At 40.4% G+C, this 144179-nt stretch overlaps 3 protein-coding genes and 1 long non-coding RNA gene across 4 annotated transcripts in view; 1 reads left to right on the forward strand and 3 right to left on the reverse strand.

The window, feature by feature from the left end:
- LOC311289717 (tripartite motif-containing protein 16-like) overlaps positions 1–4474 on the forward strand; it is a 19595-nt gene extending 15121 nt beyond the window's left edge. Inside the window, exons 4-6 of the mRNA XM_084407948.1 lie at positions 1615–1774; positions 1928–1975; positions 2216–4474. Coding sequence (XP_084264074.1) covers positions 1615–1774; positions 1928–1975; positions 2216–2733 — 726 coding nt within the window. The 3' untranslated portion in view covers positions 2734–4474. The remainder of the gene's footprint in view (positions 1–1614; positions 1775–1927; positions 1976–2215) is intronic.
- A 31404-nt stretch (positions 4475–35878) lies between these two features.
- Positions 35879–40146, reverse strand: LOC311289751. The gene is made up of 3 exons (XR_014627219.1): positions 37037–40146; positions 36786–36952; positions 35879–36610 (listed from the first exon to the last, which is right to left on the reverse strand). It is a non-coding gene; the product is annotated as an uncharacterized lncRNA (long non-coding RNA).
- A 6684-nt stretch (positions 40147–46830) lies between these two features.
- Positions 46831–62953, reverse strand: LOC311289712 (tripartite motif-containing protein 16-like). The gene is made up of 6 exons (XM_084407942.1): positions 62307–62953; positions 54819–54914; positions 54499–54732; positions 53988–54147; positions 47771–47818; positions 46831–47530 (listed from the first exon to the last, which is right to left on the reverse strand). Exons 1-6 carry the CDS (start codon positions 62877–62879, stop codon positions 47007–47009), a joined length of 1635 nt encoding a protein of 544 aa, XP_084264068.1. The 5' UTR covers positions 62880–62953; the 3' UTR covers positions 46831–47006.
- Positions 62954–83244: 20291 nt separating this feature from the next.
- Positions 83245–102159, reverse strand: LOC311289719 (tripartite motif-containing protein 16-like). The gene is made up of 6 exons (XM_084407950.1): positions 101515–102159; positions 98589–98684; positions 96739–96972; positions 84810–84963; positions 84612–84659; positions 83245–84371 (listed from the first exon to the last, which is right to left on the reverse strand). The coding sequence occupies exons 1-6, from the start codon at positions 102085–102087 to the stop codon at positions 83854–83856; spliced, it is 1623 nt and encodes a 540-aa protein (XP_084264076.1). The 5' UTR covers positions 102088–102159; the 3' UTR covers positions 83245–83853.
- Positions 102160–144179: the final 42020 nt, after the last annotated feature.

A 144179-nucleotide genomic window follows, 5' to 3' on the forward strand; every position in this document is an offset into this window, starting at 1 on the left:
CCATCAAGAAGCGGCGTGAGCCATCCTGATCGGGCATTTCTAAATCTTGCTGCTCCTCATTCGACAGCCAGTAGGGCCCTAACGCTGTGAGCTGTTCTGATATTTCTTCAAAAGCAGATTGTGGATTCATTTTAATTGTCCACGATCAAAAATCGTGATAAAGCACACCCCTAAACCAAAGTGCATCCACACATCGGCTCTGCAAGCTGGAGGCGCTCATTTTTTCCGGCATTCTCCCTCCCACTTACTTCTGAGACATTGGCCATATGAATGTATATATAAACTTATGATATGACTGAGTCAGCGATGTACAGGAACTGAGAAGGTCGTTTGACACACAGAGGGATTTGATGAAATGTTAACGTCATTTTAAATCTGTTTAAAACATGATTTTAAAAAAAGTATTGATACTAGAGGTTGGAATATCGATACACTACTGTGAAAAAAAATATTGCGATAGTTAGCTGTATTTGATATTTTTGCATATATTCAGACCTAGTTTTTATCGCATTGACTGTGCGGACAGCTTCATCCATCACTTGTTTCATATCCGGTGGCATTTTCTAGGCCACAACAGAACACAAAATCCTCCTTAATTTGTCCTTCATTTACAAATCTAACGTAAACTAATAATTGTGCTTCTTCGGCAATATTATCTTCTCTTTCACATCTGTTGCCATCCGCCCAATATGATTATAGTTACTGTATCATTTAAGACCGATATTAATGGTAATTGATCAGCAGCGCTTCGTCCACACATAACAGAAACAGTCTCTTTAGCACAGGGTAGGAAAAAAGCCTTGGCTAAATTGTGTGGCTTTCCAGTTACGGCAATCCAATGAGAGAATGAACGAAGCGTGAAGAGCCTCTCATTCACTGTAGCAGTTTTCTGTAGCTCTGATGTTTGACCACGCAGCTCCTGTAGTTTACCCTGGAAAAACTCAAGTGGCTGCAGTGATTTGTGTTTAGATGTCAAGTGTCTTAGCATTTTGGAAGGTTTAAGACTCTTTTGCTAACACCTTGCTGATCACACACTGTGGTCAGGATGTAGACAAACCCAGCATGATTGATCATTTTGAGATCCTAAGGATATCCCGAATACAGACACTAGATGGAGCCGCAAGCTCATGCAGAGCCATCGGAAGCAAGCCATGCATTAAATAAATGTATTAGAAAATGCAGCATTTGCCATTTATTTAGTAATTGCTTCCAGCTATTTTGGTGTCCATACAGTTGGATTAATGCAGTTCTCATGGGTCCAAGATCGAAAAATACAGAAAAATAGCAATGCTTCTACCTGACCTGATCACTAACTGCTCAATAATTATCTACTCGTAGCCTTTGAACTGCTTTTCCTGAGCAAATCTACTCAACCCTCAAACTACTCAACATTTATGTTCTTAGCAAATGTTTTATCATCCAAAACATTATATAATTTGTTGCTCTAATGTCATATAATGAATATGAAGAAAAATGTATCTGATGCTGTGAAAGAGCTTGATTTAGTTCAGTTACTAAAGATGTCAAGATCAACAAGAGCCGCTGAAATCTGACAGTAGTGCAGGTTATTGATGAAGTGTGGAGGTGATGAGCTTTGATTTCTGTTTTCTGTAGAGTTTCCAGTCTCTCTCAGCTCCTCCTGAATCTACAGACGTAAATTACAATCCCTTCATTTCTCTCTCCTCTTTTGATGTTGTGAGAGAATCTGTCCTTCAGCTGAGAGACAAACTGGAGGATTTCTGCCAAGAGGAGCTGAAGAAGATCTCTGACAGAGGTAAAGTCCTGGAGATTCATCAGCTCTCAGAAATGATCGTCCATCATCTCATATCATGTAGAAGATCATATTAGAAATGTCTTAGGAACGGATGCAGGGATCATTTTCTCTTGACATAATAATCACACTCTTCATGTCTGTTGATTTCCACAGTCACTTTCACCAACATTGTTCCCAGAACCAGGAACGACTTCCTAAAATGTAAGTCACTAAGAAAACCAGCAGAAAAACTCACTGAGTGTCTTCATGTTCTTCCTGTAGAAGGTGAAAGAAAACATGACAGAAGAGTTTTAGAGTTGATCATGTAAATGATGATTTGCACAGGATATCTGGTAAACTGTACTGAGACACTGCTGATATATTGAACATGAAGAGTTCAGCTATAATAAAAGATCAGACAGATTCATAATTCCTGATTCTGATGTGTTTTCTCTCCATCAGATTCCCATCAGCTCACTCTGGATCTGAACACAGTGAATAAACGCCTCCGTCTTTCTGAGAGGAACAGAGTGATTACTAACACTTACACAGATCAGTCGTATCCTGATCATCCAGACAGATTTGATAGTTATCGTCAGGTGTTGTGTAGAGAGAGTGTGTGTGGATGCTGTTACTGGGAGATTGAGTGGAGTGGTAGTGTGGAAATATCAGTGTCATATAAGAGCATCAGCAGGAAGGGACGGAGTAATGAGAGTGTTTTTGGATCTAATGATCAGTCCTGGAGTTTGTTCTGCTCTTCCTCCAGATACTCATTCAGACACAGTCGCATCCAGACTGAACTCCCTGTAAAGTCCATCAACAGTAGAATAGGAGTGTGTGTGGATTACAGTGCAGGAACTCTGTCCTTCTACAGCGTCTCTGACACAATGAGCCTCATCCACACAGTCCAGACCACATTCACTCAACCGCTCTATTCTGGGTTTGGGGTTTATACTAGATCATCAGTGAAACTGTGTTGATGAATCAGAACAGACTGTAGAGAGATTCTACCCATAATGCTTTGAGCTGCATGATAAATCAGTAACAGTGAGATGTTAGTCTCTTTATTTTCTCTTCATTACATTAATTCTACAGCTGAACTTCTGTCAGTGAAATAACATGTCAGAATAAATGTGTGTAATGAATCCTCATATAGACAGTAAGATCAGTGTGTGTTTGTGAGTCATGATGAGTGACGGTGTGTATCTGTGCTTTTCTCAAACTCTATTTGTGTTGATAAATCAGTCATTCGATTCTTATTGTAGTGTCACAAATCATTTTATATTACTATCATTACTATGGGGGGGGTCTGAAGTTTAACCCTCTGGGGTCTGAGGTGTTTTTGGGGTCCTTGAGATGTTCTGACATGCCCTGACATTTGTGCTTTTTTCAGTTGCTTATAAACATAGTAATGGCAAAAAAAAAATTACACACTATTTAGCACAAACAGGGCTACCATAATATGTGAGCAACAAGAATGTACATGTCTGCATTTTTGAGAGAATAATGTTTATGCGTGGTTATTGAAAAAACTAAAAACTAAAGTTTCTGAAATAAGACCACAAAACACACACTAAATATGTGCCAATAAGACTTTTGTCTAATGGATGTCATCGCCTAGTGTTTTTTCTTCAAAATTATGTGAAAATCACCCTGCCTAATCCTTCACATAACACAATACATTGATTTGAATTTTGCAAAGCACTTTCTGTTTGGAAAGGCAATATTCGAGTGGGCGTCGACGTCGATCATGCATATGTAGTGGTTCACACCTGAGGACCGCATACTTAATGAGCCATTCATTCAGGTGAGTCACTGAGCCACAAGAATGCAAGAGCAACAGTTGGAAGCATCTCAATTCTTTTTTTATTTTTCCACATATTGTGCTTGCAATTTGGCCTATAATAGCCAAGGAAAACATGTAATTGTGCAGTTAATTCTCATACTGTATTTTCAGTTTTGGAATATTTATCCTCTCCCCAAATTTGTCACTAATAAAACACAATAAAAATTATTTAAAGAAAAGGCTTATATTTACCTTTTAATAGTTTGTTTACATCTACCTTGTAAATATTTAAATAAACAACAATTCAAGTGTAATCTTTCTTTGTACAAACTAAAGTATACATTTTATCATACATATTTCAAAGTTAAGGATTTGATTGATTATTTGATTATTTTTGACAAAAAAATTGGCAAATAAAAGCTTATTTGAGGTGGCAGATATTTTACAGTAAAAATGTATAATCTATCCAAAACTAATCAACGAAATGTTGTCTTTCATATGTCTGTAACATAGGTCTTTCATTTTTATTATAAGGAATATAAATTCAGACGCGAGTCAGATGCGGATACTGTGTTTGTTTTAGGCTCGCGCAGTCTTCACTCGGACGCGCGCTTCAATCCGTTGTGGAGACTCTCTTTTCGTTCCAGTGAAATTACAAAACAAAATACACACAAACATGTGTGGTTGTATATCAGGCAGAGGCCTGATATACAACCACTGATAAACATAATCTGATTTGACAAAAAAAAAAAAAAACTACATGAGTGCGGATTCGAACTCAGAACCTCTGACACGCTAGGCAAATGTTCTACCACTAGACCACTTGAGTTCACGTATTTGCTCACGTGAAAACTCGGTGTTTACTCGGCGTGATCAATTCGCTCTTGAACATGCTGCCGTTCGTCTGAGTTACAATCTTCCTCTGAGGAAAAGCCAAGGTGAGTTATTCCTCGCTGTCCAGAATCATCTGAAGAGCGTTCTTTACCGGAGAAACGCGCCATCCTCTCAACGCGATGAACTATCAGTGAATCTGATCTGATGAAACTTCGTGTTTTCAAGGCATTGATCGGGGGGGCGGGTGCGAAGCATAGATTACCTAAACTATTTACCATGTCAATAGCGCCGGGGGCGGGGCGGCCTCAGTTCATTATAGAGATAATTAGGCAGAAGGAAAAAACGGTACCTCTCCTTGCTTTCAAACGGATTACATGAGTTGAAAACATTTGTTTTTTTTATTAATTACTTCATTTAAAAGAAGAGATTTCAAGCTTCATAAAGACATATATCACGTGCCTGTGTGAGAAGTATTCGCTGAGTTATGATTCATTTTCGGACGCGTTTCAGAATGGACTACACGGACAGAGAGAAGGCAGAACTCGCTCCGTGATTATTTTTCTTAATTTGGCGAAAAGCACAACACTTTGTTTTTATTGTGAGTATACAGAAAAATAATACACATTTAACAGAATCGATTGATGTATGAAACTCCTATGGAAAATCAAAGTCAACAGAGTATTTATGAGTTTCTTTTACACTGATAAAAAAAAAAGCGAGCTGGTATCGCCGGCGATACCGCCGACCTCAGGGGGTTAAAATCATTGGTTACCCATAAGCCAATCACATAACGTTTGGTTATGGCATGTGTTATGCGCATGCTCAGCCGCATCTAATTTCCACTGTAAACACATGTATGATGCAAAAACTAAACCATCGAGCGAAATACCGGAGTGAACATGGCTGTGAACGACTTTTGCAGATTATGTGAAGTAAATCTACGCATCCACCATGGTACAATCAGCGTCTACGTCACGGCTCTCAGCCCGCCCTCTGTTCGTTGATTGGCCGGCCGTCTGAAGGCCGGTGGAAAACTGAAAGATAGGCTGCTATCTCAGACTGACTACAGGAGCGAAATGAAATTAGCGGAAGTAAGAAGTCTGACGTAGTCAGGCTAAAAGAAACCTTCTGCACCCGAAAAACAGGGTATGATACCTGTGTGAAGTTTGCCCCCCACCCAACGCAAAACGTCGTCAAAATATGCTCAATTGTTTGTGCTCCGTTTGTGGTGTAAACATTTTGTTTGTGCTGCTTTGGTTTTTTTATATTAAAAGAATATTTTTAGATCTTTCTGAGGTCACTCAGCCCCCCAACATGATTTAAATTCACCCAAAATAGTCTTCGTTTGTGCTGCGTCGGGATTTAAAATATCAGACATTGAATTATAGACAATGACGTCACCAGCCCCCCACCTGCTCCAAATTCACCCCAAACAGGCTCAATCGTCTTCGTGTGTGCTGCAAAAAAGTTTTTTTAACAGTAGCTACAGTTGAAGTAACAAGGTAAGACCGAAACGGCAAACCAAATCACAATATTCACTTAACTGTAACTAGGGATGCTCCGATCAGCATTTTTGGGGCCGATCACTGATTACCAATCACCAAAATCATGATCTGCCGATTGCCGATCACTGCCGATCACAGAATGGCAGGGGAATGGGAATCTTTTATCTATAATCTAGCAAAATTTACATCATTTGTAGAAATTAAACTAACTATGAATTAACTGTTTTGGGGAAAAAAGATAACTTTTTTAGAAAATGAGATAACTTAAGGCAGGGTTCACCAATCTCGGTCCTGGAGGGCCGCTGTCCCTGCAGTGTTTAGCTCCAACCAGCTCCAACACACCTGTTTGAAAGTTTCTAGTATGCCTAGTGAGACCTTGATTAGCTGGTTCAGGTGTGTTTAATTGGGGTTGGAGCTAAACTCTGCAGGACAGCGGCCCTCCAGGACCGAGATTGGTGAACCCTGACTTAAGGCCATCTTTCCCAAATAAGGCAGAGCAACTAAATTATTCCAAACAAAGAGGGGTCAGGCAGACCAACACACATTAGATCAGCTTAATGGGATGGGATCAAGTTACACTTAGGCATACTTGGAAATTGTAGCCTCTTAATACACTGACTACATTTAATGATTGGCAGCAAAATGTAAAACTTGTTACACCAAAACTGGCTACTGCCACAAAGGACAAAAGGACAAAACTATGGCAAGTTTTTTTCTGTTATTATTATGAATGTCTGATGTAGTTGAGGAACCAACTACATCAGATCCAAAAAATTAAATAATGTAAGCTACTGTAAGCCAATGCCATCCTTCATAAATAACAAGGCAGAGAAACTTAAGGAGGCCAAGCAGATAGTTACCAACCCACATTAGATGAACTTGGGATGGGATGAGGTCACATTTAGGCCCAGGCTACTTGTAAAATGTAGCCTTTTTTAATATATTAAAATTAAACAATTGGCCGCAAAATGTTTCAAACCAAAACTTGCTAGGCCTTGCAGAGGATAAAATTCTTCAGGTCTCAATCATAAAAGGCAAGTTTCTCTTGATGACTATGAGCATCTCCGCATTTTTTTATGTCAGCCGGTTTCTTTTGTCATCAATAACGTTTGCAGCCGTGCTAAATAGTCGCTCACTATCCACACTTGTACACGGTGAACAAAGATATACTCTTGTTGCCTGTGCAAGTGCGGCGAAGCGGCCTTTATTCGCCGTCCAATAAGCAAGTGGCTGTCCACTGCTAGATATTGGTTGATCTGCGAGACGATCGTGATTACCTCATCAGTTTGTCCTGTATCCTCCTCCACCAGTTCAGCAAACATTGTCTGTAAAGAGCAAGCTGGTGGGCTTTTGTCTGTTGACCTGCTGGAACCGGGGTACCTCCACGTTGCTTGTACTTGGCAGTTCAGTGCGGCAATGGGCTGTAACGACGTCCCGAAACAGATCATGCACAGTTGGTTTGAGTCGAATGGAAAGTATCTGTCTTTGTATCTGAAATAGATGTAGCCTAAAAATGAAAAACTATGTGAAATCAATTATAGTGACATGCCATGCAGGACACACACATCCATTTGTGTCAGGTTACATAGTCTAAAAAAATTAAATACTCCCAGAGTATTTCCAACCATGACAAAAATATAAAATATTTTAGATTACTATAAGCTGTCCTTCAAATAAGGCATAAGAAAAGCATTATAACCTATTTAAAACAAAGAGGTAGTTGGTCTAAGACTGAAAGACAAGGGAAGACTAATGATAAGTGATAGTAAGTTTCTCTTACCTTGGATCTAGCATCGTCGCAAATGCATATAGCTTCTGTGTATTAATGTCAGTGTGGCAAGACTCGAGTGGAGGGCAAAGTGATTCACTATTAAATTAACCCGACTACGCCACCCTGGTGGAGAGTCAGGGAAATAACTCCCGATAAGGACACACAGGTAAGTTTTACCATTTGAAGACAGAGGAACAATACAAAAATACACTTTATTATAAAATCAACAGAGTCAATAAAATTCTCGCTCTCAGGAATTTCCCAACATGACAAAAATAAGTCTCCAGAGCCAGGCGTAGTGGGAACAAGGCAGGCCGGCTGCAACTCAGGAGGTCGTCCAAACCCACCTCAAATCACAACAGATCAAACCACGCGCCCACACCATAAGGAAGTTTCGTCAGCACACACAGCACACGGTGAAGCACACTACCGAATGAAGCAGCTAGCCTCCCTTGCTCCACACCTAGTCCTCACTGGCTCCTGGAAAAAGAGGGAAGAAAAACAACCAAAACAAAGAAAATATTGCCACAAATAAAACAAAGACAATGTTGCCAAAAGCAAATCAAACAAAAAGACAATGTTGCCAAAAGCAAAACAAACAAGACTAATACAATATTGGCGAGAAGCAAAACAAACAACAAAGTTGCCAGGAAGCAAAACAAACAACAAAAAAAAGATATTGCCAAAAGCAAAACAAACAAAACTAATACAAGCAAAGTATTGAAGCAAAACAGCAGCGGCGTCACATATAGCGGTGTCACATGTAGCATCTTCAGTTAGGGCTTAGAAATAATGATGTTCCATTCCCCATTTACCTTCAACAAAAAGGCACAAGTCAACTAAATGCACCAAACCCCAAATGTAAACGATGGAGAGACGTACTAACGATTTAGGTAGAACAACCAAACGCAAAGCTGTATGGTTACTCTTTGTCTACCGGCCAGCGTTCACACACCTGTAGCGTGTTGTTACTGCTGAACATGACATCATAAATACCTCAAACGCAAGCAATCAAAATTTAGTGCAAATACCAACATACCTGAGAGTGAACTCCGCCACAAACTTGCCATAATGCCAGCACCGCCAGACCTGCTCTAACTAAACCATAAATGGAGCATATTACTAAAGCAATCCACGTCATTACACCGCCAGAGAGAGAGAGTCAACATACCTTAAAGGAACCGAAACAAAAAATGCCAGGAAGTGGAAGAACCCAGACTTACGAGGACTCATACACCCGTCAAAATAAGGGTCCTTAAATATTACGGCCGCTTCCACCTCATTGGTGTGTCAAAGCCCCACTTAACCAGAGCCAATAGGAGGTCAACATCACTTATCCTGCCACATCAGCAAATCGTCTTCTGACGGCTTCCACTAGTACTGTTTTTGATGTTTTCACGCCATGGTCAGACTCCACCGTCTTCTCCAAGAGTCGGGTGAGAGCTCTTATACACAGAATCACATCCACAGCGGACGCAGTTGATGAGCTGATCTGTTGTGTGAGCTCTTCAAACGGGGCGAGGATGGAGATCATATTTTCGATTAATTTCCACTGGTGAATTGTGAAAGTGCATGGCAATTCGTGTTCTGCAGCATAGGCTGCAAGCACCAATTTCTGTTCTAATAGACCCTGGAGCATGTACAATGTACTGTTCCATCGAGTGGACACATCCTGGCCGAGTTGCTTTTGAACATTTTCCAGCTGGGTGTATACCAATGGAGAATGTTTAAAGTGCCCAACAATGCGTCTCCCTGAGGCTGTGATATCCAGAATACTTCGCTGGGACAATACCCCCTCATGCACAGCAAGCTGGAGAGTGTGTGCCATACACAGCAGGCCAGGGAAATCTGCGTCTCTCATTGCTTTCTGCATGTTTTTGGCGTTGTCTGTCAAAATTGCGTGGATTTTCTCTTTTTGGATCCCCCATGACTGAAACATGCCGTTAAATGCGTTCACCAAAGCCTCCGCAGAATGTGACCCCGTGAAATCCTGACAGTGTAGCACAATGTTGTGTCTTTCTAAGTTTGAGTCAATAAAATGAGCTGTTAACCCTCTGGGGTCTGAGCTGTTTTCTGGCCCTGGAGGTGTTCTGACATGCTCTGGCATTTGTGCTTATTTCTGTTACTTGTGACATTTTCATGGCTAAAGTCTGATTACACTGTATTCAGCACAAACTCTGCTACAATAATATATCAGCAGCATGTATGTAAAAGTTTGTAGTTTTGAGATAATGACATTTATGCATGGTTTGTGAAAATACAAAAAAAATTGTCACTGAAATAAGGTCATGAAACCCATACTGATCATTTCTTCACAAGACTTTTGAAAATTGTATCACGTTGCCTAGAATATTTGCTCCAAAACTATGTGAAAATCACCCTGACTGCTCATTCAGATAAGACAATATATTGATTTAAAATTTGTACGACGTGTTTTGTGTGCTTTATGCGGGAGGTGTGATCACCTCATTAATATGTAAGCTTTCCACACCTGAGAAAGACAAAGACACTCCCCTAACGGCCCTATTAGGAGCTATCAGGCCCTGTCATTCTGACCAACCTTGCACAAAGAATGAGGAGATTTAAAAAAGAATGGCTGTTTGATGTTTGAATTTATGTACAACACAACATAATCCAAAGATACACAACAAATGACAAAAGAGCACATTGAAAACAATGATCCAAAGACAGAGACCTTTGTGCCATTCCTAAAAACATTGTACAAACCTTTCATTTCCAAGGTGTTTGATTTTCACTTTACCATGTTCATATACAGAGACTCATGTGAAGGTTGAAGTACTGGTATCAAGAGAAACTATAGGCCACGATTTTGGGAATACATTTTAGATTTTTCTGGTCACAGAATACACACACACACACACAAATGTTTCCAACAATATATAATATAATGAACACCAGGTTTGTTGTGCCTTGTAGGCATAGGATATGCACAGTGCTGCATAAAATAATAATAACAATAACCTATAGTAGCCTTATAAATCTTCCAACAGATTTCAGTAACAACTACGCTAGAGAAAAATATATTGATTATCATATGTTACTTGAAATGTTTCCATTCGTTATGATGATATGAAATGAGATAATAGTAAAACCATAAAGCATAATGTTTGGTGCGTTTTGCTTTTCAAACGCGATCGCGCTCCAAAATATGATACATTCAAACGCACAGCGCTCTCCAAAATATGAAACATTATGGTTACCATATTATACATATCTACGTTTGAGCAGATATCCACAAACACAGTATTTAACAGTAAACACGGGTCTAAATATTATAATATTCACCATATAACTAGCAACAGTTCAACTGCAATGTGAAGTTTATGCAACAATAACAAACTAATAATTAAGAATTTCTTACCTTACATCTTTCTTGTCTTCAAATCGCGTTCTTCTTCTTCTGAGGTAAATCCAATGTAAGCTCACGGCGCGTCTTCCAAACTCGACGAAAAGCAGAGACTTGTGAAATTTTTTGGTGTTTTGTTTTTGAGGTAATGAGCGCGTTCGCGTTCCATGTGGAGATTTGCATGTGAATCTCTTTTGCGCGTGTGGGCGTGGTCAAATTAAATATAATGAGCAAGCATTTGAGATACTGGACATCTTGTTGGTTTTATACAAATTACTTAAACAGAGACTATTTGTTTTCAGTTTGAATCCGATCATTTAAAAGTACACACTTAAATGTTTATAAAGGTATATGGCTCATAAATGTGTGAATAGTATTCGCTGAGTTTTGTTTCAGTTTATAGACGTGCTCAAGAAAAAAAAGTTCACCGCGACGGAGAGGCAGAACGCACACCCTGTTTATTTTCTTTATTTTACAAAAGCACTGTTAATGAAAAATTCATTGTTCTTGTGTCCATTCATTTAAACTTGTTGATTTCAATTGAGTGTGTGTAAAAGCATCTGACCATATATATTTCTGTGAGGGTTTTCTAACAGCTGAAGAAGGGACAGGAAGACAGGGTGATAAAAACTTACACCTGAGCACAAGAAAGGATCCAGCCAGGAGAATACAGGGGTCGTTTAACAATAAACAAGGGGTCCCATGCCATCCCCTTAGGGGATAAAGAACAGCAGGAGGTCATCTAGATTGTAAATGAAGGCCTTTTGGCTTCTCAGGGATAAAGATTGTAAATAAAGGCCTTTTGGCTTCTCAGGGACAAAGAACAGCATAACCTGCCCAGGGGGGGGGGGGGGGGGTAGAACCAGTCCATACTAGATGTCTTTAAGGAAATTTACAGAGACTAGGGAAAGGAGGAGTCAAGAATGTCAGAAACCTGTATAAAATGTCTCAGTTTTATTATGTCAGTAGGCTTTCTGTTTCACATCTGGGTGGCTGCGGTTGCGAAAAGATTCCTCAAAAGAATAAAGCCTTTTCTTCTTTATTACAATTTTGCCTTTTGAGTGTTCCTTAACCCTGTGATGCTGTTTTTCCCAGTGAGATAAAAAATTGCTATTACAGCTGGTGTCAAGAAGAGGGATCCTGTGCGGACGCTTCTTCTCCTGGTCCTGAGAACGGATTTGACGGGAAAGTGCACAACCTCGGCAGCACTAGGCAGCCGTCTTATACCTCGACGGTTTGAGATAGAAACTCAACAGATTACGAGAGAGAGAGGCAAATACCCCACACTCAGGACCAGTGAAAGAAAAACTCCCACCAGGATTAAAAAAAATCCGCGACGATTGCGGGAAAAACAGAAAAGCATCTCTGGGTAAGAAACGGCAAAATTGTTTTATTGAAGTTGAGTGTAATTTGATAATTGTGAGTGAACGTGAACCATGTTGGCTGAGTTTTGCTTTTTGGTACGAGACGAGAGGTGAGTCAGTTAATCACAAATTTTATGGGGAGAAATTGATCTGACAGAGCAGACCAGTTTCTGCCTCACTTAGCTCGTTAGTGGACAGGGGATCCACTGGTGATTCAGAGAAATCACAGCTGCTGAGATGATTACGTTCTACTCGAAATTTATGTAAACCTTAGAGAAAGTTTAAAACAGGATTAAGAAGTTTCTGGGTGATTGTGCTCTACTCGAAGTTTTACCACATTGAATTGAGTCAAGCGAATAAGCGCACGTGGGGGAACTTTGAGTGGAGCGTAATTACAAGACCAGGTTGAATTAATCAAGTAAAAAAGAAGTTTCTGGGTGATTGTGCTCTACTCGAAGTTTTACCACATTGAATTGAGTCAAGCGAATAAGCGCACGTGGGGGAACTTTGAGTGGAACGTAATTACAAGACCAGGTTGAATTAATCAAGTAAAAAGAATTGAGCGAGCGAATAAGCGCACGTGAGAAAACTTTGAGTGGAACGTAAACAAGCAGAGGTCCGTCCGATCTCGGAGTAAAAGATCGGGTCTGTCGAAGACGTTTGACAGATTCTGTAAGACACGTGTCGAATTGTGAAATCCAGAAAAGAGGAACTCAGCCAAAATGGGGTCATCTAACAGTAAAGTAGATCATTTTTATACACCAATTTTCTGTTAAAAGAGAAATAATGATGGTGGTAAATGTAAATGTATTTCCCCGAGGCGGGAACCTTGAGTAAGATAAGACTCAATGTTGTAAAAGAATCAATAGAAAAGAACGAGGGAAAACAGAATGGTTGTTGTGTGTGTGTTAAACGTGTGTAAAGGATCTTTATGTGTGGCTGATGAAACTTTGAGCAAAGCTATGACTGATGATTTGAGCAGTGTTGTGAATGATGAGCATATGAGATTGTACAAAGGTAGCCTACAGGGTTTTCTGAAATGCTAACTTATCCGTTACTAGTCAGAAAGGGTTGTTGAAGTTTGTTCATGAGTGTAAACCTGTGAACGGACAGTGAATTGTTGGATGGGAAAGAAGCAGATAAAAGATAAAAGAGCAGATGCAGAAGGAACTGACATGTAGGGAACGATAGAGTTCATGGAACTATTTATGAACGCCTGATTAAGTCAAATTAAGTTGAAATGGTACGAAAGGTGAGTTTTAGATGGAAATGGGGCGTTGAGTATGATTAACAGGGATTGGCATGATATAAGGATAAGGAATGTTTCATTAAGTAAAACGATTGTCTTTTGAACCTAAAGGGTCCAGCTATGCTGGGAGTACAGCAACAGCGCTTGCTTGTTCAAACCAGCTTCTGAATGTTAAATGTATACTTGTTTTGTATGTGTTGTTGATGATAATATCAAATTAGAAAATGTCCAGAGATTGGATATTTTGTTGATATTAAGCCATTTAAGGAAATATATTGTTTTATAAAGGAAATTATGGGTTGGAGATAATTTCCCCAGAAACGTGTGACTAAAGTTAATCAGAAACTTTGTGAAACCCGTTTAGAATATTTAGATTTTCCATGTCGCTTATGAAAATTAATGCTCTGCCAATAATAATGATGTGAATGTGCTTTATTGTATTAATGTTATGAAAACAAGGGTATTTAAGAATAGATTGCCATATTTTTGTAACAAGAGTTGAAGGTGCAAGCATCTAGGATAGCTGTGTGTAATTTAGAGACCGAGAACAAGATTTAGGGAATCTTGTGGTTTCTGTGGAACAGTAGAGATAAGTGGGACTGAATAATGATAATATTAAGTTGAATCTGCATACTAATCATTTGAATAAGCTATCAAACCAGTGTTAATGAAATTAATGACATGCTAAATTTCTTTATACTGTATGAAGAGTAACTGAATAGTCCTGATACAAAAGAGAGCAAATGCTATAAGCAGTTCTGCTCATGCTCTGAAGAGATTTGCAGATGATGTTTTGTAAAAGTTTGATTGTGATTGGAAAGATAAACAATAACTTAATTGGCTCCAAACAAAGAAAGTGCCAAAATAACACAAATTTAAAGAAAAGTCTGTGTTAATATGAGTTAGAAAGTAGATCAGTGTTAATATGATGAAGATTGTGATTCGGCTGTTGTAATTGAATTTGCAGCTGGGACAGTGGGGGAAAATGCAGAGAACTTATCAGTGGCTCTGTTTGCATTTCCTGAATAGGAACGCTCTGCTTCAGGGGCGTAAAGTAGGGTGGAGATGTTAGAAAGATAAAAGGCAGAATAACAGAGAGTGTTTTATTGCAGTCAGCTGGGTCATTCAGTGACTGTAAATGCCCACTGTATGACTGTAAAAGTAAATGAAGGAGAAAAGAAAGTTGATAGATGGAACTTTTGAAAGTTGTTAAGAAAGATATTAAGTGTAAGGAATTCCTTTTGAAAGGAAAAGAACTATAAAAAGTACCGGTTGACGTAAAATTACAGATGAGCTAAATGAGTTGCAAAATATTTTAAAAGTACCGATCACTAAAAGGATGATTGTGTTTTGAATGAAACGCTTTGATAAGGTTTTAGATGATATAGAGAGACAAATCTAACGAATGATTTATAGTGATAATCATAAAATGTATGACAAGCAGAGAGCGCAGCCTCAAAAGTTAGTATGAACCATAGAAGCAGATTGATAAACTCCTAGAGAAAACATTGAAGTCGGGTATTAAATTATGGTAATTGAAAATAAAATTGAAATGAAATTTGAAACGTTATTAAGAACTAGAATAATTATTATTTCTTTAAGATAAAATAAACAGAAGCAGTGTTACAGGATTAACAGTTGCTAAATGTAAAATGTGTAAAAGGCATTTGATTAAACAAAGGCTTGTTAATGTTGATTTTAAAAGATAAGAATGTGATTTGGCCAAAACAGGTTTGCTTATCTAAATCTGGCATGTGCTGTAACTGAAACTGCCACAGTTTCAGTGCAACAGAGACTCATTCGGAGTGGATATTTGTAATGTCTAAATTACAATACATGTAATTTATGGAAAAGATGCCTTAAGATGGGCTACAGTTAAAGAAAAGATGGCAGATAAAGTCTGAAGTTAAAGGTTTATGAGAATGCAGTGTACCAGTCCTGATGCCTCAAGAGTCTCTCTCTCATTCAATGTCAGCTGAAAACTGTTGTCTGAGGCTGTGTAAAGCACAGTGTTTCAGTTGAACAGATTCATAGATGCGGAAGAGCTAAAACAAATCATGCTACAGGCAGTTCAGATTTGACAAATTTAGAGGACAATTTGTAAATGTTTTAAAAGTAAAACTGAATGATTTTAAAGAAGTCTTTAAAATAATAATGCAGACCTTAAATGATAGAAGTGACATTTTTGACTAGTTTATTTTAGGACCGCTTCTTTGTCTGATTTTAGCCTCCACCATAAAACAGGGCTGATGGCTCCGGCTACAGAAGTAACAGTACACTGAATGTACGATTGTGATCTAAATTCACTGACCATAATCTAAGCAGGTTGCTACCTTTAAGATGATTAATGAATTTAAGTGATTAAATACTGTTGTTATTAACCTGTCTCCCTGTGAACACTATTAGGTCAGAATGGCTCTGATGACTCTTGAATGCGCCTTTTCCTAAGCTCCAGAAAACAACAGATTATGTTGAAGAAAACGGTCACAGATTCTGTGATGGGAAAAAGCGGTTACCAGTGTGTACGAGTGATTACTTCAACGACGGGTACGATCTTTTAGGCCAAAAGGACAACCTAAGACAGAAGGGTCACGCAAAAACACTGGGCATTTCCTGATGGAGGTGTTTTTTTTTTATGTGAGAAAGGTATTAGAGTTGAGCGGTGACTGTGAGGCCAGCAGCATCAGCAAACCATTGAGAGGCGAGATGAGCTGTAAGAAGTTACGGCCGTCTGACCCAGAAAATGTGAGTTCCTCTATATACCACTCACCAGAAACCGCGTTGATTGAATGGCTTGTTTTTCTGACAAGTGTCTGCAACTATGCCAGGGGACAACACCCTGAAGAAAAGACAATTATAGGTTAAGAGCTGATCTGAATGGGCATTCAGGAGCCAGCAGAGACCATTGAACTAATGGTTATCTGTTGTGGAGACAATTTAAAAAAAAAAAAGTTGTAATGTTAGTTGCCTGATGAGCAAGGAAAACACAGAGATTTGTGTCGATGCTGAACTAATGTGTCAGTTCTGACTCCTGTAGATCATTTAGACATGACAAAGAACCACTATAAGACATGGTGGTGGCTAAAGATGACTCAAGAGAATTTTCTGGAAAACAAAGGTTAGGTAAATTGAGTATTTAAACTAAAGATAACCTTAGAAAAGATCATAGAACGATTGAATATGACTATGATTATTTTAGTTACAGTCCTAGGAGGCTGTTGAAAAGATTATTTGCTTATAGTGAGAGAGAAAGAGACTGCTTGGGATGGTACTCTGTCTTTTCTTCTGTTATCAGTCAGCCAAAGAAAGCTGAAGCAAAGTAATAATTATGCACCAAAACAATCCAGCTGACTTTTCTAAAATCAAATGAATAATGAACAGACATGCTTTGAAACTGGTTAAGAGGCCATAAAAACATTAGATAAAAGATACAGGAAAATGTAAGGTTAAAATGTCATTTAAAATTTAAATCTTTTTAGAGAAAAGATATGAATAAGAAATATGAGCAGTTCATAGTCAGGGATGAGTGTGAGTGTTAATTCATGTTTGTACAGTATGTGTTAGTTTAGGACAACTATTCTGTCTGAATAGTGTGTATAAATTTGTCATTAACCTCTGGAAAGAGTGTTTTAGCATTATAGATGGGTTAAGGCGAATGACAAATTTGAAAAGTAAGCTGAGGATTGTGAGTCAATCTGATGAGAAGGCAACACAGAACAGGATGAGCTTTAAGTTGATTGATCATCGAGCTCTGTCTGTTAATTATTATTTTGGTCATTCATGATGTGCAGTAGATTTGAATTACTTTCTGGACAGGTTTAAGTATTAATAAATTAGAATTGTGAAGTCGTAGATAGCCGTCAGTCATGTGTTGAGAAAAAGTTATAAATTTGACAGCAACAAACACGTACAGTAGGCTAAGTAAATATCAGATTATCCAGAGAGCCCTTAACAGTTATGTTTTGTAAAAAGGGGAAGATTGTTATTCGACTGACGTTGACGAAGTGTAGTGACGTTGACAAAGTGTACACGACCTGACCTGACCAATTGATGACCTGGAGAATGTTCGTAGATGACAGCTGATTAAGAGACCAAACAATAGGGTTTAGGGGCCATTGCCTTAAAACAATTTGATAAGAAGATGAAATTGTGGTTTTAAGTAATATTTTTATTTCAGAGGCAGAGAAAGATGTCTAAAAGAAATTTGGCTTAAGGACAACGTTTGGGTTAGCAAACTTTATCCAAACAAATGTCACCAAATAAATATTAACAAATATTGCAGTTTTCTATAGCTCAAACAGTAGAGCGTTAGCGCTTGTAACGCCAAAGTCATGGGTTCAATTTCCGAGGGAAAGCAAGAATTGATAAGAATGTAAATGTGTACCTTGAAATGTAAGTCGCTTTGGATAAAAGCGTCTGATAAAAGTAAGAGAATTTTATTATGTTAGATTTATGCACGAGATGGGTGTTGGGCATCAAGAGGAGGATGAATATGCTCATGGCGGGAACAAGAGAACGCACAGTAAAACAAGTGGTCAGATGAGTCTTTGAACTTTTTAGTATGGATAATTTGTATTCAGGCCACAAACAAAGACATTTCGGCCTCACAGGTGGGAAAAACAGTAAATCCAGGGGGGAAGGGCTAAACCCATTGTCTTCACAGCAGGCTGAGAGGTTATCTAGCTTTGACCTCATCGGTATATGAGGACAGTAAAAGTCCAGGAGGGGTTTATTTGAAGAACTTTATTTGTATTAACCAGCTAGATCTGGTTTACTAAGGGGTTCACATTTGCTGAAAGCCATCGCACAGGTGGGAAGATAAATGTTGGGAGGACATTGGGTTTAATTGTGTGTATTGTTTGTATTTTAAGTGTGCTAATAACAAGAATTGTTTTGACAGGAAACGCCGGAGCAGATGTGGCAGCACAGCAGACAAAAGAAAACTATGTGACAATAACCTCAACATTTGTTTTTCTTTACAGAAGATGCAGACTTTTGCGCATGGCATGAGCAAAGTGAAGAAACAGTGCCTAACCCTGTGTAATGCCTAACTTAAAATTTTCATTTTGCAGGATGTCAGGATGGATTGAACCAAACAGAACTGATTCTGTATTGTTTTGTTAACATGAACAACATGGGTTGAATGTTTTTCAGGGGAACAAGGACCCTGAGTGCTATTCAATGAGCAAGAAATTATCCGGTGATATGTTTCAGGTTGAAAATTTCACAGGTCACACCAAAGAGACGACAAGACACGCGGTCACTAACAAAATCACTTAAGGCCTCCATTCGCAGGTGACAGTAGACAGTAAATGACTCAAGGATATGCGCTAGAACATACCTCTCCTGCCAACGTTGGAAAAAGACCATTTCAACAGCACACAAAGTGTCATATTGGTGAAGATGGAACGTCCATGAGGCAACGAGATGATCAACATATCTGGAGAAAATGTTGACCAATTAATGGTTGAAGAAAAGTTTTGCGATTTTATTTGATTGAATCAAATTAGGGCTTAGTATTGATATACATGAAGGGTATAACTGTTCTTGAATTAAGACTTGAATTAATTCTATTCTTAAGGATTCAATAGTAAAATGGGTTTGATTGATTTTAGAAAATAGAAATGAATTTTTATTATTTTATTGGTTATCAGAGAATGATAAACAGGGGGGAGATGTTAATGAAAAATTCATTGTTCTTGTGTCCATTCATTTAAACTTGTTGATTTCAATTGAGTGTGTGTAAAAGCATCTGACCATATATATTTCTGTGAGGGTTTTCTAACAGCTGAAGAAGGGACAGGAAGACAGGGTGATAAAAACGTACACCTGAGCACAAGAAAGGATCCAGCCAGGAGAATACAGGGGTCGTTTAACAATAAACAAGGGGTCCCATGCCATCCCCTTAGGGGATAAAGAACAGCAGGAGGTCATCTAGATTGTAAATGAAGGCCTTTTGGCTTCTCAGGGACAAAGAACAGCATAACCTGCCCAGGGGGGGGGGGGGGGGGGGTAGAACCAGTCCATACTAGATGTCTTTAAGGAAATTTACAGAGACTAGGGAAAGGAGGAGTCAAGAATGTCAGAAACCTGTATAAAATGTCTCAGTTTTATTATGTCAGTAGGCTTTCTGTTTCACATCTGGGTGGCTGCGGTTGCGAAAAGATTCCTCAAAAGAATAAAGCCTTTTCTTCTTTATTACAATTTTGCCTTTTGAGTGTTCCTTAACCCTGTGATGCTGTTTTTCCCAGTGAGATAAAAAATTGCTATTACAGCACAATGTTTTGATTTGATTGTAAATGGACACATACAAAAGTAGAAATATCACAGATTCTTTTTTTATATTTCTTCTTTCTGTATGACCATAAATGATGGAGTAATTTAAAGGGTTAGTTCACCCAAAAACGAAAATTCTGTCAGTAATTACTCACCCTCATGTTGTTCCAACCCCGTAAGACTTTCGTTCATCTTCGGAACACAAATTAAGATATTTTTGATGAAATCTGAGAGCTGGATCACTCCTCCTGCAGGCTTATGGACACCTTAACTTGCTGGCCCAGAAAATGTATTAAAGACATTGTTAATATAGTCCAAGTGACTCCAGTGGCTCAATCTTAAGTTTATAAAGCGACGAGAATACTTTTTGTGCGCACAAACAAACAAAAATAACGACTTTATTCCACTTTTTATTTCCTTCTCTCTGGACCTCGAGTTTTTTTTACGTAGTGTAATAGCGTAGCGCGTCTGTGTTGCACGTCACCACGTATCACACATGACCAGAGTCGCCCAATAGTGAGCCTACGTGGTGACGTGCAACACAGACGCGCTACGCTTAAACACTACGTAAAAAAAATCCGCATCTCCATAAAGCTTGTCTGCTGAAGGAAGCATGAAGTGCTCTGAAAATGTCCTGGTAGACGGCTGCGTTGAGTGGACAGCACAGTGGACCAACACCAGCCGATGACATGGCTCCCCAAACCAACACAGACTGTGGAAACTTCACACTGGACTTCAAGCATCTTGGATTGTGTGCCTCTCCATTCTTCCTCCAGACTCTGGGACCTTGGTTTCCAAATGAGATGCAAAATTTGCTCTCATCAGAAAAGAGGACTTTGGTCCACTGTGCTTTATTAAATCCAGAGTCAACGCAGCCGTCTACCAGGACATTTTCAGAGCACTTCATGCTTCCTTCATTTTCCAGCAGGATTTGCACCTGCCCACACTGCCAAAAGAACCAAAACCTGGTTCAATGACCATGGTATCACTGTGTAATTACTGTGTGATTTCATGTAATATTCTAATTTTTTGAAATCCTGTTTTCGTGGGTTTTATGAGCTGGAAGCCCAAATTATGTACAAATAACCAACTAAATACTTGAAATCGTTTAAGTTGTGGGCCCTGAATCTATAATCTATGGAAGTTTAATGTTTTGAATGGAATTATGGAAATAAATAAACTTTTCCATGATATTCACATTTTTTGGAAAGGGTCTGTATATTTCTCCATGGCCTCCCTTTCCGGAACAGAAAGTGAGTAAAGCTTGCCCTTAGGCGGAGACTTACCTGGGAGTAAATCTATAGCACAGTCATAGGGACAATGCGGAGGTAGAGAAGCAGCACGGGACTTACTGAACACTTCCTCCAGGTCAAGGTACTCAAGCGGGCACGTTTGATAAATTCACTGCCTCCTTCTGAAAAACAGAACTAGACACAGATGAACAGGGCACATAAGACAAGACGCATAACATTGAGTGCTCCAAGACGAAACAGAATTGTGTCCCCAGTCAACCCTCGGACTGTGTTGTACTAGCCAGGGGACGATGGGAGCCAGGGGTGAGTCCCGAAGGAAAAATGTTATTTGTTCCGTGTGATTGCCGGATGTGATGAGTGTCAGAGGGTGAGTGGTGAGTGTAATGTCAGGGAGTACTTGTCCGTTGAGTGCGCTGACTGAAATATGATCCTTGAGAGAAGTGATAGGTATCCTGAGTCTTTGAGCTAGTGTATAATACATAAAATTACCTTTCGCTCCCGAGTCCAGAAGAGCTTGACAGTGGTAGGACCGGGTTGTCCAAAGCAGTCTTACCAGAAGGAGAGTAGAGGATGAGGTCTTGCCCATGGAGATCCCGCCCAACAGTAGCCTCCTGTTTACTTCCGAGCTCTTTCTTTTACTGGGCAGGTGTTCAAGATGTGTTTAAGAGGTGTTCAAGAGGTGTCCCGCTCCGCCGCAGTAAAGGCAAAGACCTCTTGTTCTTCGACGCTCTCTCTCCTCCCGGGAAAGCCGAGCTCTACCCACCTGCATGGGCTCGTGTTCAAAGATGGGGCTGACCGCATCACAGCCACTGGCCTGAGGGCTCTCGACGCTACCAGGAAGCAGAGTCATTCTGGTCCGCTGTTCCAATCGATGTAAGCGAGCATCCACTCTCAGCGCCAAATCAATGAGTCCGTCGAGCCGTTTAGGTAGGTCCAGGGTGAAGATCTCTTTCTGGATGCGATCAGCCAACCCATGCAGGAACATGTCCCACTGCGCTTCCTCGTTCCAGTGGCACTCGGCAGCCGGGGTACGGAAATCAATCGAGTAAACCGATACTGATCGATTACCTTGACGAAGGTCAGCGAGTTGACGTGCTGCTTCCCGTCCTGCAACTGCTCGTTCGAATACCCGTTTCATTCTGTGAAAATGTTATAGATTCCATTACATAAATCTCATTCACTATGTTTATCCACTCAGACATTGCGGGGGGCTCAGGAAGGAGCCAGCATCTTGTAATTGCCTTTTTGGCTGCTACTGTCAAAATAGTATACAGGTATTTATCTTCATGTCTATGCATATTGTCAAAATTTCCCCCAAAAATTGTAGAAAACTGTAATGGTATGTTGTTAACCTTAAATATACTAATTAAAGCTTTTTGAAATTCAAGCCAAAGGAGTTTAATCTTTGGACATTCCCAAAATATATGCCAATGCCCTGCATCCCGAGCCCCACACACCCTCCAACAGCAGGCTGTGCCTGTGCCAAAGTGTACCTTTTGCCTTGGTGTTAGGAAAAAGCGCACTAAACATTTCCAGTTAAACTCTCGCCATTTATGGGAATTTTGAAAAACTTGCCAATAGCACCTTTAACTATAGTGTTTTTAAAAGCCTTCAGAAAAATTGTCAAAATTGGGTCATCTAACTCAGTTTTGGAGATAATGTTCTGCTGGAAATAGTTCCGCAATTGGAACTATTAGAGGTGCTGTCGGTAGAGGTGCGTTGCCTTGGATTAATCTTCATCGTGTTTTCCTAGATTGTGCTGAAAACAAAGTTCCTGTACTTACCAAAGGCCCAAAACGAAGACCAGCAGCATCGGGTACAGACTTGACGCACCCACAGTACATGCACAAGCCCACAACACACACACACAATTAATCGAACTTTTTCCTGGACTGTCGGAGAGTATAAAAAGAGGGTGAATCGAAACTAAGTTGTGAATTCATCAGTTGATGGGTTACTTGGACATAGACTTTCCTTTACCTCTTATATTGTGACTGTCTGAGAAAGTTCATAAAATGTGCCAGTGTTAACATCATTGCTCTTTCCGTGCAAATCATGTGTTTTCCAAAATGTGCAAAAATGTATATTTCTTTATAGTTTATACTGATCGTTTTTTTTTTTTTTTTTTTTTTTTCTTGTTTTCCATGGAAGTGTGTTACTGTCACAACAGTGATGTTGGAATGTTTTTTGCTTTGTGTGGAATTTAATTGGGGCTGAATTCCTAAAATAAATGGTTAAACGAATCTGTTGGTTTCTACAAGTTTGATTTGAGTTTCCCTTTTTCAATGTCTTCATATGTAGCTGGTGGGTTGTGAGAATTTATTTATTGCCAGGATTACATGCCTGGCTGGCGCCCGAACAAACCAAATAAAATATAAAAGTAAACATAAATGTTTATTAATGGGCCACCATCGCTACAATATCTAAAAAAATCTAAATTGTTGAGCTTAAAATCACTCTTAAGACTGTCAAAATCTTTCATATTCCCATTATGAGTGAGTGAATAAAAAGTCGTCACACCCTTTGAAATCCATGCTGTCTATCTGGTTGGGGCTGAACCCAGGGTCAAATGCACACCACTGCAATATCTGTATTTTGTCATCCAAATTATATTCTCCTTTGACTTTACGCCATATTTTCAATTGTGTATTGATCCAAGGGTTTTGAATCATTTTGATATGTTTATCCAAATTTTTATAAGCTAGGACAGCATAGATTGGCGGATCCTTCATTATTGAGAGTTCAATGTCTTTCCATCTAGCATGGAATTTTGATGAGCACATATAAATAAGTGGCTTGATCTGAGCTGCATAAAAATATCCTTTGAAATACGGTAAGGCGATGCCTCCCATTTCTTTTGAAAGCTGTAATGTTTTATATGTGATCCTGGGTCTTTTACCCTGCCAAATAAATCTAGAGATTATTTTATCAATTTCTGAGAATTCTTTCTGGGAAATTTCCACTGGAAGAGCCTGAAACAAAAATAGATACCGTGGAAGCACATTCATTTTGACACTATCGATTCTTTGGCTCAAAGTAAGAAATGAGATTATGTTCCATCTTGTAATATCCGCCTTAATTTTAGTTAATAAGGGGCCATAATTATTTTCTCCCAATAAAGAAATGTCCTTTGGTAAAGAAATACCCAAGTACTTCAGTGATTGTTGGTCCCATTTAAGAGGAAAAGTTTCACAAAGCTGTGTAGGAGGGGAGTAATTAAATGTTAAAAGTTGGGTCTTTTGTATGTTTAATTTATAGCCCGAGTATCGACCAAATTTCTGCATAATATTCATCAACTCAGGAAACGAGACAGTAGGCTCCGAAATATATACCAAGACATCGTCTGCGTACAAAGCAACTTTATGGGCCTTTAATACTGTAAGTTTGTCTCAACCATTGTGCAAGTGGTTCTATAAAGCGAAAAGGAGCGGTGAAATAGGACAGCCCTGCCTAGAACCACGCTGTAGTATAATAGATTCTGACAGGTGTCCATTAATTTTTATTCTTGCAGATGGCTTACTATATGGTGTACGAATAACCTGAACAAAATTGGTATGTACCCCTAGTCTTCCCAGTACTTTGTAAAGAAAAGCCCAGCTGACTGAGTCAAAGGCCTTTTCAGCATCAAGGCTCACCAAAAGAGCCTCCAGTTTGTTTTGTTGAATATGATGTAGGATATGTAAAGAGCGTCTAATGTTATCATGAGTTTGTCTCTGCAGAACGAAACCAGTTTGGTCTGTGTGTACAATATGCGGAAGTATCTTCTCTAATCTTTTAGCAAGTATAGCCGTGAACAGTTTATAATCAACATTCAACACTGAAATTGGCCTGTAAGAACCACATTCTGATTTATCTTTTCCCTCCTTAGGGATAACTGAGATAACTGCTTCACTCCATGAAGGTGGCATTTTTGATTTTTTTATAACTGTATTAGAAGCCCTTAGAAGTCTTGGAAATAACTCATTACTAAATGTTTTGTACCAATCTGAGGGACAGCCGTCTGGGCCTGGTGTCTTATTAGCTTTCAGTCTAGAGATGGCAGCATTTATTTCCTTCTCTGATATTTCAGCTGTCAATATGTTATTGTGTTCTTCTGATAGAGTAGGCAAGTTAGATGAGTTGAGAAAATCCTCCATTTGGGATTCACTCTCTAAAAATGGTTGAGTATATAGACTTTTATAATACTTCTCAAATGCTTCTTGTAATTCTTCTTGTTTATACAGTATAATTCCAGAATCAGGATGTTTAATTTTGTAAATTGTGCTATCTGCTCTTTCTTTTTGTAGTCTTCTAGCGAGAATTTTTGAAGCTTTAGGGCCGGCTTCATAATATTTTTGTTTTACAAAGACAAATTTCTTTTCAATTTCCTGTGTACTCATCAAATTTATTTCATTTCGTGGTTTCTTAATCTCATTGAGTAAATTAGGGCATTGCTTCTTCTTATGTTGCATTTCTAAATTCTGCAATTTTTTATTAAGGTCTAACCATCTTAATTGTTTTTCTTTCTTATTATATGCACACCATGATATATTTTTCCCCCGAATTATAGCTTTTAGAGTGTCCAATGTAATTGATGAATCGGCCTCACCAGTATCAGTATCCAGAAATTGTTTGATCTCCTTTCTCATCAAAGCCACAAACTGGGGGTTGTTTAGAGCACTTGTGTTGAGTCTCCAAAGTGTGTTTCGTGGAAAACCCTCTATTTGTATTGTACAATAGATAGGGGCATGGTCAGATAAATCAATAGAACCAATATCACAACTGGGTAAATCTGTAGCGGTCTCTCGAAAACACAAAAAAATTATCTATTCGAGAGTATGTATTATGTGGGTGAGAATAAAACGTATAGTCGCGACCTGAAGGGTAAAAATCTCTCCACAAATCCAATAATCCCAGTTCGATCATCAGGCTATTCACTTTTTTATGTATTGCAGTCATAGGTACATTTTTCGATGCTTCGAGGTTAGGGTTAAGACGAAGGTTTAAGTCACCTCCTCAAATTACAATTCCTGTTGCGCCAATCATCAAGTCAAAGACCTTTTTATAGAAGACAAAATTACTTCCAGGTGGAACGTACACATTACAAATGGTTATTATTACATTGTTGATCTTCCCTGAAACTACTATATACCTCCCTTCTTTATCAGACTCCTCTGAAATATACTCAAATGGTACTTTTTGTGATTTTAATGTTGTAACTCCCCTCCTTCGTCCATTTTTATAAGATGAAAAATATGCCCTTGTATAACCCATTCTTCTCAGCTTTTCATGTTCTGTTACTGAGAAATGTGTCTCCTGTAATAATACAATTTGCGCTCCTGCCCGTTTTACTTTTGATAGTATTTTACTTCTTTTTACTGGTTTTGAAATCCCCTTCACATTAAATGAAACTATCTTAATGTCCTGGGCCGGGTTTCCCGATAACGATGTATCTTAGCTCATAAGAGCGCTTTCTATGTGCAAGGTTACGAACGCTCGCAGCAATTCCACGAGCGTTTCCTAAAAATTAACTTAACATGAGAACGCGCTCTACGAGCTACTTAAGAGTCGCTGTCCATTCGCGAAGTGCTGAAATATAATCTTATATGGAATCGTATTCTGAACGTTTAACCTAATAATTGTCATATGTTGTGGATTAGCAATCAAGACAAGTCTATATAAAGCACCTACAGGCGGAGGCACTGACAAAATGGCAAAAAAAAAAAAAAAACCAAGAAAAGATACCTTTTAAAAAGATGAAATTAATGTCCTTTTAGAGGAGATAGAGCGAAACAAAGATGTAATTTTTAACAGATTTAAAGGATTTTTTTATTTTTGTTTTGTTTTCTGACCTTTTTAATTATTTAATTTATACATTAATTTAACCAACAACAAAAAAAGAGTAATGAAGTGTACAATAAAGTACAATCAAAACCTTATATTATAATCACATTGCATTTGAATAAAGTTAAAGGTGTAATCTGCAAGTTGTCCTGCAGGTGACCTCATAAATCTGTCTTCTTACGATGCACTTGGGGACGTACGATTACTCCAGAGCACTCGTAGTTCTACGAAGATTTTCAAATGCTACTTAAGCTACGATGCTTTTGGGAAACAGACCATAATATTAAGATCAGTCGTACGATCGTTTTTACGATCAACTTAGGCTTACGATGCTTTTGGGAAACGCAGCCCTGCATGATCATAATATCCTAAATAATGTAATGTAAGAATAGAACCAAAATAAAATAAAAACACACACCTTTTCCCCCCTTCTGACTTGTGCACAATTAGATTCTCTCCCAAAGAACAAATAAAGAACTCGAACAGTGAACAAAAACAAAAAATAAAAAGTGAAACAAAAAAAGGTCCTTCCAAGGTAGAGGCTCGTAACAAAAGAGCCCTGCATGGCCTTATGTTGGTTAGGCCCCAATAGGGAGACGTCTCACCTCGTTGCTGAGGGAGGGCCCTAATAAATGTCCACACACTAGCAAAATTCAGTCTGAATGAGATCACAACCCAGTCCCGACTTCTTAAATGAAAACTTATTATTAAAGAAAAATAAATGTATTTTACAAAACAGTGTCTCCATAGCCAGGAAAAATAGTCAGTCTTACCCCAAATAGAGCAAAAAGAGATCCTCAGACATCGATGTCTCTCCTAAATACCTGAAGCTTCTCCCTGAAGCGAGAGCGATGGCTATCTTGCATGGAATCATTCGTCATACCGGAGTGATGGACTCCTCTCTCGGAGTGATGTCCGCGAGCTGTACGCCAGGCAGACAACAACTGTAGCTCCTCTTGATCCGGGTCGGCTGCAGGTTTCACCACGGTGACGGGTAGCCCTCGTGCTGCCATATCTCTTGTTGCCTTGGCGGCATCCTTGTATAGACGAGTGCCATTGTCGTAAAAGACCCGCATTTTATACGGGTACGGGGTTTGAAACTTGATGCGTTTCTCTCGAAGTATCTTCTTGGCCTCTCTGTATTCATTGCGTTTTTTGAGCACTTCAATAGGGTAGTCATGATCCACAAAGAAGCGCACACCTTCACAAAAAACCTCTTTCTTTTGCCACGCTCTCCGAAGAACCTCCTCTTTCATACGATAGCTCCCAAACTTCACCACGATGGATCTGGGCTTAGCCTGGGCATCTGGTTTTGCAGTCAGAGTGCGATGTGCTCTTTCAATCCCAAGTGACAAGTCGTTGGAAAAGCCAAGCGCGATTTTCAACATGTTATCCAGAAATTTCACCATATCAGTTCCCTCTTTATCTTCCGCTATTCCATATATCCGAAGATTGTCCCTGCGCGCTCGGCCTTCCTGCTCGACCAGCCTCGCCTCTAGGCCAACTTGGCGTTCTGTTAACCTCGTGATTAGCCCCGATACTGCTTGTAGTACCGTTTCGGACTCCTCAATCCGACATTCTGCCTCTTCCACTCGATCGTTTACCCTCTTTAGCTTGCGCTTAATGTCTGAGTATTGATCATTGTTATCTTTTCTGAAATCTCGGAGCTCTTTTAAAATATTTAGCAGCGTGGGCTCAGGTGTTTCCACGCCATTCGCGGCTTAAGTTAGCACAGATGCGTGGCCTCGGTCCTTCTGACTGTCCTCCATGTCATCTTCTGTCAAAATTGTCGATTTCATACTTCTTGTGATGACCCCCTTCTCCATCTCCACAAACAAACTTCAATATTGGCAAAAAGAGTACCATTGGGGGTTATTTTAGAAGAAATTAAAAAAAAAAATTCGGGAGCTCGCACCTCAGGCTCTCATTCTCTCGCTAGCGGAACCGGAAAAACCAGAATATACCTTTCTAATAAATAAAAATACAAAACGAAATAAATCAGAATCAAGTCACAAGATGAGCAAATGTGTGCAAAATGCCTAAAGTGCAGGGGAACATATATTCAAAACACAAGCCACAAATAGTTAGATTAGATAACCCTGACAGATCAATAAATAAAATAAAAATAAAGAAATTATTAAAATAACGATAGTAGCCAGAATTTTCAACTTTGTCTTTTTAACTGCAGAAACAACAATAAATGCTAAACTGGAGTGGCAGTCTCTGTTTAAACCGGCTGAAAAGTTTTGAAATCACTTGTACCCTACCTGATCGAGAGAACAAATCCAGTCTTTCACTCTGTCTGTGTCCGTTGGAGTCTTTTGTGCGCGCGGATAAAATACATTCTAAAACACTTAACGTGAAAAACGTTTAAAGGGAAAAAATTGAAAATTTTGTTCACCTCAAATGAACAAAATTTGAAATCAAAATTTGATTTCAAATCTCAAGGTTTCGATTCGGTTTCTAATTCAATGTTGACTCATTTGGAGATAGATAGATATATATCAGGTCTAATATGTAGCAACAATACAGGGAGTCAATTGAAGGTGGAAATTTTATATTAACTTAAATTACACTCAAGGAAGTTTTTACAATGCTAAAGTTATAACAGTAACTCTACAATTACATAATTATGGTTCTACTCTAATTCCTTTCTTGAAATATAAACAATGAAGTGGTGGCTGTGATAAAATTAATGAATGTATTAAAATATACATTAAATAAAAGTAGAAAATAAGTAACACTTTATTTTAAGGTGTCATCATAGTTACATGCTACTACATGTACTAGTATAGTATAGTAATAACACCAGACTAACCCACTGAATGGCTTTTCAGAGGTAAATGTAATGCTATGTGACATTGTTTACAAGATGTTTTATTGAATAAATGAATGAGGAATTTATAGACCTGTTTCTAAACACTGATGAGCGATTACATGAGACAGGTTACATATTTCGGGTAGGTTGTGCTGCATCAAGCCGGAAAAATTATATACTTGGCGGGGAAGCGCTTTCCCAGAAATTACGAGATTGCTGAAATTTAAGTAGCTTAATATACCTTAGAGAAAAACATTACTGATGTGCATCTTGAGACAACACAATGGCACTGACATATTTTAACAGGACAAGATATAAATATCAATATCGCGCCAAATATAACGGCAAGTTTTTAACCTTTTAATATCCTCGCCACCGACCAGTGGACCTTTTTATAAGAAAAAAAAAAACTGTTTACCTTCCGCACCACCTTTCTGGATAGCTATCAGGTAGCTTTCGAGTCTAGCGGTGGCCTACCTGTTGCCGCTAGCAAAACACCTGCTCGGAGACTCCCTGGAATTGGTCATCGCTGCTGCTACCGCAGTCGGAAAAGTCTCCTCCTGGACAACCTGGACTCAGCTTGTCCACGCCATCATGAAGTGCACCTGGGAAGCCTGAAACCACCCATCGGCGCTGCCGCAGAGTTGATAGTCCTTGTAGCTAGCATTCTGGCTACGCGGCTAAAAACAACCTGCACCTCTTCCACGCTGCCGCCGGCACCTCCACTATGTTGAGTTACTCCGTTAACCAGCTGATGAATCTCAACAGTTTCCTCACTCCACCGTGCACTGCAGTGCTTAAACAACTAGGACTTCTCCGCCGTCGGCGCTATATCCATAGAAGTTCCCGCAGAAAGTTTGTCTGCTCACAGACAAGTCTTACCATCCCGGCTCTCTGGTCAGCAACGCGAACTGTCGCTCCACGCACACGTCATCAGAGTGCTGTCTCCTATCGGATAAGTAGTTTGCACGTCTCCATGGCAACACCTCTGAGTGAGCTGAATGGAAAACGTGGAGTGGACTCCCGTCTGCTATGACCAGTGCAAAGATTTGTTGCATCATTAAGTAGCAAAATCAAACTCTTAAATGCACAGTCTATTACAAACAAATCCTGCCTCATTCATGACCATATCCTGGATAAATCTCTGGATTATATGTGCATTACAGACACCTGGCACCAACCAAATACCTTTTCTTCTTTAAATGAGAGCTGTCCCCAAAGATATAGCTACCTCCAGAAAGCTCGCAGCACAGGGCGTGGTGGCGGCCTGTCAGTCATCCATCGCAGCGATCTGGAGCTATCTCTGCAACCATTACCTGAACTATCTTCATTTGAATGCCTTGCATTTAAATGTAAGTCCCCTTCCCCTGTGCTGTTCCTCCTCATCTACTGACCACCAAAATCAAACCCATCATTTATCACTGAGATGTCAAGTCTCCTCACAACTTTCTACACATCCTCCACCGATGTTATAATTTTAGGTGATATGAACATCCATGTTGACACCCCCTCCTGCCGTTTTGCAGCTGAATTTCTTCAACTACTGGACTGCTTTAACTTAAAACAACTTGTTGGTGTCCCCACACACACCAGGGGGCATACCTTGGACCTGGTCATTACAAACTCTGCCCCTCTCACCAACCTGCAGGTGTATGACCTAGGTGTGTCTGATCACAAGGTCATTTCTATGGATTTGCCATCCCCATTCAGCCTCTCCAAGCCTAAAAGGAATATCTGTTTCAGAAACCTAAAAAACATAAACCCAGAACTCTTGGCAGCAGACTTTCAGCATCTTTCTACACACTTTTCATCAGCCGACGAAGCAGTGGACTACTACAACAGCCATCTGAGCAGCCTCCTGGACCTCCATGCCCCTGTTAAAACAAGAACAGTCACCTTCACCCGCTCAGCACCCTCGTTCACAGATGGGCTTCGTAAGATGAAGGCAGCAGGGCGGGTCCTTGAGCGCCGTTTCGGAGCCTCTGGCCTCACTGTCCACAAACAAATTTACCGGGAGCAACAACAAAAAATATGCACAGTCCCTCAAAGAGGCAAGGTCACAGTTTTACTCCGATGCCATCAGAAGCAGCCCAGGAAATTCCAAGCAGCTTTTTTCCACTATAAACCACCTTCTCAAACCACAATCTCCCCCACTTACTGCCACTACAGAAGAGCAGTGCAATAAATTCATGGATTTCTTCACGTCAAAAATTGCACATATTCGCTCTGCCCTTTCTGGTCCTCCCACCCAAAATGTTCCCCCAACATATACCGTCTCCCAACCCCTAAACTGCTTTCCTGAGGTTTCATCAGAAGAGGTGCAAAACATCATCAGGAAGATGAAATCCTCCACCTGTCCCCTGGACCCTCTCCCAACCTCCCTGGGAAAAACTCATATCACTGTCTTAAGTCCCTTGATCACCGCTGTTATAAATCATTCCCTCAAAACTGGTCACATTCCAACTGTCTTAAAAAAATGCCATTATCACACCACTGCTCAAAAAACCCACTCTTGATCCGGAAGTCCTATCCAACTATAGGCCCATCTCCAATCTCTCCTTCATATCAAAAGTACTTGAGAAAGCAGTTGTCACCCACCTTCAGGACCACCTCATATATAATAACCTCTTTGAAAAATTCCAGTCAGGTTTCCGCTCTGCCCACAGCACAGAGACTGCCCTCGTTAGAGTCACAAACGACCTCCTCAAATCATCTGATGCTGGCTCTCCCTCCCTCCTCATCCTCCTGGACCTTTCTGCTGCATTTGATACTGTTGACCATGGCATTCTTTTAAACCGGCTCCACCTCACTACTGGACTAAATGACACTGCCCTCAGTTGGTTCAGATCATACCTCACAAACCGGACAGAATACATCTCCCTGGGCCACTCCAAATCAAATCCACACACAGTTACTTGCGGTGTCCCCCAGGGGTCAGTCCTTGGCCCCATCCACTTCATTCTCTACCTCACCAACGTTGGCCACGTCATCCCCATCAAAACTCAGCACCTGTCTGGAGGAGATAAAGGTATGGATGGAACACAACTTCCTTCAACTCAATAGCTACAAAACCAAAGCCACCCTGGTTGGCACTCCTCACCAGATCAAATCATCATCCATAACCAGCATCACCTTTTCTGGCACCAACATTCCCCTCTCATCAACAGTCACTAATCTTGTTGTAAAAATGGACTCCCAACTCACTTTTGAAGCTCATATAAATCACCTATGCAAGACCTCTTTCTACCACCTCCGCCCCATTCTCACCCTCTCAGATGCCGAAAAGCTGGTTCATGCCTTTGTCTCCTCCAGACTGGATTACTGCAACGCACTTCTCATTGGGATTCCTAGAAAGAGTCTGCAGAGGCTTCAATACATCCATAACTCTGCAGCTAGGATCCTGATGAGAGTGCGGAAACATGAGCACATTACCCCCATTCTTTTTGTTATCAAATTTTTATTGTTTAACATCGTTTAAACATGACATATCGAAGACAAACAATCAGCAATTACCCCAGTATGAAAAATAAATAAATAAATTAATAATAATAACAACAATCATAAATAAAAATGAATAAATCAATAAGATAAAAATAAATAAATAAATACATAAATAAATAAATAATAATAATAATAATAATTTTTTAAAAAAAATTAGAATATATATAGGGCACTATATCAGTGGGATAACAAAGCTACAGAAAAATTATATATAATGAATAAATAAACAAACATACAGAATATACTTCAAAATATACACAAATAATTGCTACAGATTATTAGAAAATATCCATAAAAAACAAAAAACAAACAAAAAAAAAACAACACAGTAGAATAGAGCTGAAAGAAATCTACGACAATTGGAATATATGATTAATAATAAAGAAAAAATAAATTAACCACATGAACAAGAACAATAAAAATAAAATAAAATGACCATGAAACCAGAGAGAGAGAGGGGGGGGGGGGGGGGGGGGGGGGGTATTAATTCAACTCAGTAAACCCTTGAGTTTTTCCAATGTTTGGGCCCAGAGTCTAATGGTGTCCTCTCTTGCGCCATGAATGCGTGCAGTGGACAATTCGAGATACACCACATCAATAAATGCGAGAACCCAATACTGCTTATTAAGAGAATGTGGAGGTTTCCATCTCGTTGCTACTATTTTCTTAGCGGCTGTCAAACCAGCTAAGAACACTCGTTTCTGAGTTTTGTTCAATTGGATATCAGAAAGCTCAACTAAAATAAAAACAGAAGGGGACAAAGGGACCGAAACGTTCAATAAAGTGGACAAACCTTCTTTAACCATATTCCAAAAGTAAGCAACCCCAGGGCATTCCCAAATCATGTGAAAAAAAGTACCAATTTCCACATTACCCCCATTCTTCACTCACTCCACTGGCTTCCCATCTCCACCAGGATTGAGTACAAGGTTTCCCTCCTCACACATCAATGCATCCATGGACATGCTCCCCCCTACCTCAAAGAGCTTGTCAACCCACAAAACACAACCCATTTCCTCCGTTCCACTCACTCAAACCACCCTCCACATACCCAGAACCAGACTCAGGACAATAGGAGATAGGGCCTTTTGTACTGCTGCCCCACATCTGTGGAATGCCCTCCCTGACTCCTTGAGGGCACCTCAATCCACTGACTGTTTTAAAAAAGGCCTTAAGACATTCTTTTTAGCAAAGCTTTTGGTCCCCTTTAGATGTTTTTTTTAAAGAACTGCTTATCTTTTTTGTTTTTAACCTGTAGCACTTTGAGATCTCTGATGAAAAGTGCGTTATAAATAAAATGCATTATTATTATTATAGAATAATTTCTCCATAGGCTAGACCGAGCGCTTCAGATGCGCCCTTTCATATGGGATGCAGCTGTAGTTTTTCCCCAATGCGGTATTAGTAGTTATTAATCCTCTGGGGTCGACAAACGCGCCCGCGCATTTTGCTGGATTTTCTTCACATTGTAGCACAATAAACTTAAATTACTCCATATTTATGGTCATACAGAAAAAAGAAATATGAAAAAATAATCTGTGATATTTCTACTTTTGTATGTGTCCACTTACAATCAAATCAAAACATTGTGCTTTTGTAAAATAAAGAAAATAAACAGGGTGTGCGTTCTGCCTCTCCGCCTCGCTGAACTTTTTTTTCTTGAGCTCGTCTATAAACTGAAACAAAACTCAGCGAATACTTGTCACACATTTATGAGCCATATATCTTTATAATCATTTAAGTGTGTACTTTTAAATGATCGGATTCAAACTGAAAACAAATATTCTCTGCTTAAGTAATTTGTATAAAACCAACAAGATGTCCAGCTTCTCAAATGCTTACTCATTATTTTTAATTTGACCACGCCCACACGCGCAAAAAGAGATTGACATGCAAATCGTCCACGCCTCACACGAACGCGCTCGTTACCTCAAAAACAAAGCACCAAACTTCACCAAAGTCTCTGCTTTTCGTCGAGTTCGGAAGACACGCCTTGAGCTTACATTGGATTTTCCTCAGAAGAAGAAGAACGCGATTTGAAGACAAGAAAGATGTAAGGTAAGAAATTCTTAATTATTAGTTTATGTTATTGTTGCATAAACTTCACATTGCAGTTGAACCGTTACTGTGTTTGTGGATATCTGCTCAAACGTAGATATGTATAATATGGTAACCATAATGTATCATATTTTGGAGCGAGCTCTGCTTTTGAATGTATCATATTTTGGAGCGCGGTCTGCGTTTGAATGTTTCATATTTTGGAGCGCACCATGTGTTTGAAAAGCAAAACGCACCAAACAATAGGCTACATGTTTTAATATTGTAATCAATATATTTTTCTCTAGCGTAGTTGTTACTGAAATCTTTTGGAAGACTTCATTTATTGTTATTATTATTTTATGCAGCACTGCACGTAGCCTATGCCTACAAGGCACAACAAACCTGGTGCTCATTATTGTTGGAAACATTTGTGTGTGTGTGTGTATTCTGTGAATTTTAAAAATACATTTTAACCAGAAAAATCTCAAATCTATTCCCAAAATTGTGCAGTTTCTCTTGATATTAGTATGTTCACAGGTTTTTTTTTTTTTTTTTTTTTTTTTTTTACTGGGCCCAGATGCAACTGAGCCCTGCTGACTTCAACATTCACACCAGTCTCTGTACATGAACATGGTAAAGTGAAAATCAAACACCTTGGAAATGAAAGGTATGTACAATGTTTTTAGGAATGGCACAAAGGTCTCTGTCTTTGGATCATTGTTTTCAATAGTGTGCTTTTTGTCATTTGTATCTTTGGATTATGTTGTGTTGTAAATAAATCCAAACAATCAAAAAGCCATTCTTTTTTTAATCTTCTCATTCTTTGTGCAAGGTTGCTCAGAATGACAGGGCCTGATAGCTCCTAATAGGGCCATTAGGGGAGTGTCTTTGTCTTTCTCAGGTGTGAATGCCATGCATATTAATGATGTGATCACGCCCCCCCCCACATAAAGCTTTCTTACACAAAACACGTCTTACAGTTTTTAAATCAATATATTGTCTTATCTGAATGAGCAGTCAGGGTGATTTTCAGATAGTTTTGGAGCAAATATTCTAGGCTACGTGATACAATATAAAATACAAAATATCAGTGAGATGGCAGCCGTCGACTGAGTCAGCGTCGCAAACCTGTTGGTAGACAACATAGTGGATAGTGGAAATATGCACTCAAACACTCTGGAGACCATCCCAGATGATGTCCCACCAGCAGAGAGGCTTTACCAGGGTCTCTGTTGTGGAGTCCATCCCGGTCCAGCAGCACCACCAGGGTCTGTTCAGTTCAATAAAAGTCTACATAATTTTTTCTGTATATTGTATCTGAATTTTTCTACATATGTACTGTAAATTTAAATGTTTACGTTGATTTTGATATGTTTAACGTATTGTTGTAAATAGTTGGAAAAAGTACTTTTACATAGCCTATAGAACAAATGATTTTCATTTACCAGTTTTATTTCTGTCTCGCCGCTGCTGCTGCTGGTGGTGGTGCTGGTGGTGCGGGTGGTGTGGGATGCCTCTGTCCCAACACCTCATCCATGAGGACAAACCAGGACCAAGTTTCAGCAGTGGGTTTCCCACTCACACATTTACCTGTCCCAGGACACTTGCAATCCTAAGGCAGAGCAAATGAACCATGGCTTGTTAACAACAACAGTACAATAAATCTCAGCAAAGATTTGTGTATTAACTTTCTTACTTTGTATTTTTGTTTTAAAGTTGTCCCATTTTTTTTTTTGCCTGTAAGGGAGTTACCCTCCCCAGCAGATCCATTTTCTCCAGAATTGCTCTAAAAAAGCAGAAAAGGGTACTTATGAAAAATATTAACACAGGGGTGCAATCTTAACATTAGTGCATTGTTAACACTGCAAAATATAACACATCAGGACATGCATACAAAATACTTCAGAAATCATATTTCTGGATACTCATAAGTGGTTAAAACCTTTGTAGACATAGCTTGTGTAGCTGGTGTGAATTATTCGTTGAAATGTTTTTGTTACATATTGTATTTTCTTTAATTTACTGTTTATACTAAGTTTTTCTACTTTTGTATTTAGAATGGATTAATGAACCTCACAAATTTTGTTCATATTATTGTTCATGAGTAAGAGAATATAACGTTAAAGTAGAGGAACTTTTCTTCGGGGGTTTGACTTCTCGTGTGGGAGGAAAGCCTGTTTCTCTGCAGAAGTCGGTGTTTGGATTTACGCAACTGGGTAGTGCTCCGAGACATTACTGGATCGGTTGACGGTGAATGGTTAAAACGTTTAAACAAAATCTGACAGATGATTCTGGGACAAAGGAACATTTGGCAGTTGGAGGTCGAAAAAGAGGAGAACTAAAAAGAATGGAGAAGCTGAAGAAAACAGCGGGTAGGCACAACTATGTTGAGAATGGGCCAGAATGGGGAGATCCTGATATAGTTGATAGTGATGGAAGCATGGAGATAAGTCAAGATGGTGGAAGAATGAGGGACAAAAGAGGAAATACTTTTGCTGAGACTAGTACAAAGAGGATCAGGAGTAATGAAGATTATGGGAAAGGAATAAAGCATAAAGGTCAGGAAGGGCTAGAGTTTAAAATCATATTGAGATTTGGTGAGGAGAAGGGAATTTCGTCAGTGAGTCCGGTAAAATTGACAACTGTCTTGAGAAACCAGATCTGGGATATTATAGTGGCCAAGGTGTTGAGAGATGGTAATCTAATGATCAAATGTAAAAACGAAGAACAGAGAGAGAGGGCTGGAAGGATTAAAGAAATTGGGAGGTTCAAAGTAATAAGCACAAGTCAAATAGAAAGAGGAAGTAAGTGGAGTAAGGGAGTGATTTGGGGGATGCCAATCGGAGTTACAATGAAGGAAATCAAATCAAATCTAAAAGGAGGAAATATAAAAGGCGCTCGAAGGATGCAGGTAACTCGGGAAGGAGTGAGGAAGGACACTGAGCATGTGGTTCTGGAGTTTGAGGAGGAAATGCTCCCAAAGAACTTAACACTAGGTTTCTTGAGTTATAGCGTAAGAGAGTATGTACCAAAGCCAATGAGGTGTTACAACTGTCAAAGGTTTGGACATACAGCAATTACATGTAAGGGTGGAAGAAGGTGTGCAAGATGTGGAGAAGATCATGAGTATGGTCAATGTAAACATGAGCAACCAAAATGTTGTAACTGTGGGGGAAGTCATAGTGTGGCTTATGGGGGATGTGAGGTGATGAGAAGGGAAATGGAAGTACAGCGAGTAAAAATTCAGAATAAGGTCACATATGCAGAGGCTGTGAAAATGGCTAGTAAGAGGGAGGGGAGTAATGAAAGAAACAGAGTTGAAAGACAACCCACAAAAGAACCAGACCAGGCAAAGGAGGGGATATTAATGGTTGATTTAAAGAAGATAGTCACTTTCATAGCAGGGGTGATAAATGCTACAATGGAGGTTAAATCCAAAACAGAGAGAATACAAATAATCGTAAAGGTAGCAGCTCATCACCTAGATTTTAGTGGGTTGACATGGGAGGAGGTGAAGAAATGAGCTTAGCAGTCAAGCAAGCCAGGAGCAAGCGTGGGTTGGATAATATTAATAATGGTTCTCTTGCTACAATGGAATGCTAGAAGTTTGTTGGCTAATGGACAGGAATTTAAAAAGTACATTGATGATCTTCCAAATAAACCAGATATCATTTGTGTACAGGAAACATGGTTGAGAACAAATTTAGATTTCAGGTTAGTCGGATATGCCTCTGTTAGGTGTGATGGGGGGATGGAGTAGGGGGAGGATGTGCTACATTTATTGGGAATGATATTTCATTCAGAGAAATGAGTGTAGGGGGGAAAGAGCAAGAATATGTTATTGTAGAGATATGGACAAATGAGGGAGAGTTTGTAATTATAAACTATTATAATCCTTGTAGGAAGTCAGAGTTGGGGCAGCTAACACAAATGGCAGGGATGGATGGTAGTAGGGTGGTGGTGTGTGGGGATTTGAATGCACATAGCACGTTATGGGGAGGAGTAAGAACAGATGCAAATGGTGAAGTAATAGAAGAATTGCTAGAAGAGAGGAACATGGTCTGCTTAAATGATGGAAGAGAGACTAGAATAGATGTGCATACAGGGAACACGTCGGTATTAGATTTAACTTTAGTTTCTAGGAATTTAGCAGGAATACTGTATGTGAGTGGGATCGATCAGAAGAAACATCGGTAGGTAGTGATCATTTTCCAGTATGGTGTAGTGTTTTATTGAGGAAAAATAAGAAGCAAGGGGAATTAGTGGGGAAGTGGGTATTTAGTAGTGCAAAATGGGAGAGATTTAAATATATATGTGAGATAGAAATGGATAAAATAGATCTAAATGAGGAAATAGAGGAGATTGATAAAAAGTTTAATACAACAATACTACAAGTTGCCAAAGAAACAATTTCTAAAAGTAAAGGGAAAATGAAGAGAAAGGCAGTTCCTTGGTGGTCAGATGAGTGTGGGAAAGTAGTGAAAGAAAGGAATAAAGCACTCAGAGTATTAAGAAGAACCCATAATTTTCATAATTTAATTAAATATAAAGAAACACAAGCAAAGGTTAGGAAAATTATACGAAAAGCTAAAAAGCAAAGCTGGCAGGCTTTTTGTGATAAAATTGGTAGAGCAACACCTGTCGGAGACGTGTGGAACATGATTAAGAATATGCGAGGAATAAGAAGGGAATGGCAGTATCCAGTATTGAAGATGGGGGAGGAAGCAGCAGTGTCTGATCAAGAGAAGGCAGAGATGATAGCGAAGGCACTTACTCTTATCCATAGTTCTGATAACTTAACGGAGGAGGGCAAGAGAGGAAGGGCAAAGACAAGATCAGCGCATGGTGACTTACTTGAAAGAAGGGTTGATACTAACAGTACAATGGATGCTCCAATTACTATGGAAGAAATGAGGAGGGCAATAGCAAGAGCTGGATTAACATCTCCAGGGAAGGATGATATTTGCTATGTAATGATAGAACATTTAGGTGTTTTAGCATCTTATAAGTTGCTAGGTTTTTATAATAAAATATGGGAATTAGGGAAATTGCCAGCTGGGTGGAAAGAAGCAGTAATTATTCCTATCAGGAAACCAGGGAAAGATTCGTCAAGTCCAATGAACTATAGGCCAATAGCACTTACGTCACATGTAGCAAAGATAATGGAAAGGATCATTACAGAAAGACTATCTTTTTATATGGAAAGCAGAGGAATTTTATCATCTCATCAGAGTGGATTTAGGAGGGGTAGAGGAACTATGGATCCTGTTATGTGTTTAGAAACAGAGATAAGGAAAGCACAAGTTAACCCCTTCCCCTTCACCCCCAATTTTGGCAAGTGCTGCATACATGAAATGCCCAAAATAAAAAGGTTACTGCTCATAAGTAATTCTGAATAGAAACATAACACACATACATTTAGAAAGCCAACACTTGAGAGTTTATAGTTCAAGACTCAAAATTAACCAGACTGTTATTAATATTGAGATATATAAGCTCAAACATATTTTGAACTAAAATAATCTGGGATCACCAGTGATCCCTGACTGGTAAGGGGTAAAGCATCTGTAATGACAGTGTTCTTTGATGTAGAAAAGGCATATGATATGGTTTGGAAGGAGGGATTAATGATAAAATTAAAAATGATCGGAATAGCAGGTAGGACATATAATTGGATTAAGGAATTTTTGTTTGAGAGAAGTATACAAGTCAGAATTGGGACAGCTGTATCAGGAAGATATATGGTAGAAAATGGTACTCTGCAGGGCAGTGTCATTAGCCCTATACTCTTTTCCATAATGATTAATGATGTTTTTTCTCAAGTTTAGGGGGATACCGGACAGTCATTGTTTGCTGATGATGGAGCCTTATGGAAAAGGGGAAGGAACATCAATCATATTAAGGGTAAAATACAAGAGGCAATTAATGTGGTGGAAAGATGGTCATTTGCATGGGGATTCAAGTTTGCAATTGAAAAAAACTAAGACAGTAGTCTTCACTAAAAAGAGAGGGGTCGATGTTCAGGTAAAGATGTATGGGCAAAAGATAGATTAAAGCTGCATTCAGTAACTTCGGGATTTCTTAGCTGTATTCTCGCTTTTTGCTCGCAGGTTTCTCTCTAGAGCTCCCCCCACAGCTTCGGAATAGATATTTGACAACACTGTTGTAAAAACTCGTTGGCGATTCTCAGACACCAGAGGCTAGTAGATCAACGACATCAAAGCAGATGGGACATTCTTTAAAACGTCTTCTTCATTCGGGTTCGAACAGCGTGAGGGAGCGCAATAATGACGGCATTTTAGCAGATTTCTTTTGGCCGTAAAGCAATTGTTTACATCGCGAGACCTGATATCACGCGAGACTTCCTGATGCGGCGGCCGGCGGCCCGCCGCCCCAAAGTTGCAAGTGCGTATTTTCCGCTCACGGGCACCAGGGGGGTGCGAAACGACCACCATTCAACCCGAAATAAGTAATATAACCATTCCAGTGACTCCGAAGCTGTTCAGTTAAGGTAAAAAAGTTACTTAGTTCACCTTTAAGTAAAAGTATTTAGGTTTTTGGGTATGTGGTTTGATGAAAAGTTGACATGGAATGAACATATCAGTAAGATAAATACTAAGTGTAAAAAGATACTGAATGTGATGAGATGCTTAACAGGGTCAGAATGGGGGGCAAGTAGGGTTGCTAGTAAAAATTTGTATACAGCACTGATTAGTATTAGATATGGGTGTATTGCTTATGGATCGGCAGCAAAAACTTGAGACTCTGCTGTGGGGCTGTAAAAACAACTCCTGTGGCTGCTCTTCAGGTTGAGGTTGCTCTGCATTAATGTCACTGCAGTCATTTACATCTCACAGTAGGCAAGATATAGTAAATGAGATTTATGAAACGTTGTACAGAATTAAAAATATGACCATGTTGATAGCATTTATGTGGACCCCAGCTCACAGAGGGATTAAGGGAAATGAGGCTGTGGATGCATTAGCAAAACAGGCTCTGAAGCATGAGGAGATCTTGTGCGTACCACTCAGTAAATCTGAAGCCAAAGGAATAATCAAAAGAAACATCATTAAGGAGTGGCAGAATAGTTGGGATACAGGAAATACAGGGCGACATCTCTATATACTACAGAAGGTTGTGGGCACGGGAAGGACAGCTAGAAGAAACAATGAAGAGGAGAACATCTTGACAAGGCTGAGGGTAGGGCATCCTAGACTTAATAAAACATTGCACTTAATAAATAAGCACCCTTCAGGATTATGTGAACACTGTCAAATAGAGGAATCAGTAGAACATGTAATTCTTCACTGTCAAAAATGGAGGGAAAGCAGAAAGCTTGGACAGGAAGAATTAAGTCTAAAAAATGTATTTGATATTGAGGTAGGGAAACTATTCCATTATTTGAAAGAAACTGGATTGATCAATAGAGTTTAGGGAGCAGGGAATATATATATCATTTTTATTTTATTTTTTATCAAGGGTAGGAAACTCTGGCCCACACTCCAACATAGTAGGTGGCGGTAATGCACCATAATGCTGGTGCCACCCGCCATAAAACGTAACAAAAAAAAGACTTTTCTTCGGGTCTTTGTTTGGGGTGGGAGCGTCATCGGTGGAACATCTCCGGGGTTTCCCCTTGGACATGCAATATGCAATTGCATCAGTCTATTTGCGCGAGGCTGATGAGCGCATGCACTTCGCTTCTCTCGTGAACATTCTTCTGGTATGCTGATGTTTATCGTCGGATGTAGGACGTTTCCTGTCAGATGTCAAATAGACATTTAGAAGATGTCTTTAAGATGTAATGATTTAGAATGTATGTTAAACTGACATCTTAAAGATTTCTATCAGATGTTAGTAAACAGCAGATGCTTTCCAGATGAAGTGATCTTTAACAGACATCTTGCAGACGTACGTGTGCTATGTTTTAAGGGGTAAGAATCCATTTTGATGATTCGCGACGCACGTGGTGAGGCCTGCACATGGTATGGTGCTAAATGTCTATTGAATGTTTCATTTGGATGTTACTAATGGTGTAATAATTGTTTATTTTTTTTCATTATAATGTGTTATGTCATATGAATATTTGAATTAATGCATGTTTGAATGTAATCTAGTATATAAAATATTGTAATATATTACTTGTATTATACACTATTCGAGTGCATTGATAAGAATGTTAATGTGATGTATCATAAGGAAGACAAGAAATTTATATACTGTCATCAGTTTTTTTATTTACCTGTATTTTTTTGTTTTTTATTGTACGATTGTTCACTTCGCTTCTCTCGTGAACATTCTTCTGTGTCTACACGAGAGAGTGAGAGAGAAGCCATTGCCCCGGTGCCATCATCCACTGATGATATTTGTCTGTTTACAGATTAAAAGATACTGGATCTCATCATTGAGTGGTCGTTTGGTCCTTGTGAGTGAGGGTGTCCAGAGCCCAGACATGTTACACTTGCATGACAGCACTACAAAAACACATAAAAGTGAAACCCCATTGCCTTATCTACTGCTTTTCTTATTGTTGTGGGCTTTATAGTGATATTTCTTATAATACACAAGTCAAGTGAGACAGACAAGTGCAAATATTACAAATAGGTTGTTGTCTTACCTCCAAGCCACACTGGCGGAGTTTTTCACCCCGGTAAATAAATGGTAATTTTCAGACCGCAATTTAATAAATCGAGCTGTCTGCTCCTTGCTCCATGAAACAATTATTAAACTAATATTGGCACAAGTTTTGCCTCAAACCACCTGACAAATGAAGCCACGCAATGGTGACGAAGGAGTTAAGATGAAGTTTATAAGAAAGAAAAACTCTGGTTTCGCATTGCTTTTGAATCAGGGTAGCCTTCGTCGCACCGCGATGACGCAACCGGCCTTCGAATACGGCCTTCGAAGGATACAGAATTGAATTGGGATATCCTTCGTCATCCTGGGGTGACGCAATCTGCCTTCAAATACGGCCTTCGGAGGATTTAGCCTTCGCATTGGGACACAGCTTATATGATTAGTTCATCTAGTCTTTTGGGTCTGAGTCCTTCGTTCTTTTGTCTCGTGACCGCTGGTATCTCGCTACAAATACTACAATAGATTCTTATTATTGACTGTGTACTTTTTTAGAATTAGGAATTAACATACAAATTTGTGTTTTTATTAATATATATATACAGTGAGGAGAACAAGTATTTGATACACTGGAGATTTTGCAGGTTTTCCTACTTACAAAGCATGTAGAGTTTGTAATTTTTCTTCAACTGTGAGAGACGGAATCTAAACAAAAATCCAGAAAATCACATTGTATGATCTTTTAATAATTAATTTGCATTTGCAAATTTGCAAAAACCTGCAAAATCGGCAGTGTATCAAATACTTGTTCTCCCCACTGTATATATATAAAATAACTACAATTATATATATATATATAATCTAATAACAACAACAACAATAATAATATAATATAAAAATATAATAATAATAATAATAAAAACACACCACAGATGCACAATAAATATTTAACAATAAAAAAGAGAAGGACAGGGACAATAACAAGATGGAACTTTTTCATTTTTCAGATAATGTTTTTATTGCACATATATTTTATAATTGTATGTTAATTCCTAAATATAAAACATATACATTCAGACACAGTCAATAATAAAATCTATACCAGCGGTCACATGACAAAAGAACGACCCGAAAGACTAGACTAGATGAACTAATCATTTTCTCTTTCCGGTATTGACAGCATAGTCTCTATTGGGACTGACAGGAAGAACGAAAGACTTGACCCAGCCGAGCCGAACCCGAATTCCCGAAGACTCGAACTAATCATTTCTGTTTCCTGTTTGAACCAGAAGACACGAGGTGGGGAACAGACGTGATCAATGTGAAGTTGCAAAAGAAAGAACGTCTCGGATCAGGAGGTGAAGTGAACTAACAAACTGCAATAGCCTGAACTTAAGACCCAACTAATCAATTAATTAAACATTTTGGTTTCTTATCATTTGGATTTGGCTAGTTTAGTTTATAGTTTATTTTTATTTTTTCAAATGTAATCAACATTTTCGTAAGGACTAGATGTGCTGGTGTAACAGGTACAGAAAGTGTACTGTTAAATGTATGTATAGTTTATTAGAATTCTCACAAAATTGTTCATTTACATGCACCTGATATGACTGCCTAAGTGAAATGAGTACCTTTCCCTTTAATTGATGTGATGTCATGAGTCAATATCATTTCCTGTTCTATCCCCTCCTCTTTCTCTTTGCATTGGTGACGCACTGAGAGGTGAGGTTATTTTGGGCTCCTGATCATTTTTTTTTATCCTAATTTTAATTGTTGCTTTTATGTCTTTATTTTCACTCTAATTTATGTATATAATATTATTTTACCTATCTCTGTGGTTATTTTTGTCATTTCATCCCGTTTAAGTTATATTTTTGCATCTGGGCCTAAATGTGAAATGAGAGCACATGTGACAAGTGTACATCACATTTGTTTTATAGAGTTAACGAGGACGAATCTCACTAAGAGGCTGATTACATTTGGTTGTATATCAGGTATGTTTTCTGTTATATGCATTTTATTGTTCTATATGATTTATTTCTCTTTGCATTGGTGACGCACTGAGAGAGTTAACGAGGCTGAATCTCACTAAGAAGGCTGATTACATTTGTTTGTATATCAGGGATTAAAGATCAGTGAAACTGCCGAATGCTGTCCTGTTCTTCTCATACGCAACCAAAAACACAACGCAGACAACGGACCAGTTACATTGGGCTATTTAACATTACATTTTAATTATATTCTGCTGAAATGAACGAAATGACAAACACTTTTGCTGAACGAGATTCAAAGATCCGAGTCAGTAAAATGATCCGAACTTCCCACTACTAGTAAGAAACACTGGCTGAGGTCATAATCCAGTGGGATTGGCTCATCTTTCAGGAAGGTCAAAGGTCATCGTATAGATCACATGGGTCAGGTTACAGTTTTCCTTCTTTCAAACTTCATATATTTCTGAGTTATCTAGATTTAACTGATGATGATTCGACTCAATCCTTGTTGTTGTTTTTATCTCATCTCAGTTTTGTCAGAGACTCAGGTCTGTAAATTCAGTTCTGTTCAGGAGGTTTATTTAATGTAAACTGGATTAGAATAATTATGCTCATACTTTCACTGATCAAAGCATTATAGTATGATCAGATGATCTGGGTTTATATATTTTACATTTATTAATGAACTGACATTTATAAATTTTACATTATAATTTTTTTTTTATTGAATGACATTTTATTAAATCATGTGTGTGATAATTTAATTATACGGTAATTTTGATAGTAATATAAAAATGATTTATGTGACACTAAAATAAGAACTTGAATGACTGATTTCCATCAACACAAATTGAGTTTGAGAAAAGCACAGATACACACTGTCACTCATCATGACTCACAAACACACACTTGATCTTCCTGTCTATATGAGGATTCATTACACACATTTATTCTGACATGTTATTTCACTGACAGAAGTTTAGCTGTAGAATTAATGAAATGAAGAGAAAATAAGAGACTCTATAACATCTCACTGTCACTGATTTATCATGCAGCTCAAAGCATTATGGGTAGAATCTCTCTACAGTCTGTTCTCATTCATCAACACAGTTTCACTGATCCAGTATACACCCTAAACCCAGGATAGAGCGGCTGAGTGAATGTGGTCTGGACTGTGTGGATGAGGCTCATTGTGTCAGAGACGCTGTAGAAGGACAGAGTTCCTGCACTGTGATCCACATACACTCCTATTCTCCTGCTGATGGGCTTTACAGGGAGTTTAGTCATAATCTTATTGTGATAGAATGAGTAACTGGAGGGAGAGCAGTACAAACTCCAGGACTGATCATTATATCCAAACAAACACTCATAACCATCTCCCTTCCTCCTGATGCTCTTATATGACACTGATATACACACACCACCAAACAAACCAGCACTCCACTCAATCTCCCAGTAACAGCATCCACACACACTCTCTCTACACAACACCTGACACACATCAAATCTGTCTGGATGATCAGGATACGGTTGATTTGTGAAAGTGTTAGTAATCACTCTGTTCCTCTCAGACAGACTGATGTATTTATTCACTGTGTTCAGATCCAGAGTGAGCTGATGGGAATCTGATGGAGAGAAAACACATCAGAATCAGGAATTATGAATCTGTCTGATCTTTTATTATAGCTGAACTCTTCATGTTCAATATATCAGTAGAGTCTCAGTACAGTTGACCAGATATCCTGTGCAAATCATAATTTACATGATCAAGTATAAAACTCTTCTGTCATGTTTTCTTTCACCTTCTACAGGAAGAACATGAAGACACTCAGTGAGTTTCTCTGCTGGTTTTCTTAGTGACTTACATTGTAGGAAGTCGTTCCTGGTTCTGGGAACAATGTTGGTGAAAGTGACTGTGGAAATCAACAGACATGAAGAGTGTGATTATCATGTCGAGAGAAAATGATCCCTGCATCCGTTCCTAAGACATTTCTAATATGATCTTCTACATCAGAGGTCCCCAACCCCCGGGCCGCGGACCGGTACCGGTCCGTGGGACATTTGCTACCGGGCCTCACAGAAAGAATAAATAACTTAACGTATTTTCCGGACTATAAATCGCTCCGGAGTATATGTCGCATCAGTAAAAAAATGCGTCATGAAGAAGAAAAAACATAATATAGCCTAAGTCGCACTGGACTATAAGTCGCATTAATTTAGAAATGTAGCCTATTTCACAAAAAAATAATAATAAAAAAATAATAATAATAATTGTTCGGATGGGACAGTTCACCCTTACGGACGTGAGCGCTCTGAAAGCGGCACAAAAAGACTGCTTTAAAACTTTCACAGAGACCTCAGACAGAAAGCAAAAAGCCTGTCTTTAAATTGTATTTCGTTTTGTATTAATTGTATCTTAATTTTAATCAATGTTTCATCACCCAATTGCCTTGGATTTAATAAGAAGTAAATATAATAGAAAATATTTAATCAGGACACGGAGGCGCGGGCGCGTGAACTGGAGCTGATCTCATAAATTAACCGAAATTCAGCGTATAAGGTAGCCTACTTGCCTCACAGACCTGAGACATAGAAAGCTTGAAATGTCTAATTTTAAACAGAACAATTCAAAACAAAAGAAAACTGACTGTTCTCTGCTTATGTAGGCTAATTCGTATGAAATGTGCATTTCTCTCTGGCGCGTTCACTAGGCATACTGCGAAGATCGAGTCAGCATTGTCAACTTCATCTTTGCACAGAAAACACTTGTTTATTATTAAACAATTAAAATGTCTCCTGCTATATTTTACATATTCATAATCATTAATTTTGGTTCTTAAAATCGGTTCTTTGTGACAGCTTTTAGGTGCTTTATTGGCAGCGCCACCCTTACATCGCATCAGCACCGTAAACATGGAGATTTTTTTCTTTCGGGGGGCTTTTTGTTTGTGTTCAGGCTTTCTCAGTTGTCTTTAGGCGCGATATTACGAGTACCCTGCTAATAAAATTGCAAGTAAGCCTACACATTGGATTCACGTTTATTATTATATTTAATTATTTTTTTATATATATTTTGATGTATTTATCCGCCGCACCTTAAAGGCCGGTCCGTGAAAATATTGTCTGATATTAAACCGGTCCGTGGCGCAAAAAAGGTTGGGGACCGCTGTTCTACATGATATGAGATGATGGACGATCATTTCTGAGAGCTGATGAATCTCCAGGGGTCTCATTTATAAAACTGTGTGTATGATCCTTAAGTGTTTGTGCGCCCGAAAGCCAAAAATGGCGTACGGTAAAAAATATTTAGACTTTAGAAAAATATTTGGACTTTAGAAAAATAATTGATTAATGGTACAAGACATTAGGAAAATCATTTAGTAGCCTATCCTTGCCTTGTTTTTGAAAACAGATAAAGTTTTTCTCAATCTTTTCCACTGGCCAATAGTATTTTTAATTTACATATTTTTAATGGAAACGGATAGGCCTTGTTTTATTTTTATTTATCTATACAGTTTAAAGTTACAGGGACAGTGCACATTAATAAACATTTATGTAAATGTGCCAGTTTAGCCAACTTGGCTAATTTTCAACTGCAGTCCCTGGGCAGGTGTGATGTCAGACAGACCACATTAAAACAATCAACAATACTTATACATGCATTAAATCACATTTCATAAAATACATAAAGTACAGTAACACAAGGACAACAAAACATAAAACAAGGCAAAATACGCTTCAGATGATTTAAATAACTAAAAAGTATGGGCACACACTTGATTATCTTTTAAACATGATTTTAAGTTCATTTTAAATGACCAATATGAATCACAGTCTCTAATAGACGTAGACAAACTGTTCCATGTGTGAGCTGCTCTCACAGAAAAATCTGACTGTCCAAAGGCAGTTCTCCTCATTTGTATTACACAGTCACCTCTTGACACAGACCTGGTGTGTCTAACAACAGTAGTTTTCTGCTTTATAAAAGCAGTAAGTGGGGGAGGAGCTAAGCCATGTAAAATTTTATAAACAAGACAGGCATCTGTAAATTTGATAAGATTTTCCCAGGTCATTAAATTATGTTTTTTTAAACAGTAACAGTGGTGATAGGTATTTGGCTTCCTATCAAGCACCTTAGAAGCTTGGTGGTAAAGTTGCTCCACAGGTTTAAGTGTTGTACTGGAAGCTTGTGCCCAGCTAGTCAAACAGTATAACAGATGTGGCATGATCATGGAATTAAAATATATTGTCGCTGCCTTTGTAGTTAAACAATTTCTGATATGACGGAAATTTGACAAATTGAATTTTACTGTCTTAACAACTTTTTTAATTTGTTTTTTAAACGTTAAATTAGAATCAATTAATATACCTAGATATTTAAAATCAGATACCGTTGACAACTGTTCCCCTGCAATACAAATATTGGGTGTGAAATTATCTGTTGACCTCTTCGTAAAAAACATACATGAGGTTTTCTTTATATTTAAATGAAGACAGGAATTATTAAGCCATTGCATGACATCGGCCATCACTGCTGTAAGCTTAATAGCTGCTTGCTGTTTGGTCGGTGCATGTACATAAATGACAGTATCATCTGCATACATTTGAATGTCAGACTCATTGCATACAGTGGGAAGATCATTTATGTATATGCTAAACAACAGGGGCCCTAAAATTGATCCCTGAGGTACACCAATATTACAACTGATGGCCGATGACACCTCATCATTTATCCGGACTCTTTGTTCTCGATCTTCCAGATAGGATTGCATCCACTCAATAACTTTGGTGGCGACATTGAACCATGAAAGCTTTTTGAGTAGGACACCATGATCCACAGTGTCGAAAGCTTTCTTTAGATCTAAATTAGATAAAGGAGGAGTTGTTGGGGCCATATTCTTAGATCTCACATTCTCCAGGAAAAAGCAGTTTGCAGTTTCCGTTGAATGGTTGGATCTAAAACCAAACTGCATAGGATGCAATCTGAAAGGGCTGTTGTTGAGGTGGCTAGTAAGTTGTTCTACTACATGTCGTTCGATTACCTTTGACACTATGGGTACTATGCTAATTGGTCTGTAGTTACAGACCTTAGATGTATCACCTGTTTTATGAATCGGTGTTATTATAGCTGTCTTCCATGCTTTAGGATAAATTCCCTCATTAATGGATCTATTAATAATATGAGTTAATGGACTAGACAAACACTCATTAAACACTTTCAAAAACATTGTGTCCAGTCCATACACATCTTTAGCTTTGGAATTCTTTAGGGAATTTATTATCATTCTCACTTTGGCTTCAGAAATGTCCTGGATCTCCAATACAGGTTTATTGTAGTTTGCAGGCATCATATTTAGTGAATTAGTGGATAGGTTATGTGTCAGGGTCGATACTGATTCTACAAAGTATGAATTAAAAATTGCTACTATTTGAGCTTTGTCCTGTGTAATACTATTATTAAAACAGATTTCCAAGCGCTGTTCATTACCATTATGATGTTTTCCTGTCAACCTCTTTATGTTCTCCCAAATCAATTTGTTATTTCCCTTTGCTTGGTCAATAACATTAAGAAAAAAATTCGCTTTTGCTTTCCTAATCTCTTTTGTTATCTTATTTCGTATGCCTACAAACTTTAATCTATCAGTTACTAGTTTTGATTTTAGGGCTGCTTTCAATGCCGAATCTCGTTCTCTCATCAGTTTGTGTATATCACTACTTAGCCATGGAAACACATTTTTTTTCCTGCGGTCAGGTTTAGTTCTCCTTAGAAAATTATTCATCGTACGTTGAATTGTGGAGAAAAAAGTCTGACAGTCAGAGTCAACATCAGAATAAGACAATATATTATTCCATTCAATTTCTTTAATTGCATTTTCAAAGTCATTTTGTTGTCCCTTAGGTATTCTGAGCTGATTGTGCTTTTTTACACAACAGTTAAAACGCATTTTTGTCAATTTCCTAACTCCAAGTATTAAATTATGGTCGGATAACCCAGTGATCAAATTGAACGTTTTAACAATTCTCTCTGGTTTATTACTAAATATCAGGTCTATCAGTGTTTTTGACCTCTTGTGTTATTCTTGTTGGTCCCTTAATTAGCTGTGTCATGTCAAAAATATCTGTAATTATTTTCAGGGCACTTCTATTACGTTAATCCTCCCAGTTTATGTTAAAATCCCCCATTAAAATGACCTCTTTTCCAGAATTACATTCTTTTAGAATACTCTTTAGTTGATCTAAAAACAAAACTAGTGTGGAAGAGGGTGGTCTATACAAACCAATAAGGCTGAAGGACATTTGTGGAGACAATGTAATATTAAGTCCGATACATTCAAGCCCATTTTCATGTTTCCACTGGATTTGACGGCAATTGATAGTCTCTCTGACATAAAACATTAACCCCCCTCCTCTTCCGTCAGGCCTGTCCCTCCTAAAGATATTATAGCCTGGGACACTTAATGCTGCACTTGGGGAGTTTTTATGTAGCCAGGTCTCCGATAGACACAGGTAATCCAAATTAGAGTTTACAATAAGATGTTGAATTTGTTCACTTTTCCCTGTGACACTACGAATGTTTATATGTCCTCCAAGTAATCCCTTAGGTTTTGCTCGTGGATCCCACAGCATTCGAGCCTGATTTACAGTTTGTACGAATTTCCACTTCTTGCGCTTAATAATTGCAGGATTTAAGAGTTTCCTTTTAGTTGGCTGTTGTAGTTTCGTTGTAATGGTATTTACCGGGTCCAGTTCAACATCAGAAGACCGCGAAATCAACGAGGACAAATTTCCTCGACCCATATCAATTCCTATAGAAAGACAGGGAGCCGCGGACAGCGCCGGACCCTGGCACTCACCCAACTCGTCAGCCACCCGCACATCACCGGCTGCCTCCACCGTAATGAATTCAGTTTGTTTATTTGGCCCGGGATTGAGTTGGACATCTCCAGAGAGTAGAATAGTTGTTGTCAACAGGTAGCCGAGTAGTTTCCGGAATACGTAGTATCCTTTAATGTTTCGATTTTTATATGAAGAAATGCGCTGGGGTGCATAGTGCGCTTTACCATTATTTAAAAAATCGTGGTATGCTCCATACTGTCCGCTCCAATGAAACGTCAAGCACACGTGCTTTGTGGGGATGTTGGCTTTTCCCAACACCGGCATTGTAGCGCCGTTCCAGCATGGTCGCACTGACATGATCATTAACACCGCTATATAGCTGGTAATTATTATAACATGCCAAAAATAGAGCGCAGATTTGTACTTCCACTCATTGCGAGATTTTCTTTGCTGAAGTCGGCGTAATTGCAAAATGACATTAGACTCTAGTAGAGCAGCACCTGCCTCACTGCATCCACTTCCGTCCGCCATTCGCCGTGAATAGGACTGTCTGCTTGTTGTGCAGTATTTGCACGAAAACATTTTCTCAGACAATCTGCTGTTATCATAAGCAATTCTCTCTGTAGTTCAAACATTAAAACACAACATGTCACAGGAAAAGTGTTCAAAAAGCATTATATTTATTGAATATAATTTTTTTTTTGTAACTTCTCAGTAATTTAAGTGCTTAACTCCATTAATGAGAATGGAATATTTAATCTAAATGTTTATATCAGAAGTAAAACAGTTTAAATAAAAAAAACAATTTCTCTTTAAACTGTTATTGTGAACATGCATTGTATTTATGATTAGGACTCATAATGAAGATTTACGGTTTTCCTTCATCTGCCATTAGATAGGCTATATGCGTCAGTTTCACTAAACGGTCCATTTAAGAATGGATGGATGTTTGCTTCATGTGATAGGCTTGGCGAGTGAAATTATATTTGTGTTATCTTTCTGTATTTTCTTAAAATGTTCTGTCTAAAAGTGACCAAACAGACATTTAACTCCAGCTCACCACCTGTCGGTGCTCCGTCTCCAGAATGTTTGTACACATGACTCAGAGTTTACGTGCAGGTGCGCAAATTTTCCCGTCAAATTAGTTTTTATAAATCACAACTTATGCGCCGGAAGTGGCGTACGCCTCTTTCAGGCCCTGTTTTGTGCGACGCAATGGTTATAAATGAGGCCCCAGGACTTTACCTCTGTCAGAGATCTTCTTCAGCTCCTCTTTGCAGAAATCCTCCAGTTTGTCTCTCAGCTGACGGACTGATTCTCTCATGCCATCAAAAGAGGAGAGAGAACTGAAGGGATTGTCATTTACATCTGTAGATTCAGGAGGAGCTGAGAGAGACTGGAAACTCTACAGAAAACAGAAATCAAAGCTCATCACCTCCACACTTCATCAATAACCTGCACTACTGTCAGATTTCAGCGGCTCTTGTTGATCTTGACATCTTTAGTAACTGAACTAAATCCAGCTCTTTCACAGCATCAGGTACATTTTTCTTCATATTCATTATATGACATTAGAGCAACAAATTATATTCTTTCAATAGAAGAAGATCAGATGAGAGTCTGACTGATGATGATATAATAACCGAACACACAGATCAACACTTCAGTCAACGGCTCATTCTGCTCTCATGAAATGTTTCTCTGTGAGTCTCTTGCTCAAGTCCACTATGACCCTGTTCTTCTAGATCTCTGTTACCTGCAGGAAATGGATGTGATCCTGTGTGTGTGAAAGCTGCTCCAGCTCAGCGTCTCTCCTCCTCAGATCATTGATCTCCTGCTCCAGTCGCTCCAGTCGTCCTTCAGCTCGACTCACTGCAGTCTTTTCCTGATCTCTGATCCGCTGTGTCGCCTCAGAGCGGCTTCTCTCAATGGAGCGGATGAGCTCAGTGAAGATCCTCTCACTGTCCTCCACTGCTGTCTGTGCAGAGCGCTGTTAGGACACACATCACAATCACACAGTGGCTTCAGTGAGTCCTGACTGAGACGTCTCAAACTTCTCTTCTTCTCCAGACTCACCTTATGAGACGCCACAGCCTCTCTCAGCTGCTGAAGATCTTTCTCTCTCTGCTGGATCCTCTGCTGGAACGACCTCTGCGTCTCCTTCAGCTGGTGCTAAAGGACAAACCAATGACAGTGACAGTAATACTACCACAAAATCATCATGTGAACAGCTGATATGAAGCAAATATTGATGTGAGATCTAGTATGGAAATGTTCAAAGGCTCAAACTAGGGATGCACCGATAGCACTTTTTCCAGAACGAGTCTGATACCGATACTTTCATTTCTAGTACTTGCCGATGCTGAGTACCGATAGCTGTATATTCATTGCATTTGTAATTTTAAAAAAATATTGTCTTGAGAAACCAAAATAATTTGAATCAAATTAGTTGCCTCAATTCATTTAGCAAATATTTCCTTCAGTTATTTTCACGTCTAATTGTGGCTGTTAAAATGTATTGTAGGAGCTTCTGTTACTTTCACTGTTCATTCTATTGCTTGTGTAATAAACCTCATTGAACAGCCCTACGGTGGTCAAAAACTCTCAACAGCCAGCCGGTTTGATCAAAGGGAGTTTACACTTTATTTCAGATAGAAAAGATAAAACTCATAATCAGGGCCGTAGCTAGAGGATTCGGGGCCCCCTGAAAAAATATTGATGTGGGCCCCCTCCACCAATATCATATACTGTAAATAGATGAGCATGGAGGCCCAAATATAACAGAAGATGGTGATGTTGTTGTAAAACCTTTATTTTAAAAGTTAAATGTTTATATAAAAATTACAACTAATAAAAACTAACAAAAAGCAAGAAATTGTTGAATAATAATAAAACCAATTTTAAAAAAGTAACAGCAAAATAAAAATTTTTCCCATCTGTCTGTTATAATTCATAAATCAAAAAGTAAACATTTTTAAATTTGACTGCATTCTTGTCAATTTCTAAAATAAAATAATTTGTCTTATTTTTTAATAAAGATAATATTGAACTGGTAATATTATTAAATAAATCTAATAGATGTATTCATCCAAGTGAAGTGTGTTGTATTCGTGTTTTCTTGATGTAATAAATACTTAAATAAAATACATCAGTAAATACAATAAATACATCAGCTGGCAGGTCAGGTGCATAATGCAATGTGTCGTGACTCGTGTTAATTTTTTAACTCTATTTACAATAGTGTAAAAAGAGAAATTTTGACCACGTAATCATTCGGCCGATTGTGGTGCGCAGCGATAATGAAAAGTGACAGAACCCGGCAGGCTTTAGTCGACTGTAGTTTTCTTATTCCCAGCGAAATAACAATGCAACCTGTCTTTAAGAACGTATTGATCGACTGAGATACAACAACTCTCCTGGCCTCCCTCTCCTTCTTTTCATGGCGTGTCTGGTAACGAAGTTCATCGTTAACTTCAGGCACTGCCGCCTCAACTGTGATTGGTTCTGTTCACGAGCTGGGGTGGGACTTACAATTTTATTGGGTCCATCTGATGTTTGTCACTGACTGAATAATTAATAAATACTTTAGATCGGACTAAACCATTTTTAGGGAGGTAAGAGAAGCAGATATTTGGAAAAAATATTTAACCAAATTGCATGTTTTTGTGGTTTTCATTTAAATCTCAGGCATGCAACTAATATAAATATTATAATTATTCATACAACAGGGGCCTATATAGCAGGGGCGATTCTAGGGTCAGAGCTTTAGGGGTGCTGAGCACCCAATGAGCCCCACTGCCACCACCCACCCTCTTTTCACACAAAAACAAAAAATATGTCTATTGAAAAATAACTTTATCATTTTAACATTGGTTCAACTAACTCCAAAATCCCGATTTTTTTTTTTTCTTTTTTTCTGAGACCTTTTCAGAACACCAGCTTAATTGTGAGTTCACACAGACAGCCCCCTGTAACAAACACAAAACCTTCTTCACTCAGCTGGTTTTCCTGACCGTTAACTCCATGCGCCTCCTTTTGTATCAACAGATTGGTTAGATTAGATTCAACTTTATTGTCATTGAACAAAGTAACAAGTACTTGGACAACAAAATGTAATTCATCTTCTGTAAATTATTTACAAATGGCCATCTCTAACATATCTGGTTGCTCGCCTGTCTGAACTTTCATAAACCAATTTAAGTCATCAATAAATAATAATAAAACAAGCTTCACATCAAGAAAAAAAAAAAAAAAAAAAAAAAGAAGGTAAAACCAAGAAGTCCAAAATATCCAGATTATTAACAGAGGTCTTAGAAATACTTAGAAAGTAAAGATATAAAAAAAAGAAAGAGAGGGAAATCTTTATAGTACTTCCCCTGAATCCCCATTTGGCTCTACTTTGGGAGAGTTAATCTATGTCGCCGCACTTTGAGGGTGGCAAACTTGTCAATGACCCTTTGGTGGTCAATTTTTTCAAGCAACTCCTTCTCAATAGACATCACAGCTAGGTGCTGGAGTCTGCTTTGGCCTGTGGTCCTCCTCAGCCATGTATGGAGCCGACGCAAGGCACTAAAAGACCGCTCACATGTACAGCTGCTAACTGGTATTGTCAAGGCAACCTGCATAACAGCTTTCAGTGAAGGGAACATTTCCGAATCTAGGAGTTTGTACACTGCTAGCATGTCCTGAACTGTACCAGCCTCAATCTTGCGCTTCAGAAAGTTTTTTGCAACTATCACTTCCTCTGACTTAAGTTCAATATGGTAATGCAGAGCCAGTGCTGTCAGATGAGGTTCAGACAAGAAATGGCCTGAGGTTGGACTGCATGCCTGAATTCCATTGAGCACATCCTCATTCACACCAGAAAAACGCCTCTCAAGTTCACAGATCATTCGGTCCAGACAAGGAAACAAAAGTTTCCTCTTGAGATCTTCAGACTCTGAAGAGCCACAGGTTTCACTGCCTGCCCCACAAGTTGACTCAACAACATATTCATCCATTCTCTTTGTCTTCCGCCTCTGTCCTGAGGATGATTCTACAGCTATCTGGTTTGCCTCACACATAGCTATTGTTCTGGAGTACAGATCTGCAGCAGTGGTGTCACTGCGTTTCTGCTTCATGGTGTCAGTCACTGCATTTTTGTATGTCACTGCTTGGGCAATGTCAATGGTCTCCTTCTGTAGGTATCTGTGTAAACCTGCTGTTACAGACAGGAGAGTGTGGAAAACCATCAGCAAATACACTGAGGAGAATTTACTGAGTTTTGCCCTCAATCCAACTGCTATAGGTGTCTTGATTGTGGAGAGGCACTCAATGATAGCAGGGAAATTATCAATCACTGCAGTCACTGAATGAAGCTGGCATGCCCAGCGTGTAGTTGACAACTGCACAAGTTCTCTTGGCTGCAACCCTAACTTCTTTTGAGTGTCCACAAACTTATGGTGGTTTACAAGGGAGACACTAAAGAAAGAATGGAGACTTTCCAGCATGTTGAAGAACTCTGTGGCTTCAGAGACAGCTTTGCATGTGTGACATAAAACAAGATTTAACTCATGTGCATAGCAATGCACATAAATTGCCTCAGGGTGCTTCTTTTTAAAATGGGCTTGTACACCCCCAACATCCCCACTCATGACAGCTGCCCCATCGTAGGTCTGTGCCACACATTTCAACTGATCAATTCCCTTCTTTACCAACTGATTTTCAATTGCAGCTGTTATCGAAGTAGCATCAAACTGTGACACCTCTGTAAGGGCTAGGAACCTTTCTTTGACGGCACCCTCAACAGACACGTATCTAACACAGAGTGCCAACTGTTCTGTCTTTCCATCCCTGGCCTCATCAGCCATAATGGCATACATATTTGCTCCCTTTATCTCACTGATGATATTTTCTGTTAGTTCTTGTGAACAGCACTTTATCATCTCATTTTGGCTATCAGATGAGAGGTACGTGGTGTTTGAAGGGGCTGTGTATCTCTGCAAGAAGGGATCAAATTTGGTCAAAAGTGACATGCACTCTAGGAAATTGCCTTTGTTGTGACTCTCATCTGTTTCATCGTGACCTCTGAATGCTATGCCTTGCTTCCCCAAGAAGCAGGTTACTGCCATAATACGCTCTAGGTACTGCCTTCTTTCACTAATTTCAGTGGTACTTGCTGCCTCTATCTGCTCTACAACATTCCCTTTTGACAGGCTTGCTTTGTAGCTGTTCCAACAAACCACACTGTCCTTATGTGACTGTGTTGTTTCATGTTTTTGAAACTTGCTAAGTGCCTTTTGCCAGTAATTAACTCCATCATTCACAAGTGCATCCTTTCTGACATTTTTGCCAAATACCCTACAAGGAAAGCAGAAAGCAGCATTTTGTCTAGCTGAGTATTCCAGCCATCTGAAACTTTTGAACCACTGTTCTTGAAAGGCTCTTTTTTGTGTGCCAAACTGAGTATGAGGGTATTGAGACAGCTTTAACTGTTTAGGACCAGTGTCCTTATCCCCCAAGTCTGAACAGCTCTCTTCTGGCCCTGCTGCTTTGGCTTGGTGGTCTCCATGTTGCACTCCCTCTGTCTCTTCATTTCTTGCACTAGTCAATTCCCTCTCATCCCTTATGGACTCTCCCTGTTGTTTTCCTCCTCCTTTATTATGAAAAAAATGTGGTGTAAAATAATGTTACAAAAAGTAAATGTCATATAGGCTGCTTAATGCCAATAAGTTATTATAGGAGTATGAGTAGTTACTGTTTTGCTTGCCACTATTCACTATATGTCAATTTATTGTTGTTGTTTCCTCACCTGGTTCTTCCTGCATGCTCTCCCTTTCCCTTTCCCTTTCTCCTTCTCCATCTCCCTCTCCCTCTCTTTCCCTTGGCACTGACAATCATACACAAATATATTGTAGGCAGGAGAGTTGAGGTCAGTTTGTCATGTCACAAAAATGTTATGGAGACCATTTACAGATTCTAAGGATATGATCAAAAGGCACACAAGAGGCGTGTCATTTTAAATGTATTTATTATTATTATTATTGGGCTTAGAAACTTTTTTAAATCACAAATTCATTTCACAAGAGAAGCTGTATTCTCCATTGTGGGTTTGAAATAAAAAAAAAAAATGTGGGGGACCATTGCCTAGATAAGTAATGGTTTGCAATGCATTATCTGTTACTTTAGCTTAACACTTTTCAGAAGAACAAAAAAAAAAAAAAAAAAAAAAACCAAGACAGAGGTCAGAGGCCCTAGTCTCTCACCTGAATCTGTCTTTTTTTTTCTAAAGAACTGTCGTATGTCCATTGCTCACTGGCAGGCCACACGCGCGCACACACACACACACACACACACACACACAAACACACACACACAGAGAGAGAGAGTAATGCTTGGAGTTCAGGAGTTAAGCATGGTTCAGGTTAAATCCTCTGTGTGTGAGGAATGAATAAATACAGCAAAAGAAAAACATTAAACTTTCTTTTATTGTCTAGTTTGATAGTCAGCCACAACTGAAAAATAATAAAACAGATATAAATCTAGGAATGAATAACAATTCGTTTAAAAAGCCACAGTGAGTGTTTTCACACATACTGGTGGTATACAGTGATATGTCGTTTGTTTTCACTCTGGTCCAAACGCCAGGGCTTCATGTTTCCATGACGACTGACCAGAAAAGACGCACGTGACGTCATGTTTACATGACTCCCGATTGTTAAAATGAGTATCAAATTAACGATAAACTTTAACAACAGAGACACACGTACGCACTACACAGGTACGCACTACACAGGTACGCAGTTTATTTGTCGCGCTGCTGTTTTTGTTTCACACTCTAGCAGTTAATAAACAGAACTGCATGCGTCTTGCGGAAGAACATTGTAACCGGCGCTACTTCTCTCCGTTCATGACTATGGACGAGTCACCCAGGTCCTGTGCTACTCCACAGCGGCGGCGAAACTAAACACTTATTATAGGTGTAACGTTACCATGCTGATTCAGGATACTGACTCCAGTAACGTTACTCACCGATATGGTTTCGGAATCGGGGCAACTCTAGGTAAAAGAAAAGAAGTGTGAGACACAGCTTTGGAGCAACTTAGTTGATTCACAACACTTAAGTTAGTGACTCCAGACTAGTACACTACTCACCGATATGGTTTCGGAATCGGAACAATCCGGAATCGGAAAAAAAGGAAAGAAGTGTGAGACCTATGTGTGAGACACAGCTTTGGAGCAACTTAGTTGATTCACAACACTACATAACGGGTTCTCACTCTGCGTGTGTTTCGCGCTGGATGACGTTCGTGCCGTTCGAGAAGAGGATGACACCATTTGCTAAGCGGGGATGTTTTCATTTTCATCCTTAACACATACATTTTAAACCACAAACTACGGAGTATGTTTTGGACATTATTTAACCTTGTCAAAGACGAACAAAATTTTTAGAATAACAACATTTCTTACTCCAAGTTTTAGGGGTGCTGAGCTCCCCTAAAAAGGGGCTAGCCTCGCCCATGCTATATAGTATAACTGCTGGATTTTGTGGGGGCCCCTATAATTGTCACCACCTTTCACCCCACTAGCGACGGCCCTGCTCATAATCACGGGTACAGGTATAGTCAGATACAGAGAAGGGGAAGAGAAACACGGGAAGACCCGCAAAGCACATCACTTCATCTACACACAGTGAGTTTCACGCTTAATACATCACACAGTGTTTTATACTCAACGTAGCACACCAGCCTGCACAGCACACAGTGGACACAAGTAAGGCGTGTTTCTCCGCGAGAGACAACAAATTTTTTGATCTCGTTTGAATTGTGCCCTGAATTACACACATGATGTTTGTCAATTTAAAAGATACATTTTAAAGTAAAAAAAGTCACAGTTTGATGTAAAACTGTTGAGGTATAAGACTGTGAAAATACGTAATTACAAAGACTACAAACCCAGAAGACGCACATGTGACGTCATACCTTTTCTCTCAATGAATGAAGCTAACTTTACTGAAGCTAACGTCTGTCATTTTTTCTATAGTCTTACGTTATAATCGTAACGTTACGCCGTCATGCCTGAGTGTTTTGTACCAGACTGCACACATACAAGCAACGGACAGCCACGTTGGTGACGTACATAGTGCGAGACGAGAGATGTAGTTCATTGAGCAATTTTCACATAAAACTAAATGTTACTCTTCTGTTTTATGACAAACTGCGACTTTCTTGACTTTCATAATTATCTTTTGAGTGTAGAGCTTCATTTTGACCTGAAAATAGGATGTTTGGGGAACTGGGTGAGACGTTATGGATTTGTGTTTACTGTTTTGAGAATACGAGGCATAGTTTCAAGAAATGTGTTTAAGCAATCGAGAAAAACTGTACGATTAATTAAGAAAAAAAAGTAGATCATGAGGTGCCTAAAGATTCCCATCCCTACTATACAATGATTTATTGCTTGTCTTTGTCGAATAATACAGAAGATAAAGAAGTTAAAAAGTAATCGCATATTAAATCGCAATCGCAATATTGGTAAAAAATAATAATAATTTGCAATTAGATTATTTTCCAAAATCGCTCATACCTGATCCTCTGTCCTCTGTGCTGCCGCTGATACAGTGTCGTGGTTTTTATGTTCATCCATCACACACAGCACACATATACACTTCTGATCAGTGCGGCAGAAAACCTCGAGGATCTTGTCGTGTTTCTGGCAGATCATCTCCTGCAGTCGTCCAGTGGCATCAGTCAGATTGTGTCTCTTTCCTTTAAACCAACTCTCATGTTGTTCAAGGTGATTCTGACAGTAAGAGTTCAGACACACCAGACAGGACTTGACGGCTTTGTGTTTTCTTCCAGTACAGACGTCACACTGCACATCTCCAGCTCCAGCGTAACAGTCAGCAGCAAGTTTAGTCTTCTTCAGTTTCTCCACCATTTCAGCCAGAATGGTGTTTTTAGCTAAAGCAGGTCTTGGCCTGAAGGTCTGTCTGCACTGAGGACAGCTGTAGACTCTCTTCTCATCCTCCTGATCCCAGCAGTCTGTAATACAGATCTTACAGTAACTGTGTCCACAGGGAATGGCCACTGGATCCTTCAGGAGATCCAGACACACTGAACACATGAACTCATCCTGAGAAAATCTGGCTTCTGCCATTTTACTGCATGAATACAGGGACACAAACACACAACAGCTCAACTACACTTCAGTTTCACTTTCCCTGAACTCATGTGTTTCCTGTTTCTGTGTTTGAGTGATGTGTGCAAAAGATAATAAAACGTCCACTAGATGTCAGTCTCAAACAGACACTCAAAGAATAGACATTACAGAGAAGCAGACAACACAATTAAAGCGCCCTGAATCTTTTCAGATGTGCTGGAAATTGCCATTGTTGACAAGGTAATTGCAATAAAAAAATGCAATAAAACTGGGAAATTCGTGACAGAGAGCTGGCAGACAGTTGTGCCCTGAACCCTTTGAGAGAAACAGTGAATGTGTGATGAACTCTGGTATCAGTTTGTCCAGGTAAGATGTCTGTTCAGAAACCAAACAGGGTTATGATAATGTAAATGACTGTAAAACTCTCTGTAATTTAGAGGGTAATGGAGATGGAAGCCAGGTGAACTCCACATACTTTTATCTTTGTGGATGAAGCTGGATTCAACCTGGCAAAAACACAGAATCGGTAATGAACAATGTCTATTCTAGAGGTCTAGTGCTGCTTCAAGAGTGAACATCTGGAGTCTATAATTGGGAAATATAAATTTGTTGAGCTTCGACCATCTCATGTACTCCGGTGTTCAGATACTCCGGTACAAAGATATTCAGGTACATTACAACTGTGGTGCTGCTGGTAGACTTTGCCAAAAACTACACGGCTGCTTGCCAAGATCAGATCCGGTCAGAAACAGGTGACAGTGTTTCCCTCTGTTCTGTGGTTTGAAGGAGAACATAGTGAGTGACAGCTTGGAACATGACAAGAGGTCTGTGGCAACATTCCTCACCAGGATTGAGGAAGACCTGAGGAAGAGAAACATCCTGCAATGAGAGCGATCAATTAGAGCATCATGTAAGGCTCTGCCTTAGTCCTCGGGCACTCTGGCACTGCCTCAGACATTATAAATGAGGTATGATAAAGAAAACAGCAATAACAATCAACAGCCTTATAACCCCGTATGAATGAATCCCACTGACATAAAAGCAAACAGCATAGTTTCAGATGAGAATAATGGATGAAAAGAAAAAACCTTCTCTGACCGTTGTCTATTGAGATGTGTCCTTTGGAAAATGTCTGTTGTACTATGTGTAGATGATGATGATGATGATGATGATGATGAGGAGGATGATATACAGTTCCATAAATGACAAACGATAGTCCAATTGATAACCATCCACTATGTGCTCCCACACGAACACTTTTTTTCCTTAGTGCTCAGTCCCAAATCCACTTTAGGATGTGATGTCCCTTCAGTGAGAGTATTAGTAGTATTCAAACTACTAATACAAAAGAGTCTTTAATGATTGAGTTTGAAACTAATGATGTGACGTTCGGCACAGAGGCTTCGAAGATTGTATAAAAAAAAAAAAACATCTCTCATTGAAGCAGTGTATCGGAGCTTGATTTGTTTTGCCATAACCACGTGATCTGTGACGTCCGAAGCTTCGTTTCCACACACAGTCACGTGACTGCTTCGTATTCAGATTCAAAAATAGCATGAACCCCTTGAGCAGGTTTCGAGTGTCATGCCATTCGGTAGTAGTAAATAAAAAAAGAAATAGACTTAGCCCTCACACTGTTGAACAAGTCCTGTTCCTTGATAAAAATATTTAATTTATTAAATACCCACAAAATAAAATGTCAGCTCCTCAGTTCACAAGCACTTCACCATTCCACAATAATTTTCTTTTATTTTGATTATATATGCCTACATGAGCCTTGTCTATGAACTCGGAAGATTAGGACTTTTTCATAAATTCATTCATACAGTGTTTGTTCATACATTGTGTAAGAACTACATCAACACTAACACATGAATTATGAGGATTAATTGTATTGCTTTGTGGTTTACAGAGCACAAAGTGATTTATTAAATGAAAAAAAAAAGGTCTTCTGGAACAGAAAGGCAGCTTTTCCACCTTTTGACCACAAGATGTCGTTAGTGTGCAACGTGTTGAAAAACTTTGAGTAATGAACCATTTTACAATACAGTCCAGGGGGAAAGCCCTGGTGCTTCATTTCACCATCACTATTTGAAACACAAATGTTCTCAATCCGGACTCTTAGTATTGCTAATAGCCCGTGTAGAAAGCCTTGCTTCCTCCTATCCAAACAATCTCCCTTCCTCTACTACCTCACCTGGATTTAATCTAGAGGAGGAGAGCAGCTTAGAGCCCCCAGAGGACGGTAGTAGTACTACAACCTACTATAATTCATAGTAACAGGACTATGGGCTTCAGTGCCAGCAAAGTCGCTCAGTACCATCGGCTTCGCCTCCGTCGGTCGTCACCAGGATGTTACCAGCCACATCTACATCTTGGCTCCTCCCTCCCTCCCAATGCTACTATAACTCTACGATGCTACTATAACTCTGCTTAGCCTCATATACAAGCACTTAGAGGGTAATAAAAACCATGTCAGAATGCTGTTTGTGGATTTCTCGTCTGCCTTCAACACTATACAGCCCCATTTATTGGTGCAAATGCTCATAGAAAATTTTGGGTTGGACTGCAACTCGGTTGGCTGGATTTTGGACTTTCTCACTAACAGGACACAGAGCTGAACTGAACTGACAGAACTGACCAATAATTATATTGTAAAGTTTGCAGATGACACAGTCATAGTAAGTTTAATGGACACCACTGAAACATCTTACGGCCCGGTACTACCATATTTTTTAAACTGGTGAAAAAGAAGCTTTTTTAGACTTAAATGTTACAAAGACAAAGACATGTGCATTGATTTTAGACGTCACCATCCAACTCCTGTAAAGACGATTATAGATGGAAAAGAGGTTGAATTTGTTGAGTCGTACAAGAATCTGGGAATCATCATTGATAACAAGTTGACCTTTCAACTAAACACAGACATGCTGAGTAAGAAAAGTCAACAAAGTCTCTTTTGTCTGAGAAAGCTAGCTAAGTTTCAAGTGGACAGATCTCTGATGACAATATAATTTTATAAATCTTTTATTGAGTCCATTTTTACTTTTTCATGTATTTGCTGGTATGCTTCTCTTAGTTTAAAACGGAAAAACACATTGGCAATGGTAAATAAAGTTAGCAGCAAAATCATCGGGATTCGGCAGATAACACTAACCGAACTGTACAGACATGTACTTAAAAAGGCTGAATCCATCATGTCTGATAGTTCTCTGATATAAATTCTCCTTTGTACCCTCTGCTTAACTCTGTAAAAAAGAGGTGACGTCTACACGTAAGGTATACTGACCTTAAACTTTAAATGTTTGTGGTATTCATTTATCCATTTGTCTGATTTTGTATTTTATTTTTTGTATTTTATTTTTTATGATGATGTTGCTTTGTTGTCATGTATTGTATGTTAACTTCTTTGCTACTGCAGCAAAACTAATCATCCCTTGGGGACAAATAAAGGTTTTGAACTTGAACTATAGTGTTTAATCTCTATCTAATGGCCTGGCAGCAGAATACAGGGGTTTTTAGGTCATTTTCGCAGATCCATGTGAAAGTGGATCGTTTTGACAATGGTGTCGCTTGTACGCAGAAAACTCAAAGGAAAAACTTCTCAGTTTTATGCATGTCGTGTAAACGAACCCTAAGTTCTTTTGTTTTCAGTGTTCAGTTGTCCTGTCTCGTTTAAGTTATGCACTGTGTAGGTTGCATTTGACAGATATATAATATCGACTGTCTATCTGTGAATAATGTTATTCATGTAAAGAATTAAAACACACAAAACTCTAGTTAGAATCAAAAATATAGTTTTATTTTTTATAGGGCGGCAGTGGCTCAGTGGTTCATGTAGATTGTCTACAAACCGGAAGGTTGGTGGTTCAATCCCCGGTTCCACCTGACCAAGTGTCGAGGTGTCCTTGAGCAAGACACCTAACCCCAGCTGCTCCCGACGAGCTGGATCGCCTTGCATGGCTGACACCGCCGTCGGTGTATGAATGAGTGAGTGAATGGGTGAATGTGAGGCAATATTGTAAAGCGCTTTGGTGGCCATTGGGTCTGTGAAAGCGCTATATAAATGCAGTCCATTTACCATTTACCATATCATGTGTACAGTTGATATTCATAACATTAATGTTTAAAGTAACCAAATTCCACTTTAAAATAAACTAGTTTAAACAATGGTAAAGGCCAAATCTGTGTGCTACGCACTCGTCACTTTGTTGTAGTTTTTGTGTTGGTAAAGATGAAGTTCGGGAATATATGTGAGGTTTTGTTAAGTGAACTTTATTTAATTGCTTCACAAATCTTTTGAACAAGTCAAGTTTGTGTTGAAAGATTTTCATGAGATGTTTTAAGTATGTTTTGCACGCGGTGGAAACTGGCAAAAATGCCAGAGGAAACGCTGAAAGTAGGAAAAAAGTTTGTGTTTTCCCTCTTGATTGAGGTGAAGTCCGTCGTCTTTGTACAGGTTTTGGATTATTTTTCCATTTTTGAGAAATGCTTTTGAAGTGTTTAGAAATAGAATATTTCTTGTTTGTGAAGTCCAGTGTTGAATCAAGCTGTTGCTCTGTTTGATTGTAGTTTTCAGTGTGGAGTCGTCATTCAATCGTGGTAAAATAGCGCTGATTGCGAAATACAGAACGTGTGGATTGACCAGTGAGATTCTTGCTATGAGAGTTTTCATTCGCTGGACGACAGTCGATGCAGACGCTCCACTTGCGATGTCGTTTGTTCCTATGTGGAGAATCACTATTGTGTAGTTGTGTAGTTTCTCAAAGTGTTTTATGTGTTGTTGAACGGATCTCAGGAGAGTTGTGTCTGGATGAACCCAGCATTGAGCGTTTGGAAAGTAGTCCTCAATATCCCGACACATTGAGTCTGTGAGGAAGCAGACCTGAAGACCTGTGAGAGAGAAGACATACTTGCTTTTACTGTGTTCACTATATGAATTATGATTATATTTTGTTTATTAAAATTGCATGTGTTACCTTGTGGTATGACGAATGTTCTTCTGTTGATTGTAGTTGTTATTGTGCCTTTTTCTAAAGAGACAAAAGTAGTAATGAATGATTTTACAAAGTTATTGTAATCTTCCATATGGTTTTTTAAATAAAATTAAGAGGATTTGTACAGAAGAGTTTAGCGACAACTGTAACATTGATTGCTCAAATTTAACGGATTATGCAAAATTAATGTTTTTCTTAGATACTGATGCATAAATAAAAAATATATATATATGAATGGTTTTAATTACTTTAAACTCAAATCATCATCTGAGTGAAATATTGCACATAATATTTAGTTCAGGTTACTTCTGTATTATTTGTATTAATGTGTCGTAATCGAATGTCCAACTTGGAAGTGGGATCTTCTCAGGTTAAAGGCAGCATTAGTATTTATCATGTGATCTCAACATGTGTCTCCACATGAGACGACCCAAATAAATAAAACCACTTTAATTAGGACACTCGATGACATTCGTCAAAAATATCATTAATTTCTGTAGAGCTGGACATTTTAATAAGCATCAAATGACAGAGTTCAGCTTTAAGAATGAAACCAACCTGTTTGTTCCTCAGTATCTTCATGTTTCACTCTGAAAGTTTCTTCAATCTTCATGGTTTCACTCTCCTCTTTAATAAACTCCATCTTTCTAACAGTGTCACGTTGATCTCAGTTGCTTCACCAGTAGCGCTGCAGTCTTCAAGTGTGACTAAAGCAGTGAAACACTGTGGTTTTGTACAGATTTCAGGGGGCCGTCCTTACAGGTGAAGATAAACCAAACAGAGCATGTAAATGATGTAAGCAGTTATAGGAACTTTCACCAGCTCTAATCCAATCAGCTCAACTATAGCAGTGATTATCATAGACATCAGGAAGAGTCACACCTTCATCCATTCATTCACACTAAACTCAGCTATTGATCAGCATCAACAACGACACCAATTACAGTAATGAGACAGAAGCAGCAAGAGCCATTAAAGACAAAAGCTGAAAGCCTCATTTACCATGATTTTACATTTGTATTGCCACACACCTAAAGCAATTTTAAACATTTACCCTTCTGCTGACTTTCTAAGGGTACGATTTAATTTTCACCAAAATAATGATCTTTTGCAGTAATTATGTAATAATCTTTTCCTTTCATGTCCAATCATAAGGTTTTTTTAATGGAATGCATTTTATGCAATTTAATGGAATGATTTAACAATCGCTAGGACACATTTCTCAATACTTAGGTCACTTTTTCAAAACTCTTCACACAGTTCTCCAAACCATCTTTCAGCTTCACACTCATAATGCACTGAAACTACCAAAACACTTTATTTATGTCTCAAATCAACTCATTCTTCCAACAAACACACTTTATCAATCATAATACACAGACCTAAAAAACACTAACATCAGGCAGGATTATACAATGTTTTGTGTGTGTAAAATGTCTTTACAAAACACGATTGAAACTGAGCTGCTTATAATTCACTGCAGTTATATGGTCCATGCTTACATTACAGTACACAATTCCTAAGTCTTCCCTTTTGAATGGATGATAATGAATTGAAAGACTAACACTTGTGACCTGAGTATTGAGAAATGTGTCCTAGCAATTGTAAAAACAAAACAAAACTGTAATTGCTAACAAAGGCAAACAATTGCACATCAACAACTAATATTGCCTGAACCTCTTACTGAGAGAAAGTACAACTTATGCGAAAGCTCAACCAACTCCATCCTAGAAGAAGCTGTCTCTGTGTTTATCACTACCCTTTTGCTACAGGACCTGATGTGTGAGGTGAGCAAGTGGCAGGGGAGATGAATAGTCAGATATGCGTCTATATGTTGACATTTTCTATGTTTATCTGTGTCTGAACCAATCAGAATCATCCAACCTGACGTTATGACGTAGCTTAGTGATTGTGTTAAGAGTATATTTGCTGCTGTATTGATTATGTATGAGAACGGTCTACAAACTCCTTGTGAGTGTTGAAGCTGTTGATGAAAGTTTGATGCGCGTTCAGAATCAATGATTTGAAACAAAAGGTTTGTAAAGGTTTCAGGGGCTTCATGAAGCATGTTTCCAAAGTGTCCATCACTAGTAACAAGTAGTTATAATATAATTCAAGATCTTAATACCTTAAGCTAACTTTAAGAGTTTATCTTAATAAACTCTTAAAGTTTCTATAGTTTCTCTATGTTTCTATAGCCTACTACTACTACTCAAGAAATATCGTAAAGTAACCAAATTAAATTAACTTCAAAATCAACAAATTTACACAATTGTAGAGGGCAAATATGGTACGCACCCGTCAGATTGTTGTAGTTTACAGATTTATTAGCATGAACAATGACAACAATGAAAGTAATGATGCATGAGCATTAAGAGCATCAGAGACAAAAACAACATTTACCATGATTTTAGAGCGACAAGTCACACTTTTACAAGACTTATTATTAATTATTTATTACTTATTACTAATTATTTTGGTGAAATTATTTAGCCATAGAAAGTCAGCAGAAGAGTAAATGTTTAAAATTAATCTCTTTTGCTTTAGGTGTGTGTGAATATAAATGTAAATTGTGAGGCTTTTCAGCTTTTGTCTTTAATGGCTCTTGCTGCTTCTGTCTCATTACTGTAATTGGTGTCGTTGTTGATGCTGATCAATAGCTGAGTTTAGTGTGAATGAATGGATGAAGGTGTGACTCTTCCTGATGTCTATGATAATCACTGCTATAGTTGAGCTGATTGGATTAGAGCTGGTGAAAGTTCCTATAACTGCTTACATCCTTTACATGAAGAAGCATTCAGAGTGAAACATGCTCATATGGCCGGTGATCGTACAAACAGAAGAACTCCTCAGTTGGGTTCAGAAAGGCTAGTTTGCAGGGAGGAATTGCATCATCATACGAGGTTGTGCTGCAAACCATTCATTCACAAGGCGAGAGTGGTGGAAGGCAACATTGTCCCAAATGATGACATTCAGAGTCATGCCAGGCCTCAACAGCCCTCTCTCTTCTTCAGGTGGAACCAGTCTTTCATTCAGTGCATCAAGAAATGTGACGAGGCGTTCTGTAATGAATGGGCCGATAGTTGGTATGTGGCAAAGGACAGACTGTCTCTCCTCTTGTTCACTGTCTTTTTTGCTTTCAAGTTCGCTTTTCTCTAGAAGATGAATCTGAAACAAATGTACACCAAATAAATAAACAACAACTTCAAACCTAAATTTAGAGTAGTTTTTAGTATTTAGCCGTTTTTATTTAGATCCAGGCCAAATGTAATTAAATCAAAATATCATTGAATAAACAGCCCACTAATACAGTCTGGGGCACAGAGCTGTGAGAAACCCATCCAAACACAAAGTTCTGGAAGAACATTTAGGTTATAATAACATTTAAAGGGTTAGTTCACCCAAAAATGAAAATTCTGTCAGTAATTACTCACCCTCATGTTGTTCCAACCCCGTAAGACTTTCGTTCATCTTCGGAACACAAATTAAGATATTTTTGATTAAATCTGAGTGCTGTCTCACTCCTCCATAGGCTTCTAAGATATTATAACTTGCTGGCCCAGAAAATGTATTAAAGACATCGTTAATATAGTCCAAGTGACTCCAGTGGCTTCTTCTTGAGAGAATGATTGAAAAATATATATATTTTCTACATATTCTTGTTTAACTTTTTTCACTTTTATTTTTTAAAAGAAAAATTATGTACATTTATTTTTATGCAACTTTAATTGTGTAAATAAAAGAGAATGAATTGTTCTGGACATTATTTATTTTTGTAATGACAGTAATACTTTCTGCATGAAACAAATTCTATACCTTTTTATTTTTTCAAATAAAATTGGTAAATGAAAATCATTTGTTCTTTAGGCTACATTAAAGTACTTTTTCCAACTATTTACAAAATACGTTAAACATATCAAAATCAACATAAACATTTAATTTTACAATACATAAAATAAGAAAAAAATGATGTAGACTCTATTGAGCTGAGCTGCTGGACCGGGATGGGCTGCCCCTAAGGCCTCCTGCTGGTGGGACATCATCTGGGATGGTCTCCAGAGTGTTTAAGTGCATATTTCCACTATCCACTAAGTTGTCTACCAACAGGTTTGCAGGGCTGATTCAATCGACGGCTTTCTGAAAAAAGTACTTTTAATAACTACTGCATTTATATTAGGCTACTACTGCATTACTGCGTAGGCTATGTTGCATTTTACTTCTGTATATTTTCAATATACAGTAATATCTGGTTGTTACATTATATACTTTTGTGTAGTGTAATGTAATCACATTGTGATGTGAGGGAAAAAAGTACTTCAGGTTACTTCACATTTGTAAGTGAATACGAAAACGAAATATGCAGTTCCGAAAATTAAAGTAACAAAATGTAGGCTTATTGTCACAATATTGACAAATTGTTGCTAACTACAGCAGCGTCCCATATCAAAGGGCGCATCTGAAGCGCTCGGACCGGTCTAGCCTACGAAGGATTGTTCTTGTCGCCTGGCAACCGTGACAGCTGCAGATGACGAGAGCGAGAAATACTGGACTTTTTATATTAAATTGGGTTTTGTATTCAAACAGGGCTAAACCGAAAATACATGATCCGGCAGCGCCGTCATATTACACAATGACCTCCAGTAAAATATAAAACATAAAAAAGACAATAGCCAATTCTGGCTCCATAGCTGTTTACTCAGTTATCAAAATGAATGATCAGGATAGCAGCTGTCCTCTCGCACCGTTGCTTGGCGCCAGGAGCGGTGATCGGGAACACCTGGTTGCACAATTAGGAAATCCTAGGAAGGCTACATGGTGCGTCCTTCAGAGGACGCATAGGCTGCATCCTTGAAGTCTGCGTCCTTCGAAGGATGCAGCCTTCTAGATTGGGACACAGCTAATAATTAGCTAGAAATAAAATGGCCTACATATAAAGAACCGGAGAAGACGGCGCCTGCTAAAGTCGTGCTGTTTGGAGGTCAGCCTGGTTTTCTATATCTTGTATATACTTTCAACTATTTAATTGCATTATTGTGTTGCTTTATTGTTACCAGCTAAACTACTTTACTCTTCTTGTTATATCAGATTCGTTCAAAGACCTTATCACAAAGAAAAATGTATTCCTCTTGGGTGTCATTGTATGGACCAAGGATAAAAGCAGGGATGTGCGCATGAAAAAGAAAAGGTTGAAACCAACAACGTGGTGGAGGCTAAAAAATCCAGGCTGGTGAGTCTTTATTTAATATTGGCCAACTATACATCATTAGAAAGGTCAAAGATTCAATTTGATCTTATAATAAACCAACTTACATCTTAGTCCATGCATTTAATATTAAATATGAGCTTCTACGCATCCACTGAGGAAAAAATTCCTAAACACTTGTGAAGGGAGTGGATTGGAATCCACTGCTGCTTCAATGTATATGTAATGAGTGACTATAATCAAGGTATTAATCAATACTTTTCCTTCTAAATATCAAATGAGTTGAATGACTTCTCTGGAGATTTTACTTTGTTATAGAAGTTACCAGTGTGATTACTGAAATGTTCTTTTCATGTATTCATTAATGTCAGTATTTGATATTTGAATGCAGTAACGTTGCTTGCCTATTTATCCCAGCTTCCAGAAATTAAATAGGTTTTGTGTTTGAGAAAGGTCTTCAACATGTTAAAACACATAGGGGTCATTTAAGTCTATAGTTTAAGGTACCATTTGTCAGTTAAAGCCTTTAGTTTCCATTTAGGATAAAGTGTCCTATCCTGAGAGAAAGAACTTGTTATCTTGATGTTTTGAGACGAGACTCCTGTTTATAGTTAGAGCCTGGCCAAATCCAACCTTGGAAAAGATGTGTGCCGGGTGTGTGTGTTAGTCTTCTTGCTTACAGGTTAAGGAACCACTGGCATTGTTGGAGATTGACTGAGTTGTTGTTCGAGACATGCTGGCACCCAGCAACCCAAATTTGCGACCTGGAAGGTCATGACGTGCCTAACTTCAGCATCCGAGTGTCAGCGGCATAATCTATGGAGATATGCTTCTGTCTATCTGTATATGTGTGGAAAATTACTATGTTTATCAATTTCTTGGCCAATAAGAATCATTCAGCCTGTAAGCAATGACGTAGCTTAGACCTTGGAAATGGTATAACTGCTGTGATCTTTGTAACTGTAAGCGGGGCGAACTCCTGTGTGAGTCTTGAAGCTGACTTCTGCTGATGAAACTGCAAACTATCTTCAGTAAAACTTTTCTTTCTATTTTTTATAATTCTGACTCCGGGTCTTCTTTCAAACATCTGGTCCTTGGGTCCTAAACTGTTAACCCCTAACACTTGTCATCAGAGTACTTTACTAAACTCTGGGACGTATTCACGAAACATCTTAAGGCTAAGAGAAGCTTCTAACTTGCCGATTTATGAAGGCAGAGTGGCTGTTCACACACTACAAAGGGGACTTGCATACAGGGACCTCTTTGTCAATACACACTTTGGGTAAACCATCACGACAATATCCTGCTTATATATCTTGTATCTACACAAATTAGTCAAAACACAAGTTATTGTAATGTTTTTTTCCTCATTATTAATGTTTATATAGTCTGTATATAAGCATGAAAAAACTCTTAACTAAAAACTTTTACTGCTATTTAGGAGAACTCTTAGTGGTAAGATAAAATGTTTTGTGAATTCCCAGAATGAAGATGAATATCTCAAGAGGTTGGCCTGTGTCATGTCTTTTATTCAAGATGATGCTTCCACCCTCTTTTTCTTATTGTGGGTGATATGAATGCTGATATTTCTGATGGTAACTCAATGCCAATCATTTAATGCAGTTTTGTTCTGATAATGGTTTGATTCTCTTTAGTAAAGTGCATTTACCTTATAATAGCAACACTTACATCAGTGAGGCTTCATGGTTAGATCACTGCATCTGCTCAGCCGATGCTCATTGACTCCTTAGAGGCCATGAGGATTAATTATGAATTTGCCACTACTGATCATGTGCCTTTTTGTTGATCTATAAATCTGGGCAATTTACCTACTCTTATGTTGGTGAATATGCATGTAGGGAAAATAGACTGGTCCAACTTGACTGAGTAGGATCTTAAAGTATACTGTGTTCAGTCTGACACGTTGTTGAGTAATATCGACTTACCAAAAAACGCGGCTGCATGCTGTGATATTAATTAACTGTAAGAACCCACAACATGGTAATGAGTTGTTTTCCTTGTATAATAATATTATGGAGTCCCTTCTGGCTTCAAGCAGGCCACCGTACAAGACCAAGATGTACAAAGCCAAGCCAGGCTGGAATGAATGTGCTGAAGAGTTTCATGCGGAGGCTAGGGATGGGGGGGGGGCCAGGTCCATGGAGGGGAACAGAAACAGGGGGTGATGGCTAAGCTGGCGGCCAGGGCGAAGAAGACGACCCATCGGGCGGCCAGGGCGAAGACTTTCCCTCAGGTGGCCAGGGCGGAGCAAACAGTCCATCGGGCGGCCAGGGCGGAAACGACCCTTCAGGCGGCCATGACGAAGACGACCCTTCGGGCGGCCAGGGCGGAGCAGACAGTCCATCGGGCGGCCAGGGCGGAGACGACCCCTCGGGCGGCCACGGAACAGGAACAGGCACCCGCTCAGGAACAGGCACCGGCACAGGAACAGACACCGGCTCAGGAACAGACACAGACAATAGAAATAGTTGTAGTGGATGTGATGCTTTTGAACACTTTTCCTGTGTCATGCTGTGTTTTAATGTTTTAACTACAGAGAGGTTTGCTTAGCACATTAAAATATGCTCATGGTCATGTATATTATACTATTTGATTTATTTATTCAAAAACAAGACAAGGATAGGCTACTAAATGATTTTTAGCAATGTAATATGACGGTACATCCATATCTCATATTTTCCTAATGTCTTGTACCATTAAACATGTTATCACATGGATGAATATGCATGGAAATGATATGCAGATGAGGAGGATCCATATATGTATGGATATATTGTAAGCTCCATATATGGTTATTTCAGGGAGGACAATCTTCCGCTGACTGGGATTTATAAAGGGAATTTTGCGCAGGTTCTGGCGTACGCCATACCTGTCAATACTCCCGTTTTTCCCGGGTTTCTCCCGTTTTTTAGCCCTATCTCCCGGACCCCTCCCGGTTTGATATTTCTCCCAGAAAACTCCCGTAATTTGCATGGCCCAAACTCCTTTATGAATAATCGGACCAATATGTTTGTCTAATGTTGACCAGTTGCCAGATCTTGTATTAAATGCATTATATTCACACAATCCACACACCATGTCCAATTTCAACCCATTTGTCACCTCAACCTGGCAACCTATAACCCAGTTGCGCAGTCGCGGAAAGTTTAACCCGAAAGCGAGCCGATAGACAGGTGAAGGCGGTGTCCCTGCAAAGAAACCGAAGTACAGTTGTAAAAATAATACACTTAACACGTGCAGTACACTTAACAGCATGAGCCTACCTCTTGCTATTCTCCAACATTGTTTTCAATGGAAAATGGATATTAATTATTGCATAAATATGAATTAGTACCATAAAATTCTCTCAAAATGCAAAATAAAAAAGACAAAATATTATTGAACAAAAATATAATACTCTATCCACTCCACAGAACAGAATTAGCATCTTTGAATCCACTACATCAACATCTCTCATCATATGAGTGTAGGAACAGATTCTGACGGCTGGATTATTTGCCATCAGATTCTGTTCCCCCATGTTTCTTACACAATGAGGTTCTAATATTAATAAAACTGACTCCTGCTACTTGGTGCCGATATCCTCATGGACAGCTTGCTAACATATAACACTGTTGTGCTTTGGTTGATCAGAGTTCGAGTCGCGACTCGTGGACTTTTTCCTGATCCCATCACTGAGGCTTTCCCCTGACTGTTCAGGGAAAAGATTCAAAGCTTCGAGAGTGTCGAGAACAGCGCCATCTGGTGCTTATTTGAAATAAAGCAGCCAGAAGCCTGTGTTAGAAGCTCTGGCAGATGAAGCAACCACAACACACTCCATATTTTCAATGTTATGTGTACAAATAAAAGCCTTACATGTTTGTGTTTGATTTGTTCATTAAATAAATTCATTTTCCCATTAAAGTGTGACAATAAAATATAATATAAGCTTATATGATTCAATAAGATTTAATGTAGGCCTACTCTCTCTCTCTCTACACACACACACACACATAATGAATAAGGACATTGTCTGATAGGATCATTTGTTATTAAATGTGCTTATGACACTTGTTAGTGATAGTGCTTATGTAACTGTAGGAATGACAGTTCTAATTATTTTTATTAAGAAATAAAAGTTGTTTCACAGAGTCTATTTCTCCTCTTGGACAGTACTTCCCCAGTCTTAGAGAACACTCTTTCACATGGTACAGAGGAGGCCGGGGTACAAAGAAACTGTAATGCCAATGTATATAGGTGGGGGTAGACATGTTTCTGCATTCTCCAGTATTCAAGTGGATCTTCAGCTCTTTGTATGTTTGTCTCTGTAAGGTATTTATCCACTTCTACGATCGCATCAGAAGTGGCATTTGAGCTTTGCTCCACAGCACTGTCCAACAGAAGCCAAAGGTTTCCACCTTAGAAGTGTGAGGAGAAATTGTATATATAAGACACATCAATAAATATATATATATATATATATATATATATATATATAATATTTGAGCTTGGTGTGGGCTGTTGGGTTGATGATGGTGCTTCTGTTGACAGAGTGCTTGATGATGTGGATGGTCTTTCATCTTCGGCCCTGATGACATTACCACATTCTGCTTTTAGCCGTTTGAAAGCCTCTGTCATTTAAGTTTGGTGAAGGAAACCCAACTTTTTAAACCTTGGGTCCAGCAGAGTTGCCATGGTCATTATGCTGAGTGACTCCATATTCCAGATATGTTCCCTCATACGCCTGATGAGGTTCTCAGTTAATTCCTTTGTGATTGGCATTGTTAACCTATGAAATACAAAATTATTTACTCTGTGCAAAAATACGAAATTAATAAAAAAGACATCAAAATTTGCTGATGAGTATTCTACACAAATAAAAATAAATACCTTAGTTGTTCAACCTGTAATGAATGGTGAATATTGGTGAATTACTTTGGAGCCAGACACTCGTTTTTCCTCGGACAGCTCTACTGTGACCTGGTGGAATGGGGCGAGAACACACAGAATTTGCTGTATGGCTTCATATTCCTGTGCATGAAGTGGAGTTATATCAGTTTTAAGTGAGGCAAGGGATGCTCCCACAGTTTGCCTTTCCCCATGCAGCCGTTGAAGCATGTGAAAAGTGCTGTTCCAGCGTGTTTCCACTTCATTCACTAGTTTCAGAGCTGGCCCGTTCATCTCTTGCTGCACCTGGGTCAACATTTCTTTGGCAGAGGTGCTGCTTCGAAAATAGGTGACCACTTTTTTTGCTTTGTTCCGAATGTCACACAGAGCTGGTACCTGATCAAAAGACTTTTTAACCATGGTGTTAAGTGCATGTGCAATGCAAACTGAATGTCTCACTTGCAGAATTCTTGCACAAGCAATCATGTTTGCTGCTGCATCTGTGACAAGACACTTCACTTTGTCCTTGATTGCCCACTCCATCATGACATTCGTTTTCACCAGGGCCATATTTTCCGCTGTGTGCCTGTTTGGGAACTTCTCAACATCCAACAACGCTGTATTCAGCTTATAACTGTCATCAGTGTAATGGAGGTTATTGCAAGATATGCATCCGTGTTGATAGAAGTCCACATATCCGATGTTAGAGTCACAGCAGTTGCTTTTTCCACAGTTTCCTTGGGCTTCCTCTTTGCTTCTTCATATTTTGAAGCCACCATTTTCTTTAAAGCCTTTCTGAGTTCACAAAACATTTATAGTAAAATTATATTATTATAGATACAGATTTATTATATAGATTATACATCAAAATCAACCTCTGCTATACTCACCTGTCTGGTTGGAATTATATAGGAAGGATCAAGGGCATAGATGAAACCCTCATCCTCAACCACTGTAAATGGCTGCAAGTCTTTTATGACCATGTTGACCAATGCCTCATCAACCATTTGCTTGCGAGATGCTATAATGAAAGAAGTAATATATATTATACATAGATTAATTGAAATCATGATAATGCATTCACAATTATGAATAAAAATCATGAAGCAACAGTCCTACTTTGTGTGCTTGGATTGTTGTGGGGCTGTGCAGTCTCATGTAAAGCTCTGAAATGCCTTAGCATGGATGATGTGTTGTTTCCATAGACAAGCTCTTTGTCACACACCAAGCATCTCACCTTCTAAAAAAAGTTATATGAAAGTAAGAAATAACATACAGCAATAAAATAAGTAAAATAATTGTATTTAAATTTAAATGTATATTTAAATAATATATATATAAATAGAAATGCATACATACATTGGAAGCTATAAGATCAAAATATTCCCAGATAGGGGAAGTCTTCCTTTTTTTGGCTGTTGCCATTGCTCTAAATACAAACCCTTCACCAAACACCAACACTCTATCCCCTCTCCCCTAATCCCACCCTAAACCCAAATACCAACACCAAATTACCTAAAAACACCAAAAGTGCAAAGATTTTACAAAAACAAAAAGACACAACAACAACAAAAAAGAATAGCCTAAGTAGTGAAAAATAAATTTTGGTTATTTAAATGTAATATATTGATACCAGACTGAGCCAACAATGACTCGTTAAATAAGATCTGGGGTTCGAGCCTTCTGACACCCAAAGCGAAACGTGCACGTGATGGGGCGGAAAGTGAGGCTTCATTTGTCGTTGATAACGTGACTCTAGTAAACCAATACACACCCCGATACGGGGCTTCGCTAGAAATTGTGTTGCATGTGCGTATAGATACACATATGGAAGCTTCAGTGTCATACATAACTATTGGTGAGTCACTATCATATAATTAATGATAAAAAGACTGTATTAATTCAATAAGATAGAATTACTGCTACTAAACAGTAAAATAGTTGCTGTGGACTGGTTATTTTCCCTTAAAATTGTATTTTGATCCGAGTAGTCATAAATGTCTAAAGTGAACCGCGTGGTCATTGTACATTGCAGTTCACCGACGCCATTTTCTGATCACGCACGCCTGTAGTTGAGGTGCGCCTGTGTGAGAGCAAAAGAAAAAAATCTATCACAAAGGTAAATGATTAATTAATCAATTCTGTGAAAAAGATATTTGTATGTTACTGGTTATGTGATTACTTCAGTTTGAGCGGTTATAGTGAACCGCGTGGTTATTATTTGTTCATTTCAGAGTTTACCATTGCCATTGTTGGCCACGTGTCTGAATAAGAAAGAAAGCTATTGATTCAGAGGTAAACGAATGTGATTATATTAGTTCATGAAGAAATGGTAATTGTAACTGTGTATTAGATGTTATTCTGGATCTTTGATGTGGAACTTATTTAGAAAAGTACTAAATGAATGTTCTGGTCTGTGATCTTCTTTGTTTTTCCGTTTTCTTTTCTTTTCTTTTTTCTTGATTTTGTGGAGACTTGATGACTGCACGACCTTCTGTGACATCCTGTAGACTTCGTGTTTGATGGCGAGCCAACCAAGTTTGTAGAAAGGGAGAAGACATCACGTCGTAGAGAGGAGGCCGATATCCTTTCCTTGAGTTTACAGTGTTACTCGGTGAAGCACGACAAATTTGATCTAAAGAACTTTATCCTTTTTTTTGAGGGTGTATGGTCAACCACAACCCACATTTGAGAGACATTGAAACTTTTATGAGAGACACTTGAAGTTTTTTTGAGAGAGAGATTATAGCCTACTCTCTTTTGTTATATCCTATTTGAGTATTGAACTATGTGTAAATATAAAAAAATATAAAAAAGTGCACTTATGGGGGAGTCATAGTCAGTTTTATTGTCTATTGTTTATGTGATCTTGTTTTAACTTTCAATTTTTTTTGTGAAACCAATTATATTTCTATTTCTAATTTAATCTTGTGTCTGTCTGTTACTTCTCATGATAACCCGCCGCCTCCTTAGCAATCCCTAATTTTTCTGACGGAATTCAAATCTTATCTGTATTATAAAAAGAAAAAAAAAATCGACTAAATTGCTGCTAATAATATCAAGTGCTACACTTACCTCTGTTTGTAGACAGTTTTTGGCATTTGGCCCCTCCCTAAATTCTCAAAATGTCCGAAATCAAGCTCTTTCCGTGCAATGAAGAATTTTTCGTCCTGGAGGAATCTGTTGACGTAAAACCTCCAGCCTAATGAGCCGATCCCATCAGCCCAAAAAGACTGGTCCCCGCACGCCGAGACCTACCCTCACCACTATGGGTGAAACATTCACGATTACCTTCCGTTTCTTTCTCTAATCCAGCCCATCCAATCATCCCTGCCATAGAGAAATGGACAATAAGGCCAGTCGAGCACTAAACTCGCGGAGCGGTCCTTCCTCCAGCGTCAGGTGCCCCGGCAGGCCTTCAGTAGTCACCGCAGATTCACCCGGCCAGAACACTCTCCACTCTCCCGTCGGCTTAATCCTGTGAGACCACAGCTCACATCCTTCTCCTTTTCTGTCCCTGGTTCAGTTATATTTTCAAAGTTTATGCCATCGGGATCAATATTAATCAGGGGAATACACGTTTTAAACAATGTTTAGGACGTATGCCACAGTTTGTATAGTGAAGGAAGTAACGAAAGGAAACAAAACTAGATGCATATATACACTTGGCTCTCATGACCATGATTTGTATAACAAGTATTCAAGAAATCAAGATTTTTTTCTGTCTAGTAATAGAGGAGGGTGATTGTGATGCCACTTTATCATGCTTATTCTTATTGTTTAATACAGAGCACAATTGTAGCAAAACTTCCCTGCCGTCGCAATTCATGGTATGGCTGACAAATTCCTCTCAGCAATTTTCCGACTCGACTCTCTCCTGCACACACTCCCAGTGAAGATAGATAGCCAGTCATGAACTTGCGGCCGTACGATGGCCCCATCTGTTAAGAAATATAACCATGGGATAATGTTTGAGTGAGAAGATTCTTGTATTCATGACAACCAAAGACTGAGAAGCAAGATATTTAAACAGTATACAACAACGGGACATTTGACTGTACATAACATTTTTGACATTATCGACAGCCTACTGCTTGAAATAGGCCGTAATTGAAACCGGCCTACAGTAAATACATGAAACCTTAAATAAAATGGTTATTGAGCTACAATAAGCTACAATAAAAAGACCAGCGACAGGAAATAAAACTAGTGCCTATACTTACCTTAAACATAAAACATAATTCAACATATATCATGTTTTAATAGCTCACTTTAAGCATTTATTACAAAAGAATTGCTAAAAGTAAATACAATTAAACAAATCTAGTTGATTGTTTCGAATGCAAAGCTGCCTGTTTCTTGAAGGACTAACTTAGCTGTGAATACACTGTCCTGTCCCAAAAACACTGGTCGAACAGTACGAATGTAAATAATAATAATAAGATAAAGAAGAAGAAAAACGTATTTACCTATAAACCTGATGCGCCAGAGAAACGAGGGCGCCGCCATCTTTAGAATATTGTCTTTGAACTTCCGTTTTTTGCGGTCACTCTGTATATTTCTATGGCATTGCTGTCCAGGAGTAATTAGCTTTTGAAGTGGATTTACTTAATGTAAAGTTGACAAAAGTTATCATGAGGACTGTAATGTTTAAAGCAGATGTCTTAACAACTGTCAGTAGACCGGGAAGATTTTAAAACGAGCCGTTCATTCATAAATATGCAAGATCGCAGTGAATTTTTTTTATAAGGATACGTGTGTGTGTGTATACGTTTGTGTCTAAATTGTAGTTTTACTTCCCCTCCAGAAGTTGGGGTGACCAGTGATTTGTGTGCGTACGAGCCCTTTCTCTCTGTTTGGTGGCGGTCTCTTCCGCGTGCAGTGTTCCACATTTGGGGCTGCAGTGAAGTGTGTGCACGTGTGTTTGCAGTGTTTTTCAGAGAGTAGGAGAGCAGGCCCCAGCCCTGGAGTGGACGCAGAGAACAAGAACAAAGAACAAAATAAGAACAAGGAAGCAAATTACAAACAATAGGACAAATACAACAGATCAGAGACAGAAATCATATTCTGTTTTTCAGGTGCAGAAGGTTTCTTTAACATGTAGTAAGAAACACTGGCAGAGGTCATAATCCAGTGGGATTGGCTCATCTTTCAGGAAGGTCAAAGGTCATAGTATAGATCACATGGGTCAGGTTACAGTTTTCCTTCTTTCAAAATTCATATATTTCTGAGTTATCTAGATTTAACTGATGATGATTCGACTCAATCCTTGTTATTGTTTATTTATCTCATCTCAGTTTTGTCAGAGACTCAGGTCTGTAAATTCAGTTCTGTTCAGGAGGAGTTTATTTAATGTAAACTGGATTAGAATAATTATGCTCATACTTTCACTGATCAAAGGTTTACAGTATGATCAGATGATCTGGGTTTATATATTTTACATTTATTAATAACTAGACTTTTTATTTATCAATTTTACACAATTTATTTTATGGAATAACACATTTTTAATTAATCTTGTGTGTGATCATGTCAATTCAAAGGTAATTTTGATAGTCGTATAAAAATGATTTATGTAACACTACAATAAGAACTGAATGACTGTGTAATAAATAAATAAAATATTTATTTATTTGTAAAAAATCAAAGTTTGAGAAAATACACACTGTCACTCATCATGACTCACAAACACACTGATCTGACTGTCTATATGAGGATTCATTACACATTTATTCTGACATGTTATTTCACTGACAGAAGATCAGCTGCAGAATTAATGAAATGAAGAGGAAAATAAGAGACTCTATAACATCTCACTGTTACTGATTTATCATACAGCTCAAAGCATTATGGGTAGAATCTCTCTACAGTCTGTTCTCATTCATCAACACAGTTTCACTGATGAATCATCATAAACAATAAACCCAGGATAGAGCGGTTGAGTGAATGTGGTCTGGACTGTGTGGATGAGGCTCATTGTGTCAGAGACGCTGTAGAAGGACAGAGTTCCTGCACTGTGATCCACATACACTCCTATTCTACTGTTGATGGCCTTTACAGGGAGTTTAGTCACTATCTTATTGTGTCTGAATGAGTATCTGGAGGAAGAGCAGAACAAACTCCAGGACTGACCATTATATCCAAACACACACTCAATACCTGATCCCTTCCTGCTGATGCTCTTATATGACACTGATATTTCCACATCATCACTCCACTCAATCTCCCAGTAACAGCGTCCACACACACTCTCTCTACACAACACCTGACACACATCATCAAATCTGTCTGGATGATCAGGATACGGCTGATTTATGTAAGTGTTAGTAATCACTCTGTTCCCCTCAGACAGGCGGAGGCATTTATTCACTGTGTTCGGATCCAGAGTGAACTGATGAGAATCTGATGGAGAGAAAACACATCAGAATCAGGAATTATGAATCTGTCTGATCTTTTATTATAGCTGAACTCTTCATGTTCAATATATCAGTAGTGTCTCAGTACAGTTTATCAGATATCCTGTGCAAATCATCATTTACATGATCAACTCTAAAACTCTTCTGTCATGTTTTCTTTCACCTTCTACAGGAAGAACATGAAGACACTCAGTGAGTTTTTCTGCTTGTTTTATTAGTGACTTACATTTTAGGAAGTCGTTCCTGGTTCTGGGAACAATGTTGGTGAAAGTGACTGTGGAAATCAACAGACATGAAGAGTGTGATTATGTCGAGAGAAAATGATCCCTGCATCCGTTCCTAAGACATTTCTAATATGATCTTCTACATGATATGAGATGATGGAGGATGATTTCTGAGAGCTGATGAATCTCCAGGACTTTACCTCTGTCAGAGATCTTCTTCTCTTTGCAGAAATCCTCCAGTTTGTCTCTCAGCTGACGGACAGATTCTCTCACGCCATCAAAAGAGGAGAGAGAACTGAAGGGATTGTCATTTACGTCTGTAGATTCAGGAGGAGCTGAGAGAGACTGGAAACTCTACAGAAAACAGAAATCAAAGCTCATCACCTCCACACTTCATCAATAACCTGCACTACTGTCAGATTTCAGCGGCTCGTTGATCTTGACATCTTTAGTAACTTAAATATATCTAGCTCTTTCACAGCATCAGGTACATTTTTCTTCATATTCATTATATGACATTAGAGCAACAAATTATAATGTCACACACTATATGTGAACTGTCTAGTAAATTATTATTATTATTATTATTTTTATTTTTTTTGTAGATTTGCTCTGGAAAAGCAGTTCAAAGGCTACGAGTAGATTGGTGGTCAGGTTTTGTGGTTTCAAAACGCAGCATTGCTATATTTCCATATTTTTTTACTTTTTATCTCCCACTACGACAAAACCAGGATGTACTGAATGAAAGAACAGTCTGCTACTCTAGGGAACCAATGGGACTTAACTACCTTATCACGATGATGTCTACAATTAATAAAGCAGCGGGACTCTCACGCCGATTCACGAACCACAGTTTGAGAAGCACGGCTGTGCAACTCCTCTCACGCGCCGGACTGGAAACCAGACAGATTCTAATTTATATTTATAATAATTAAGATTATGACCAAGACAGGACATAGATGTGAGGGTAGTCTAAAGAGCTACTGGACTCTGACCACAGCAGACAGCGAGAAGTGGAGCAATAAATGATGTTTTATTAACAAGGTTCGGGAGGAGCACATTCAGATAATTAACACAAGTGGAGAGCACTCAGCAATCAATGGTAAGAGGTGTATATATACTCAGCAGTCTCACCTCATTCCATTGACGGTTTTACAGCATGTCTCAAACAAACTCCTCTTCCGACGAAGACGTAAACGTCACCAGGGATGCACCTTCGCACTTCGCCGTTCCCACGGTCATCCCTCCTACGCCGGTCGCCGCACTCGAGCCCCCGGCTTCTCCTCGCGGCCGTACACCGGCCCGAGCAGCCCGGCGCTCAACAAGACGCCAAGACCAGTCTTCGCTGTCCCCGGCAAGACACCCTTCTTCTTCCCCGGCTTCCTCCTACCGCTCGGCCGTCCCGACGATCCCACCTATCGGGAAATGGACCGTAGCTGGATTAAAAACAAGCACTGGGGAATTCAGACATACAGGTTTCGCGAAAAATGACCAAGGCGGAGCTGTATGATCTGTACGTTTCCTTACAGTCAACGCCCAAGACGACCCACAGGCAGAGCAAAGCCCGCAGGGCCCAAAAGTCGCCTGCCCAGTCACCACTGTCGTCTTCCCGCACAGGATCCGGATTGCTTCGTCCATCAAGACGCAGCAACAGGCCTTCAGCGAGCCTGGGCCGCGCACTAGATTCCACCATGGCACTCCCACCTCTCGATGAGGCCCAGCCCTCCACCACGGCTTCTGCTGCCACAGCGCAGCATATAGCCGGGCCCAGCGGCCTCCCCACAACCACTCAGTTTTTTACTCCCGCTGTTTATAACCCTTTTCCTTTTCAGTGGCCTCCAGCTCCTGTCGCAGACACTAGCACGAGGCGATCACCGCTAGCAGCACAGGCCCAACCATCTCAACAGTCTCACCCAACAGGTTACAACCCCGCCCACTTTCAGTGGCCTGCAGCTCCAGTAGCTCAAACAAGCACGGGTCCGCCTCCGCTTGCAGCTCAAGCCCATATTTCATCACATAATCCTTTAATTCCTTTATATCCTGCAACTAACTTTCCTTTTCAAGCCACAGCAGGTCATCCAAGCGTGAGACCGCTGCCGACATTCGCAGACCCGGCTTATACCCTTCCCAGCTCTATGTTACAACAAAAATCACCTTATTCTCTGTTCACAGCAACACAGTCGCCATGGAACCACCATCAGTATCCCAAAACATCCGCGCACAGATCCTCTCAGAAATTCAGGATGCTGGCTCCAGAGGCGGATCAATTCCCAACTCCAGTTCCTCGGTATTCAGAACTAATATTCCCGTAACCCACCCGTTAAAACCCCTGCTTGACGCATCACTCGACACTATCCTCCAAGCAGTATCTCCCAGGACCCTTCAATCCTACGTTACTGCTTGGAGATGTTTTAAAACATTCCATGTCTCTTATAACTTGCCTTTCCCTGATTTTTCTCTTCTGTCTATTACCTCTTTTATCTCCTACCTTAATATCATTAAGGGCCTACAAGTCAGGTCCATTAAAGGTTATTTAAGCGGCATCCAATTTTTCCATAAGTTGATGTACGGCGCTCCTTCCACGGAGATAAACAATTCACAAACCTCCCTCCTGATTAAAGGGATTCAAAGATCCCAGCCCACCCGCCCTGACGCCAGGCAACCCATAACGCTAGACATTCTCACCAAATGTATTCATGCCCTCCGCACAGGCTACCAGCCCCTCAATACCGCTCGCACACTCGACGCTATGTTTATCCTAGCCTTTTTTGGTTTTCTTAGATGCTCGGAACTCGCCATCACTTCCAAATTTGACCCAAAAATCCATCCCACCATCTCAGACTTATCAGTACTAGATGGCGAAACCATTTCATATTTGATCAAACAAAGTAAGACTGACCAAACCAATAAAGGTCATTTCATCTACATTTTTAACCTCGCTTCGCAAATCCAACCATACCAGTCAATTCTGGCATATCTGCAATGGAGAAGTTCTCAGGCGAAATCTCCTCTGGAACCCCTGTTTTTAGATGAATCCAAAAAACCTGTGACACGTTTTTGGTTCCAGAAACACCTCAAATCTGTTCTCCAACAGTCAGGCATTCCAGCAAAGAATTTTTCAAGTCACTCATTCCGCATCGGGGCAGCAACTTCAGCAGCCCAAAAAGGCCTCTCCCAACAGCAGATTCAAGCCCTTGGGAGATGGTCCTCCGATGCTTTCCAAAGCTATATCAGGACCAACCGGTTCCACATTAAAAAAAGCTCACCAAACCCTCAGAGTAAAAAAAAAAAAAAAAAAAAAAAGTAGAGCACTCAATCTCCTCTTTCTCCACTTTCCTGTCTCCTCTTTCTGTCCAGCGAGCATTGGTCTCACAGCGGACAGAGCGAGAACTTCCCCAGTAGAGCACTTACGTTTTCTCTTTCATCCAGCGAGCATTTGGTCTCACAGCGAATGCAGTGTGAGAAAATCTCCCGGGCAAGCACTCTTTGTTTCCGCTTCCTCTTTCCGTCCAGCGAGCATTGGTCTCACAGCGGACGGAGTGAGAACTTTCCCAGTAGAGCACTTACGTTTTCTCTTTCATCCAGCGAGCATTTGGTCTCACAGCGGATGCAGTGTGAGAAAATCTCCTGGGCAAGCACTCATTTTTCCTCTTTCAGTTTCCTCTTTCTATCCAGCGAGCATTGGTCTCCCAGCCGACGGAGCGAGAACTTTCCCGGTAGAGCACTTATGTTTTCTCTTTCATTCAGCGAGCATTGGTCTCCCAGTGGACGGAGTGAGAACGTTCCGGGTATAGCACTTACGTTTTCTCTTTCATCCTGCGAGCATTTGGTCTCACAGCGGATGCAGTGTGAGAAAATCTCCCGGGCAAGCACTCATTTTTCCTCCTTTCCGTTTCCTCTCTCCGTCCAGCGAGCAGTTGGGCTTAGCGGAAAGCGCAAATTCTCCCGATCGGCCATTGTTAAACTACAACCGCTCCCCGTTCGCAGACCAACAGGGGCCGTCAGTCCAGGCAGTGAGCCACCATTACGGGCCTCCCCGGTCAAGCATCCAGGCCCCTCGAGATGCCAGCCCGCCAAACTCGGCACTCATTTGGGGGGTCTTTAGTCCGGCGGCTGTCCTCTGCTTTAGCCTTTGGGGGGGGGGGAGTACTCTGGGTTCGGGCCGAACTCCGAGCTCGGTGCCCTCCCTCCGGACAGCACGCCAAATACGCATTAAACTTTACCCCTTCAAATTATATGTAAGTGTGAACTCGTGAAATGATGTTTTATTAACAAGGTTCGGGAGGAGCACATTCAGATAATTAACACAAGTGGAGAGCACTCAGCAATCAATGGTAAGAGGTGTATATATACTCAGCAGTCTCACCTCATTCCATTGACAGTTTTGCAGCATCCCTCCACCTCCCCTTCTCCACGCTTCTAGTCCTAAACACTTACATACGAGGGGAGTACTTTGGGTTCAGGCCAAACTCCGAGCTCGGAGCCCTCCCTCCGGACAGCACGCCAAATACGCATTAAACTTTACCCCTTCAAATTATATGTAAGTGTGAACTCGTGAAACTCACATCAAATCCTGACAGCAGTGCCCACTTTCAGATATATATAACCTTAGCATGAAATTCAACCGCAAACATATTTATAATAATTCTAATAATTGTGTTTTAGGAGCAACCAAAGAAAAGTCCACACAAGGAGATGCTTTGGCTGAACAAACTAAAAACATCAACTTCAACATCCCCACCGGCATCACATTCACAACGACTCAGTGAGTGTCAATATGCCTAATTAATAATAGCCTGCATAACAGATAATACTGTATCTCTTACAAATGATTAAATCATACTGCATGTTTATCTATTTTGAACTTCGTGTCTTGGCTTAAGCTGCTTTGAGGAACTGTTTTTGCTGAAAGTTTAAATTGTTACAAATCTTTTGCATCAATATTTCGTGTCCAATTGTTTATTATTTTTAGTGATACAACTGTACATTATGCCTTAATGGTCTGTCTTGTCTAAACTCAAAAGGTTCAAAGCCGTTTGTTGTGAACTGTTTTTCTTCAACGGATGCTTTAAGGTAGAGCTAATCAAATATTTCAACTCAAGTCAATATTTCGCATCTAATTATTTACTTGTGGCAAGTGTGCCACTTTAAGACACTATGCTGATCAATTAACATCTGTCCTCACTTTCATCTTTAACTGGTCTCTCCAACTTGGTATTGTGCCTGCTTGTTTTAAATCTGCTGTGATCATTCCAGTTCCAAAGAAAAATAGAATCTCGTGTCTTAATGATTATAGGCCTGTGGCCTTAACTTCTGTCATTATGAAAGTGTTTGAGCGTTTGATATGTAAACACCTGTCCAGTATTTCACTTGACCCCCACCAATTTGCATTTAGAGCAAATAGGAGTGTTGATGATGCAGTTTCACTCTCTTTGCATTCTATTCTTCAACATCTAGAGTTAAAATCGACATATGTACATGTCCTCTTTGTGGACTTTAGCTCTGCGTTCAACACCATCATTCCTGTGAAGCTGATCAACACTTTACAGGAGCTAGGTGTTAGAACATCACTTTGCAAATGGATTTTCAACTTTCTATGCGATAGGAAGCAGGTGGTTAAAATGGGTGATTACGTCTCACAGTCAAAGTTTTTGAACACTGGCGCCCCTCAGGGCTGCGTCCTTTCCCCACTTCTGTACTCTTTATACACACAATTCTGTCAATCACACACCAGTTCAGTTTTGTTGTTTAAGTTTGCTGACGATACCTCTGTAGTTGGTCTTATTACTAACGGAGATGAGTCTGACTACCGCAGAGAAGTGGAGGGGCTGGTGAAATGGTGCGAAAGCTTTAACTTGATTCTTAACATCTCAAAAACCAAGGAACTGGTTGTGGATTTTAGAAGGACCCCTAGTCCCCTCCCTACGCTCTCCATTAATGGGGTGGAGGTGGAGAGGGTCACTTCCTTCCAGTTCCTTGGGACCACAATCCAGGAATCCTTATCATGGGAGCTCAACACTAATTTTAAGATCAGTAAAACTCACCAGCGACTCCACTTTCTGCAGCAGCTCAAAAAGTTTAGAGTCAGCCGAGTTGCCATGACCCACTTTTAATGAAGTTTTATGTAACAAAGTTCGGGAGGAGCATGTTCAGGTAATCATCCAATCAGCACAAGAAATAGCCAGTATAAATAAAGCCTTCCCTTACCTCCTGTCTCATGACTAATTTCTCAGCATCCCGCCACCACCCCATCACCTCACATTCGGCTGGGTCTGCTCATAGATACCTATGATCTATACATTTATAGGGGGGAGTACTCTCGGGTCGGGCTGAATTCTGAGCTCGGAGCCCTCCCCCGGACAGCAAGCCAAATACGCATTTTAATATTACATCAGATTTCATTAACATGTGAACTCGTGAATAGGTCAACTATTGAAAGCGTGCTCACTTTTTCCATGCTTGTCTGGTTCGGTCACACAACCGCTCAGGACAAAAACTACTCACTACTGGAAAGAGTAGTACGCAGAGCATAAAAAATTATAGGCTGTAGTCTCCCTTCACTAACTTCACTTTTCTCCACCAGAATAATCAGAAAGGCTAAAAACATCATAGCGGACCACTCTCACCCTGCTCACCATCTCTTTAATCTCCTTCCATCAGGAAGAAGATATAGGAACATTAAGACTTCCACATCACGATTCAGAGACAGCACTTACCCTCTGGCTATCAGACATCTGAACTTGCACTGACTGCTAGCAGCACTTTATCAACTGTATGCACTATGCACTTTCTCTGCCGAGGGGTATTGTCTTTTTTTTGCGGGGTTTTGGTCTAATGTCCTACTGTTTGCTGGGTATTGTTGGTGAACATTGTCTGTTTTTTTGTTCTTATGATGTTTGTCTTTTAGGTTATTTACATCCTATAATTCCTATCAACTTGTTGACATGGCAATAAAATTTATTGAATTGAATTGAATTGAATTGAATTGAATTGTAGCCGTGTAATAAGTGGGATAATTTACCTCTGCTTCTCGTCGGGATCCTCATCACCCTGTCGGGGGTTTATTCTGAGATAACAACCGGCTGGATGTACATTATCCCTTGCATAAAATGTCTCACAAATGTTTTGGTCTGGTTTTGTTTTCATGTTTTTTTGGGGGGAGGGGGGGGGGGGGGTATTAATATATTGAATATTAATCAATATTTTTTATTAAATCTGAGAGCTGGATCACTCCTCCATAGGCTTCTAAGTTAGTTCACGTAGTATAACTGCGCAGCACTTCTGTGCTGTACGTCACACATAGGCTCACTATTGGCCAACGCTGGTCATGAGTGTGATGCGTGTGACGTACAACACAGAAGCGCTGCGCGGTTATACTACGTGAACTAACTCGAGGCCCAGAGAGAAGGAAATGAATAGTGGAATAAAGTCGTTATTTTTGTTTGTTTTTTTTCGCACAAAAAGTATTCTCGTCGCTTTATAAACTTAAGATTGAGCCACTGGAGTCACTTGGACTATATTAACGATCTCTTTAATACATTTTCTGGGCCAGCAAGTTATAGTGTCTTAGAAGCCTATGGAGGAGTGATCCAGCTCTCAGATTTAATCAAAAATATCTTAATTTGTGCTCCGAAGATGAACGAAGGTCTTACGGGGTTGGAACAACATGAGGGTGAGTAATTACTGACAGAATTTATATATTTTAAAACCTATGTTTATATTATCTAATTGCAACCAAAATTCAGCATTGTGAAAAAAAAAAGAAAAAAAAAAAAGTGTTTCGAATGGTACCATCAAGTTTCACACTGTTGTAAAAAAAAGAAAAAGTTTAAATATTAGTGAAGTTTTGACCTGTTGTTATCCGGAAGCTCAAAACATCTTCATCATCAACACTTCAGTCAACGGCTCATTCTGCTCTCATGAAATGTTTCTCAGTGAGTTTCTTGCGCAAGTCCACTATGACAGTAGGTTTCAAACTTTTTCAAGAGCGACCCTTTTTTTTTTTTTTTTTTTTTGACGTGACCCATAGGCCTATATAGGCCTATTCTTAAGCCAAGCATACAGAATACAATGTGGCTAAAGGCGCATTAGACTTTATTCTCATTTAAAAGTGCTCTGTTGTGCACAGCTGGCACAAAAATTCAGCTCAGCACTATTCTTAACAACCGCTTTTGATGATGCACGTGCAGTGGCTTATCCGTGACGCGATCGCAACGCAAAGTTGATTCTGCACTCTTTTGATCTAGCTAAAACTACAGGGATGCTAATTAACCGGTTAACCATTAACCATTGTAAGAATTTTAACCAATTAATAGCCTACTATCGTTTGCTGTATGCTTAAAAAATACACAAAAAATATTCCACAACAAATCCTTTAAATTTAATGATATTCAGAACAGAACAAGAATGGAAAAAATATCTATAAACAAGCCAAAACAAAATTTTAAGCGAAAGTGAAAGTAAGCGGCGTTGGGCTCACATAACTCTCTCATTCAAATAAATTGTTTCCATATTCGCGATTTATTTGGATGCTAAACTATTATTTATTATAGGCTTCTAAGAGCAGTTAGTAATTTTCTCTGTTTTCTTTGTCCTTTGGTTAACTTTACTGACAGAGAGAATTAGCTGCTGCCACTTTAGGACCAGCCGCTGCTGACGATCTCACGCATCCAGTAGCGCAGGAAGCAGCCCCCTCGTCATATCATCAGCACCCCCTAGTGGGGGGCTGTGAACTAACATAATATTGTACTTTAAAAACGTGAAATAAAAATAAATGGACAGCGTTAACTAACTCTCTTATGCCTAATGTAGTGAGTGTTCAAGCTACGGAGAAAATGAAATAGTTTGAATTTGTCATGCTTTGTTCCGATCAGAGCACGTGAGTGGAGAGCGCATTCCTGAATATTCCCTCGCTCATTCCGCTCAGGGTCGCTCGCTCAACCCAGAGTGGCCTGCTGCTGGTTCGAAAATATGTGGAATAAGGGCTGCCTCCGACTAAAGTTTTTTCCTAGTCGACTAGTAGTTGTTCAATTAAGCCATTAGTGGACAAATCGCCCCTTTATATTAATTTTATTACTTAAATAGGCAGGATAATACAGGATAATGAGCGTGTCCATAATATAGCCGCACTCAAGCGCACGGCCGCACGCATAAAGCTTGCCACAAAGAACCGGAAAAGTATGAATGTGTCAAAAATAGCAAGGAGACATTTAATTGTTTATTAATAAACTGGTGTTTTCTGTGTCGCTGCAAAGATGAAGTTGGCGATGCGGACTCGCCATGAACGCCAGAGAGAAATGCATGAGAAATGCACATTCATGGATTACATAATCAGAGAGTAGCCTATTTCTTTTTGTTTTGACTAGTTTCGTTTAAAAGTAGACATTTAAAGCTTTCTATAATAGATAACCTATATTTCTCAAATCTGTGAGGCACAAGTTGAGTTTCTGCGACCTCCAGTTCACGTGCAATGCAAGTGATTGTGCCGGCGCCTTATTACATTGTCTGCTATATATATTTTTTTATATCTTCTTATTTATTAAATACAGGCAATTGGTTGATAAAACATTGATCAAAATTAAGATACAATTTATACAAAACAAAAATCTTTTAAAAATAGTCTTTCTACAAAACATAACTCAATGAAGTGGTCAAAATCATGACATACCCACTCCATGTCTCCAGTCATATTGCACATCTCATGATGTATCTTTATCTTTCTCATGCTGCATATGCTCACTTTCATAAACAACATTGATTAAATAAAAAAAAATAACATTAGCCTATAATATTTAAAGATAAATATGAAACTAAATGTTTTCTTTAATAGCTACAACACATATACAGTACAGAGAAATTTCATGTCTTGTCGTCAGCTACAACATAATGACGTCACATATTTCCCAACCCAGCCCTCCGCCCCCCTCACATGAAACAGCTTCCAGCGCGCCTGCACGCATCCTATTCTCTCACTACTCTTTACTTTCATTTAAGATTTTATTTAACTAATTTAAGACTGTTCTTGTGAGGATACTCGACAAAACGGACATTTTGGCATACATGTGTGTTGTTAGTTCTAGCGCGAAAGAGAACTTGATACTGGCGCGCTCTGTGGGTTAAAAAGCATTTGCATGAATAAGAGCGGGATCATATAACGATAGCTTAAAGTCACCTGTTGTTGTTTCTGCCGTTTCATCGCCTGTACCACAACCGCGATACCACGGAGGAGCAGGACCGAGCCTATGCCGATGCGCGCGTCCACATCCAGGAACATTGCGTGCACACTATATAAATAAATAGCAAACGGGATTTGGGATTTTGAAAATTGGGGGGGGGGCATGTCCCCCCTGTCCCCATAGGAAATTACGCCCGTGGGCTTCTTTGTTCTTCACTCACGTTCCAATATCGATCCCTCTTCAAAAAAAAAAAAAAAAAAAAAAACCTCTTCACATGTGCAAAAATGTGCTTGGAAACAGCACAGTGGAGCGGTGCTTACGCTGAATGGCACGAATTGTAGGCTACTGACTATGTAATTGTAGGCTACTGAGCAGTGTAATTTTTATGTTAGGTTGACTATTTTATTTTGATAATGAACCGGCTGCGATGTCAAGATTGCAATGCTGGAATATGTTGTGTGTGTGTGAGGCGCCGGCGCGATGGAATCATAAAAATATACTCCGTTATTTTGTTCATACAGGGCATCATTCGAAACTGCAAAGTATTTATTTATATTTGTGTACACTCGCAATACAACACAACATTGTGATTTTGTAAAATAAAGAAAACAAACAAACTGCCGTCTCGGTTTCCTTTCCGTCAACTTGTTTGTGAGGCGCCGCGCCTCACAAAAATGAACCAAACTCAGCAGCATGCTGTCAGTTTTTTCTTTCATTTTATTAATCTATTAATTGTTTAAATAGCCATATTTCGCGTGTTTCTTTTATATAGGCCTATAGACTATGATTTTATAAAAACAAATTTTGTTTTTTAATTTCTTTATAGTTTCCTTAACACTAGAACTCCCAAGGCGGTCATTTTGACCGTTTTTAAATTTTACAATGTAATAACTTTGTTAAAATAAAATAAATGTGGCTGTAGGACTCTGACTTTTCCTAAATATGTGTATATTTTATTCTGACACGGTTATTTTATTAAAATCATAAAACACACAACAGTTCTGACTATTTCTACCTAGAACTACCATAACGGTCATTTTGACCGCACGCGTTATAGATATCAAAAGTCCGCTACATTGCGAGTTTCGCAGAGGGACTTCATCACACGACTGGCGAGCGAACTTCGCTCCGACCACATGGAATCAAAAGCCATACAACTGGAGGAACTGCAAACAAAATAAAACCAAGGAGATGTATCAAATGTCACAACGTGTGTGGGAGCTGCACGCGAAAGGCGGTGTTTACCTGTGTGGAATGTGCGTAAGCGTCAATGATGCGGTATGTTTGCGCCGTTCAAATGGGCAGTTAACCTGATTTTGTTCGTCAATATTTTTTGTTCACTGAAACTAATCGTTCTGAAGCAGTTCGTTTTCTTGTTTAGCTAATGTTCATGTTTTTTTCTTAGCCTGTTTGCGTGTGTGCTTTGCATTCTCGCATTCATTTGAATTAAAATTGTGTGTCCTGTTTATCATTACCTATCATTGTAGATCTATTTATTTTTAGATTTTGTATTGATTATTGAACTTATTTACAAACAGGGCTGTACTAACTGTATGAAGCTTTGACGTTTCCTAACTTTTGTGCGTGTCTATTCACGTGGTGAGTGCGGTGAAAAAAAATATTATTTTGATGCAAAATGTTCCTCAAATAGAGACACCACCTGTCGGGGCAATCTTTCTTTTGTGCTTGTTTCAAGGGCTATGACGACAGGAATTAAAAGCTTCATTGGAAAAGAGAAGGTTAACATGTACAATAGATATTACATGACGAAAATGACGTTCAATACGGCCATATGAACGTCAAAATATGAACGGTCAGAATGACCGCTATGGTCGTTCTAGTAGTTATGGAATTCCGGTAGTTCTAGTGTTAAATCATCCTGGCGACCCATTTTTTAAGACCCAGGGTTTGAAAACTGCTGCACTATGACCCTGTTCTTCTAGATCTCTGTTACCTGCAGGAAATGGATGTGATCCTGTGTGTGTGAAAGCTGCTCCAGCTCAGCGTCTCTCCTCCTCAGATCATTGATCTCCTGCTCCAGTAGCTCCAGTCGTCCTTCAGCTCGACTCACTGCAGTCTTTTCCTGATCTCTGATCCGCTGTGTCGCCTCAGAGCGGCTTCTCTCAATGGAGCGGATGAGCTCAGTGAAGATCCTCTCACTGTCCTCCACTGCTGTCTGTGCAGAACGCTGTTAGGACACACATCACAATCACACAGTGGCTTCAGTGAGTCCCAGTGGCGGTTCTAGGATTTTTCTGTAACAGGGGCCATTAAGGGGCCACGTTACATTCAGGGGCCAAATACAGGGTACATTCAAGCACACAAAATTATTTATTCAGTATGGTGCAAATACATTTCGGCAGTCATTCCTTTTTCAAACGCTCTAATAAAAAATTATGAGCCAGTAAAGTTCTTAATGATTTTTTTCATTTATTTATACTGTGCATAAAGGACACAATGCACTTCTTTCTGAATTCCACCTTTTAAGTTTAATAATCATGTCGTCGCTTATAAACAGTAAATTATTGTTAATTGTTTGGGGGTGGAATTGCATCTGTGATCGTTGTGAAGAATTCTCCAGTTGCTCTTCTCGTCGACGATTGATGGGTGGGAATCTCTAGTCTAGGCACCTCACGATTCGATTACGATTCAGAGGGTAACGATTATCGATTATTTCTTTTTATTACTTGGTACTTTTAAAGCAAAGTATTTATGATGACCCATAACGAACTTACTTCCAATACTTCCTATATTAATTTTATTAATAAAACAAATGGAAGTGATTTGGCAAGTCAACTGTAAGGATACATTTGCCAGCATTTGTCCCAACATTGCAAAGAACCAACAGGAAAATAAATGTGTGCCTGTACTAGCAGCATACTTGTAGTAAATGAATACAAACTTCAGCATATTCTGAATCTCTAGCATTTAATAATAGACTTCTAACCAACATCCTCCTGCTATTTCCAATGAGCAATATAATCCTTCAGACAAAAAAACAAACAAAAAACATTTTGCTGTAGCAAATTCACAAACAGTTTTCGTTAAAAAATATAGAATTATGAACCAGCAGCTCTCATTCAAACATATGCTTACGCATATTCGGAATAATTAGTAACATACAAAGCCGCTCTTATACACAACTAAATAATAAAGAGTTATGACTTGAAATGTTTGCTGTATACCACAATGAAAAACAGCTTATACAAAAAAAGTGAATGAACATCTGCAGAGAGCACAGTCAAAATGTAATTTTTGTGACTGGCATTGCACATATTGCAGGGCAGTATAATAGATCGGTTTACAGTATATTGATGTGAAAACTAAACAATACAGAAAGCAGCTCTAATACAAAAAATACTAAATAGGTAACAATGAAATTGGCAATTTTCCATATGTTAGCTTTTAACGAAGAGGGTGCCGTTCGAATTTGGCGCTCAGCCATCATGCGTCTGTTATGTGCGCGTCTCTGTTATGTGCACGCCACAGACTGTCCGCGCACTGCACGTCCGCTTTAGAGTTCAGACTTTTGTGTTCCGTCAATATTACATTATTAGGAAAAAAAATTATATATTTTTTTTAGAAAATCGATTTTTGACATTTGTGAATCGATTCAGAATCGTCCACGTCCGCATCGCGATGCATCTAAGAATCGATTTTTTTCCCCCACCCCTAGGAACGAGGGCCAATCAGGGGCCAATCAGATTTCAGCAGGGGCCAGGGCCCCTGTGGCCCCGCCTCTAGAACCGCCCCTGGTGAGTCCTGACTGAGACATCTCAAACTTCTCTTCTTCGGCAGACTCACCTTATGAGACGCCACAGCCTCTCTCAGCTGCTGAAGATCTTTCTCTCTCTGCTGGATCCTCTGCTGGAACAACCTCTGCGTCTCCTTCAGCTGGTGCTAAAGGACAAACCAATGAGAAGGCGGAGAAATACCAATATCTTGGAATCAAGCCCTTATCTCTGTAATACTTAAACCAGGGAAGGATGCAACTGAATGTAGCTCTTATAGACCTGTATCAGTATTGAACATAGATTATAGAATATTTACCACAATACTGGCCAAACGATTTGAAAACATATTGCCAGATTTGATAGATACAGATCAGACAGGATTTGTTCAAAATAGAACAACGCATGACAACATACGAAGAGCGTTTAAAAATCATAAATCATATGAAGCCAACAGAATCTGTCGTCCTCAGCCTTGATGCAGAAAAGGCATTTGATTCTGTGAGATGGGAGTTTCTATATGTCTCTAAAACGATTCGGTTTTAATTGTCAGGTTATCAGTTGCCTAAAATCCCTATATAATTCACCTACAGCAAGAATTAAAATTAATGGAGATTTATCAGATGGTGTTTCCCTAAAACGAGGCTGTAGACAAGGATGTGCGATGAGCGCAACGCTATTTGTATTTTTTATTGAACCATTGGCACAAGCCATCAGAGAATCAGAAAATATTATAGGAGTCACTGTATACAATACAGAATACAAAATTTGTATGCAGACGACATTTTGATGACTCTCATCAAACCTGATATTAGTTTGACAACATTAATATCCCTACTTAAAAAATATGGCTCTTATTTGGGATACAAATTAAACTGTCATAAAACTCAAATTTTAACATTTAACTATAAACCAAACAAACAGATACAAAAACATTTAAAATGTAATTGGAATAGCAGTATATTCTCTTTTACAATCTGGGAAAAAGCTCTCCACTATGTATATTAAACAAAGATGGGAAAATGAGATTGGAATGAATAAAACTGACGATTGGCTAAATATATGTGAAATCATTGCTACTACTTCCAGCTCTGACTTATGGAGAGAATTTACTTGGAAAAATACATTAAGGTACTTCATTACTCCAAAGATCAAAGAACAACATACTAAAAATTCTGAACACGGTAATTGCTGGAGGAACTGTGGACAGAAATCAGCAGGGCATTTTCACATCGCCCCTTACTGGACAGATATTATTAGATATATAAAAATGATATTGGGATTACAACTAGATGAGACTTTTTCTGTGTTTTACCTTGGAAATATACCAAATGGGACAAGAAAGGAAGACAGATATCTGCTACAAATCTTACAAGCATCAAGCAAGAAGGCCATTACACGTAAATGGCTAAACACAGACCCTCCTACTTCATCACAGTGGATAGAAATTACAAACGAAATATACAACATGGAGAAACTGACCTTTTTCTTAAGGCATGCTTCGGAAAAAGGGGAAAGTTACTGGAAGAAATGGAAAACTTTCTTTGATAAATAGATGCCATTTATAGTATAAAATATATATAATTATTCTACTTAATATGTGTCTGGGGAACATGATTCATTTTATTGTGGCTTCACATTATAGTGATTAATTTCTTCTTTGGTCGGTCTATCTGTTTTGTTACTTTAAGTTCATTTTGGTTTAAATGTAAAAAAAAAAAAATAAAAAAAATAAAAAAAAAAAAGTAAAACCTTTAAAAATAAAGTTTAAAAAAAAAGGACAAACCAATGACAGTGACAGTAACACTACCACAAAATCATCATGTGAACAGCTGATATGAAGCAAATATTGATGTGAGATCTAGTATGGAAATGTTCAAAGGCTCAAACTAGGGATGCACCGATAGCACTTTTTCCAGAACGAGTCCGATACCGATACTTTCATTTCTAGTACTTGCTGATACCAAGTACCGATAGCTGTATATTCATTACATTTGTAAAAAAAAAAAAATTTAATATTGTGTTGAGAAACCAAAATAATTTGAATCAAATGAGTTGCCTTAATTCATTTAGCAAACATTTCCTTCAGTTATTTTCACGTCTAATTGTGGCTGTTAAAATGTATTGTAGGAGTTTCTTTTACTTTCACTGTTCATTTTATTGCTTGTATATTTTATCTTTCATTAATAGCATAGTGAATATTTAGCAGAGATCAACGCTAATGATTTTTGTCTAGTATATTTTGCTGTCACTTTAAGAGCTGCACGCATCCAACATATTATTACACACGCATTTTCTGTTTCAACCGTTTACGTTCACTTAAGACATAATCAACTATATGTCACAAGGATACTTGCAGATATGGGCATTTTGACATAATACTGCGTGAATTTGTCCATTCAAGCACAAGAACTCGACAAGCCGCTGTGCATCGAATCAACGCTGCGTGTTTCGCTCGCACAGCAGATATGCGTGAACATTCATATTTTTTAAATACATTTTAGTCTCTTTTTTCGTCAATGAAATTGCATGTTGATATAATCATATTTATAGTTTAATGATGTTGGTCTCATCGTCTTGTCTTAGGGCATGTTTACACAACAGCGATGTACTAAAAACAGACAACAATGTTGTCAAAATGATCCCCGTTCACATGGATCAGTGAAAATGACTAAAAAGTCTGTATTATGTTGCAAGGCCATTAGTTGGCGATGTCACTTAACGAAAAACACAATTTATGTTTTTGTTGATTACATGGAGACGGTAAAAGCATCGCTTTTCAAAACCTTGACTTTGAAACCAGTTTTCAAAAGCTTGGTTTCAGCCACCCAAAACACTGTTGTCTTGAAAATGAACAACCAAAACGCATTCGTTTTTTCTCAGTTGAAAACACTGTTGTGTAAACATACATTAGTCATGGAAACAAAGGTAGTCAATGAACACTTTTCATCATTGATAAGTATGTCTACATTATTTCATCAGTAGTTGTAAGTTCATACCTGATTCTCTGTCCTCTGTGCTGCAGCTGATACAGTGTCGTGGTTTTTATGTTCATCCATCACACACAGCACACATATACACTTCTGATCAGTGCGGCAGAAAACCTCGAGGAGCTTGTCGTGTTTCTGGCAGATCATCTCCTGCAGTCGTCCAGTGGCATCAGTCAGATTGTGTCTCTTTCCTTTAAACCAACTCTCATGTTGTTCAAGGTGATTCTGACAGTAAGAGTTCAGACACACCAGACAGGACTTGACGGCTTTGTGTTTTCTTCCAGTACAGACGTCACACTGCACATCTCCAGCTCCAGCGTAACAGTCAGCAGCAAGTTTAGTCTTCTTCAGTTTCTCCACCACTTCAGCCAGAATGGTGTTTTTAGCTAAAGCAGGTCTTGGCCTGAAGGTCTGTCTGCACTGAGGACAGCTGTAGACTCTCTTCTCATCCTCCTGATCCCAGCAGTCTGTAATACAGATCTTACAGTAACTGTGTCCACAGGGAATGGCCACTGGATCCTTTAGGAGATCCAGACACACTGAACACAGGAACTCATCCTGAGAAAATCTGGCTTCTGCCATTTTACTGCATGAATACAGAGACACAAACACACAACAGCTCAACTATACTTCAGTTTCACTTTCCCTGAACTCGTGTTTCCTGGTTCTGTGTTTGAGTGAAGTGTGCAAAAGATAATAAAACGTCCACTAGATGTCAGTCTCAAACAGACACTCAAAGAATATACATTACAGAGAAGCAGACAACACAATTAAACGGCCCTGAATCTTTTCAGATGTGCTGGAAATTGCCATTGTTGACATGGTAATTGCAATAAAAAAAATGCAATAAAACTGTGAAATTCGTGACAGAGAGCTGGCAGACAGTTGTGCACTGAACCCTTTGAGAGAAACAGTGAACGTGTGAAAGAACTCTGGTATCAGTTTATCAAGGTAAGATGTCTGTTCAGAAACCAAACAGGGTTATGATAATGTACAAGACTGTAAAACTCTCTGTAATTTAGAGGGTAATGGAGATGGAAGCCAGACAAACTCTACATACTTTTCTTGCGTTTCTTTGCCACTATCATGAAAATCTTAAGTTATCCATGGACACTGGATTTTGTTGAAGCTGTGGCCTGAAATAAAGACGGTCCCCACTGCATGTTTGGCCCGTGTGCTGAATGCAGGAGTGGCAAGCTCTTGGAAATGCATGTCTTTAGTAACATCCCAGAGGAAGACAAACAAATTAAGGTGACCTGGTACACATGGGAAGCAACAGGAGGACTGCCGAATAAGGTCCAGAAGAGTGGCACACCAGGTGATGTACTTGATTTTCTGAAGACAGCTGCTACAATATTTCCGCATCACCATTTTGTGAAGCGAAAACAAAGTAAATTTTTCCAGGCCAAAGTATAGCAAAAAAAAACAAAAAAAAAAAAACAGACAAGGACACTGTAGTGCTGCTGGTAGACTTTGCTGAAAACTACAGGGCTGCTTGCCAAGATCAGATCCAGTCAGAAACAGGTGACAGTGTTTCCCTCTGTTCTGTGGTTTGAAGGAGAACCAGAGTGAGTGACAGCTTGGAACATGACAAGAAGTCTGTGGCAACATTCCTCACCAGGATTGAGGAAGACATTCAAGAGAAACATCCTGCAATGAGAGCGATGCACATATTTAGATCCCTGATGTCCTCAGCAGACAGGCTATCTATCCTTGTGACGGATGATGCTTCATTTGTAGATTCTGCAAGGAAGAGGTGCCCAAACCCTACAATCATACTGATAACATCCACTGAAATCACAGATCTTCTAGAGCAGGGGTGCCCAACCCTGCTCCTGCCGATCGACTGTCCTGCACAGTTCATCTCCAACCCTAATCAAACACACCTGCCTTTAATTTTCAAGCGATCCTGAAGACGTTAATTGGTTGCTTCAGGTGTGTTTGATTAGGGTTGGAGATGAACTGTGCAGGACAGTCGATCGGCAGGAGCAGGGTTGGGCACCCCTGTTCTAGAGCATCATAAGCTGATGATAGATGGGCCATTACCACAGCACTCATTCAGTCCATCATATTGAGCCAGTGCGTCACAAAATCTACTGAGAGGCAGAACAGTCAGGTGTCCAGTTATTTCGGCCCTTAACATGCTTGAAAACTCTTCAAACTTTGCACACACATCGGCCTAGCAGAAGTTGACATGAGGGGGTCATGGGGGGGCTCTGCAGCTGACCCTTTTATATGGCCATTTTTAGGGCCTCTGTAGCGCACCACTTTTCACATACACCAACCAATTTTCTATAAGTCTAGGTCCTGGGTAAGATTTGAATGCGCTTCATTTAACGAAGAATATCTCAACTGTTATAGACTAATATGACCCCATTGAACAACATGGGATGTGTGCCAAAATCCCTACCCGGCACAAAAGTCCTGAAAATGACCACAACCGGTGACACTATTATCACACTACAGGTGAATGAGACTTTTTTTTTTTTAGATATCCTCATACATTTCTACCAGTTTAATCTTCATATTAAGAGAAATACTTTTTGTATTACACTTTGTCTTAAAAATTAAATATGTAAATTAGGCAATATCTGTAATGATAAACAGGACGGAAGCAATAGCAAGTGCAATGATGTTTATTAACAATGGTTCACTCTGGAAACTCAGATGCATATGCAGAACTCAGCGTAGGCAGGCAGTCACTGCGAGAGAGAGGGTCAGACCAGGAACACAGACAGCAGGAGAGCGTGACGCAGGGACTGAGACGGACGATCCTGAGGTGACTGAAGATGATGACGGTGAACCAGAGGTAAGAACGGGAGTGAAGCAATCCGGTATCCGGCGAACAGGAAACCAGAAACAGGCACAAACACAGGAAGCTTCAAACAACAATCTGACAAACATGAGACGAAAGACAGGGCATTAAATAGGCTGGTGAGATGACATGCAGCTGCCGCTGATCACTGATAATCAGCGGTAACGCCCACATAAAACAATCAGCGTAATGAGACACCCCACACACACAAACACACAAGACTAGAATGAGACAGTGGATCTACCAACCGTGACAGTATCTCATTAAATATGCGTACATAAACTCTTGAAGCTACAGATTTTCTGAGGTGATCTCAGTTTTTAAGCATGTCATTGTCGTGTAAACGTACCCTAAGTTCTTGTGTTTTCAGTGTTCAGTTGTCCTGTCTTATTTAAGTTATGCACTATGTAGGTTGAATTAGATATTATATATCTATCTATCTACTGTCTATCTGTGAATAATGTGATTCATATAAAGAATTAAAACACACAGAACTCTAGTTAGAATAAAAATATAGTTTTATTATGTGCATATCATGTGTAAAGTTGATATTCATAACATTAATGTTTAAATTAACCAAATTCCACTTTAAAATAAACTAGTTTAAACAATGGTAAAGGCCAAATCTGTGTGCTATGCACTCGTCACTTTGTTGTAGTTTTTGTGTTGGTAAAGATGAAGTTCGGGAATATATGTGAGGTTTTGTTAAGTGAACTTTATTTAATTGCTTCACAAATCTTTTGAACAAGTCAAGTTTGTGTTGAAAGATTTTCATGAGATGTTTTAAGTATGTTTTGCACGCGGTGGAAACTGGCAAAAATGCCAGAGGAAACGCTGAAAGTAGGAAAAAAGTTTGTGTTTTCCCTCTTGATTGAGGTGAAGTCCGTCGTCCTTGTACAGGTTTTGGATTATTTTTCCATTTTTGAGAAATGCTTTTGAAGTGTTTAGAAATAGAATATTTCTTGTTTGTGAAGTCCAGTGTTGAATCAAGCTGTTGCTCTGTTTGATTGCAGTTTTCAGTGTGGAGTCGTCATTCAATCGTGGTAAAATAGCGCTGATTGCGAAATACAGAACGTGTGGATTGACCAGTGAGATTCTTGCTATGAGAGTTTTCATTCGCTGGACGACAGTCGATGCAGACGCTCCACTTGCGATGTCGTTTGTTCCTATGTGGAGAATCACTATTGTGTAGTTGTGTAGTTTCTCAAAGTGTTTTATGTGTTGTTGAACGGATCTCAGGAGAGTTGTGTCTGGATGAACCCAGCATTGAGCGTTTGGAAAGTAGTCCTCAATATCCCGACACATTGAGTCTGTGAGGAAGCAGACCTGAAGACCTGTGAGAGAGAAGACATACTTGCTTTTACTGTGTTCACTATATGAATTATGATTATATTGTATGTTTATCGATATTACATGTGTTACCTTGTGGTATGACGAATGTTCTTCTGTTGATTGTAGTTGTTATTGTGCCTTTTTCTAAAGAGACAAAAGTAGTAATGAATGATTTTACAAAGTTATTGTAATCTTCCATATGGTTTTTTAAATAAAATTAAGAGTATTTGTACATAAGAGTTTAGCGACAACTGTAACATTTGATCACTCACATTTCACGGTTTATGCTAAATTAATGTTTTTCTTAGATACTGATGCATAAATAAATGATAGAAATTGTCATTACTTTTCACTCAGATGTTGATTTGGTTTTAATGTTGCACATAATATATCGTTTAGGCTACATCTGTATTATTTGTATTAATGTGTCGTAATCGAATGTCCAACTTGGAAGTGGGATCTTCTCAGGTTAAAGGCAGCATTAGTATTTATCATGTGATCTCAACATTTCTCTCCCATATGAGGCGACCCAAATAAATAAAACCACTTTAATTAGGACACTCGGATGACATTCGTCAAAAATATCATTCATTTCTGTAGAGCTGGACATTTTAATAAGGATCTAATGACAGAGTTCAGCTTTGAGAATGAAACCAACCTGTTTGTTCCTCAGTATCTTCATGTTTCACTCTGAATGTTTCTTCAATCTTCACATCTTCATGTTTCACTCTGAATGTTTCCTCAATCTTCACATCTTCATGTTTCACTCTGAATGTTTCTTCAATCTTCATGGTTTCACTCTCCTCTTTAATAAACTCCATCTTTATAACAGTGTCACGTTGATCTCAGTTGCTTCACCAGTAGCGCTGCAGTCTTCAAGTGTGACTAAAGCAGTGAAACACTGTGGTTTTATACAGATTTCAGGGGGCCGTCCTTACAGGTGAAGATAAAGCAAACAAAGCATGTAAATTATGTAAGCAGTTATAGGAACTTTCACCAGCTCTAATCCAATCAGCTCAACTATAGCAGTGATTATCATAGACATCAGGAAGAGTCACACCTTCATCCATTCATTCACACTAAACTCAGCTATTGATCAGCATCAACAACGACACCAATTACAGTAATGAGACAGAAGCAGCAAGAGCCATTAAATACAAAAGCTGAAAAGCCTCACAATTTACATTTATATTCACACACACCTAAAGCAAAGGAGATTAATTTTAAACATTAACTCTTCTGCTGACTTTCTACGGCTAAATAATTTCAACAAAATAATTGTCTTTTATTTTGACAAGTGTGACTTGTCGCTGTAAAATCATGGTAAATGTTGTTTTTGTCTCTGATGCTCTTAATGCTCATGCATCATTACTTTAATTGTTGAAATTGTTTATGCAAATAAATCTGTAATATACAACAATCTGATGGGTGCATACCATATTTCTTGAGTAGTATAGAAACAACCACACTGGTTTAAGAGTTTAACAGGTATTAAGATCTTGAATTATATTTTACTGACTATTTGTTACTAGTGATGGACACTTTTGAAACATGTTTCATGAAGCCTTGAAACCTTTATGAATCTTGTTTCAAATCAGTGGTTCGGAGTGCGTATCAAACTGGCCAAGACACATGATTTCAGCAAATGAGGCTTTGTTACGTCAGTGGCTGCATCCGAAATCACATACTCTCTTGAGTAGTATAGTGGGTGTTTCTCAATACTGATATATTGATGCTTCCTTGTTTCGTCGCTCCTCCGTCCTCTAGCCTGTGACCCGGAAACCGATCAAAGTTAGTTAGCCATCTTGAAGGTGTAGGTGATTTTACAGTTAAGACCGAGAACCAGTAATGATGAATGAAGACCATGAGTCAGAGGTTAAAAACAAAAGGGTAGTGACAAAGACACACAGCTTAATCAAGGATGGAGTTGGAGTCACTGATCAGGAAACTTTACCTAAACATACTGATAAGTTGTGCTTTCTCTCAGTAAGAGGTTCAGGCAATATTCGTTTTTGATGTGCAATTGATGTGCCTTTGTTAGCAATTACAGTTTTGTTTTGTTTTTACAATTGCTAGGACACATTTCTCAATACTCAGGACACAAGTGTTAGTCTTTCAATTCATTATCATCCATTCAAAAGGGAAGACTTAGGAATTGTGTACTGTAATGTAAGCATGGACCATATAACTGCAGTGAATTATAAGCAGCTGAGTGTCAATCTTGTTTTGTAAAGACATTTTACACACACAAAACATTGTATAATCCTGCCTGATGTTAGTGTTTTTTAGGTCTGTGTTTTATGATTGATAAAGTGTGTTTGTTGGGAGAAAACCTTTGCTAGTGTTCTGGAAGAATGAGTTGATTTGAGACATAAATAAAGTGTTTTGGTAGTTTCAGTGCATTATGAGTGTGAAGCTGAAAGATGGTTTGGAGAACTGTGTGAAGAGTTTTGAAAAAATATTGAGATATTAGTTCTAGCTATTGTAAAAATCTTGTATTCCATTAAAAAAACCTTACGATTGGACGTGAAATGAAATGAAAAGATGATTCCTTCCAACATGAATCTCTTTTGCTTTAGGTTTGTGGGAATACTAATGTAAAATCAAGGTAAATGAGGCTTTTCAGCTTTTGTCTTTAATGGCTCTTGCTGCTTCTGTCTCATTACTGTAATTGGTGTCGTTGTTGATGCTGATCAATAGCTGAGTTTAGTGTGAATGAATGGATGAAGGTGTGACTCTTCCTGATGTCTATGATAATCACTGCTATAGTTGAGCTGATTGGATTAGAGCTGGTGAAAGTTCCTATAACTGTACGCACAGTTTTATAAATTAGACCCCTGTCTCTGTTTTAATCTGAAATACTGCATTAACTGAAGAAATTAAAAATAATTATGTTTTTTTGTGTGTTTTTTTTTCAATGAGGAAAAACGGATAATAATTATTGCTGAAATATTAATTAGTACCATACAATTCTCTCAAAAATGCTAAATAAAAAAGACAAAATATTATTGAACAAAAATATATTACATTGATTTTACTGAAGAAGAAAAAAAAGTTACATTTCAGGTATCTGGTCACTTTTGCCCGTAAGGAACATGAGTGTGTTCACAAAGGAGTGCACAAGTGTTAAATAGGGCACTATTTGAGGGGACTGCCATTTGTAGTGGTGTCCGAAACGAAAGTGGCCGTTATTGAGTGCACTTAATCAATCCCACAATGCACAGCAATAACAAGTGTACAACCGATGTACGCTCAACGGCTGGAGAATACCCATAATGCACTGTGAGAGTCGCGCGCTGAATTAATTCCCGTGTCTGACCAGGAGATGGCACCACAGCTGAATCAAATCATCCATCCATTTTCCAAACCGCTGGTCATATGATCGGGGGAATACACATTTTAAACAGTTTTCTGTACAAGTGATTTGCTGTTCTAAAATAATACATTGTTTCCTTGTAGCTTAAACACACACACACACACACACACACACTGTGCTCGCACACCACGTACAGATCGCACGCAAAGTCGCACACAGAATAATTTAGGAGCACAGAACTTATTGTCATCGCTGTCCAGCGATTTCTCAACAAAATCGATTAGGAACTGAAAGCTTGTCAAAGTTCCTGTCATTAGCAGGAAGTCGGCACAATCTAACATCTTCACCCATCCTATCTCTTCATGTGGGTCTAAAGCTGGTTCACACTGATCACATGTGACAGACGTGACAGAGTCTGGAGACGCCGTGGAGAACGTTCTGCTGCCTGCAACATCTGTGAAGAGCACAGGGCGCCAGTGGCGAATTTCCCAATCTTGGTGTTCTATGGCAAATGCCAAACGTCCTGCACGGTGTTGGGCTGTAAGCACAACCCCCACCTGTGGACGTCGGGCCCTCATACCACCCTCATGGAGTCTGTTTCTGACCGTTTGAGCAGACACATGCACATTTGTGGCCTGCTGGAGGTCATTTTGCAGGGCTCTGGCAGTGTTCCTCCTGCTCCTCCTTGCACAAAGGCGGAAGTAGCGGTCCTGCTGCTGGGTTGTTGCCCTCCTACGGCCTCCTCCACGTCTCCTGATGTACTGGCCTGTCTCCTGGTAGCGCCTCCATGCTCTGGACACTACGCTAACAGACACAGCAAACCTTCTTGCCACAGCTCGCATTGATGTGCCATTCTGGATGAGCTGCACTACCTGAGCCACTTGTGTGGGTTGTAGACTCCGTCTCATGCTACCACTAGAGTGAAAGCACCGCCAGCATTCAAAAGTGACCAAAACATCAGCCAGAAAGCATAGGAACTGAGAAGTGGTCTGTGGTCACCACCTGCAGAACCACTCCTTTATTGGGGGTGTCTTGCTAATTGCCTATAATTTCCACCTATTGTCTATTCCATTTGCACAGCAGCATGTGAAATTGATTGTCAATCAGTGTTGCTTCCTAAGTGGACAGTTTGATTTCACAGAAGTGTGATTGACTTGGAGTTACATTGTGTTGTTTAAGTGTTCCCTTTATTTTTTTGAGCAGTGTATTTATATTATGCCTATTTTATGTCAATGTATAAATAAAAGTTACATGCCGTGTATTATTTGTTTCACCTTTTTCTTCAGTAAAATAAATATCAATTAAATATTTATAGTATGCCTATTTTATGTCAATGTATAAATAAAAGTTACATGCTGTGTATTATTTGTTTCACCTTTTTCTTCAGTAAAATAAACATAAAATAGGCATACTATAAATATTTAATTGATGTTTATTTTACTGAAGAAAAAGGTGAAACAAATAATACACAGCATGTAACTTTTATTTATACATTGACATAAAATAGGCATACTATAAATATTTAATTGATGTCAATGTATAAATAAAAGTTACATGCTGTGTATTATTTGTTTCACCTTTTTCTTCAGTAAAATAAACATCAATTAAATTTGTTGTTGTTGTTGTTGATGTATAGATGCAGAAAACACCAAACACAGCAGCAGTAGGCTACAGTGTGAAATAGATTATTTATTTTAAACTACAATACAATACAATAAAACATGATAATAATAATAATATAGCATCAGAGCAGACACATGGCATAACTGTTCTGTGCAGAGATGCAGAACGGGACAAGGCTTTATTCCTCTTTTTTAAACCACATCAATCACAGCAGACAGACACATAGTATAAAGCGAGACATGCATGGATGCATAACGCAGCAGCATTACAGTGTGAAGTACCTGTGGCATACAAGGCTTTTTTTAAAAAAACACATCAATCACAGCAGACAGACACATAGTATAAGCGCTCAGTACAGACATGCATGGATGCATAACGCAGCGACAGTACAGTGTGAAGTACCTGTGTCATACAAGGCTTTTTTATTTAACCACGTGGCAGCAGCAGATGAGCCAGCACCAACGGCAGTCCGGTATCTTGCATCGCAGCCACTGGACGTAACTCCAAAGACAGTGACCACATTAATGAACATACCCACATGTCCAAAAGGCCTATATAACTTGTCAGCGCATAAAATCAGAGCAGCACAAAGGCATGACAATGTGTTATACAGGTGTGAATGGGACAATGTTTTTTTTTGTTTTTTCTTAAACCATATGATAGGCAGCAGACACACAGTATAGGCCTACATAACTTGTCAGTGCAAAGAATCAGAATAGTACAAAGGCATGACAATGTTACACAGGTGTGAATGGGATACACAATGTTTTTTCAAGCACAAGTGTCACTGTGCTGTAGAAGAGTTGTGGCAGGTGTGGACCGGTGTTTGTAGAAAGCCTCCACACCGCGGCAAGGTCCCGGTCCTTGTGGAGGGTAAAGTCAATGTCTTTAAAAAAACACACAACACTGCAAACAACTATATACAACACCTGCCCCAGCGAGAACACAAAATCAGTGCGGGGCTCGACCCTGGTCCCTGTCCTTCATCTCCCTCAACCAGTCCTCCACACTCTTACCTGCCGCGGCAGAGCAAAAATGTACATTGCCGTAGCGGGTGTGTCCGGTCTCCCTCCGCTTCGGCTGGCCGCATTTCCTGCACCTCTGTACTTGTGGCACGCCGGCCCGGGCAGCGACGACTGTTCCTGCCGCTGCCCTCTGCTCAGCCTTCTTCCTCCTCAGCCATTCCGTTTTGTACATAAATTCAGGCTGAGGAGGGGGAGCAGGAGGTGCTGCCTGCACCGCTTGTTGTCCCTGCTGTCCTGGCAACAGCTGCAGTGCAGGCAGCTGAGGGCCGGCGTGATGTGCGGCGGCCAGCGGCACAGGGAGGACGTGTGGGGCTGGCGTTGTCCGAGGGAGCGTTGGGATGGGGAGCGCCCTCACACTCTGCTGGGGCAGTGAGAGGTCCAGAAGGAGAGGCTGTGTAGCTGGAAAAGGTCCAGTTGCAGCTGCAGCAGCCGGTAGTACGGCCAGGACAGCAGCTGAGGGGGCAGGCGGTAAAGGCGCCAGTAAACGTACTGGCGCTGGCAGAACAGGCACCGGTGCTGCCACAGCCGGTGCTGCTGCCAGAGTTACCGCCGCCCTTGACGCCGCTGTCGTCGCCTGGCCTGTAGGCACCGCCGTTGCTGCTGCCGGAGGACGATCCACCGCTGCCGCTGCTGGGCCCGGCGCCGCCGCCGCGGAACCTGCTGCCGCTGGTGGTCGTCCCTCTGCTGCAACGCCTGGAGCTAGCACGGTCCTCTCCTTCTCCCGCTGCGTCCTGGTGAACCTGAGAACGGATTTCAACGTAGTGTTTTAGTTACATGTACATTTTTGAGAGCATGTCATTCAATTACCATTACACTGCCCAAAGCATCAAACATACAACAGCGAGAGGGTCCTGCAATTCAGCTCAAAGAGCTGTATGGGCGCCCGAGCCATCAGCCTCTGGTGGCCCAGCACAAGGTCCCGGATGTGCTGGTACCGAAGCAGTATGCTGTCCCACCGCGACCTCCGGGCACCGTGCAGACGGGTGCCTGAGGGGATCAAGCGGCAGAGCTGGGTGCATACTGCCTCTACCAGCCGGCTTGCGCTGGGACTGCTGGCAGGTCCAGAGGTCTGTCCGACCAGGCAGCTGCGGACAACGGACAAAAACAATGACAGATATGAGCATGATAAGAGCAACATTACATAAACCAGCTTGTGTGTACATCAGGGAAATGTATGATGGAAGTGTAGCCTTGCCGTCTCAAGCTTTCCACACCAGGTATACTGGTGCGGCTTGGCTTCGCTGCCATGAAGCGCCCCCGAGCTGGCCTGTCCCTGTAGCGGGGAGGGTAGACTACTCAGGCCCTGTCGTGTGGTGACAGGGCCTCGTAGAGCCCGATGAGCTCATCTACCCTCCCCTCGGACAAGGCCGGGTCGTGACGCAACCCCACCAAGGCCGTGGCCAACTGGACCACGGCCAGGTACCCCGGCTGGTCATCCGGTCCTCTGTAGTCCTGCAGACACACAAGCAGAGACGGAAAACAATAAGTCAGTTGGACGGAACAGAGCGAGCGCAGCTTTTGGTGATGTGAGATGCACTGCAGTCGCAGACCGCAAAGAGGTGGCGTGCTTACCTCAGCAGCCTGCTGAGGCTCTGGCGAGGACCGGCCGGGGGAGTGGGGTGCGGGCTCGGGGGGACTGGTCGGACGGGATGGCTCGGGCGCGGGTGCGTCAGCCGGTTGCCCTGACCGCGGGTCCGTCTGAGGAGCTGGGAACTCGCCGGGCACGTGGAGGGTGAGGTCCTCCACCTCCTGCTGGCCGTCGGCGAGCTCGCCTAGTTGCTCCAGAGGCGTGCGACCTCTGACATATATAGCAATTGTAAGTCGCTTTGGATAAAAGCGTCAGCTAAATGAATAAATGTAAATGTAAATGTAATCTACCTGGAACTGCAGGCCGTGCTGGTGTGGTCATCAGCTTCCTGACCTTGGCCTGCAGCTCACCTGGGGCCATTGGACGCCTTCCCAGTAGGGCCGAGAACACGGGAGCGATCGGCTTGCGGGGCGGCAGCGCGGTGGAAGCAGCAGCCTTGCTGGCTTGTTGGCCATAAGGGGACTGTCAGAGGCACTTTTCTCCCGCTCCCGCTGGTGGCTGGCAACCAACTGTGTGGTGTAGCCCACGTCGTTCTCCAGGAGCCAACGGAACGTTTGACCCTGGTACTTGCCAAACTGGATGCTGTGGCAGCCCAGCACCAGCATGCGGTTACCAGGGTCACCGCCCTTGGAGACGACGTGGGCTTGGGCCTCCTTCTCCACCTCCTCCGGCTTCTTGGCCCTCGCAGCAGCGAGGCCGTCAATTTTAAATTTGCAAAATCCATCTTAACAATGACAAGAAATGACACAGCACAGCATTAAACAAGCATTACAGGTTAAACTACATGTTAATTGCCATATTAACAGGAATATCACACATCAGATTAATGATATTCGAAAACATTCACTATTGAAATATTAACGTTAACATACGTTAAAGTTAACATAACGTGACACAACAGGTAAATAATGACCCCAGGGTTAGCCCCCTATGCATTGGCAGCCATTAAACAAACAGGCTTATTGTTAATGCATAAAACATACACTTAAACTTTATATTTTGATTTCACGTGGTGAGCTGCTGATTGGCCCAAAGCTGAAAACGCTCGAAAAACGCTTGATTTTCCGAGCTGCTGATTGGCCCAAATCTGAAAACGCTCGATAAACGCTCGATTTTCCGAGCTGCTGATTGGCTGGCATCCAGAGACCATTGCTGGGCAGAGAGCGAAAGGATGACACGCAAATCCGTGAAGCGCTCCATATTTTTGCAGCTGTGATCAAGCCTGCTTCACTGGACTTGATTCATCCCCTCATGCCCACTCTTTATTTTCATTCTTGTTCTCCTGTGTCAAGAACTGGTGCATCTCCAATGTCTATAGGGCACTCTCAGTTTTCCTGCCAACTCTTTTTTTTATTTTTTTTTATGCTTGTTTGCTGGGGCCATCGACGAGTGTGTCCACTCCCTTTCTTTAGCAGATGTCGTTGGGGAACAGGGTGTGAACCCATAGGCGAAATCTTTTCCCTTCAAGGTTGAGTCACAGAACATCTATGGAACAGAACAATACATCCACACAGAGCAAACTTGAGCTAAAATCAACTTCTACTTATGATTAGGTTTCACATTTTTATCATATAGTAACCAGCGGTGCTGTAAGTACCTAAAGAATTACATATGGCAAGTAGGCATACGTGTAAATGGCTACATGTGGTGTGATTGAACTTCAAGACCCTAGGCACAGTTGCCGGTTGTCTAGCAATCATGAGAACAGCCAAATGAAAATACACAACAGCAACCCATCAAAGTCTAGAACTCTTGATTAGTTTGATTGCATGATAGCCCAATTAATGAATTACAAAATGTGTGAATATTTATCCTACGGAAGGCAGGCTACACTAATAGACAAGGTTTGCAAAGTGGTGAAATGGCAGTCTGGGCCCTACCACCTTGTTGAGGACTTGCTGGGACCCCAGGGGTATATATATGCCTCAAATGAGTCGTGCTTTTTCGCCATGTTAAGGCAGTGCCTATGCTGAAAGTCGACCGGTTCAGAGAAGAAATCAAAGGACAATTCAAGTCTTTCACGTTTTTTTTTTTCAATGCCTGGCCGAGGGTCTATGCCTCAGTGTCTCCAGAGGATTAACTCCTCCTGCTGCAGATCGTGTCCGGTTACATCGAGTGCATGCAACCTTGGCACAGACAGCTGTAACTTTTCTCTTTTTGTTCTTCGATTTAGTTACTAACGAGAGTTTATCACATAGATCAGTTATTGTTTAATGAACTTGAGCACATAATCTACTATATTTTAGGTGATTTATTCCCCCAATTCTGTGGCACTTTATAACAATAATCCAGAGGAAGGACTAGAGAAACAGTGTCTTTGATTTCTCACACACACAAAAAAATCAGAAAATCAAATGAAGGTTCTTATCTGAGATGAAGTTTTGTCCTGAGAAAAAGATGAAACTATGCAACCTGAAGAAAAAAGGAAACATTGAGTGCGTTGAAATTGGTTTCCATGAAGAAAAACATTGAGTGCGTTGAAATTGGTTTCCATGAAGAAAAACATTGAGTACATTGAACTTCTTCTCTCTTCTTTAGAATTGTCCTTTCAGGCTGGAGAAAACAAAACAAACAAATCCACTCCACCACAAAATCCTTTTTAACCAATAGGCTTCCCAATTCACCCCAAGACACATGGTAAACAAATAGTTCTTAACATTGAGCTTAAAACCCTACGGTTTCTCAATGAATCCAAGTCTTCTAAGGTAGCCTCCAAGAAACATGTGCTCCCCCTACCCCCAAACTGACTTGCTTCTTCATGCCAGCTTTTCCTTATATGCCATACAGGTAAATATATATAGCGCCCTCTAATGGCTTGTAGTATCTCTACACCTTTCCATTCTTTCATTACAAAATAACTGTTACAGATATTTCACTCTGTTAAGCCCCTTTCACACAGCGCTTTGAACCCGGGAAATTGCCGGCAAATTGCCAGAGCGCCTTCTGTGTGAACGCGAACACGACCCGGGATTGATGCCGGGATCGATGCCGTGTTGGGGACCTAGTAACATTGTCGTGTTCAGTCCCGGAACGCGCGCTGTGTGAACAAAAGCCGTAATATTGCCGTGTCGTAGTGATGACGCTAAAGCCGGGATCGTTCGCAAGCTGTCAAATGGTACGTAAAGCGCAAGTTTATGATCGAATCAGAGAAAAAAATGCACAAGCGTGGTTTCTCTCGAGAGAGATCGCAGCTCATAAGCAAACTTAAGAGATTACAACTTTACAAGTCACATCGATGTCACGTGTCTTTACGGCATTTTTACGGGTTGTGTGTGAACGCACTCTCTGATTCCGGAAAATCACTGGCAGTGTGAATGAACCAAAATCAAACGAACCCGGGTCAAATCCCGGGTCACTTTATCCGTGTATTTTCCGGAATCTCTGTGTGAAAGGGGCTTTACACAGCAAAGCACTTTCCGTTTTTCTGCCAACTCATTTTTTTCTCGAAAACCTGGAGGACACAGCCCGTTCAGAGCTTGTATTTTGGTACCATCGATAAGTCTGCCCACCCACTCCATTCTTTCAGTAGATGCTCTCATACATCATGGTGGAATTGGCCATATGTGAACCCTAAAGCTCTAAGATACCCTATCCCTAAACTTATTGAGCTGTTGCATCAATCATTGTGTCCAGCAAGGTTTGCAGTGGCGAGATGGCTCGCTGGGCCCTACCACCTTGGTGATAGCTCGCTGGAACCCGAGGTGTACATATGCCTTGAGCGGGCCAGCAGGCTTGTGCTTGCTAAGGCAGCACATATACTAAAATTGGATCGATACAGAGAAGATTAGCATGGCCCCTGCGAAAGGATGACACGCAAATCCGTGAAGCGCTCCATATTTTTGCAGCTGTGATCAAGCCTGCTTCACTGGACTTGATTCATCCCCTCATGCCCACTCTTTATTTTCATTCTTGTTCTCCTGTGTCAAGAACTGGTGCATCTCCAATGTCTATAGGGCACTCTCAGTTTTCCTGCCAACTCTTTTTTTCTTTTTTTAATGCTTGTTCGCTGGGGCCATCGACGAGTGTGTCCACTCCCTTTCTTTAGCAGATGTCGTTGGGGAACAGGGTGTGAACCCATAGGCGAAATCTTTTCCCTTCAAGGTTGAGTCACAGAACATCTCTGGAACAGAACAATACATCCACACAGAGCAAACTTGAGCTAAAATAAACTTCTACTTATGATTAGTTTTCACATTTTTATCATATAGTAACCAGCGGTGCTGTAAGTACCTAAAGAGTTACATATGCCAAGTAGGCATACGTGTAAATGGCTACATGTGGTGTGATTGAACTTCAAGACCCTAGGCACAGTTGCCGGTTGTCTAGCAATCATGAGAACAGCCAAATGAAAATACACAACAGCAACCCATCAAAGTCTAGAACTCTTGATTAGTTTGATTGCATGATAGCCCAATTAATGAATTACAAAATGTGTGAATATTTATCCTACGGAAGGCAGGCTACACTAATAGACAAGGTTTGCAAAGTGGTGAAATGGCTCTCTGGGCCCTACCACCTTGTTGAGGACTTGCTGGGACCCCAGGGGTATATATGCCTCAAATGAGTCGTGCTTTTTCGCCATGTTAAGGCAGCGCCTATGCTGAAAGTCGACCGGTTCAGAGAAGAAATCAAAGGATAATTCAAGAAAAAATATGTGAAGTCTTTCACGTTTTTTTTTTCGACGCCTGGCCGAGGGTCTATGCCTCAGTGTCTCCAGAGGATTAACTCCTCCTGCTGCAGATCGTGTCCGGTTACATCGAGTGCATGCAACCTTGGCACAGACAGCAAAGCACTTTCCGTTTTTCTGCCAACTCATTTTTTTCTCGAAAACCTGGAGGACACAGCCCGTTCAGAGCTTGTATTTTGGTACCATCGATAAGTCTGCCCACCCACCCCATTCTTTCAGTAGATGCTCTCATACATCATGGTGGAATTGGCCATATGTGAACCCTAAAGCTCTAAGATACCCTATCCCTAAACTTATTGAGCTGTTGCATCAATCATTGTGTCCAGCAAGGTTTGCAGTGGCGAGATGGCTCGCTGGGCCCTACCACCTTGGTGATAGCTCGCTGGAACCCGAGGTGTACATATGCCTTGAGCGGGCCAGCAGGCTTGTGCTTGCTAAGGCAGCACATATACTAAAATTGGATCGATACAGAGAAGATTAGCATGGCCCCTGCGAAAGGATGACACGCAAATCCGTGAAGCGCTCCATATTTTTGCAGCTGTGATCAAGCCTGCTTCACTGGACTTGATTCATCCCCTCATGCCCACTCTTTATTTTCATTCTTGTTCTCCTGTGTCAAGAACTGGTGCATCTCCAATGTCTATAGGGCACTCTCAGTTTTCCTGCCAACTCTTTTTTTCTTTTTTTAATGCTTGTTCGCTGGGGCCATCGACGAGTGTGTCCACTCCCTTTCTTCAGCAGATGTCGTTGGGGAACAGGGTGTGAACCCATAGGCGAAATCTTTTCCCTTCAAGGTTGAGTCACAGAACATCTCTGGAACAGAACAATACATCCACACAGAGCAAACTTGAGCTAAAATAAACTTCTACTTATGATTAGTTTTCACATTTTTATCATATAGTAACCAGCGGTGCTGTAAGTACCTAAAGAGTTACATATGCCAAGTAGGCATACGTGTAAATGGCTACATGTGGTGTGATTGAACTTCAAGACCCTAGGCACAGTTGCCGGTTGTCTAGCAATCATGAGAACAGCCAAATGAAAATACACAACAGCAACCCATCAAAGTCTAGAACTCTTGATTAGTTTGATTGCATGATAGCCCAATTAATGAATTACAAAATGTGTGAATATTTATCCTACGGAAGGCAGGCTACACTAATAGACAAGGTTTGCAAAGTGGTGAAATGGCTCTCTGGGCCCTACCACCTTGTTGAGGACTTGCTGGGACCCCAGGGGTATATATGCCTCAAATGAGTCGTGCTTTTTCGCCATGTTAAGGCAGCGCCTATGCTGAAAGTCGACCGGTTCAGAGAAGAAATCAAAGGATAATTCAAGAAAAAATATGTGAAGTCTTTCACGTTTTTTTTTTCGACGCCTGGCCGAGGGTCTATGCCTCAGTGTCTCCAGAGGATTAACTCCTCCTGCTGCAGATCGTGTCCGGTTACATCGAGTGCATGCAACCTTGGCACAGACAGCAAAGCACTTTCCGTTTTTCTGCCAACTCATTTTTTTCTCGAAAACCTGGAGGACACAGCCCGTTCAGAGCTTGTATTTTGGTACCATCGATAAGTCTGCCCACCCACCCCATTCTTTCAGTAGATGCTCTCATACATCATGGTGGAATTGGCCATATGTGAACCCTAAAGCTCTAAGTTACCCTATCCCTAAACTTATTGAGCTGTTGCATCAATCATTGTGTCCAGCAAGGTTTGCAGTGGCGAGATGGCTCGCTGGGCCCTACCACCTTGGTGATAGCTCGCTGGAACCCGAGGTGTACATATGCCTTGAGCGGGCCAGCAGGCTTGTGCTTGCTAAGGCAGCACATATACTAAAATTGGATCGATACAGAGAAGATTAGCATGGCCCCTGCGAAAGGATGACACGCAAATCCGTGAAGCGCTCCATATTTTTGCAGCTGTGATCAAGCCTGCTTCACTGGACTTGATTCATCCCCTCATGCCCACTCTTTATTTTCATTCTTGTTCTCCTGTGTCAAGAACTGGTGCATCTCCAATGTCTATAGGGCACTCTCAGTTTTCCTGCCAACTCTTTTTTTCTTTTTTTAATGCTTGTTCGCTGGGGCCATCGACGAGTGTGTCCACTCCCTTTCTTCAGCAGATGTCGTTGGGGAACAGGGTGTGAACCCATAGGCGAAATCTTTTCCCTTCAAGGTTGAGTCACAGAACATCTCTGGAACAGAACAATACATCCACACAGAGCAAACTTGAGCTAAAATAAACTTCTACTTATGATTAGTTTTCACATTTTTATCATATAGTAACCAGCGGTGCTGTAAGTACCTAAAGAGTTACATATGCCAAGTAGGCATACGTGTAAATGGCTACATGTGGTGTGATTGAACTTCAAGACCCTAGGCACAGTTGCCGGTTGTCTAGCAATCATGAGAACAGCCAAATGAAAATACACAACAGCAACCCATCAAAGTCTAGAACTCTTGATTAGTTTGATTGCATGATAGCCCAATTAATGAATTACAAAATGTGTGAATATTTATCCTACGGAAGGCAGGCTACACTAATAGACAAGGTTTGCAAAGTGGTGAAATGGCTCTCTGGGCCCTACCACCTTGTTGAGGACTTGCTGGGACCCCAGGGGTATATATGCCTCAAATGAGTCGTGCTTTTTCGCCATGTTAAGGCAGCGCCTATGCTGAAAGTCGACCGGTTCAGAGAAGAAATCAAAGGATAATTCAAGAAAAAATATGTGAAGTCTTTCACGTTTTTTTTTTCGACGCCTGGCCGAGGGTCTATGCCTCAGTGTCTCCAGAGGATTAACTCCTCCTGCTGCAGATCGTGTCCGGTTACATCGAGTGCATGCAACCTTGGCACAGACAGCAAAGCACTTTCCGTTTTTCTGCCAACTCATTTTTTTCTCGAAAACCTGGAGGACACAGCCCGTTCAGAGCTTGTATTTTGGTACCATCGATAAGTCTGCCCACCCACCCCATTCTTTCAGTAGATGCTCTCATACATCATGGTGGAATTGGCCATATGTGAACCCTAAAGCTCTAAGTTACCCTATCCCTAAACTTATTGAGCTGTTGCATCAATCATTGTGTCCAGCAAGGTTTGCAGTGGCGAGATGGCTCGCTGGGCCCTACCACCTTGGTGATAGCTCGCTGGAACCCGAGGTGTACATATGCCTTGAGCGGGCCAGCAGGCTTGTGCTTGCTAAGGCAGCACATATACTAAAATTGGATCGATACAGAGAAGATTAGCATGGCCCCTGCGAAAGGATGACACGCAAATCCGTGAAGCGCTCCATATTTTTGCAGCTGTGATCAAGCCTGCTTCACTGGACTTGATTCATCCCCTCATGCCCACTCTTTATTTTCATTCTTGTTCTCCTGTGTCAAGAACTGGTGCATCTCCAATGTCTATAGGGCACTCTCAGTTTTCCTGCCAACTCTTTTTTTCTTTTTTTAATGCTTGTTCGCTGGGGCCATCGACGAGTGTGTCCACTCCCTTTCTTCAGCAGATGTCGTTGGGGAACAGGGTGTGAACCCATAGGCGAAATCTTTTCCCTTCAAGGTTGAGTCACAGAACATCTCTGGAACAGAACAATACATCCACACAGAGCAAACTTGAGCTAAAATAAACTTCTACTTATGATTAGTTTTCACATTTTTATCATATAGTAACCAGCGGTGCTGTAAGTACCTAAAGAGTTACATATGCCAAGTAGGCATACGTGTAAATGGCTACATGTGGTGTGATTGAACTTCAAGACCCTAGGCACAGTTGCCGGTTGTCTAGCAATCATGAGAACAGCCAAATGAAAATACACAACAGCAACCCATCAAAGTCTAGAACTCTTGATTAGTTTGATTGCATGATAGCCCAATAGACAAGGTTTGCAAAGTGGTGAAATGGCTCTCTGGGCCCTACCACCTTGGTGAGGACTTGCTGGGACCCCAGGGGTATATATGCCTCAAATGAGTCGTGCTTTTTCGCCATGTTAAGGCAGCGCCTATGCTGAAAGTCGACCGGTTCAGAGAAGAAATCAAAGGACAATTCAAGTCTTTCACGTTTTTTTTTTTCAACGCCTGGCCGAGGGTCTATGCCTCAGTGTCTCCAGAGGATTAACTCCTCCTGCTGCAGATCGTGTCCGGTTACATCGAGTGCATGCAACCTTGGCACAGACAGCTGTAACTTTTCTCTTTTTGTTCTTCGATTTAGTTACTAACGAGAGTTTATCACATAGATCAGTTATTGTTTAATGAACTTGAGCACATAATCTACTATATTTTAGGTGATTTATTCCCCCAATTCTGTGGCACTTTATAACAATAATCCAGAGGAAGGACTAGAGAAACAGTGTCTTTGATTTCTCACACACACAAAAAAATCAGAAAATCAAATGAAGGTTCTTATCTGAGATGAAGTTTTGTCCTGAGAAAAAGATGAAACTATGCAACCTGAAGAAAAAAGGAAACATTGAGTGCGTTGAAATTGGTTTCCATGAAGAAAAACATTGAGTGCGTTGAAATTGGTTTCCATGAAGAAAAACATTGAGTACATTGAACTTCTTCTCTCTTCTTTAGAATTGTCCTTTCAGGCTGGAGAAAACAAAACAAACAAATCCACTCCACCACAAAATCCTTTTTAACCAATAGGCTTCCCAATTCACCCCAAGACACATGGTAAACAAATAGTTCTTAACATTGAGCTTAAAACCCTACGGTTTCTCAATGAATCCAAGTCTTCTAAGGTAGCCTCCAAGAAACATGTGCTCCCCCTACCCCCAAACTGACTTGCTTCTTCATGCCAGCTTTTCCTTATATGCCATACAGGTAAATATATATAGCGCCCTCTAATGGCTTGTAGTATCTCTACACCTTTCCATTCTTTCATTACAAAATAACTGTTACAGATATTTCACTCTGTTAAGCCCCTTTCACACAGCGCTTTGAACCCGGGAAATTGCCGGCAAATTGCCAGAGCGCCTTCTGTGTGAACGCGAACACGACCCGGGATTGATGCCGGGATCGATGCCGTGTTGGGGACCTAGTAACATTGTCGTGTTCAGTCCCGGAACGCGCGCTGTGTGAACAAAAGCCGTAATATTGCCGTGTCGTAGTGATGACGCTAAAGCCGGGATCGTTCGCAAGCTGTCAAATGGTACGTAAAGCGCAAGTTTATGATCGAATCAGAGAAAAAAATGCACAAGCGTGGTTTCTCTCGAGAGAGATCGCAGCTCATAAGCAAACTTAAGAGATTACAACTTAACAAGTCACATCGATGTCACGTGTCTTTACGGCATTTTTACGGGTTGTGTGTGAACGCACTCTCTGATTCCGGAAAATCACTGGCAGTGTGAATGAACCAAAATCAAACGAACCCGGGTCAAATCCCGGGTCACTTTATCCGTGTATTTTCCGGAATCTCTGTGTGAAAGGGGCTTTACACAGCAAAGCACTTTCCGTTTTTCTGCCAACTCATTTTTTTCTCGAAAACCTGGAGGACACAGCCCGTTCAGAGCTTGTATTTTGGTACCATCGATAAGTCTGCCCACCCACTCCATTCTTTCAGTAGATGCTCTCATACATCATGGTGGAATTGGCCATATGTGAACCCTAAAGCTCTAAGATACCCTATCCCTAAACTTATTGAGCTGTTGCATCAATCATTGTGTCCAGCAAGGTTTGCAGTGGCGAGATGGCTCGCTGGGCCCTACCACCTTGGTGATAGCTCGCTGGAACCCGAGGTGTACATATGCCTTGAGCGGGCCAGCAGGCTTGTGCTTGCTAAGGCAGCACATATACTAAAATTGGATCGATACAGAGAAGATTAGCATGGCCCCTGCGAAAGGATGACACGCAAATCCGTGAAGCGCTCCATATTTTTGCAGCTGTGATCAAGCCTGCTTCACTGGACTTGATTCATCCCCTCATGCCCACTCTTTATTTTCATTCTTGTTCTCCTGTGTCAAGAACTGGTGCATCTCCAATGTCTATAGGGCACTCTCAGTTTTCCTGCCAACTCTTTTTTTCTTTTTTTAATGCTTGTTCGCTGGGGCCATCGACGAGTGTGTCCACTCCCTTTCTTCAGCAGATGTCGTTGGGGAACAGGGTGTGAACCCATAGGCGAAATCTTTTCCCTTCAAGGTTGAGTCACAGAACATCTCTGGAACAGAACAATACATCCACACAGAGCAAACTTGAGCTAAAATAAACTTCTACTTATGATTAGTTTTCACATTTTTATCATATAGTAACCAGCGGTGCTGTAAGTACCTAAAGAGTTACATATGCCAAGTAGGCATACGTGTAAATGGCTACATGTGGTGTGATTGAACTTCAAGACCCTAGGCACAGTTGCCGGTTGTCTAGCAATCATGAGAACAGCCAAATGAAAATACACAACAGCAACCCATCAAAGTCTAGAACTCTTGATTAGTTTGATTGCATGATAGCCCAATTAATGAATTACAAAATGTGTGAATATTTATCCTACGGAAGGCAGGCTACACTAATAGACAAGGTTTGCAAAGTGGTGAAATGGCTCTTTGGGCCCTACCACCTTGTTGAGGACTTGCTGGGACCCCAGGGGTATATATGCCTCAAATGAGCTGTGCTTTTTCGCCATGTTAAGGCAGCGCCTATGCTGAAAGTCGACCGGTTCAGAGAAGAAATCAAAGGATAATTCAAGAAAAAATATGTGAAGTCTTTCACGTTTTTTTTTTCGACGCCTGGCCGAGGGTCTATGCCTCAGTGTCTCCAGAGGATTAACTCCTCCTGCTGCAGATCGTGTCCGGTTACATCGAGTGCATGCAACCTTGGCACAGACAGCAAAGCACTTTCCGTTTTTCTGCCAACTCATTTTTTTCTCGAAAACCTGGAGGACACAGCCCGTTCAGAGCTTGTATTTTGGTACCATCGATAAGTCTGCCCACCCACCCCATTCTTTCAGTAGATGCTCTCATACATCATGGTGGAATTGGCCATATGTGAACCCTAAAGCTCTAAGTTACCCTATCCCTAAACTTATTGAGCTGTTGCATCAATCATTGTGTCCAGCAAGGTTTGCAGTGGCGAGATGGCTCGCTGGGCCCTACCACCTTGGTGATAGCTCGCTGGAACCCGAGGTGTACATATGCCTTGAGCGGGCCAGCAGGCTTGTGCTTGCTAAGGCAGCACATATACTAAAATTGGATCGATACAGAGAAGATTAGCATGGCCCCTGCGAAAGGATGACACGCAAATCCGTGAAGCGCTCCATATTTTTGCAGCTGTGATCAAGCCTGCTTCACTGGACTTGATTCATCCCCTCATGCCCACTCTTTATTTTCATTCTTGTTCTCCTGTGTCAAGAACTGGTGCATCTCCAATGTCTATAGGGCACTCTCAGTTTTCCTGCCAACTCTTTTTTTCTTTTTTTAATGCTTGTTCGCTGGGGCCATCGACGAGTGTGTCCACTCCCTTTCTTCAGCAGATGTCGTTGGGGAACAGGGTGTGAACCCATAGGCGAAATCTTTTCCCTTCAAGGTTGAGTCACAGAACATCTCTGGAACAGAACAATACATCCACACAGAGCAAACTTGAGCTAAAATAAACTTCTACTTATGATTAGTTTTCACATTTTTATCATATAGTAACCAGCGGTGCTGTAAGTACCTAAAGAGTTACATATGCCAAGTAGGCATACGTGTAAATGGCTACATGTGGTGTGATTGAACTTCAAGACCCTAGGCACAGTTGCCGGTTGTCTAGCAATCATGAGAACAGCCAAATGAAAATACACAACAGCAACCCATCAAAGTCTAGAACTCTTGATTAGTTTGATTGCATGATAGCCCAATTAATGAATTACAAAATGTGTGAATATTTATCCTACGGAAGGCAGGCTACACTAATAGACAAGGTTTGCAAAGTGGTGAAATGGCTCTCTGGGCCCTACCACCTTGTTGAGGACTTGCTGGGACCCCAGGGGTATATATGCCTCAAATGAGTCGTGCTTTTTCGCCATGTTAAGGCAGCGCCTATGCTGAAAGTCGACCGGTTCAGAGAAGAAATCAAAGGATAATTCAAGAAAAAATATGTGAAGTCTTTCACGTTTTTTTTTTCGACGCCTGGCCGAGGGTCTATGCCTCAGTGTCTCCAGAGGATTAACTCCTCCTGCTGCAGATCGTGTCCGGTTACATCGAGTGCATGCAACCTTGGCACAGACAGCAAAGCACTTTCCGTTTTTCTGCCAACTCATTTTTTTCTCGAAAACCTGGAGGACACAGCCCGTTCAGAGCTTGTATTTTGGTACCATCGATAAGTCTGCCCACCCACCCCATTCTTTCAGTAGATGCTCTCATACATCATGGTGGAATTGGCCATATGTGAACCCTAAAGCTCTAAGTTACCCTATCCCTAAACTTATTGAGCTGTTGCATCAATCATTGTGTCCAGCAAGGTTTGCAGTGGCGAGATGGCTCGCTGGGCCCTACCACCTTGGTGATAGCTCGCTGGAACCCGAGGTGTACATATGCCTTGAGCGGGCCAGCAGGCTTGTGCTTGCTAAGGCAGCACATATACTAAAATTGGATCGATACAGAGAAGATTAGCATGGCCCCTGCGAAAGGATGACACGCAAATCCGTGAAGCGCTCCATATTTTTGCAGCTGTGATCAAGCCTGCTTCACTGGACTTGATTCATCCCCTCATGCCCACTCTTTATTTTCATTCTTGTTCTCCTGTGTCAAGAACTGGTGCATCTCCAATGTCTATAGGGCACTCTCAGTTTTCCTGCCAACTCTTTTTTTCTTTTTTTAATGCTTGTTCGCTGGGGCCATCGACGAGTGTGTCCACTCCCTTTCTTCAGCAGATGTCGTTGGGGAACAGGGTGTGAACCCATAGGCGAAATCTTTTCCCTTCAAGGTTGAGTCACAGAACATCTCTGGAACAGAACAATACATCCACACAGAGCAAACTTGAGCTAAAATAAACTTCTACTTATGATTAGTTTTCACATTTTTATCATATAGTAACCAGCGGTGCTGTAAGTACCTAAAGAGTTACATATGCCAAGTAGGCATACGTGTAAATGGCTACATGTGGTGTGATTGAACTTCAAGACCCTAGGCACAGTTGCCGGTTGTCTAGCAATCATGAGAACAGCCAAATGAAAATACACAACAGCAACCCATCAAAGTCTAGAACTCTTGATTAGTTTGATTGCATGATAGCCCAATAGACAAGGTTTGCAAAGTGGTGAAATGGCTCTCTGGGCCCTACCACCTTGGTGAGGACTTGCTGGGACCCCAGGGGTATATATGCCTCAAATGAGTCGTGCTTTTTCGCCATGTTAAGGCAGCGCCTATGCTGAAAGTCGACCGGTTCAGAGAAGAAATCAAAGGACAATTCAAGTCTTTCACGTTTTTTTTTTTCAACGCCTGGCCGAGGGTCTATGCCTCAGTGTCTCCAGAGGATTAACTCCTCCTGCTGCAGATCGTGTCCGGTTACATCGAGTGCATGCAACCTTGGCACAGACAGCTGTAACTTTTCTCTTTTTGTTCTTCGATTTAGTTACTAACGAGAGTTTATCACATAGATCAGTTATTGTTTAATGAACTTGAGCACATAATCTACTATATTTTAGGTGATTTATTCCCCCAATTCTGTGGCACTTTATAACAATAATCCAGAGGAAGGACTAGAGAAACAGTGTCTTTGATTTCTCACACACACAAAAAAATCAGAAAATCAAATGAAGGTTCTTATCTGAGATGAAGTTTTGTCCTGAGAAAAAGATGAAACTATGCAACCTGAAGAAAAAAGGAAACATTGAGTGCGTTGAAATTGGTTTCCATGAAGAAAAACATTGAGTGCGTTGAAATTGGTTTCCATGAAGAAAAACATTGAGTACATTGAACTTCTTCTCTCTTCTTTAGAATTGTCCTTTCAGGCTGGAGAAAACAAAACAAACAAATCCACTCCACCACAAAATCCTTTTTAACCAATAGGCTTCCCAATTCACCCCAAGACACATGGTAAACAAATAGTTCTTAACATTGAGCTTAAAACCCTACGGTTTCTCAATGAATCCAAGTCTTCTAAGGTAGCCTCCAAGAAACATGTGCTCCCCCTACCCCCAAACTGACTTGCTTCTTCATGCCAGCTTTTCCTTATATGCCATACAGGTAAATATATATAGCGCCCTCTAATGGCTTGTAGTATCTCTACACCTTTCCATTCTTTCATTACAAAATAACTGTTACAGATATTTCACTCTGTTAAGCCCCTTTCACACAGCGCTTTGAACCCGGGAAATTGCCGGCAAATTGCCAGAGCGCCTTCTGTGTGAACGCGAACACGACCCGGGATTGATGCCGGGATCGATGCCGTGTTGGGGACCTAGTAACATTGTCGTGTTCAGTCCCGGAACGCGCGCTGTGTGAACAAAAGCCGTAATATTGCCGTGTCGTAGTGATGACGCTAAAGCCGGGATCGTTCGCAAGCTGTCAAATGGTACGTAAAGCGCAAGTTTATGATCGAATCAGAGAAAAAAATGCACAAGCGTGGTTTCTCTCGAGAGAGATCGCAGCTCATAAGCAAACTTAAGAGATTACAACTTAACAAGTCACATCGATGTCACGTGTCTTTACGGCATTTTTACGGGTTGTGTGTGAACGCACTCTCTGATTCCGGAAAATCACTGGCAGTGTGAATGAACCAAAATCAAACGAACCCGGGTCAAATCCCGGGTCACTTTATCCGTGTATTTTCCGGAATCTCTGTGTGAAAGGGGCTTTACACAGCAAAGCACTTTCCGTTTTTCTGCCAACTCATTTTTTTCTCGAAAACCTGGAGGACACAGCCCGTTCAGAGCTTGTATTTTGGTACCATCGATAAGTCTGCCCACCCACTCCATTCTTTCAGTAGATGCTCTCATACATCATGGTGGAATTGGCCATATGTGAACCCTAAAGCTCTAAGATACCCTATCCCTAAACTTATTGAGCTGTTGCATCAATCATTGTGTCCAGCAAGGTTTGCAGTGGCGAGATGGCTCGCTGGGCCCTACCACCTTGGTGATAGCTCGCTGGAACCCGAGGTGTACATATGCCTTGAGCGGGCCAGCAGGCTTGTGCTTGCTAAGGCAGCACATATACTAAAATTGGATCGATACAGAGAAGATTAGCATGGCCCCTGCGAAAGGATGACACGCAAATCCGTGAAGCGCTCCATATTTTTGCAGCTGTGATCAAGCCTGCTTCACTGGACTTGATTCATCCCCTCATGCCCACTCTTTATTTTCATTCTTGTTCTCCTGTGTCAAGAACTGGTGCATCTCCAATGTCTATAGGGCACTCTCAGTTTTCCTGCCAACTCTTTTTTTCTTTTTTTAATGCTTGTTCGCTGGGGCCATCGACGAGTGTGTCCACTCCCTTTCTTCAGCAGATGTCGTTGGGGAACAGGGTGTGAACCCATAGGCGAAATCTTTTCCCTTCAAGGTTGAGTCACAGAACATCTCTGGAACAGAACAATACATCCACACAGAGCAAACTTGAGCTAAAATAAACTTCTACTTATGATTAGTTTTCACATTTTTATCATATAGTAACCAGCGGTGCTGTAAGTACCTAAAGAGTTACATATGCCAAGTAGGCATACGTGTAAATGGCTACATGTGGTGTGATTGAACTTCAAGACCCTAGGCACAGTTGCCGGTTGTCTAGCAATCATGAGAACAGCCAAATGAAAATACACAACAGCAACCCATCAAAGTCTAGAACTCTTGATTAGTTTGATTGCATGATAGCCCAATTAATGAATTACAAAATGTGTGAATATTTATCCTACGGAAGGCAGGCTACACTAATAGACAAGGTTTGCAAAGTGGTGAAATGGCTCTTTGGGCCCTACCACCTTGTTGAGGACTTGCTGGGACCCCAGGGGTATATATGCCTCAAATGAGCTGTGCTTTTTCGCCATGTTAAGGCAGCGCCTATGCTGAAAGTCGACCGGTTCAGAGAAGAAATCAAAGGATAATTCAAGAAAAAATATGTGAAGTCTTTCACGTTTTTTTTTTCGACGCCTGGCCGAGGGTCTATGCCTCAGTGTCTCCAGAGGATTAACTCCTCCTGCTGCAGATCGTGTCCGGTTACATCGAGTGCATGCAACCTTGGCACAGACAGCAAAGCACTTTCCGTTTTTCTGCCAACTCATTTTTTTCTCGAAAACCTGGAGGACACAGCCCGTTCAGAGCTTGTATTTTGGTACCATCGATAAGTCTGCCCACCCACCCCATTCTTTCAGTAGATGCTCTCATACATCATGGTGGAATTGGCCATATGTGAACCCTAAAGCTCTAAGTTACCCTATCCCTAAACTTATTGAGCTGTTGCATCAATCATTGTGTCCAGCAAGGTTTGCAGTGGCGAGATGGCTCGCTGGGCCCTACCACCTTGGTGATAGCTCGCTGGAACCCGAGGTGTACATATGCCTTGAGCGGGCCAGCAGGCTTGTGCTTGCTAAGGCAGCACATATACTAAAATTGGATCGATACAGAGAAGATTAGCATGGCCCCTGCGAAAGGATGACACGCAAATCCGTGAAGCGCTCCATATTTTTGCAGCTGTGATCAAGCCTGCTTCACTGGACTTGATTCATCCCCTCATGCCCACTCTTTATTTTCATTCTTGTTCTCCTGTGTCAAGAACTGGTGCATCTCCAATGTCTATAGGGCACTCTCAGTTTTCCTGCCAACTCTTTTTTTCTTTTTTTAATGCTTGTTCGCTGGGGCCATCGACGAGTGTGTCCACTCCCTTTCTTCAGCAGATGTCGTTGGGGAACAGGGTGTGAACCCATAGGCGAAATCTTTTCCCTTCAAGGTTGAGTCACAGAACATCTCTGGAACAGAACAATACATCCACACAGAGCAAACTTGAGCTAAAATAAACTTCTACTTATGATTAGTTTTCACATTTTTATCATATAGTAACCAGCGGTGCTGTAAGTACCTAAAGAGTTACATATGCCAAGTAGGCATACGTGTAAATGGCTACATGTGGTGTGATTGAACTTCAAGACCCTAGGCACAGTTGCCGGTTGTCTAGCAATCATGAGAACAGCCAAATGAAAATACACAACAGCAACCCATCAAAGTCTAGAACTCTTGATTAGTTTGATTGCATGATAGCCCAATAGACAAGGTTTGCAAAGTGGTGAAATGGCTCTCTGGGCCCTACCACCTTGGTGAGGACTTGCTGGGACCCCAGGGGTATATATGCCTCAAATGAGTCGTGCTTTTTCGCCATGTTAAGGCAGCGCCTATGCTGAAAGTCGACCGGTTCAGAGAAGAAATCAAAGGACAATTCAAGTCTTTCACGTTTTTTTTTTTCAACGCCTGGCCGAGGGTCTATGCCTCAGTGTCTCCAGAGGATTAACTCCTCCTGCTGCAGATCGTGTCCGGTTACATCGAGTGCATGCAACCTTGGCACAGACAGCTGTAACTTTTCTCTTTTTGTTCTTCGATTTAGTTACTAACGAGAGTTTATCACATAGATCAGTTATTGTTTAATGAACTTGAGCACATAATCTACTATATTTTAGGTGATTTATTCCCCCAATTCTGTGGCACTTTATAACAATAATCCAGAGGAAGGACTAGAGAAACAGTGTCTTTGATTTCTCACACACACAAAAAAATCAGAAAATCAAATGAAGGTTCTTATCTGAGATGAAGTTTTGTCCTGAGAAAAAGATGAAACTATGCAACCTGAAGAAAAAAGGAAACATTGAGTGCGTTGAAATTGGTTTCCATGAAGAAAAACATTGAGTGCGTTGAAATTGGTTTCCATGAAGAAAAACATTGAGTACATTGAACTTCTTCTCTCTTCTTTAGAATTGTCCTTTCAGGCTGGAGAAAACAAAACAAACAAATCCACTCCACCACAAAATCCTTTTTAACCAATAGGCTTCCCAATTCACCCCAAGACACATGGTAAACAAATAGTTCTTAACATTGAGCTTAAAACCCTACGGTTTCTCAATGAATCCAAGTCTTCTAAGGTAGCCTCCAAGAAACATGTGCTCCCCCTACCCCCAAACTGACTTGCTTCTTCATGCCAGCTTTTCCTTATATGCCATACAGGTAAATATATATAGCGCCCTCTAATGGCTTGTAGTATCTCTACACCTTTCCATTCTTTCATTACAAAATAACTGTTACAGATATTTCACTCTGTTAAGCCCCTTTCACACAGCGCTTTGAACCCGGGAAATTGCCGGCAAATTGCCAGAGCGCCTTCTGTGTGAACGCGAACACGACCCGGGATTGATGCCGGGATCGATGCCGTGTTGGGGACCTAGTAACATTGTCGTGTTCAGTCCCGGAACGCGCGCTGTGTGAACAAAAGCCGTAATATTGCCGTGTCGTAGTGATGACGCTAAAGCCGGGATCGTTCGCAAGCTGTCAAATGGTATGTAAAGCGCAAGTTTATGATCGAATCAGAGAAAAAAATGCACAAGCGTGGTTTCTCTCGAGAGAGATCGCAGCTCATAAGCAAACTTAAGAGATTACAACTTAACAAGTCACATCGATGTCACGTGTCTTTACGGCATTTTTACGGGTTGTGTGTGAACGCACTCTCTGATTCCGGAAAATCACTGGCAGTGTGAATGAACCAAAATCAAACGAACCCGGGTCAAATCCCGGGTCACTTTATCCGTGTATTTTCCGGAATCTCTGTGTGAAAGGGGCTTTACACAGCAAAGCACTTTCCGTTTTTCTGCCAACTCATTTTTTTCTCGAAAACCTGGAGGACACAGCCCGTTCAGAGCTTGTATTTTGGTACCATCGATAAGTCTGCCCACCCACTCCATTCTTTCAGTAGATGCTCTCATACATCATGGTGGAATTGGCCATATGTGAACCCTAAAGCTCTAAGATACCCTATCCCTAAACTTATTGAGCTGTTGCATCAATCATTGTGTCCAGCAAGGTTTGCAGTGGCGAGATGGCTCGCTGGGCCCTACCACCTTGGTGATAGCTCGCTGGAACCCGAGGTGTACATATGCCTTGAGCGGGCCAGCAGGCTTGTGCTTGCTAAGGCAGCACATATACTAAAATTGGATCGATACAGAGAAGATTAGCATGGCCCCTGCGAAAGGATGACACGCAAATCCGTGAAGCGCTCCATATTTTTGCAGCTGTGATCAAGCCTGCTTCACTGGACTTGATTCATCCCCTCATGCCCACTCTTTATTTTCATTCTTGTTCTCCTGTGTCAAGAACTGGTGCATCTCCAATGTCTATAGGGCACTCTCAGTTTTCCTGCCAACTCTTTTTTTCTTTTTTTAATGCTTGTTCGCTGGGGCCATCGACGAGTGTGTCCACTCCCTTTCTTCAGCAGATGTCGTTGGGGAACAGGGTGTGAACCCATAGGCGAAATCTTTTCCCTTCAAGGTTGAGTCACAGAACATCTCTGGAACAGAACAATACATCCACACAGAGCAAACTTGAGCTAAAATAAACTTCTACTTATGATTAGTTTTCACATTTTTATCATATAGTAACCAGCGGTGCTGTAAGTACCTAAAGAGTTACATATGCCAAGTAGGCATACGTGTAAATGGCTACATGTGGTGTGATTGAACTTCAAGACCCTAGGCACAGTTGCCGGTTGTCTAGCAATCATGAGAACAGCCAAATGAAAATACACAACAGCAACCCATCAAAGTCTAGAACTCTTGATTAGTTTGATTGCATGATAGCCCAATTAATGAATTACAAAATGTGTGAATATTTATCCTACGGAAGGCAGGCTACACTAATAGACAAGGTTTGCAAAGTGGTGAAATGGCTCTTTGGGCCCTACCACCTTGTTGAGGACTTGCTGGGACCCCAGGGGTATATATGCCTCAAATGAGCTGTGCTTTTTCGCCATGTTAAGGCAGCGCCTATGCTGAAAGTCGACCGGTTCAGAGAAGAAATCAAAGGATAATTCAAGAAAAAATATGTGAAGTCTTTCACGTTTTTTTTTTCGACGCCTGGCCGAGGGTCTATGCCTCAGTGTCTCCAGAGGATTAACTCCTCCTGCTGCAGATCGTGTCCGGTTACATCGAGTGCATGCAACCTTGGCACAGACAGCAAAGCACTTTCCGTTTTTCTGCCAACTCATTTTTTTCTCGAAAACCTGGAGGACACAGCCCGTTCAGAGCTTGTATTTTGGTACCATCGATAAGTCTGCCCACCCACCCCATTCTTTCAGTAGATGCTCTCATACATCATGGTGGAATTGGCCATATGTGAACCCTAAAGCTCTAAGTTACCCTATCCCTAAACTTATTGAGCTGTTGCATCAATCATTGTGTCCAGCAAGGTTTGCAGTGGCGAGATGGCTCGCTGGGCCCTACCACCTTGGTGATAGCTCGCTGGAACCCGAGGTGTACATATGCCTTGAGCGGGCCAGCAGGCTTGTGCTTGCTAAGGCAGCACATATACTAAAATTGGATCGATACAGAGAAGATTAGCATGGCCCCTGCGAAAGGATGACACGCAAATCCGTGAAGCGCTCCATATTTTTGCAGCTGTGATCAAGCCTGCTTCACTGGACTTGATTCATCCCCTCATGCCCACTCTTTATTTTCATTCTTGTTCTCCTGTGTCAAGAACTGGTGCATCTCCAATGTCTATAGGGCACTCTCAGTTTTCCTGCCAACTCTTTTTTTCTTTTTTTAATGCTTGTTCGCTGGGGCCATCGACGAGTGTGTCCACTCCCTTTCTTTAGCAGATGTCGTTGGGGAACAGGGTGTGAACCCATAGGCGAAATCTTTTCCCTTCAAGGTTGAGTCACAGAACATCTCTGGAACAGAACAATACATCCACACAGAGCAAACTTGAGCTAAAATAAACTTCTACTTATGATTAGTTTTCACATTTTTATCATATAGTAACCAGCGGTGCTGTAAGTACCTAAAGAGTTACATATGCCAAGTAGGCATACGTGTAAATGGCTACATGTGGTGTGATTGAACTTCAAGACCCTAGGCACAGTTGCCGGTTGTCTAGCAATCATGAGAACAGCCAAATGAAAATACACAACAGCAACCCATCAAAGTCTAGAACTCTTGATTAGTTTGATTGCATGATAGCCCAATAGACAAGGTTTGCAAAGTGGTGAAATGGCTCTCTGGGCCCTACCACCTTGGTGAGGACTTGCTGGGACCCCAGGGGTATATATGCCTCAAATGAGTCGTGCTTTTTCGCCATGTTAAGGCAGCGCCTATGCTGAAAGTCGACCGGTTCAGAGAAGAAATCAAAGGACAATTCAAGTCTTTCACGTTTTTTTTTTTCAACGCCTGGCCGAGGGTCTATGCCTCAGTGTCTCCAGAGGATTAACTCCTCCTGCTGCAGATCGTGTCCGGTTACATCGAGTGCATGCAACCTTGGCACAGACAGCTGTAACTTTTCTCTTTTTGTTCTTCGATTTAGTTACTAACGAGAGTTTATCACATAGATCAGTTATTGTTTAATGAACTTGAGCACATAATCTACTATATTTTAGGTGATTTATTCCCCCAATTCTGTGGCACTTTATAACAATAATCCAGAGGAAGGACTAGAGAAACAGTGTCTTTGATTTCTCACACACACAAAAAAATCAAAAATCAAATGAAGGTTCTTATCTGAGATGAAGTTTTGTCCTGAGAAAAAGATGAAACTATGCAACCTGAAGAAAAAAGGAAACATTGAGTGCGTTGAAATTGGTTTCCATGAAGAAAAACATTGAGTGCGTTGAAATTGGTTTCCATGAAGAAAAACATTGAGTACATTGAACTTCTTCTCTCTTCTTTAGAATTGTCCTTTCAGGCTGGAGAAAACAAAACAAACAAATCCACTCCACCACAAAATCCTTTTTAACCAATAGGCTTCCCAATTCACCCCAAGACACATGGTAAACAAATAGTTCTTAATATTGAGCTTAAAACCCTACGGTTTCTCAATGAATCCAAGTCTTCTAAGGTAGCCTCCAAGAAACATGTGCTCCCCCTACCCCCAAACTGACTTGCTTCTTCATGCCAGCTTTTCCTTATATGCCATACAGGTAAATATATATAGCGCCCTCTAATGGCTTGTAGTATCTCTACACCTTTCCATTCTTTCATTACAAAATAACTGTTACAGATATTTCACTCTGTTATGCTGGGTACACACCAAAAGATAATCGGGCTGATTTTGGGCCGATTTCTCCCCTTCCGACAATCCTAGCTATGTCCCGATTATCTTGATGGTTTAACAGATTATTTGATCAGATTTTCCCTTGGTGTGAGGTGTGTTAAGAGTGTCCGAACCTGCTCGGAAGAACGTCGGAGCCGCTCCGATCGCGAATCGTAAATATTAAACATGTTTAATATTTACGATCAGAAATCCTGATGTGTGGGGGGAACTCCGAGGACAAACACGCGCACGCTCTGGAGATTATCACGTGAAACGAAACAATATCCAATCAGAAAGCGAGATGATGGAAGACACGGTCATTCTCACACACACACACACACACTTGCAGGAAGCTTAATGTTAAGATTTAGTATTCATAAGTGTAAATTTCGAGGAAACAAGCCTTTGTTTTTCATTTTAAGAGCAGAAATTTTACAATACCTAAACACAATATTGGGTTTGAAAAATAAGAAAGCTGCAAAGTGCGTTTCAATCTGTAAACATTTTCAAATTTTTGTTTAACTTTTAAGTTTGTCACTGTTTATGTATATGTCTTTTTATGTTTGTTTATCAGCTTTACTCTTTGTACCCCCCTGACTGTAATTGTATAATTCTTAAAATCAATAAAAAAAAAAAGATAAAAAAAAAAAAAAAAGCTGAGTGTTAAGGGTTCAGTGAGGTTCTATAGACTAGAGGGATTAAATAACTTTTTCTAAAGAGACAATAAATCCAATAAAGAATAAATAAAGACAATAAAGAATGAATATATTTCTGTATAAAAGGTTATAATGGTAGGTACAATGGTTTTTTCACGTGAATTTTCTGTGAAAATCATTCCAAACACTATCGCAATTTCTTCCTGCATATCGTCCGTCATGCTTATTCTGAAGTCTCACGATATTTTGCGAGATTTCCTGTGTTCATAGTCGAGACTCTGGTTGAAAATCTGTTTGTGTGTGGTGTGCTGTCTTTGTCACATCATGGCATACCACACACTATAGGAGCAAAACGCTTAAATCTAGGATTTTTTGTCCTCATGTTTGTGGTCTGTCACATTTTGAAAATCTTATAAGATGTAAAAAATCTTTTGGTGTGTACCCAGCATTAAGCCCCTTTCACACAGCGCTTTGAACCCGGGAAATTGCCGGCAAATTGCCAGAGCGCCTTCTGTGTGAACGCGAACACGACCCGGGATTGATGCCGGGATCGATGCCGTGTTGGGGACCTAGTAACATTGTCGCGTTCAGTCCCGGAACGCGCGCTGTGTGAACAAAAGCCGTAATATTGCCGTGTCGTAGTGATGACGCTAAAGCCGGGATCGTTCGCAAGCTGTCAAATGGTACGTAAAGCGCAAGTTTATGATCGAATCAGAGAAAAAAATGCACAAGCGTGGTTTCTCTCGAGAGAGATCGCAGCTCATAAGCAAACTTAAGAGATTACAACTTTACAAGTCACATCGATGTCACGTGTCTTTACGGCATTTTTACGGGTTGTGTGTGAACGCACTCTCTGATTCCGGAAAATCACTGGCAGTGTGAATGAACCAAAATCAAACGAACCCGGGTCAAATCCCGGGTCACTTTATCCGTGTATTTTCCGGAATCTCTGTGTGAAAGGGGCTTTACACAGCAAAGCACTTTCCGTTTTTCTGCCAACTCATTTTTTTCTCGAAAACCTGGAGGACACAGCCCGTTCAGAGCTTGTATTTTGGTACCATCGATAAGTCTGCCCACCCACTCCATTCTTTCAGTAGATGCTCTCATACATCATGGTGGAATTGGCCATATGTGAACCCTAAAGCTCTAAGATACCCTATCCCTAAACTTATTGAGCTGTTGCATCAATCATTGTGTCCAGCAAGGTTTGCAGTGGCGAGATGGCTCGCTGGGCCCTACCACCTTGGTGATAGCTCGCTGGAACCCGAGGTGTACATATGCCTTGAGCGGGCCAGCAGGCTTGTGCTTGCTAAGGCAGCACATATACTAAAATTGGATCGATACAGAGAAGATTAGCATGGCCCCTGCGAAAGGATGACACGCAAATCCGTGAAGCGCTCCATATTTTTGCAGCTGTGATCAAGCCTGCTTCACTGGACTTGATTCATCCCCTCATGCCCACTCTTTATTTTCATTCTTGTTCTCCTGTGTCAAGAACTGGTGCATCTCCAATGTCTATAGGGCACTCTCAGTTTTCCTGCCAACTCTTTTTTTCTTTTTTTAATGCTTGTTCGCTGGGGCCATCGACGAGTGTGTCCACTCCCTTTCTTCAGCAGATGTCGTTGGGGAACAGGGTGTGAACCCATAGGCGAAATCTTTTCCCTTCAAGGTTGAGTCACAGAACATCTCTGGAACAGAACAATACATCCACACAGAGCAAACTTGAGCTAAAATAAACTTCTACTTATGATTAGTTTTCACATTTTTATCATATAGTAACCAGCGGTGCTGTAAGTACCTAAAGAGTTACATATGCCAAGTAGGCATACGTGTAAATGGCTACATGTGGTGTGATTGAACTTCAAGACCCTAGGCACAGTTGCCGGTTGTCTAGCAATCATGAGAACAGCCAAATGAAAATACACAACAGCAACCCATCAAAGTCTAGAACTCTTGATTAGTTTGATTGCATGATAGCCCAATAGACAAGGTTTGCAAAGTGGTGAAATGGCTCTCTGGGCCCTACCACCTTGGTGAGGACTTGCTGGGACCCCAGGGGTATATATGCCTCAAATGAGTCGTGCTTTTTCGCCATGTTAAGGCAGCGCCTATGCTGAAAGTCGACCGGTTCAGAGAAGAAATCAAAGGACAATTCAAGTCTTTCACGTTTTTTTTTTTCAACGCCTGGCCGAGGGTCTATGCCTCAGTGTCTCCAGAGGATTAACTCCTCCTGCTGCAGATCGTGTCCGGTTACATCGAGTGCATGCAACCTTGGCACAGACAGCTGTAACTTTTCTCTTTTTGTTCTTCGATTTAGTTACTAACGAGAGTTTATCACATAGATCAGTTATTGTTTAATGAACTTGAGCACATAATCTACTATATTTTAGGTGATTTATTCCCCCAATTCTGTGGCACTTTATAACAATAATCCAGAGGAAGGACTAGAGAAACAGTGTCTTTGATTTCTCACACACACAAAAAAATCAGAAAATCAAATGAAGGTTCTTATCTGAGATGAAGTTTTGTCCTGAGAAAAAGATGAAACTATGCAACCTGAAGAAAAAAGGAAACATTGAGTGCGTTGAAATTGGTTTCCATGAAGAAAAACATTGAGTGCGTTGAAATTGGTTTCCATGAAGAAAAACATTGAGTACATTGAACTTCTTCTCTCTTCTTTAGAATTGTCCTTTCAGGCTGGAGAAAACAAAACAAACAAATCCACTCCACCACAAAATCCTTTTTAACCAATAGGCTTCCCAATTCACCCCAAGACACATGGTAAACAAATAGTTCTTAACATTGAGCTTAAAACCCTACGGTTTCTCAATGAATCCAAGTCTTCTAAGGTAGCCTCCAAGAAACATGTGCTCCCCCTACCCCCAAACTGACTTGCTTCTTCATGCCAGCTTTTCCTTATATGCCATACAGGTAAATATATATAGCGCCCTCTAATGGCTTGTAGTATCTCTACACCTTTCCATTCTTTCATTACAAAATAACTGTTACAGATATTTCACTCTGTTAAGCCCCTTTCACACAGCGCTTTGAACCCGGGAAATTGCCGGCAAATTGCCAGAGCGCCTTCTGTGTGAACGCGAACACGACCCGGGATTGATGCCGGGATCGATGCCGTGTTGGGGACCTAGTAACATTGTCGTGTTCAGTCCCGGAACGCGCGCTGTGTGAACAAAAGCCGTAATATTGCCGTGTCGTAGTGATGACGCTAAAGCCGGGATCGTTCGCAAGCTGTCAAATGGTACGTAAAGCGCAAGTTTATGATCGAATCAGAGAAAAAAATGCACAAGCGTGGTTTCTCTCGAGAGAGATCGCAGCTCATAAGCAAACTTAAGAGATTACAACTTAACAAGTCACATCGATGTCACGTGTCTTTACGGCATTTTTACGGGTTGTGTGTGAACGCACTCTCTGATTCCGGAAAATCACTGGCAGTGTGAATGAACCAAAATCAAACGAACCCGGGTCAAATCCCGGGTCACTTTATCCGTGTATTTTCCGGAATCTCTGTGTGAAAGGGGCTTTACACAGCAAAGCACTTTCCGTTTTTCTGCCAACTCATTTTTTTCTCGAAAACCTGGAGGACACAGCCCGTTCAGAGCTTGTATTTTGGTACCATCGATAAGTCTGCCCACCCACTCCATTCTTTCAGTAGATGCTCTCATACATCATGGTGGAATTGGCCATATGTGAACCCTAAAGCTCTAAGATACCCTATCCCTAAACTTATTGAGCTGTTGCATCAATCATTGTGTCCAGCAAGGTTTGCAGTGGCGAGATGGCTCGCTGGGCCCTACCACCTTGGTGATAGCTCGCTGGAACCCGAGGTGTACATATGCCTTGAGCGGGCCAGCAGGCTTGTGCTTGCTAAGGCAGCACATATACTAAAATTGGATCGATACAGAGAAGATTAGCATGGCCCCTGCGAAAGGATGACACGCAAATCCGTGAAGCGCTCCATATTTTTGCAGCTGTGATCAAGCCTGCTTCACTGGACTTGATTCATCCCCTCATGCCCACTCTTTATTTTCATTCTTGTTCTCCTGTGTCAAGAACTGGTGCATCTCCAATGTCTATAGGGCACTCTCAGTTTTCCTGCCAACTCTTTTTTTCTTTTTTTAATGCTTGTTCGCTGGGGCCATCGACGAGTGTGTCCACTCCCTTTCTTCAGCAGATGTCGTTGGGGAACAGGGTGTGAACCCATAGGCGAAATCTTTTCCCTTCAAGGTTGAGTCACAGAACATCTCTGGAACAGAACAATACATCCACACAGAGCAAACTTGAGCTAAAATAAACTTCTACTTATGATTAGTTTTCACATTTTTATCATATAGTAACCAGCGGTGCTGTAAGTACCTAAAGAGTTACATATGCCAAGTAGGCATACGTGTAAATGGCTACATGTGGTGTGATTGAACTTCAAGACCCTAGGCACAGTTGCCGGTTGTCTAGCAATCATGAGAACAGCCAAATGAAAATACACAACAGCAACCCATCAAAGTCTAGAACTCTTGATTAGTTTGATTGCATGATAGCCCAATTAATGAATTACAAAATGTGTGAATATTTATCCTACGGAAGGCAGGCTACACTAATAGACAAGGTTTGCAAAGTGGTGAAATGGCTCTTTGGGCCCTACCACCTTGTTGAGGACTTGCTGGGACCCCAGGGGTATATATGCCTCAAATGAGCTGTGCTTTTTCGCCATGTTAAGGCAGCGCCTATGCTGAAAGTCGACCGGTTCAGAGAAGAAATCAAAGGATAATTCAAGAAAAAATATGTGAAGTCTTTCACGTTTTTTTTTTCGACGCCTGGCCGAGGGTCTATGCCTCAGTGTCTCCAGAGGATTAACTCCTCCTGCTGCAGATCGTGTCCGGTTACATCGAGTGCATGCAACCTTGGCACAGACAGCAAAGCACTTTCCGTTTTTCTGCCAACTCATTTTTTTCTCGAAAACCTGGAGGACACAGCCCGTTCAGAGCTTGTATTTTGGTACCATCGATAAGTCTGCCCACCCACCCCATTCTTTCAGTAGATGCTCTCATACATCATGGTGGAATTGGCCATATGTGAACCCTAAAGCTCTAAGTTACCCTATCCCTAAACTTATTGAGCTGTTGCATCAATCATTGTGTCCAGCAAGGTTTGCAGTGGCGAGATGGCTCGCTGGGCCCTACCACCTTGGTGATAGCTCGCTGGAACCCGAGGTGTACATATGCCTTGAGCGGGCCAGCAGGCTTGTGCTTGCTAAGGCAGCACATATACTAAAATTGGATCGATACAGAGAAGATTAGCATGGCCCCTGCGCAAAGCTCACCGTTCGTTCTTCTCTGTTTTCGCGCACGCGCAGTGGCGCCTCCGCGCCTGCGCGGTCGTAGAAGCGAGGCGCCCTCGAGACGCGGGTTCGAATCCCGGCCGAACCACAAAACATTACGTTTACGTTTACATCTGTCGCGCGCGTCGATGTGATAAATAAAAGTGATTTATATTATCTATATGTCAACGTATAAATAGAAGTTACATGCAGCGTACCGTTTGTTTGTTTTTTCTTCAGTAACATAATAAATGTCAATTAAATATCAGTTGTTGTTGTTGTTGTTGTTGTTGTATTTATATTATGCCTATTTTATATGTCAATGCATAAATAAAAGTTACATGCAGTGTATTATTTGTTTCACCTTTTTCTTCAGTAAAATAATTGTTGTTATATTATATTTATATTATGCCTATTTTATATGTCAATGTATACATAAAAGTTACATGCAGTGTATTATTTGTTTGTTTCACCTTTTTCTATGTATAAATAAAAGTTACATGCCGTGTATTATTGTTTCACCTTTTTCTTTTGTATAATATAATTATCAATTAAAGTTTTACCTTTTTCTTCAGTAAAATAAATATCAATTAAATATCAGTAGTAGTTGTTGTTGTTGTTGTTGTTGTTGTTGTTGTTGTTAAACACCAAACACAGCAGCAGTAGGCTACAGTGTGAAATAGATTATTTATTTTAAACTACAATAAAACATTAATAATAAAGCATCAGCGCAGACACGTGGCGTAACTGTTCTGTCCACAGAACAAGGCTTTATTCCTCTTTTTTTAAACCACATCAATCACAGCAGACAGACACATAGTATAAGCGCTCAGTACATAATGCAGCAGCATTACAGTGTGAAGTACCTGTGGCATACAAGGCTTTTTTTAAAAACCACATCAATCACAGCAGACAGACACATATTATAAGAGCTCAGTACAGACATGGATGGATACATAACACAGTAGCATTACAGTATGTGAAGTAGACCCATAGTACAAGAGCTCAGTACAGACCTACATGAATACATAACACAGCAACACTACAGTGCGAAGTACCTGTGGCATACAAGGCTTTTTTTAAAAACCACATCAATCACAGCAGACAGACACATAGAGTATAAGAGTATAGACATGCATGGATACAGCAGTCCGGTATCTTGCATCGCAGCCACTGGACGTAACTCCAAAGACAGTGACCACATTAATGAACATACCCACATGTCCAAAAGGCCTATATAACTTGTCAGCGCATAAAATCAGAACAGCACAAAGGCATGACAATGTGTTATACAGGTGTGAATGGGACAGACAATGTTTTTTTTTGTTTTTTCTTAAACCATATGATAGGCAGCAGACACACAGTATAGGCCTACATAACTTGTCAGTGCAAAGAATCAGAATAGTACAAAGGCATGACAATGTTACACAGGTGTGAATGGGATACACAATGTTTTTTCAAGCACAAGTGTCACTGTGCTGTAGAAGAGTTGAGGTGTGGACCGGTGTTTGTAGAAAGCCTCCACACCGCGGCAAGGTCCCGGTCCTTGTGGAGGGTAAAGTCAATGTCTTTAACAAAAACACACAACACTGCAAACAACTATATACAACACCTGCCCCAGCGAGAACGCGAAATCAGTCCGGGGCTCGACCCTGGTCCCTGTCCTTCATCTCCCTCAGCCAGTCCTCCACACTCTTACCCGCCGCGGCAGAGCAAAAATGTACATTGCCGTAGCGGGTGTGTCCGGTCTCCCTCCGCTTCGGCTGGCCGCATTTTCTGCACCTCTGTACTTGTGGCACGCCGGCCCGGGCAGCGACGACTGTTCCTGCCGCTGCCCTCTGCTCAGCCTTCTTCCTCCTCAGCCATTCCGTTTTGTACATGAATTCAGGCTGAGGAGGGGGAGCAGGAGGTGCTGCCTGCACCGCTTGTTGTCCCTGCTGTCCTGGCAACAGCTGCAGTGCAGGCAGCTGAGGGCCGGCGTGATGTGCGGCGGCCAGCGGCAGAGGGAGGACGTGTGGGGCTGGCGTTGTCCGAGGGAGCGTTGGGATGGGGAGCGCCCTCACACTCTGCTGGGGCAGTGAGAGGTCCAGAAGGAGAGGCTGTGTAGCCGGAAAAGGTCCTGTT

The sequence above is a fragment of the Rutilus rutilus genome (assembly GCF_951802725.1).
Source record: "Rutilus rutilus genome assembly, chromosome: 4".
NCBI lineage: Eukaryota > Metazoa > Chordata > Actinopteri > Cypriniformes > Leuciscidae > Rutilus > Rutilus rutilus.

What these genes read in the sequence shown, in the direction of transcription:
- LOC311289719 (XM_084407950.1), bottom strand. Translation starts at nt 102,087, where the DNA reads ATGGCAGAAGCCAGATTTTCTCAGGATGAGTTCCTGTGTTCAGTGTGT. An exon ending in GAAGAAGATCTCTGACAGAG is followed by an intron (nt 84,660 to 84,809) that starts GTAAAGTCCTGG and finishes TGATTTCCACAG; the next exon opens with TCACTTTCACCAACATTGTT. An exon ending in CAGGAACGACTTCCTAAAAT is followed by an intron (nt 84,372 to 84,611) that starts GTAAGTCACTAA and finishes TCTCTCCATCAG; the next exon opens with ATTCTCATCAGTTCACTCTG.
- LOC311289712 (XM_084407942.1), bottom strand. Translation starts at nt 62,879, where the DNA reads ATGGCAGAAGCCAGATTTTCTCAGGATGAGTTCATGTGTTCAGTGTGT. An exon ending in AGGCTGTGGCGTCTCATAAG is followed by an intron (nt 54,733 to 54,818) that starts GTGAGTCTGGAG and finishes GTGTCCTAACAG; the next exon opens with CGCTCTGCACAGACAGCAGT. An exon ending in ATCACATCCATTTCCTGCAG is followed by an intron (nt 54,148 to 54,498) that starts GTAACAGAGATC and finishes TGTTTTCTGTAG; the next exon opens with AGTTTCCAGTCTCTCTCAGC.